The sequence below is a fragment of the Equus caballus genome, chromosome 8, assembly GCF_041296265.1.
Source record: "Equus caballus isolate H_3958 breed thoroughbred chromosome 8, TB-T2T, whole genome shotgun sequence".
In the NCBI taxonomy this organism is placed as follows: Eukaryota; Metazoa; Chordata; class Mammalia; order Perissodactyla; family Equidae; genus Equus; species Equus caballus.
In genome coordinates this window covers 77,709,629-77,829,544 of record NC_091691.1, presented here as the reverse complement: position 1 = coordinate 77,829,544, position 119,916 = coordinate 77,709,629, and the positions used below count along the sequence as shown (strand labels likewise).

The window sequence follows — 119,916 nt, the reverse complement described above, 5'->3', positions numbered from 1 at the left end:
TCTGTAAAACTAATTTTTTTCTAATGTGAAGGTGCAAGTTTTTAACTTTCAGTTGCTAAGTACCTTCTGAAAGGTTTTGTTTGGTTGATAAAAAAACATTACTCCATTAATGAAATTGATTTGATCTGATTGGAGTAAATTGTTGCCATTTGTTAAAAAGCAAGAATAAAGACATTTCTAAGATTGTTTTAAAGAAACCAAAATTCTATTCCTTCTTAGTGCTTAGAGGTGTTAGACGGTCATAGTAAGTCTTCCTGTTGTAGATTTTGGACACTTTCTTAGGCATGTCCAAAAGATTGGAGTATATGGATTTGATGATGGAAAACATCATTGCCCTAGAATTATTTTGCTATTTTTAGAATTAGCCTCCAGAAGTATGAACGATAATTATTTGGGTGTGTTACAGTTTTTATGCAATGCCGGCATAGCTTGAATGACCAGCAAATATGAATTTCTTAACTTTTACCTAATATAAGGTCAAGATCTTTCAGAGGACCTTGAAAATCATCTACTTTGGAGGCTTTCCTTGCCAGAGAAAGCCTAAACTTTGTCTGAAATTAATGTTAGCAAAACTGATAAGCACTTCTCCAAGTTCTTACTCTGGATCTGCTTTCCTTGCATGTTTGTGTTAATTTTCTTGCTATGGAAGTATTGATGGAGAGCGTGCAGAACCCTGGGGACCTGTGTTACTAGGTAATCGCTGCACCACCCTGGATAATCTGCAGTGTGAATAATCAAGGATTAGGCAAACCTGTTGAAGGACTTGACATTATTCCACTTTCATGACCTTGGAGGATAGATGCTAAACTGAAAACATTTGGTTTGGCTAGACAGCTTAGGTACTGTAACGATATGTAATTCTTTCTATAAAGGATTTTATCAAAAGAATTCCCTTGCAAAGTAGGTTTTCAGCAAGAGTGAAGAAGGCTAGAATAATTAGATTTAGAAAATAGGTACAGATATGTTACTACACTTGAAATTATTATTAGTGGACTTGTTAGCTTAAAGACAGATACTGCTTCTCAATCTGCTACCTAATCCCTCCTCCCTTAAACAACTTCTTTTCATTCCAAAATTTTTAATAATGGGAATTAGGGATGTTTATAATATATGTGTGTATAATATATTTAATATATGTGTATAATAGATGTTGTGAACATCTTTTCCATGTCAGTGTACTTCCACAACATAATTTGCTGTTCGCTGTAATATTCTGTTTTATGACTATTCCATACCTTAGCCATTTTCTGTTAGTGATTAAGTACCTATGGGCAGTGGAGCACTGACAAAATATAGGGCGGGTCATTGAGACCTAATAAGGGGATCCATTTAATAAAGATTAAGAATAGGTGATCTCAGGCCAGCCCAGTGGCATAGTGGTAAACTTTATGTACTCTGCTTTGGTGGCCCAGGGTTCGTGGGTTGGGATCCCAGGCACAGGCGCACAGACTTACACACCACTCATCAAGCCATGCTGTGGCCGCATCCCACATACAAAATATAGGAAGACTGGCACCGATGTTAGCTCGGGGACAATCTTCCTCAAGTGAAAAGACAGAGTTTGGCAACACTTGTCAGCTCAGGGCCAATCTTCCTCACCTAAAGAAAAAATGCTGATCTCTTTAAACTGCCATACTTTACTACTTGGGTACCTTAAGAGTAATTATTCTCATTAAGTGACTTCAGCTCACCATGTGAAATAATTGAAAATTGTGAAAAAATGTTAAATTTTCCTGCCATTTAGGATTTTCTATGCTGTCTCCATATTAATGTTTATCTGCTTTGCATTTTAAAGGTAGCATTTGCACGCCAGTGCATCCGTAGGGAGGCCGAGTGGGTATACATTTTAAATAGTAGAGTTCATTGATCAGACATGGGGATTGGAAGGCAAAAGAGGAGAATTTAGCTGACCAGAAACCACACATTCTTAGGCCCTCAGGGTGTTTTTTAGAGTTCTATTGGAAAATGGGGATGTTTGTAACTGATACCTAATGAGCTCCTGCTGCCTTTGTGTTTACAGTTATAAATCTTCAATCTGTGTAAGAGTGTGTAAACACCTTTTTAAATAGAAAGTCTTAAGGAGCTATGATACTCAGCTGAATAAACAAGAACTGGCGTGGTAAAAAGAAGCTTGCTAGTTTGAGACAGTAAATGAAGGCCAAGATTATGTAAATCTTTGTTCAGTGCCTACCAGTAACATTTCAGTGTTTACTAAAAGCTTCTAGCAGTGTTGTGCATAATTTACTGCATATATTAATATTGAACATCAAGTGGAAAAAAGTGTCACCATCTTAAAGGCTGTATAAAACCTAAAAGTAGACATGACCTATGCCCCAGAGACAGTCGTAGGGAGGATCAGTTGAATTAGAATATTCTTGGGTAAGTCGACAAGAGTTAGCCTCTATTCAAAATGAAAATTTGAGGGTTTTTAAGTGTGATCCTGGAACTATAAGAATGTAATAACTATTTAAAACTAGAAAATAAATTGTAGGCATTTCTCTATTTAAAGCACCAAGACTTGTGTCTATTCCGTGACATTTCCCAAGATCAAAAGCAAACGGGAACTTGTGATATGATCTGTTCCAGCAGTTTCAGGGGAATTACCAGGGCATCGTAAGAGCCTTGCTTGGGGTCGTGGTTTCGAGTCCACTGGAGTCGGGTGTAAAGGTGCTGAAGTGTAGAACCTTGGCATCGTACCTTAAAGATAAATCTAAAACAAGAAAGCTAAGATTCGAATCAGATTGAGGGAATACTTAATAGCTTCTGGATTTTGCTAATGCTGAACATTTGTAAATTACTTAAAGTCTTTGAGGTTCACTCTTAGGTAACAAAAGAGTATGATAATAGAGTTAAGAAAGAGCCATGCTTACTATTTATTAAGAAGTTGTTAGTATCATTCATGGAGTAGAGTTTTCTGAAATTAAGACTATTGAAAACCACAGAGAAAAACTGGAGAGATGGGCTGGTTCGAACTGTCTTCTTGTTAGTGGAGTCTACAAGATCTTGCTGGAAATAATTTTAAGAATTGTGTATGTGTGAAAATAATTGTGTGGGTGTCTGAAAGCAGCTCTTAATGCTGCTTTCTTAAAACAGTCTACTGCCTCAGTTAGGGACTCCTTTTTCTGTATCTGGCCCTTGATGAAAAACCAAGAATGGACTATGAGTGGAGTCTTGGTTGTGTTGGATTAGGTGCAACTTTCCTTTGTCAGTCTGTATGTTACAGAATTTGTACTTGGAAACTTCGCACTTTAAGTCACCCAATGGTATTGCTTTGGATGCTTCCTTTTACTTGTGGAAGTTCCAGTTATCTAGAGGCTAGACAGATCTTCCTAGGTTATTAGCCTTTTCAGTTCATGGATAAAGGTTCTCAGAATTCATCTTCTGAGGGCCACCATCTCATTTGAAGAGAAAGCAAACTCCAAAAGTGTCTGATTTTCCTGGCCTGTTCCCATTGGTTTTTCTTGAACCGTGTGAAAACCAATGAGATCTTAGCGTTATGCCTAGAAGCTTGTGGTGAGGACTCGAGTCAGGATCATATTTTGTTTTCTCTTCCCAAGCAAGTAATTCCTCGTATTTTTTGTGGAAAATATCTATCTTCATGTCAAAGATTGTTTTTGTGTTTAAGGATTACAGGACTGGTCCTTTGACTTTTACTTTATTTACTAGTAGGCAAGCCTTTCTTGATGTTCCATTCCATTTCCTCTAGCTTTGCAGTCACCTCCCCTCAGCTCTTGCCCCTGTCTTTTTTAACTTTCCCCAGGAGTAGCATCCTTCTGCCACCACTGCCATTTGGACACCCTCAGGTAAACCCTTCCAGGTAATAGGTGGAATCAGCTGGACGCCAGGTCTCTCTCTGAGTCTTTAAATCCAAGTAGAGCCCTGAAGGGAATGGAGCGGGCCACCTTTTAGAGTGCATCTGAGTTTTCACTCATTTCCCATGCTTCTCTTGGAAACTGCTCCTGGGCTAGGCCTACAAAGCTTATTTTCCAGCTTTGGACTCTGTTTCCATTCACATTCCCATATTTTCTATCTTCAGTAGAAGACATCTTAGCCCATATTTTGCAGATTGTGTACTTTGAGTCTCATCTTCCTTATCTGTAAAATGGAAATAATTACCTGTGGGGACTGTATGAATCTCAAGTAAGAAACTAAAACCTAGAGATGCTGTGAAATAAATAATTTGCTTTCCTAGGTAGCATCTCTCTTGTTCTGGTTCTTTTTAAAAGCCAGCATGACCCTGAAAAAATACTGTTGAAGTGCTGCTGAAGAGCAATGTAAAGCAAAAGTAAAAAGCCTTTGGGTTTTACAACACGAGGTGTAGTTGGTGACCCAGTTAGTACAAAGTGAACTCAGGTGCGTAATCTTATTTAATCTTCACCACAGCCCTAGGGGTGTAGGAACTATTATCTCCATTTTGCAGAGGAAAAAAAGCTAAGGCTTAAGAGTTTAAGTAACTGGCTTAAGGTAAAAATAAAAATCCCCAGATCTAAAAATGTTTTCAGAAAGATTTCATAGAAAATGTCTCATGAGTTGCTTACACCTCCGGTGTGAGCATTTGTTCACTTAACTTGGCAGTTCTCTCATTCCTGGGCATGCCAATCAAAAGATTTCAGCAGCACTTGTTAATATAATAGGATTAATTTATATTCGCAAACTATCATGACCATGAAGGACTTGGGCTAGATTAAGACACCAATTCTTGTTTCGAAATTGGTTTGTGGACTCATACTGGGCTCTAAAGTGCTCTGCCAAGCACATGAAATGTCCCAATTGGCCGAAACTGTGGTGGAGTCAGGATTATTAGGTCTTTAATTTCATCTCTGAGGCCAAGCATGAGCAGATAACTGGCCCAGCCGGATAACTTTGTTGACTTCCTGAGAAATTAGTCTTTCCAGAATCATGGAAACTTCCCTTTACTTGCTGCCTATAGTTTCTCAGTATGTAGTTTGCCTTATCCTAGAAAGAAAATAAAAAACGGCTCAGACCTCATCTACTGTACCACTCCGTGATGCCCTTTTTCTTCCTGGACCACATGCCAACCCCCAGCTGCTTTTCCGTTCTGACCCTCTAATTTCTGTTGCTTTTCACATCTTACCAGAAAGCTATTTAAATCAGTCCACTCACCTATGAGTCTTAACTCTCAGTCCAGTTTCTCTAACTTAACCCTGTGAGTTATAACCGCTAAAGGTGTCCTATGGAGAAGAGGATTCCTCTTCAGGAATGTTGACAGTTTTCACTTGCTGCCAGATCCCAGACTTGTAAGCCTCTTTGCTTCCCTCCCTCCCCTCATCTGAGTGGGCTGATCCCAGCTTCTCCCTCCTTTACATCAGGGATTCTCGGCCTCAGCGCTACTGACATTTCAGGCTGGATAACTGGCGGGGCAGGGAGGGGCCTCTGCTGTGCATTGTAGGATGTTTTAGCATCCCTTTCCTCCACCTGCTAGATGCCAGTTGCACACACACACCTGGTTGGGACAATCCAACATGTCTTCAGACATTGCCGAGTGTACCCTGGGGGGCAAAATTGCCCCCACTATTGAGAACCATTGCATTAGAAAACGTTTGACAAGCCCTCGTTTAGCCAGTCTACTTGAGCAAGTCCTGGGTACTAGACTTCTATGGGCAAATGACAGAAAAATGTTAAATGGCTAACCACCATTTCTGAGCACTTAAGCATGCTGCTAAATGTTTAATGTACAGTTGCATTTAATCCTTACACTCTGAGAGGGAAGTAGTACCCCCCTATTTTACATTGAGAAGACTATCTTAGATGAAGCAACTTGCCCAAGGTCACACAGTGAGGGGCACAACTGGCATTCAGCCCTGGTTGGTGGGATTCTCATGTCTGTGATCACCACCCTTGCTCTGTACTGCTTCCTTGCCCTCAAGCAGCTTACATTCCAACTGCGATGCCACAATCAATCTTCCTGAGTCTCGGGCCCCCTCTACAACGATGTCTCTTGCACTTCAGGGACTCTAGAGATTGCTCTGCTGCCAGAGCCAGACCACCGAGCCCCAAGGGCCTGCTTTGTATCTAGGTCCTGCCCCCACTGTGCTTGCCACCTAGGACAGACTGCCCATGTAAGCTTGGCAGCCCCATCATGTTGCTTCAGAATCTGTTTGGTGAAAGATAGTTATTTGTGGGACAAACAATGAAGAATTAAGCTGCCTAAGCATCCATGTTCTGGGTACCACAATCTTACTTGAAAACAGGACATCTGCGCCTTTCTGGGAAGTCTCATTTTTCTCTGGTTTTCTCATTTGACCCTGGTTCCATGAAGGAACCAGAGTTCTTCAGAAGCATCACCTCCAGGCCTCAGGAGGGGCTGGGGGATGCCGTCTTACTTTTACAGGGCTTGGAGAGACATCCAGAGATAGTTTACTCCCCAATATCAAAAGGTGGGAAGAGACACATATGAGTCCTTGGTCCTAGGTGTCCAGTGACTGTATCCAGTGTCAGGGCACGCTGCGTAGCCCCAAGGCCATTTGGAGATAAGCTGAGCGGACTTCCTCATCCTCCAGGGCTTGATGCTGACTTTGGTTTGAGCCAGCAAATCTCAGTGGACTTGTCACTGTATCACCCAGATCTTGAAGAAATCATACCTCATCTACAAAGGGACAAACCAGTGCTGAGGGCATGCGCTCCAGACCCTTCCACCTCCTACCCTGAGTTTCAAGAGGAAAACACCCTTGTGCCCACGCTGCTTAATTCCACCTGAACGTTGGAGTCACCCGGGAGCCTTTCTAGCCTAGCCCTTGAGGTCCTGACTCTGTCTTGGGGTGGGCCAGGCGAGGCTATGTGTAGCGAGGAGGTGAGGGTGGAGTTCAAGGCCAGACTTGCAGACTACTGCTTTAAGCTACAAGTCCAAAATTTCTTTGAAGACTTGTATTTAATCTTCATCAGTGAACAATCCGCTTTCCGAAGCACATCCATATTTGATATTGAAATATCTTCAATGACTTAACTCTCCGTTTACCCTTCCAAGAGTAAACTCAATGTGCCTGGGAGATGTTTATCCCGTATCGCAGCCCCTCTGGTGGTACTGCTTTTGTTTGAGGCTGGTGGCTTCTAGAACTTTAAGAATGCTTCATGTTGTCACCGTCTCCAAAGCTATGTCGTGAGAGGACATCCTCCAGCGTGACAACAGTTGACGGTCTTCCTTGGGCTTCTGGGAACGCCTTTCGCATTCGAATAGGCACATGGACTTCCCTACTGTCAGGTTCTTGAGGGACTTCATAGGCCGCATAGTTGCAGTTGCTTCTAAACACAAATAAAACAGGAACAAAAAGTTCCACTCCACTAACCTATTTTGATCAGGAAAGATGCCACAAATGAGGGAAACCCTGAGAGAGTAGAGCGGGGGATCCTAAAGCCCAAGCCAGGGAGAGAATCTTCTGCTCCTCCAGCCTCCTCACACCTGGGGGCTTCTGACGTTCTCACTTAAATGCCCCACTTTATTCCTTCATTCCAGAAAGAGTTCCATATGTGATTATTTTGGCCCTCTGCCAGTCCTATGAGGCAGGATAGTTACCCTGTTTTGCAGATGAGGGGGAAATGAGGCTCAGCAAGGGTGCCAGAACTGGAGACGGGGAGGCTCTGATGCCAGAACGAGGATGGGAGAAGCCGAGCCCACGCTGCCCGTTTGGTTGGAACAACCTCCCACAGTGCCAACCTGGAACTTAACTTTTCTCAGAACGGTTTCAGCATTTAAAACTCTCTGAATTCACAGCTTATATCACCTATGGTAAAACAAAGTCCCCTGCGTGTGAAATATTTCATTCATAAAAAATACCTGTCTATTCCATAGGGTTCATAGTAATCAGACTCTCCTGGAGATCCGTGTATCTGTTACTCTACTGAGCACCTTTCTGGGTAGACTTGATCCCACGCCACTGCCTCCCCTCCCACCATCCCCACGACACACTCTGTGCTTTGACATCCTGGAGGCCTTACGAGGGACCTGGGCCCATAGAGGACCTCCATCCTAACGAGGTGCATCAGTGTGGACCTGAGGAATGGCCTTTCAGGGTTGGGAGGCAGGCTGGCCGTGTAGTCAGCAGCTTCCAAAATGAAGCCAGGCAGGAGGCTGGCCACAAGGAGGTGTGAGCATGCAGGGCAGCCAGCCTAGCCAGCCCAAACGCCATGTGGGTTTAGAGTGGGCTCTATGTGCCATTTCCGAAGAGGAGAAGAGACTAGGAGAGGGAAGCAAGGTATTTTTTTCAGGCACTGGCCAGGGAGTGACATCAGAGAAAAAAGGTGACCTTCAGCCCAGTAGTCCAGATCCTTGACTGGAGGGTCCAGTAAAGAGAGCAGCTTGCTTCAATAAGGTTTCTGGCCTGGGATGGGGGTTCTGGTAAGGACAGGGTAATGACTGGTCCCGCCCGCAGCTCTTTCTGCCAGGGCCAATAGGCAGAGGGATGGGGCTCTGGGGGAGGCAGCTGAAAACTCTGTGCCAGGATGAATCCTCAGGAAGTGCTTCCACCCCCTCCTCGTGCCCACGCCCCTTTCCAGGCCTCTCCTTGCTACTCAGCCACCCTCCATTGTTCCCACCCACTAACATTTGTCGGCTGGGCCAAGCGTGTGGCCTGGGGAAACAGACATGTGAAAAGGACTCTGTCTTCAGCTAGCTGGGTCCTCCCCTCTCACTCACATTTCTCCTGGGGTTTAGGAAACAGGACTTCAGTGCATTCTTCTAAGGCTTGTTGAAGTCTTTCCTTCTGGGCAGCTTTGTGTGCCCTGGGCACAAATGAGAAAAGGAGAAGGGTTTAAAATAGCACACAACGGGCCAATTGGCACTGCTGACATGGGCAAGCTATCATAAACAAAAAAATCCAGGTGATGCAATTTGTTGCAAGTGTCTTTGGCATGGTCTCGGGTGTGGCTTTGCATTTTTAAGAGCACACGTGTTCTGTTAGTGGGACGGAAATAAACGCCAAGTGCAAATTCTGTTGCATGCTCTGGGACCATTGCAAGGTGTGATTGCAATTCAGGCTGCAGTGTACTTTGGTGTCCAAATAAAAGGTGGTTGTCATCCATTCCTGGCCTCAGGCCCCCTCAGGTGACTCTGGTCATCAGGTGCCGTTGGAATCAGCTAGTTCTAGGAATGGGAAACTGAGACTGCCAAGAAAGGAAGCCACTTTCTGGGGTCGTTCTTAAAGGCATGTTATAGAGTCTAGAAATGGCTGCCACAGGCCAGAGTCTCCTGGCTGCGAATAATTACTTTACTGTAGACCCACGACCCTCACGGGTGGTCCCTCCCGAGACTTGAGACAGCCGGTATTATGAATTCAGAGCGTTTATTTACAAAGGAAGTGTTTGATGACTTAAAAGTTACTACATCTGTTACAACCGGGAAAGAACAGTGAGCTGTCCTGGGATAAGGATGCTGGGCCATCCACTGGATTCACTCAGTAGCAGGTGAGTAACTCAGATCTGTGCCTCAGCAAAATGACAGATCCACCAGTCAGGGATCTTCTGGCTGGCTTGGGAATGACTGTGTCAATTGCACAAATGCCAAGGATCTACATTAGACTTGTTGTCAAACCAGGATCTTGACTCAGATGAGAATAGGGTCGCCATACCTGTGGCTACCCTGCCTTGGAAGGAAGAAATGAATATTTTCAGGATGCTCTAGAATTGGCTAATCTTTGCATTTGAGACCCTTTGGGTCTCAAAGCATTTCACAGCTATTCCTGTTTGAGGTCAAGAGGGCAGATCTTGAATGGATGAGAAAAGCACAAGGACTTGAAAAGCCTTTTTGTTCAAAATCACATAATTATTAGTTAGTTGAAGCCAGAATTAGAAACTACAGTCTTCTCCTTTCCATCCTGCTGCCTCCTTGTTACCTGGCTCTGATTTTTCTCACACTGTCCCCTGGAAAGGTCGACCAGAGGAAGCCACCTGTCATAGATAGATGCCTAAATTCCACCATTAGAGCTTCATCTCTTTGTTTAAGGCAGGAGTGTGAATTAAAGCACAAATGCTCCTGGAAGGAGGGTTTCTCTAAGTCAGGGATTGGCACACTTTTTCTGCAAGTAATATTTTCTGCAGATAATAAATATTTTAGGTTTTACAGACCACACAGTCTGTGTTGTAACTACTCAACTCTGCCATTGTAGCACAAAAGTAGCCATAGACTACGTAACAAATGAACAAGCCACTGTTTATGGACACTGACATTTGAATTTCATATGATGTTCATGTCACAAAATATTCTTCTTCTTTTGAGAAGAATTTCACAGCGTCTAAAAGTGTGAGAAGCATTCTTAGCTCATAGGCCATACAAAAACAGGCAAAGGGCCGGACTCCTTTCTAAGATGTCCTCTGTTGGTGGCTATTCTTTGCGGGTAAAGCTTCTGATGAAAGGATTGGTGGGGAAACTGAGTGAGCAGGAGACAGTCGAATGCCCCAGGCAGTGAGGCAGGGTTCAGACAGGTCACTGCCATCTGCAGTCTGGCTGTTGATGTCTCAGTGCAGTCCCCTGGACCCATCTAGAGGTGGGTAGCTGCCCACTGGACGGTCTGTGCAGCCACTGCATCTGGGCACCCACTGTGTCTTTACGCTGCTGTCCACTGGCCAGCTGTTCCCCCCTCTAGCGCCTAGCTGCACCAATAGTCAGCTCCTTTTTCCTCTCCCCACGTCGAGCTCTGAGGATCCTTGCTCTGGCATCACGAGGCCGAAAGGTCAGATTGCGCCACGCTGCTGTTACATTTAAGGGGTTTTGTTATTGCTTTGTTGTCTTTAAAATACAAAAGCCCAGGGGCTGACCAGGTGGTGCAGCGGTTAAGTTCACATGTTCCACTTCTTGGCAGCCTGGGGCTTGCAGCTTTGGATCTTGGGTGAGGACATGGCACCGCTTGGCAAAAGCCATGCTGTGGTAGGCGTCCCACGTATAAAGGAGAGGAGGATGGGCATGGATGTTAGCTTAGGGCCACTCTTCCTCAGCAAAAAGAGGAGGATTAGCAGCAGTTAGCTCAGGGCTAATCTTCCTCAAAAAAGAAATAAATAAAATAAAATAAAATAAAATACAAAAGCCCATTTGAGGAGGAGTTTGCCTCTGTAAACTGACACTTGGATCTGCCACATGGTAGACAGCAGGTGTAAGATGCTGTCCTCCTGAAAGCACTTCTTCTTATTATCCCGTTGATTCTCCTGAGCTGAGTGAATAAGGAGATGTAATTTTCACCATTTTAAGGATGGAAAAATGGAGGCTCAGAGCACTAAAATGACTTTCCCAGGGCAGAGCAGGGAAGCAGGGTTTGCATCTGGGTCTGACGGCAAAGCTGTGGCTCGGAAGCTTCCGGCACACCAGGACGCCTTGAGGTGTGCGGAGAAGGGCTCTTGCAGGGACCCGAGGCCTCACGCCCGCCCAGAGCGAGGAGGGGGCTGGGCTAGCCCCTCTGGCCTCAGCCTCCCCTCTGCACTGTGGGCTCTGAGGCCCGGCAGCCCCTCTGTGGCTCTTCTGCTGCTGCTTTTGCCTGGAGGCCTTGCCGGCTGCCTGCCCTGGCCCCACCCCGCCCGGTAGCCGTGTCTCAAGGGAGGCCCACCAGAGCCCCAAGGCCCTTCTGCATGAATAACCCTCCCAGAGAGGCTTTCGGAAAGGCTTTTATCACCATTTGTTCATTTTTTCATTTGTAGTTGATTGTCTGACCTGCAGTCAGCACTCAGTGGTTGGTTGCTGCGTGGATAACTGAATGAAAGGGGTCTCTGGCCTTCAGAGGCCCCAGGAACGCCTGGGTAAGATTCTCCAAGTTCAGCTTTCAGAGGAGGAACCCCCAGGCGTTTCTGGAATTTAGTCAAATTGGATCAGCACATAGTAAGGACGCAAGGAAGCATGCAGAGGCCCCGCCCTCCGCACACATTCGCTTCATCCTCATGACCACCCACAATTGGCACCCTCGTCACCCCACTTTACAGAGCAAGAAACTGAGGCTCATGGTGAGGTGAGGACTTGGACCCAGCTCTCACAGACTCCACGGCCTTTCCCATACAGCTCTTACCAGCCCTTTATGGGCACTAAGTCAGGGGTAAAGGAGGCTCCATAATTAACCCTAAAGACAAAGCTTGGGCCCCACGAGAAGGAGTGCTGAGGAAGGGGAAGCCCAGGGGCCCCCCACGCCTGCCGCAGCCAGTCAGCACCTGGCACAGGCTGCGCTGGGGGCTAAGCAGGAGCTGCCTGCGGCTTGTTCCCTCCTCCCTGCAGGCTGCATGCCTGGGGCCGGGATTCTAACATTTTCATTGGCAGCCAACGTAGGCAGGTGCAGAAAACTGATATCACAGTAGGCATTCCCTCAGAAGTAAGCGGCTTGCATGTACAGGGATGCGATTGGGGCCCAATCTAAGGGACGCTGACTGTCTACTGCCCAGCTTGTGCTGGAAATCTTGCCATTGAAACTACAGCCTTTAATGTGTCACTGTTTCTGGCTTTCAAGAGTCTCCTATCAAAATATTTAGAAAAAGAAAACTGGATGTGAAGATGTGTGGAAGGGAGCTTCAGGGCAGAGGGAGATGGGGAAGGCACCTATACTGTGCCAGGCCCAGGACCTCTGCGCCAGGCATTTGCCACCGGATGTGGGATGCTGGACTCAGCCTTCCATCCCTGCCCTAGATGCTGATGATGGGTGGGGGGACAGAGGGGCGGTATGTGGCCCACCTGCTACCACTCACAACTTCTCGTGTCTCCCCAGTGCTGACCACAGCTTCCTCCTCCTCCCCTCTCCCAGCAGCCTCCAACCCACCCAGCTTCTGCCACCCGCCGCCTTCCCTCACAGGGCAGTTCAGCTCCTCCACGCTTACATACTGACCACTTCACTGAGCCTTCAGCTGTCAAGACTCACCCTTCTTAGAAGGCAGCAAGAGAATGGGAAATAATATGTTTTTTCCTGTTGCACACGTCATCTTCTTCAAAAGCTAGAACCGGGAATCCATCAGATCGAGATCTCTGACAGCCAAGCCTGAGCATGGTCAGCCGAGTCCTCAGGGTGAGGCCGACAGGTGGACTAGAAGCCCTGCTCCTCCCATCCCTGCCCCTTCCTCAGCGCTGTTTCTAGTTCCTCCCTTTCTAGAGGCGGTTGCAAAGCCAGGCCTAAGCTAAGGAATCCATCTCCGGCAGTGCGGCAGATTGGGGAGGGATGTCATTGGTCTTCAGGGACCCTTGTCTTCAGCGAGAGGAAGGGTGACTCCGCAGCGGTGGGCCTCACGCGCCTTCAGCTTGCTTCTTCTCAGGCTGTGGTCGTTTCTTTTTTTTTTTTTTTTTTTTGAGGAAGATTAGCCCTGAGCTAACTACTGCCAGTCCTCCTCTTTTTGCTGAGGAAACCTGGCCCTGAGCTAACATCCGTGCCCATCTTCCTCTACTTTATATGTGGGACGCCTACCACAGCATCGTGTGCCAAGTGGTGCCATGTCCACACCCGGGATCCTGAACCTGCGAACCCCGGGCCACCGAGAAGCGAAACGTGCGAACTTAACCGCTGTGCCACGGGGCCGGCCCCCGCCGTGGTCATTTCTATAGACCCACTGGCCCCAGACCAGCAACATCAGCATTACCTGGGAGCCTGTGAGAAGTGCAAATTCTCACATACCATCCTCACCTGACCTCCGGAATCAAACACTCTGGGCAGGCCCAGCCACCTGCGTGTTGACAAGCCTCCCAGTGCGTCTGAGGCACCCAAAGTTTGAGAACCGCTGTACTAGATCAGCTGTCCTCAAGTTCTTCTGTCGTCCACCCTTACCAGGGGACAAAAAGCTGTTCGAGCATCCACACAAGTTCTGATTATTTATTTTATAAATTATATCTATGGATTACAGTCATGCGTCGCTTAACGATGCAGATACGTTCTGAGAAATGTGTCACTAGGCAATTTCATCGTTGTGCGAACATCACAGAGTGAACCTATACAAACCTAGATTGTGTACCCTACTACACACTTAGGCTCTAAGGTACTAATCTTATGGGAGCACCATCATACATGTGATCCATCATTGACTGAAATGTCATCATGCAGTGCATGAATGTATTGTTATATTATATACAATGTAAAACATCCAAAAAAAGAAGATTTAAAAGGATGAGATAAAGATGAAATTAATTTTTTTTTCGTTTGGTGAGGAAGATTTTCCCTGAGCTAACATCTGTGCCAATATTCCTCCATTTTGTATGTGGGATGCAGCCACAGCATGGCTTGATGAGCAGTGTGTAGATCCACACCTGGGATCTGAATCTGCAAACCCCCCATTGCTGAAGCAGAGCCGGTGAACTTAACCCCTATGCCACTGGCCAGCCAGAAATTAACAATGTTTTTAAACATTACTCTCTCATGGCACGGTATGCACTTCAGGCATCACTCAACATGCATCCTTACAAATGTAAAGGCATATTTCATTTAGTCTTCTGGATAATTTCAATTTTGGCCAATTCTTTGTCAGATCTGCTCAAAGTACTACTGTTTTTACCTCATAACTTGGCTGACAGTGAGCTCATAGTAGGGCCAGGAAAAGGGTCAGCTCTGCCATTTGGGGCTGCTCACTGTGATTTCCATATTAGTGGCATCTTCAGTCCAAGGTTCCTTTTCAACAATGTTTTAAAGCCAGCGGTCCTTTATGTAAGAGCTAGTTTACTTAAGAATAGGGAATAGACTCTCTCAGTTCCCTTCGCTGGGCACATGTAAGCTGCAGTGAGCTGCAAAACTCAACTTGTGCCTCCCACACAGCTCCTCCCCGTCTTGGGGCCCCCACATGACAACGCGGGGCGCCAGAGTCCGGCAGCGTTCAGCATTAGTCACGGTGCATAGCTTTCTTTTTTGTTTTTGAAGTAAAACATTCAATAGATGGACTGTCTTCTTTCTTTGCCCCCACGGACTATTTCCCACACCCTCTGGGATGTGAGCCCCACTTTGGAGACCTCTGCCCCAAACTGAACACGGCGCCCCTCTGCTTCCCCCAAAGCCCACGGAGGCCTCTAAAGAGATGTCATCAGTCAAGAGGACCCACCAGGAGCTGTACAGTCACCCAGGGAAGGCTCGCCCGAGTAGGTACCCCTTCCCTCCACGACCAGCTCCCTGAGTTTCTGTTACCCCCGAGAGCTTGGCACCGGACTGTGGTGTCTCCCTGAGGCCAGCCTGGCAGGACCGGCTGCTGGACAGCACCAGGCGGGCCCCCCTCGGCCCTGACCCCGCGCCAGGCCCCAGCCTCCGGGCCTCGCAGCCACCACGCTGGGACCCGGGCATCCCCTGGGGCAGCCCCGCTGAGGACGGCTGACGCGGGAGGCGAGGGAAGTACAACGAGGGCCGCCCAGGCTTCCTTGTGGCATTTCTGAAATCTCATTTCCTGTCGCAATTCTGAAGCAGGTGCTTCTGTTTTTAAATACGTCTCCCGTTGCTATTCCGGTCGGGTGAGTCGCTAGTTTTTATTTTTCACTCTGGTGGAGACACAGTTAGCAGCCAGTCCCCAGGCAGCATCAGCTGTGCGGCAGAGGCCCCTCCCTCGGCCGGTCCCAGCCTGGAGACGCCGGGACACTCCGCAGACAGCTGGGGCGCCTGGGGGGTCAGGGGGCATTCCCTGGGGCATTAAACAGCTCTGGTGTTTTGGTTGAATCGCACATGTAAAGGGAGCCTGGCTCCACCCAGGACAAGCAAAACAAACACAAATGACAAGCCGTCCTCCGCCTAGCACCTTCCACCTTCCAGGACCTCAGCCCCACAGGGCATGAGAGCAGCTGAGAGACAAAGGCAGGCCGGAGGGAAGCAGTGAGGGAGATTCCCACAGGAAGGCCAGACCCTCACATCCAGGGGTTTTCAAACTGGGGTCTACAAACACCCGGAGAAAGCACCAGACACATTCAGGAGATCTGTGACTCCTCTATGAGAATTTTAATTTTCATTTGGATGCAAATCTTAAAACTTAATATAAATATGTTCCATATCATACGAAAGATCATCTCATAACTGTTTCTAGAGATTTCGGGGCCAAAGAGTATTGTAAAAAAGAATGGAGGAGCGGATTCTGTTCCTAAACGTCATGGTGTTCTGTACGAGCGAAATGTTTGCAATTTTTCCAGTAGAGGAAAGACATGGAAGAACAGCGTCATCGCACCACATGGCTAGTGTCATTGCCCGTCATGGTCACAGTGTTTGGGTTCAGAAAAATCACATGAGTTCCAGCGGTGTTCTAGGGACTTTTTTATTTCATTTGTACACTGGTTTTGCTTCTGGAGTTGTGTAAGAGCAATTAAAGTATACGAGGTTAAAATGATTTTGTGTTCATACTTAAGTAATATTATAAGCAAAATAATTTAAGTCAACCCTGGGGAATCATAAAACTTTTGGTTTCCTTTGTTTAAAAGAGGTTTGTACATGACTCAGATTTAAAAATCGTCACTTCAGTGTTTGAATCAGATAATACAGAATTACCTACAATGAAAGTTTATGCTGGAAGAATTCCAGAACTGTCTTTGAAGGATTTAGGACCAGCAGAGAGAGGGAGCACACGGGAGGTGGGAAGTGTTTATCACTTGTGTGTTGAGTAGGAGCTGAGCTTAAGCAGGGACTGCTTATTACCAGCATCATTACTTGTGCCTGAAATCTTAGTTTCTAGCGCTTTGTGGTCACTAAGTAAAAAGGGAATTTCACGCATGTGCTATTGCCTAATGAACAAAATGAATTACGATTTGAACGAACACACACACATTCTCGGGGGAGCAGCTGCAGGCAGGTGAAGTCATCATCCCGGGCTCCCCGCCTGCTCCACCTCCTCCCTGGGGAGGGCAGCTTTGAGCGCTCACTGGCCTCCCTCGCCAGAGGGCTGGGGGTCACTGGGGTGAGGTCTAGGTGTCATGGCCAGGAGGGCAAGGACCACAGCCCTTTGAGTTGTCTCTCAGACTTCCCAGGCGACCCAGTTCCCAGGAGCAAAACAAGAAACGTCTCAGTGCAAGAGGTTTACAGTCTGAAATCATAAGTTCCTGCAAGTCAGTGAACAAGCCCATGAGGCGGCTAGGTGTGCCTGCTACCCGAGGCGTGGGGACCCCAGCGAGGAGCAAGTCCAATCAACAGTCCTTCTGGTGCTCCCAGCAGAGCCGGGAGCCAGGTGCCAGGTCCCCTCGGGACAGAAACCCCAGAGATCTGGGCTCTCCACCTTCTGAGACAGGAACCTGCTAGAAGCTTCTCACTCAGAAGGGGGTGGTTGGTAAAGGAAGATGAAAAAAGGCCGGCAAACAGACCCAGACACAAACAGAGCGAGCAAAGCACTGGGGAGTGATTTTCCAAAAGCCAGATACCCCAGGAGCAGGTGGGGTTGGGGGCATTTCCAGGGAGGAGAGAGGGGCTCACCACCACTTCCTCTCGGCTGAGAGATGGTTTGACCCCACCCCAAGTGTACTCGTTTGCAGGGGCCTCCATAACGAAGTACCACAGACTGGAGGCTTGAACACCAGGAATTTGTTTTCTCACAGTCCTTGAGGCTGGAAGTCCAAGATCAAGGTTTGTTTCTCCTGAGACCTCTCTCCTGGGCTTGCAGGTGGCTGTCTTCTTGCTGTGTCCCTACACAGCCTTTCCCCCGTGCATGCACATCTCTGGTGTCTCTCCTTCTTATGAGGACAGCAGTCCTATTGGGTTAGGGACCGCCCACATGGCCTCCTTCGCTGCCAGTAATAATTAACCTTAATCATTTTGTCACCGCCTACAAACATAGGTTCTTTACCCACCACACAAGAGAGGCCAAATAAAAACTGGAACACCAGGCTTATGGCAAGGAAAGGGTTTTTATTTCGGATAATATCAGCCGGGAGACGAGAGTGAGCCCTCAAATTTGTCTCATTGGGTCTTATCTCCCCAAAAGAGGGGAGGCGAGGGGTTTTAAAGGTTTGTGAGGAATGTGGCTGCTTAGAGAGGCGGGGCGGGGGGGGGGGGGGCGGGGGGGGGGGGGGGGGGGGCGGAGTCAGTGGCCTTGATGGTCAGAGCTTTCCCACCAGCCTGCATTCCGCCTTGGGGTGCTGTTTGCAGGAAGGAAGAGGAGAGGGTAAGGAACCCAGGTGGGTGACCTTGGCTGTTTGTCTCCGTGGCAGATAGTGGATTCTGGAGCCAGGGAGTAAGCAGGGAAAGAGTGCTTTGGTTTTAACCCCATATATGCTGGGTTTAATGTAGGGGAACTGATATCAGGGCCAGCATCAATTTCTTCTTAAAAGCGTTGTCTCCAAATACAGTCACATTCTGAAGTATTGGGGGTTAGGACTTCCACATATGAATTTGGGGGGAACATAGCTCAGTCCCTAACTGCAAGACAAAGGCATTGCACGAGGTGTGGAAGTTCTGAGCTGTATCCTCGTCAGTGAAGATGGTGCTGGACCCCCACCTGCAGTGGCAGCTTCCTTCGTATTCATAAGGAAACTCTGGAATGGCCATAAGAGACAAGAATGGCCTGTCTCTCACCCTTCCTCAGCCTCTGGCAAGAATGGGCTCACTGTGACCTTTGGCCCAGGCTTCTGTCTTTGAACTACAGGTTATTGAACCAGCACGGAGCACTTGTTGTATTCATCTTTGTGAAAGTGGAACAAAGAGACTATTTTCATATTGACCTGTAGAGGCTAGGTAGGCCCCAATGGCACTGGGCCCTGGGCACTGATCCAAAGTCTGCTCAGGACAGCACAGGCCACCTCAGGTGCCCTTTTGGACTGTGTTTACTCAGACAGCTGAGCAATACGTGCAGCTTCCTGGACTGGCTGGCACACACACCCAATACAACATCACATGCTGGGTCCCTGAGTCCCCTTTCCCAGCCACCACAGATGCAGAAGAGCTATGGGATTTCAGCTACTCCCTTAGCAGCAATACCTGCCTCCAGACCTGCTCGACAGGTCTTCCTCAAGTAGAGTGCAGTTCATAGCTTCAGACTTCCACTTTCATTTATGACAGAATAGGTAATCAGACCATTTGTTTCACCAAGGACAACTGGGAAAGCGGGAGTAAGTATGAAATTTCTTGAAGGCATCAGAGAGCTAACATGAGAGTGAAAAACTACTGGGTCAAGATCTCATGGAGAGCAGAAGCTCAGGTAGGTAAGGCAGGCATTCAGAGCTGGGGAGCGTTTGCTGATTACATGGAGGGCAGATGAGAGACAGAAGTAAGCTTCACAGGCTGCTGGGCAGGGAGACATGGCGACAACAGCATGTATATCAGAAGTGGAGTAAGTGGAATTAAAGTTTTCCTAAGGTATTCACATTGTCTAAGAGGAGGTAAGAGTACTAATTTCTTTTAGAGTTTGATAACTCAAAAAAGTGTTGTAATCTCCCTGTTTGACCACTGAAGATCATATTTTTTAAAAATATAATTGCCAAACTAAGAAAGGAAAAAATGAAATAATTTAAAAAGAAGTGAAGAAGGCAAGAAAGAAAAGAAAAGGAAACAGACTAACTGGGACAGAAGGAGAGCAAATACTGTCACATGTCACTCAATGACAGGGATACATTCTGAGAAACGCATCATTAGGCAATTTCATCATTGTGCGAACATCGTAGAGTGTACTTACACAAACCTAGAGGGTACAGCCTGCTACACACCTAGGCTCTATGGTACTAATCTATGGGACCACCGTCATATATGTGGTCCCCATTGACCAAAACGTCATTATATAGCGCATGACTGTAACAACATTTAAGCTCAAGCAAATCAGTAATTATATTAAATGTAATGCAAAGGCCCTAAATGCTCCAATTAAAAGATAAAGATTGTCTGATTTGATTAAAAAAAATTATAAGCTGCTTACAGAAAGCACACCTAATATTAAAAAATAACCAAAGGTTAAAAGTTAAAAGTATAGAAAAAATATGTAGCAATCAAAAATCTAAAGAAAGTTGAAGTAGCCATATTAATATCAGAAAAAATAGATTTAAAAGCAAGAAGTATTACTAGAGATAAAGAGACATTTTATAATAATAAAGGTTTGATTGATTAACCAGAAAGATCGAGCAAATCTAAATTTGTATGTACATGATAAAATAGCCTCAAAAATGTAGAAAGCAAAATGTTTACAACTAACAGTAAAAATAGGCAAACCCCAAACTACAGTTAGGATATAGCAACACGTTTCTCCCAGAAACTTTAGGAAAAACAAACAAAAATCTGAAAGGAATTGAAAAGGGCACACCACTTAACTGGAGAAATTGACCCAAAATGACTAAGACCAAGATATAGTTTAGTAAAATATTGGACTTTAAAAATAAAAAAGAGAGGGGCCAGCCTGGTGCACTCCACTTCAGCGGCCTGGGTTCACAGGTTTGAATCCTGGGTGCAGACCTACACCGCTCTTCAAGCCATGCTGTGGCAGTGTCCTACATACAGAATAGAAGAAGATTGGCACAGGTGTTAGCTCAGGGCCAATCTTCCTCACCAAAAAAATAAAATAAAGTGACCATAAAAAGGAGAAAAATCCTTTGGACATCAAGGCAAAAAGACCAAATAACTTATCAGGAAAAGAAAATTCAATTGCTGAAAAACATTTCAATAGCAACATTTTTTGCCGGAAGAAAATGGGTAACATATTAAAGATACTCAAGGAAAGAAAATGAGAGCCAAGGGCTTTTTCTCTAGCCAAACTGACTCTTGAATATAAATATCACAGACAACAGCATGCGAAAATTCAGGGAAGATTGGTTCTATAGCCCTTAGGAAACTAGCAGAGACTGAAGTCTAGACAACCAAAAGGACAACCGTGTGTGTGTGTGTGTGTGTGTGTGTGTGTGTGTGTGTGTGTGTGTGTGTGTGTTTGTAAAGCTAAGACTACATGAGGGATATAAAAGAGAGAGAATAATGTGTATTAACTATGTGCTCCATAAAAAAAGAGGAGAAGGAGGTGGATGGGGTTGGAATACACACACAGAGTGATCTTTTTAACCGTTTTCACTGACTAAATTTTGACAGTAGTGTACCATTTCCCACTAAAAGAAACCAGTGCTTCCGGGAGAAATGTCTGGGACAAGAATGTACAAGCTGAGCCTGGAGTATCTTTTCACAGGGGCTGGAAAAACAGCTAACAAAGACACAGGAGGCAAGTAGAACTCTAGTCGGCCAAATATGGGACAATTTAGAGATCAAGGATAATTAGTGAAATGGATGAAACACATCAACCGGATTCTGTTCTCTGTGCACAACTAATACATATATATATTTTTTCTTTTTCTTTTCTTATCCCACACAAGCAAACAAATGAGCATTCCCCAGATTTGAGGAGCTCTCAATGAACAAGTCAGTATCTGGCACCTTTGAGAGGCTCTTTTGGAAACAGAAACTGTACCTTAGACCCTCTCTAGCTGTGGAGGGGAGGGGGCCCAGGAGGGAGGGGGGAAAGGATTAGGAGATTAAGGATAAGGTCCTACGCGGGGACAAGATGCACTTTTTCTTTTTTGCTTGCTTACAGCGTGTTTATTTGTATGTTTGTTTGTTTTACAATATATTGAGTTGATCCAAAGGGCTTAGAGTCCAGTTGGGGAAATATGTATTTGTGAGTAAAAATCTGAGAATTCCTGGTCGATGAATGTTCTCACTGGCAATGAATCTTAAAGACATCACGGGCAGTAGGAGGTAAGGAGGGAGGGGTGCTGTTTCTCAGTGCTGGAGTGGAGAGACTTCGGGGTCATGGCAGAAAATTTGGGTTTACATCTTGGCTCTGCGTGACCTTGGAGAAGTTTATTCCACCTTTCTGCAACCTCGTCAGCAAAGGAAGCCCCCAAGGCTTGCACGGAAGCTCTCTGTCAACAGGAAAGGCCTGTGGGTCCCCTGGTTAACAGCTGAGTTTCCCTGCAGGCAGGAGGGGGCAGGGGAAGGGACAGAGGCCCAGGAGATACAGCAAAGAGGGAGAAAAAAGGCAAAAGAATCCACAAAAGAGCTCTAAGAAATCAAACAGGCAGGCAGGGCTGTCTGCCTCTCAGAAGGGGACTGGTAACTGTCCTGGGCCCAACGGGGCCAAGATGGTCCCGAGTCTGGCAAGTCACACTCCCTCCCCACCCACCTGCCTCCCCCCTTGGGCCTTCCTTAGCTTTTAGTAAGAAGGCTGCAATGAATTCTGTGCCCCTGTGAGGGATCTAGTACTCCAGTGAAAAAGCCATGTTTAATTAGTCCTAAGTCATCAGCCAGCCTGTCAGGGTCTACACTGATTGAAATCTGGCCCCGGAAGCCTGCTCCTCCAGACTTATGCGTGCACGGACTGATGAGTCCAGCTATAATGCTGCCGTCATTTTCAAGGTGAGTGACTATAAAGGATCTTTTTACTCATCAGCAAAACGGCCTGGGAGGAGGGGGGAAGAGGATGTGCGTATCAAGAAAGGACAGAGGCACTAGGCTTGAGAGAAATCCTTAAGACACACAGGGTGGTTGTACTCAAATCCCACCAGCTTGGCGTCTCTTTTCTTTTTCCATTTTTTTTTTTAATTGGAAAAATCCAATTTCAGATTCATGGTTTGAGTCCTGGAGGAGCTGCAGTAGACCTGGCCGCCGTGCGCTTCTGCTCCCTAATCTCTCTAATGGGTCTAGAAGGCCTACTGCTGCGTTATGGAGAAAGAAGCAAAATCGTGCAAGGAAAGCACTTCGTAAACGCAGAAGTGCTAGACGTTATTAGTTCATTTCTTCAGAGAGCCTCCGCAGGACCACTGACGGAAGGATTTGCTAAACAAATGAAAGCTGTGGCCACCTGGACTGGAAGGAAGGTTTCGCCCAGAAAACAACTCTCCTGCGGTTCAAAGGAAACATTTGACCTCATCGTAGATTATTCTTAATCACTTCTTCTCCCAGGTCACCCAAGAACCCCTGCCTGGCAAGGGCCACACTTTGCCACGGGTGTGTTGGAATGTCCCATAGTGCACAGCTTTAGAAACGGGATGCTGCTGGCCTTTCCCAGAACCTCAGCCGGGAACCCCACCCCAGAGCCTTCCATGCATCAGGGCCTTTTGGATTCGAACCGGTCCTGAGCCTGGTTTCCTGCCGGTCGCTGGGAGGCGGGATCGCAAGTGATCTGACCACAGCTCGCTCCGTGTGTGTCCTTCGGCGAGTCCCTCAGCAGTAAGCTCTGGGAGCCTCCGGTTGTCATCTCTACAGCAGGGAAATGATGATCCCCTTCTCACAGGGCTGCAGCGCGGATTAAATAATTCACACAGAGCACTGAACAATACCTAGCACTCAGGGAGTCTTCAAAACGTATTAGCTAATTCACTCAGAAAAAAAAAAGGCAAAACTCTAAGTGAAAGGCTTGTTTCTCAGAGAAGCTGAGAAGCCCACGGCGGCCTCAGGTGTGAGCTTCAGTGCCAGGCAGGTTCTCCACATGAATGATGCCTTTTCTCGTTCCAGCACATTCCAGGCCCGAGAAAGGGTGGTATGATGGGTACATTGGCCCGCTGGGCCTCAGGCTTGAGGGCTAAATTCATGTGGAGGAGCCAGGAACGGCATGTCACCAACGTGGATGTAACTGAACTCGTCCACCCACACAGCTGGAGCTGCCAGGGACTGTGCTCCAAATGGAGGGGCTGCGAGGAAGCCAGCCAGTCCCCTTCACACGCGCCCTGCTCACTTTATCCACATTTAGATGCTATACCAAGCATCCCGCGGCACATGCAGAAGAGTGGGGACTCCCAGCCACAGCCACCCTGCCCCAGGCGTGATTTGGTGTTCAAGCTTATTTATGGGAATCCATGAGTTCATTTCAAAATGTCAAATGATCCTGGGGACTAATGGCCCCTGCTGTGCGCAGTCTCTTCACAGAGGTTGTCTTTCTGGGCTCCGAGGGCCTCTGCAGTTCGCAAACATCCAGCTGGGCATCTGTTGCAAGAAGCTACTATGTCATCAAATCACCCAAAAAAGTCAGGGAGCCCTGCTGAGTGAGCACTGGGGAGTCTCAGCCAGAGGTGCATCCCCAGGAATGGGGAGGGGGGTGGTTGGCAGATGGGAACATATAAATTCAGCAACCCAGAAAAAATAACCAGTGCATTGGACAAGCGGGTCTCATGGGGTGTGCTCAGAAAACAATTTTATTATTTTACAGTTTTTGCCCTAATTTCCCCACTGAAACTTGCTCTGTGGGGCTAGCTCTCATCTTGCCCGTAAGTGAATCTCTGGCAGGTTCTGTGCCCCTCCTGATCACTCCCAATTTTAAAAAGTCCTCTGGTCACTGTTTAAAAACTTTTATTATGGAAATTTCCACACATGACCGAAAATAAAGAAAATGGTATGCTGAACCCCAATGTAACCAATCACCCAGCTTCAACAATTATCAACAGTCGTGTTTGTTTTATCACTTCCCATCTCCCCCCAACACACACTTTGTTTTTCTGGGATGTTTTAAAGCAAATCCTCTGAGTACTTTTAGAAATGAAAATAACCTTTGTTCCACAATGAGTAAGCCCAGCAGGGTGAGATAATCTGGGACTTCCAAACTCCACATCAAGCTAGGGCTTACCGTCCCCCTAGGGCTGCTGCAGGCTGGGGGCCTGCCTTTCCAAAGGGGCCTGGGTGGGTGTCTTCTCTGTTCCCTACCTACGTCTCTCCTTTCCTGCTGCTCACAGCTGCCCCTGGCTCCTGCAGGGGTGGGGTCAGGGACAGGGAGATGTTCCCGCTGGCTCTCACAGGCTACGGGCAGTGGTCAGCTGCATGTCCCAGGAGGACTCCCCATCTCTCCCCTGCAGCTCTTGCCTACTGAGCACTGTCCCCAGAGCCAATGGATGGAGGGTGAAAACAGACACATGATTGCCTGGGTCAGAGAGCAGTGGATGCTGGGTAAACTGAACATGGGGTGGCTGCCCTTCACCAAGAAGACCTTTTTTCAGTGGAAAGAAAAATTAGGTGGGAGGAGGGGAAGGTATATGCTGCCTTCACCCACTAGGTGAACTGCAGGATTCTCTCTCCTGCTTAGGTGATTAGCATCTCACACGGGATGTGAGAATCATTGTTGCTTCTTGCCTTGGAGCTGTGCTGTCCAATATGGTAGCCACTAGCCATGTGGCTATTGGGCACTTGAGATGGGCTGTAAGTGTGAAATACACACTGGGTTTCCAATCATGTCAAATATCTTATTAATAGTTTTTTATATTGATTACATGTTGAACTGATCATATTTTTATATATTATATTAATCACATGTATTATTAAAATTAATTTTACCTATTTCTAATTTTTTAATGTGGCTGCTAGGAAATTTTAAATTCCATCTGAGGCTCACATCATGTTTCCGTTGGTCAAGGTGGCCTTAGAGACTCAGCTAAAACCATGAGTGAAATTGTTGCATTTTTATACTATGTTACCAAAAAAATTGGTCCTAGAGCCAATGAAGATTTGATCTGGATGAACGTCTAGTTGGACTCCTTCATTTTACATGACAGAACCGAGGCCCCAAGAGAAGTGACTGGCTTGGCTTAGGGTCACCAAATGTCACTGCAGAGCACATAGCTATTTCAACCTGCTCCTGTCAAAAGATGGCTGCCAAACTTCCGGAAAATTCTTCATATTTTATGCTTCAAAATGAAGTATTTCAGATGGCAACTGGACTTTTGGTGGTGAACACAATGTAGTCTATACAGAAGCTGAGATAGAATGAGGTACACCTGAAATTTATATAGTTATAAACCAATGTCACCTCAATAAAAGTAAATAAATACTGAAGTATTTCAGAGTCTCATAGCTGCATGACAGCTGGGCGTGCAGAGGGCAAGTCCACAGACCTTTCTTGGGGCCAGTGGAAATGGCTGTGTGTACGCCAGCAGACAGCACAGGGCCCTGAAGCGGTCTGGGTCTGAGGTCAATGAACTGGCAGCCTGAGCCCTAAATCTGGCCAGCAGATCTGTTTTGATTGGCCTGAGATGTTTTACAATTTTTTGAACCATTTGCCAACATTTCAACATTAGGAAATGTCAATAAAAATACAGGTTCCAACTTCTCCAGAAAAATTAGACCTGGTGACACTAGGCTCGCTTTCCTGCCTGACAACAGCCCGCTGGCACTCTGCAGGGGCTGCCCCTTTGGATGTGATGTCACCTGCTGGATTCCCCACAGCTCCCACCCTGCCATCCTCTCCCTCACAGGGGCCCAGAGCGGTTGACAGCTGTAATCAAGTTGATCCCCAGTTTTTCTTAGACAGAGGAAAGAGGAAAGTGAAGTGGTTTTCATACCTCTGTCTCTATCAAAAGGTGAAGACATAAACGCTAAGCCAAGAGGGTTTCATGTTTCAGGAGAAAAAAATCTTTTTTTTTCTTTTGAGGAAGATTAGCTCTGAGCTAATATCTGCTGCCAATTCTCCTCTTTTTTTGCTGAAGAAGACTGGCCCTGAGCTAACATCCACGCCCATCTTCCTCTACGTTATATGTGGGATGCCCTCCACAGCATGGCTTGACAAGCGGTGCATAGGTCTGCACCTGGGATTCGAACTGGCGAACCCTGGGCCACCGAAGCAGAACATGTGCACTTAACAGCTGCACCACCCAGCTGGCCCCAGAAAAACTCTTTTACCCAGCTGTTCCACCTATTTGCATCACCTCCCTCCTCACCATGGCCACTTGAGACTGCTCTCTGACCTAACTTGTTTCTGCTGCATCCCACAACAAAAGGGAAAGTGGCCATTTTGCCCATTTTCCATGAGGAAACTGAGGCGCTGAGAGATCACCACCCACTGAATACAAGGAGCTGGCTCTGGAGCGGGGTCCCCAGGGCCAGGGTGTCCTGAGGTCTGGGGCTTCTTTCCAGCTCTCTGACATTCCAGGACCGAGTCACGGGGATCCATCAGCCAGGGCTGCAGGTGCTTCTCCCCAAGGACTGATAACGTACCTCTGGGGGGCAAAATTCGATACAGTCAGCCTCCCCATGGCTTATTCCAAGAGCCACATCCAGGCGCAGGAGGGAGAAAGACTCAAATTAAGCCATGCTGAGGGCAGGAAACGACCGAGAGGGCGGTCACCGCTGGCAGGATGGTCAGCTTGGCATTTCTGTTACTTCTCCAGGTATCAGGCCATCTTTGTCCCTGATGGCATCCTACCCTCCGGGCCCTGGAGCCCAGTCCTGTCTCCCAGGGTGGGGGGCCAGCCACCCCCAGACACTCCAGCTTTCAGGACAGGTCCCAGCAGTGTCCCAGACAAGGCCTGCCGCATGAGGCTGGCACCCTAAAGGGCACAGGGCAACCCCCAGAAGCAGGGGCCCTCTCAACTCCCCCACTGAAGGGCTAGGAAGCTTTTCCTTGTCCCAGGAGACCTATGGGCTGTTTCTTGTTGCCAAATGAGCAGGCAGGAGAGGGCAGGCTGCCTTGGGAGGGGAGAGAATTGGGGTTTAGTTAAAACTAAGGCTGTTTATTTGTTAAAAATTAGTCTACTTTATTGGGGTTGGGGGTAAGACAGGAAGTGACAAGTGCCCAGCAGGCAGATGCCCCAGAAGCTGGCAGAAGCCCATCATGGAAACAGATACTTGCCAACGCCTGCCGGGTAAATGGCAAAGGATGTGAGCCCTTCATTTCACTAGGAAATGAGTGGAGAGGACCATCTGGGAGTGAGGTGGCCTGAACTGCTTGGACCGGCCAGGCGAGCCTCTAAACGCAGGATCCTCATTGCTTGCTCCCTTGGCCGTCACACATTCACACTTACATTTGCTTGTTTGTTTGTTCCCCTTTGTCTGTTAGTTTACAAAAAAGTACCATGCACAGATACGGAAAGATCGGCAAGTGAAAAAAAGGAGCAGGAACAATGCGTTTAGAATGCCACTTTTACGGGAGAATGAGGAAAAATAAGTATATTATTCAGGTTTGCTTGGATTTCTATCAATAAAATATGGAAGGATACACAAGAAGCTAACAAAAGTGATTACTGGGGGACAAGGTAGAAGGAATATATCTCGAAGTATACATTTAAAAAACAAAATGAAATTTAAAATAAATTAAAAATACCACAAACAACTTCATAAATGGTTTAAAATGCAGAGGAGGGAAACCCACCCTAACCCTCCTGTTGTAAGAACACAGATATATTCATTGATGCTTTTATATTGTATGGATACAATCAAAGGGCAATAAAATTGTTCTCCTAATTGTTTCACTGAACATCGTAAGTGTTGCCCAGGTTGCCAGGTAGAATTCACCTTGGTTGGATACATAAAATTCCATCAACTTCCTTGTTTCCAAAGACCCACCATCTTTGTTTCTTTACTTCCGAAGCTAACAAGGTTGATCAGCTCTAAAGCTTGTCACTTAGCACGGTCATGGCTGCAACCGGGGTCAAGGGAAGAACAAAACAGAGACCTGCCAGTACACATGCAGAGAAACAGAGCCAGGACCCCCGCCCTCTCCTCAAGGCCACTGTGATTGTTCATTGACGGAACACTGCCTGAGCCCCCACAGAAGGGTTTTATCTCCCCTTAGAGCTAAGAGTTCTTTAAGATCTGTTTACTTTTTATTTTGAAATAATCATAGATTCACAGGAAGTTGCAAAAATAGAACAGAGAGGTCCCATGTACCCTTCACCCAGTTTCCCCCAGTGGTTTCATCTTACGTAACTATTGTACAGTAGCAAAGTCAGGAAACTAACTTTGGTACACTAGGTGTAGCGCTATGCCATTGCATCACACCCACCACCCCCATCGGCCCTACAAAAGTTTCCCTCGTGTTACCCCTCCCACCCCCATCCCTAACCCCTGGCAACCGATAATCTCTTCTCCATCTCTCTAGTTTTGTTATTTCAAGAATGTTGTATAAATGGAATCACACAGAGTGTGACATTTTGAGACTGGCTTTTTGCGGACTATTGCAAATAAACTGTTATGAACATTCATGTACAGGTTTTTGTGTGGACCTAAGCTTCCATTTCTCTAAATGTGCCATTGCTGGGTCAGATGGTAAGTGCCTCCTAAGTTTTTTAAGAAACTGCCAAACAGTTTTCAGAGTGTCTGTAGCACTTTACATTCCCATCAATAATGTATGAGACGTCCTCATCAGCATTTGGTGTTGAGCATATGACACAAGCGGGCCAATCAGAGCTTTTCCCGGCCATTAGCTAATGATGTTGAGAGAGCCAACTTCTTTACTGGGGCGGCTAATTGTGAGGTGCATTAATCATGTCCTTTTATTTCCTGTATTTCTGACTCTTTGACATCTAGGGCCTTGTTGACCCTGGAGAGACTGCCCTCCCAGAGCTAGCCAATTCCTAGAGATAGCAAAGGATTCTCCTGCAAGCTTGCCTTTCATATGCTAACGAACCAATCCAGAGAGCACAGCCCACCCTCCAGCCTCCTTTATTGGGCTCTTACCCTGGGGGCCACTAGTCCTCTGCCCTAATCAAGCCAGGGCAGGCATCAGACACCTAGAGGCAGCCCCTACACCCCAGAGCTCTCTGAAATTATTCAAACTAACCAAACCAACCAATCCTAAACCTGCGTAGCCTGCTTGGCCCACTTGCCCATTCTTTCCCACAAAAACCTCAATAAAGGCTCTTGCCCACAGTTTCCTCCTGACCAACCCTGGTGCTTCCCCATGTGACCTCCCTATGGCATGTGCTGCCCCCTCATCCTGGGAACCACGAGTAACAGACTGTCTCTTCAACAGCAGTCATCTCTTGACCTTTGGCCTCACCACACCTGAATGATAATAAAACCTACATTTTAAAACATGAGGACAACGTAAGCTTATAGTTGCTGGTGGCCACCCTTCGCCCCATGAGGACAGCCAGTCTGAGAATGAAGTCACCTAAAGAAACGCAAAGGAGAGAGTGTGTCCTGATGGAATCATTTCAGGCCCCAGATCCACCTGTGCCTGAGAAGCATCCGCAACTTCCTTGTTACATGACACTTACCTTTTTATTTTTTTGCTTAAACTATTTTGAGTAGGATCGTCTGTCCCTGGCCCCCTGACCAACACACAGACAGGCCATGGTGCCTCTGCCCAGGCGCTGTTCTACGGCAAGCCCCAAAATCCCAGGAGGGCTGCTTAAACAGTGCTTACTCTGCTGCAAGCTGGCAGAGAAAGGAGTCAGCGGGTGGAGGGCACAAGACCCAGCCTGGAGCATCCACTCAGGGGCCAGCGGGGAGAGCAGCCCACCCAGCTCCGAGTCCTCACCAGTGGAAGAAACGGTCAGGTTGGATGTCCCTATGGGCCCTCCCTGCTTGTATTCTCAAATTCTTTAAGTTTACATTTCAAAGGAAAAATAATACTCACTCATGCTTACAGAACACTCACCACAAGTCAGGCACTGCTCAGTGATTTGTATACACTGATTCATTTCATCCTTATAACACCCTACGAGGGTTATGACTCTCCCCATCCTACAGATGAGGAAGCTGAGGCACAGTTGGACAGGCCAGGCTCATCAGTGGAAATGCTGGGAGTAGACCCCACCAGTCTGGGTTTAGAGTTCTTGCTGATGACCACTGCTGAGCCCCTGGGCCCCCTCTCCCACTGTTCCATCCGCAGGAAGTTCTCCTGTCTGACCTGAAGCCTCACTTTCTTTCTTCAGTCCTTTCTACAGTCTCTTCTTTCCCAGACTTAATCATCTATGTCTTTTTAGACTTCCCTCCAAAGTATTAGCCTCTGTTATTTTAATTCCCTCCCACATTCTCCCTCAAGTAATTCCAAACAGGGTATACAGTGGGGAGGTCTTCGTTCTGGGGACCAGGCCAGCGAAAAGCCTGTGGCCATGGAGGCGATGTCACTTAAAAGAGAGCGCTCCCCAAGGCCAAGCAAAGACCTCAGGGAGGAGTCTGCGCTGGGAGTGGGCGGGGCCGGAACCGGAAATCCTACTGGGCACCCTGCAGCTGAAGATTCAGGCGCTTCGGTTGCCTCTGTCTCCCGCTTGTGAGAAGTCCCGCGATGGGTGTTCTTTTCATCTTCCCAACGTCCTGTAATAGAGTTTTCACTCCCCACCATGACCGCTCCCGCTGTTTCCGAGATCAGGAAACTTGCACTAATATTTTGACTAAGTGGTGGTACTGAGATTTACTTTCAGGTCTAACTTCAAAGCTCATGTTCTCTCTACTACATCATTAAATAAGTGTTTTTTAAATACCTCTCAGTGCTTGACACTGCATTGTTTGTGGCTGTCAGGGAGGATCGGGACTGGCCCAAACGTGGGCAACTTCTTTCTTTGGAAACAAGTCAACACGTGGTGGGTGAGAGCCATGCCAGGTAGCACGAGTAGAGACCCCATCAGAGCAGTGGCATGGAGAGGATGCTTCTGCTCTGCAGCTGGCAATGGAATCGGGGGACTGGACTCTTCTTGAAGGTCCCTGCACCGCCGGTTGAGGGGCACATCATTCTCAAAGAGAAATGTACCCAACATCTATTTGCAGACCCAGAAGAGTGGTGTGAGGACTCACGTGACAGTGCTCTCATGCCCCAGCCCACGGCCACGCCCGAGGCAACAGTTGGTAGCAGTTTGAGCTCTAACTGCAGAGGCGGCTCTTGGAAAGGGCCGACACCCACAACCCGCCCTCCGCCAGCGGCCCTCACTCCACCTCCCCGGGCCCTGGAAGGCGCGTCCTATGAGCTCATTTGTCCTGGGGCATTAGATGCGCTCCCTGTGGAACCAGGACGCTGAGCCTGGAAGGAAGTTGGCGGGCGGGGCGAGCTTTGCCCCATCGAGAGAAGAAGTTTCTAAATTCAGAAGGGGGCAAAACCGGGACCCAGCCTTGCGCCGTGTCCTCTTCCCTGGGGTGATGGAATTTCTGACATCGTTAGTAGTTCTGGGACTGTTGTGGAGCCTGAAACCGTTGCTACCGGCCCTTCCAGTTCCGCCTCAGCCCAGCATCGCCTCCACCACGCAGTTCACACACCACAAATGCCCACACATATAGGAGGCCTCTCCTGGACCACCACGCAGGACAGTAACTCAGTGAGTGTCCCTTCCAGCTTCGTGTCTAATGGCCAAGCTTCCCCTTGCCCACACCGCGAGGCTCTCTCACTGTGGGAAGCCTTCCTTCCAGAGCTGACCTCCGAGGGACTTTGCTAAGGCGGTAGCTTGCCGGCCCTTCCCACCAGGGGCGCTTTAAGAGAAAAAGTCACTGGGCGGCTCATTAGAAGCCATTTCCTGTAGGTTCTCCAGCAAATTTTCTGATGCTGTGGTCCCACAGCAGCGTATCCAAAAATACGTTTTCCTGGTCTCACCCCTACACTTTGCCACTTACCCACTCTGAAATTGCCTTCTATTTCAGTAAAATAATTTATGGCTGACGTGGTGGGGGGGTGGGGATCCTCCCTCCCGATCCACCGGTCCTCCGAGCCCCTTCCCAGGGGTTCTTTTAGGGCACTTCTCTTCAAAACCATTGAATTTTCAGGACACTGAGACCCAGAGAGACTTAAGATCTCTGTGCCTCACTTTCTTCATCTGTAGAACAGTGATGATACTCAAGAGTTTCTGCGAGGATCAAATGAATAATTACAGATAATGTGCTTAGAACAGTGCCTGCCTTATAGTAAGTGCTTCCGAAATGTCAGCTGTTGCTATTTTTATTAGTGTTGTTATTTTCTTGCCTCCCGGGCCTGGCTCGAGCATTTCCTCTTTGGCGTGTAGCTGCCTGTGCTCGGCCGGGTGGGGTTGGGGGGCCTCCCCAGGCCTTTCAGTGACAGCGGCTCTCTGGAGAGCTGAGACCGGGTGGGGTAACAAGTTTCCTTCTGATGCTCTGAAAGCCAAGCCATTAGCACTAGGGGGAGACTTCTAACACCAGCCCCACCCTGCGGAGCCCATTTGAGCCCTGGGAAGAGAAAGGGCTCCGGAGCCTGCCACCTCCAACGTAGGTGGACGGTACCCAGGGAGCGGGGCCTCTGTCCTGAGCGGAGCTCAGACTCGCTACCTTCCAGATTCTGGGCAAGTAAAGGCTTGGCCTAGTTCCTCGGCAAGCCTGAGCCTCTGAACTAAAACGACAGCTGTCATTGGCTATCTCCCAGGAATTCTTGCAACATCTAATTAAAGCTCTTTAGCATGCCGAAATCTAGGTGGCGGGAGCATCCGTGTTGGTCTGGTCCCCGGGCCGCGGCGGGCAGCACGTGGGCCTGGCCCGCGTGGGCTTTCGCCATCGGGCTTTGTCACTGAGCGACTCAAGGCTAGGACCCGACCGGTGTCATCTTTGCAGGACGACATCTAACTCCGGAGGTGCTGGGGGAGGAGGAGCCTCAAAGGACCGCCGCTCGCTCGGCCTTCGCGGGGCAATGGCGACACCTGGTGGTCATGGCAAGAAGCGGAGGCGCCTCCCCGCCTCTCTGGTTCCCTCGGCCGCTCCACGACGCTTCTGTCCCTTCTCCGTCGCCCGCGCCCGCCCCGCGGCTCCACCCTGCCGGGGACCGCGCTCCTCCGTCCCCTTCCAGCTCGCCCCCAGGGCCGCGCGCCCAGGCTTTGCCGCCCCTCCTGGGGGCCAGCCCTGCCCAGGCTGGGGGCCAGCCGGCTCAGTGCCAGGGGCCCGCGAGCAGCAGAATGTCACTCCTGTTTGGCTCTAGTCTCCCTCCAGGATGCCTGTCCCCTGGCCACCTGTTGGCCTCCTAGTATATACGGTTCCAGTTCCTGCTGGCAGTTCTGTGGGAATTCAGAGCCAGTGCTGAAGAAGAGCCTCCCCAGGGACTGAGGTGTCCTCTGCCTCACACTGTCACCCCGCAAACGGCTTGCCTCGTACCTGAAATCCGGCTGCCAGTGCCCAAAGCTCAGAGTGTCAGCCTCGCTGAGGCTGGATCGGGGGCTCTCTGGACATGCCCGAGACGGCAGGCGCGGGGAGCGTGCACGGGTGAGGATGACGGGAGGAGGCCGCCAGTGCCCAAATGAGGATGCAAGGACAGCCCCGCCCGTGGGCACGTTGGTAGTCAGGCCTCTGCTTCCCCAACACATACTGATTTTCCATTAAGGGGCTTCTGGTGAGGATGATGGGGACGGTGATGGTGGCGATAGGGAAGCTTTATGAACCCCTCCCAGTGCACCAGACACATTGTTCAGCACTTTACATACATTTTTCTCATTTTATCCTCTCATCAGACCTAAGATGTTAAGTATACCTGTCAATGTTTTGCAGATAAACAAACTGAAGCTTAAAGAATTGATAGAAGTCGATGAAGGTGAAGGATGAGGAACCTCAGGTCTGATGGATGCCAAGACCCCTGGACCAGGACATACAGGCCCCAGGCGTCTGCAGTGACTGACTGAGGTATACCCGTGCAGAGATTACTATCACAGTGCTGTTTCACCCTCAGGGGACGGTTTTGCACACTACTCCATCTCCTGTCCAAGTAGCCCTTTTGTTGATCCTCAGTGTACCAAGGAAATGTGACTCCAGGAGCCCAGGAGGTGTTCAGCCAAGTCCTCCTGCCCTGACCTTGTCCTGGGTGATGTCACAGACTCGCTCTCATGCCGCCCGTGTGCCCCTCAGCCTTCTCGTTCCAGGTCTCAGTGGGTTCCCTTAAGGACACTGTGACATGTGCCACCACCATCTCACTCCACGGAGAGCCAGCCTGAAGCCCCCAGCACAGAGCCTGGTTCAGTGGGCACCCGTTAGACCTTTGAAGAACGGATGAATGAATGCTGTGTTAATTTCCTAGAGCTGCTGTAACAAAGCGCCACAAACAAGGTGGCTTAAAAACAGCAGAAACTTGCTTTCTCACAATTCTGGAGGCCAGAAGTCCAAAATCAAGGTGTCGGCACAGTCATGCTCCCCTGACGACTGTAGGCAGGGTCCTTCCTTGCCTCTTCCACCTTCTGGGGGTGACTAGCAGGCCTTGGCAGTCCTTGGCTCGTAGATGCATCACCAGTCTCCACCTCTGTCTTCGAGGAGCCCTCTCCCTGTGTCAGCCTGTGTCTCCTTTCGCTTTTACAAGCACACCAGTCACATTGGATTAGGTCCCACCCCAATGACCTCATCTCAACTTGACCACATCTGCAAAGACCTTATTTCAAAATAAGGTCCCACGCACAGGCACAGGAGTTAGGACTTCAACATAGCCTTTTGAGGGACACAATTCAACCCATAATAATTGTCAAGGGCAATTTGCTTGTGGTTTGACTTTCAATTAAAATTAAAGCTCGCGGGTTTGGTTTGTCCAGCGAGTGAAAGGTTGGCAGCATTTATGAGGTGGTGTCGCCTTACACACTGCAGAGATGTACTTGTTTCATCCGTGACTCCTTTCCTTTTTATTAGTCCATCAGTGATGCTTTTGTGGTCACAGTAATGACAGTGTTTACTCCAGGCTAAAGTGCCTGTGCTCCTCGCTCTCTCTTTCATGTTAGGTGTTAAAATGGAATATTAACTTGGAATATAGCCTCTCCTTCCTGTGCAGTGGCAAGAAGCATTCTAAAGTCAAAATAAGTCAAGCTGACCTCACATTCCTTTTTTTTTCTTTCTATTTTTTCTCCCCAAATGCCCCCAGTGCATAGTTGTATATTTTAGTTGTGGGTCCTTCTAGTCGTGTCATGTGGGATGCTGCCTCAACGTGGTTCCAGTGGTGCCATAGTCCATGCCCAGGATCCGAACCAGTGAAACCCTGGGCCGCCAGAGCTGGGCACACGAACTTAACCACTCGGTCATGGGGCCGGCCCCTGACCTCACATTCTAACTGACGTCCAAACTCCTCTGCCTGGGCCTTAAGCCTTAAGCCCAGCCCCAACTCTCCTTTCCTGCTGCCGCTCCTCCTTTCGCACACTCTTGGGGCTCCACGCACACTGCTGCTTCCTCTTCCTGGAAATACCCCTTGGACTTTCACATTCACACCTTTGCTGTATCGTACCTGGAGTCCCCTTCCTGTATCCAGCTCTTCCTGTTCAAATTCCACCCAATCTTTCAGGCCAAGTTCAAAGGCCACCTCCTCCAGGAAGCTTTCCCTGATCCTCCAGCTTCCTGCTCAGAAGGCCAGTGGCTCTGGTCGGCCTTCACTTAAGGCACTGACCACACACTGCTCCAGTCTGAAGCAAATTTATGTCTTTCCCCCATTCCCTCTACTCCTACTAAAGAGTAATGAAGAAAAGTCTAGAGGCCACTTATTTAAGAAATGGCTGAGGTTGCTGGGGATGTTCGCTTGGAGAAAAGAATATGTCCAGGGAGGCAGGTGCCCCAAGCTTCCTTCAAGGGCTCAGATTCTATCAGACTAGGAGCTCCTTGTGGAAACTACACCTGGGCCTCTTCAGAGGTCCTTTATACACACACACACACACAAACACCTGTGCCTAGCACAGAGCAGGGCTCCAATATAACCTCCTGCCCAATGGAAAAGTTCTCTCTTTTGCACACTTTTCAGGTGGTGTGGTAAGCAGAATTCTAAGATGGCCCCCAAGACTTCCCGCACCCCAGGTGTGCCTGCCCTGAGTAATCCCTAGGACTGTGAAGATGATGGTTTCACTCCTGTGATTAGGTCAGGATATACGGCCCAGTTGATGTTAAAATAGAGAGAGTATCTGAGTGAGCCTGTCCTCATCACCGGAGCCCTTTAAAAGCAGAGTTTCCTCCAGCTGGTCACAAAAGGGGAAGTCAAAGTGTGAGAGGGATGTGACTCGGGGGAGGTCCTCCAGGGCTAAGGTGGAGGGGCCACATGACAAGGACCTGAGAGTGGCCTCTAGGTGCTGAGAGCAGTTCCCAACCACCAGCCAGCAAGACAACAGGCATTCAGTCCTACAACCATAAGGAAGTGAATTCGACCAACAACTGAGGAAGCTGGGAAGAGGGTCTTTCCCTAGTCGGAGCCTCCAGATGAGGACATGGTTGGCCGACATCTTGGTTTCAGCCTCATGAGACCCTGAGCAGGGGGAACGGCTAAAATGTGCTGGACTCTTGACCCATGGAAACCATGAGCTAATAAATGGCTGTTATGTTAATCTGTTCTGTGTGTGGTAATTTGTTATACAGCCATAGAAAACTAACACAGGTGGTCAACTCCGCAGGCACCGCCAGGACAAAGCACACCCCCCAATCCACTGTAGGAAGCTCTAAAGGCTGGAAACAGCTTCCCCCCAACCAACTGAAAAAGAAAAGCAATGAGGGGAAATTTACCCGAGGAGACATTAAAGTTTATTTTAAAGCCAGAAGAATAGAAATGCCCTGGTATTAGCTCAGGGGTACAGATAGATTAATCAGACCAATGGGATACAATAACAGGCACAGAACTAAACATATGTGTATGAAAGTTGTGTTCATGATAAAGGAGGCATATTGAGAAATAAATCACTAAATAAATGGTGGTTATTTAATAAATGATGCTGAATCAATTTGTTATCCATTTAGAAAAATTCAAGTTAGATCTCTCCACCTCACACTATATATAAATTACAGCTTAATTAAATGACTAAAATAAATCCCTAAATAACCAGGTTATATGTACAAATAATACAACCTGTAAAGTACTACAATGTTACAAAACCATTGAAAGAATATTTGTACAATTTTTCGGTAGGGAAGGCTTTCCGAAGCAAAACATTTAACATGGAAGCTGTAAAGGAAATTTCCAAGAGGTTTGACTACATCAATTCAAAAATTCAATTAGACATTGGGACCAATAACAAGGCTAAAAGCAAGAATCAACCTGGAAGAAACTGTTGACATATATATAACAGGCAGAGGATCAATATCCAGGTCCAGAATATACAAAAGCTTGTACTGATAAATTAAAAATTACAAACAACTAGATTAGGAAAAGGCAATTCACCGAAAAAAGTCAATGGGCCATAAACTATGAAAAGCTTCTTACCTTACTAGTAATCAGGGAAATTCAGACTAAAATCACAGTAAGATGTCCCTCTCAATCCCACGTGATTGGCACCATTTCTAAGTTGATGATACTCATCGTGGGCGAGGGTGAGAGTGAGGAAGCATCTAATACACATTTGTTGGGACTACAAAATGATGAGGCCTTCTGGGGGCCAATTTAAAATTCTAAGCGGACAGACTCTTCAATCCAACAATTCTACTTCTAAATAGCTATCTAGAGAAATATTCGAAGAGGCACATGAAAGGCATTTATTGCAGCATTTGTATAATATTTGGAAACAAGTTAGCTCCCCATAATAGAACAGTGGTTAGATAAATTGGGGTCTATTCGTACTGTGGAATACTGCAGCTTTTATACTGAAAATAAGGCAGGTCTCTATGAACCAACGTGATAAGATCTCCTGTACATATCATTACATGAGAAGAGGAAGTTACAGAACAATACTGACGTAAGTTTTTTCAATTGATTCTGAGACACACCTTTTATCACATTTCAACATCTCTGAAAATCTGAAGTCACTTTACAATCAATCACAAGGTTTAAGTGCTGTTGGTCCAGTGCCACGTAAGTTGTAGCTATATCGCCTCAGCATATGTGAACCCTGAAATTTTCAGTTAACAAACCATTTAAGGACCATTTGATAAAGGAACACGAGTCCTGTCTGTTGTCTAAAAACCTCCTGTTAACTTCTGGTGAGATCAACAAAGTGCCAGCATCCAAAATTGCAGAATGATGGGGCCAGCCCGGTGGCGCAGCAGTTAAGTTCACACGTTCCACTTCTCAGTGGCCCAGCGTTCACCAGTTCGGATCCCGGGTGCAGACATGGCACCGCCTGACAAAAGCCATGCTGTGGTAGGCATCCCATGTATAAAGTGGAGGAAGATGGGCACGGATGTTAGCTCAGGGCCAGTCTTTCTCAGCAAAAAGAGGAGGATTGGCGTTAGTTAGCTCAGGGCTGATCTTCCTAAAAAAAAAAAATTGCAGAATGAGCGTGAACAACTTGGAAGAAACTCCCTGAGACAGTAGTGAAGCAGTCTTTTAGGGAACGCCGCATCACAAGGCTCTTGATGGTGCAAAGAAGGATACAGGGTGTAAAACAGTCATGGGCAATTCGGGGTCAGAAGAGATTCAGAAGGGTCCAATTCCTGACACTCAGAGATTTTAGCCAACACCTGAACCACCTTATTCTATTTGTATTCTCCATTTAACATATGGACATGAGATATAATACCAAAAAAAAAGCTTCATGTAAATAATTTTAAACAAACTCTTTCAATAAATGTAAAATAAAAATTGTAAGTGAAAAGAAAGCATTGTGTCATAGTTTACCTGGCAGTATATTCTCTTCTTGGTGCATATTATTATTGATGGTTTCTAATAGCTGATAAAATACTGTATTATGATTCCATTGATGTGAGCAGAAAACAAACTACATATGTGTATAAATATATACGTATGATAGTAAATGCATTGAGAAAAGATGAGAAAGATGGAAAGATAAAACATCTGTGAAGAATTAGCTTCAGTGAGAATGCGGTGGGAGGGGAGCAGCAAAGAGGGCTCTGACATTGTCCTCTATGTGTCTCTGTATTGGAACCTTTTACATTAAGAAGGCACTAGCCCTATGAGATTTAAAATATACTATTACATATTCAGAGATTTAAAATATATTAATATACCAGATATTAAATCATATTACATATTAAATTATTAAGCTGTAGGAATTTAAGTAGTATGGGAATAGTACAGGAATAGGCAGACAGACCAATGGAACTGAACAGAAAGCCCAGAAATAGTTGCAAGTGTAAGTGGGAATTTAGAAGGTGACCCCATTACTGGCTGAGGTGCCAAGTACATGCTACAGTAAGACTCAGAGTGTGACAAGATGCTTGTGGTGACAGGAACTCCAGTTTATCCTCCTCTTAGCCTCTGGCTTCCTGTAAAGTGCCCAGGGATCCTGGGTTACTAGCTTACAGATGGGGAGGTGGCTTCTCTGGTTGGGTCCTGTGGTCTCTAGGGAGGAGGCCCTGCTTGGGAGAAAAGCCGGTTTCGGAAGTGATGTTCCGAGCTTGGCAATGAAGCCTGTTTCCTGCTCCAGTCACTAACACAGGAGTAGAAATGGAAGCCTCATCCAGCACTAGCTTGTTTGTTTGTTTGTTGTTTAGGAGAGGGATCCCTTGCTCAGCAGACCCAAACAGCAGTTGTTACTGCTCTGAGCAAGAAGTTCTTTCGGTTCACACACAAGTTCATCCTTGCCCACAAATCAATGGAGTAACATCTTTTCAGTGCAGAAAGGAAAAACCATCAGCCTAAACTTCTTTATCCAGTGGAATTTTCAAAAATGAAGGTGGAACTTTTACAGACAAACAAAAGCTGAAAGAATGTCTTGCCAGCAGACCTGTACTATAAGAAACGTTAAGGTCATTCTTCAGGCATAAGGGAAATATGCCGGATGGAAAGTGAAATCTACACAATCCCTCTTGATATGAACCTTGACCAGATGGCTGAAATAATGTTTGACAGGTTTCTCTACTGTAAAGTTACTCAACAATTAATTTTTGACAAAGATGCCAAAGTATTTAATGGGTGAAACAGACTTTTCAATAAATGGTGCTTTAACAACTGGATAGTCTTATGGGAAAAAACCTTGACCCTTACCTCACAGCACATACGAAAATTAACTTGAAATGTATCATGGACTCAAGTATAAAAACTAAAGCTATAAAACTTCTGTAAGAAAACGTAGGAGAAAATCTTCACGCATAGGAGGTAGGCAAAGACTTCTTAGGACATGAATGGCACAATGATAAATGAGAAGCTTGATAAAGTTGACTTAAAATTTAAGAACCTCTCTTTGAAAGACACTATGAAGAACAAGAAAAGGCAAGCCACAGATTGGAAGAAAATATTCACAGCACATGTATCTGATAGAGATCTTGTTATAGAATATATTTAAAAATCTTACAAGTCAATTAGAAGGCAAACAATCCAATTTTTTAAATGGCAAAAGATTTAAACAGACTCACAAAAATATATATAAATGGCCAATAAGCACATGAAAAGATGTTAAACATGATTAGTCATCAAGGAAACGCAAATTAAAACCACAAAGAGATGCTACCACATACTCACTAGCATGGGTAAAATTTGAAAAACTCGCAGTACCAAGTGTTGGTGAGGATGGGGAATAAATGAAATGTTCATTCTTTTCTGGGAGGAAAGTGAAATGATGCAACCCCTTTGGAAAAGAGTTTGGTACTTTCTTCAAATGTTCAACACACATTTAGGATACAAGCAATCAGTTTCACTCTTAGGAGTTTACCCAAGAGAAATAAAAACAGATATCCATCCAAAGACTTGTACATAAATGTTCATAGCAGCCTTATGCATAATAGTGAAAAACTGAAAACAGGCTTGACATTTTACCAAAATATTAGATTTCTGATATTCTTAAGTGCCTCCAGGCAGGCTGGTTCAATAAAGAACCTATTAAGTTGAAAACCAGAAATAGTGACAAATGTGTGCACCATCTATTATTTTGTGGATCATTCCTGGGCAAGATTTTAGCTCAGTCATGCCCCAATAACAAGTTAGGAACAACCTACTAATTACCTATGACAAGTACCATTCTAGGCTCTACCAAAGACATAAAGCAGCGCAAGCCATGGTCCCTGCCTCAGCATCTGAGCTCCCCAGTCTTGAAGAATTCCCACCTTCTGGAGGAGAGCCCACCTCCCACTATAGAAGCAGAATGTGCCAAAAACTTGCTTTCCCAGCCTGTCTTGCAGCCAGGATGTGGACACGTGATCTAGGCTCTCCAATCGATGTACCTGACACAGACTTTGCCTTACAGACTACTGAAAAGACATGAGCACTGTGAAGAATCCATGCTGGTGAGGGTGGCTGTGGCAGGGGCAGTTCCCTCCAGGTTCCAGAGGCAGCAACAACGTCAGGGCCCGGTGTGGGCGCTGCTGGCAAATCTGACTGCCGTGTCAGGGCCCAGCAGACCAGTTCTGCAAAGTGATACAGGCAGTGCTTGGCTCTGTGGACTCCAAGGCCATATCTTCTGCTCTAGCTGAGATTCTAATTACTAAGTTGGATCCTTTTAATAAATTCCTTTTCTGCTTAAATTAGCCAGAGTTGATGTCTTAGCTTACTAGCTAAATCATGGCCTTAAGGAATTCACAGTCTAGGCAAGATGCTTACATAGACTCTCTGAAACAAGAGGGAACAGAAAGATAGTATTACACAAGCATTAAACTGGGTAGAGTAAGTTAGAATCTCAAAAGTAAGAGGGATCGCTCAGTGATTTAGGAACTTTCAGAAGAGAAGCTTAGCAGTGGGAGAGCCATCAGAAAAGTAGGAAGTGGGTGGTGCCCCCCCCCCATGGCCACATGCTGTGTGACCTGAAGGCATAACGACCATCTGTTCCCCAGGATTGCTCACAGCCCAGAAGAACAATATCAGAGCCTCCCTTTCTCTTCAGAGCCACAGCTTCTGGGCAGCACGTGATGAGCAGGGGTTCACTTGAGCAGCTGCTTCTGTGTTTCTGTGACCTCAGCTGCCCTCATTTTCTGCCTAAGGTGGCAGCTGTGGCAACCAGTTGTTTGCCATGCCAGTCCTGCAGGTGTCCCTCAACTAAATGTTTCCCCAAGGCCCCAGGAGCCCTGGGCACCCACAAGAGATTTGTTAAAGGTTGTTCGTGCCACAACTGTTCTAGTTCTGAAGAGGGGGAGTGAGTTTGTGGCTGTTCATTTTATTATTACACTCTGTATCTTATATCTTATGTTCATTCATTTTTATTTATCAAGTATTACATGATATTAATTTAGTTAAAAGTTTTACTGCCAAGAACTATAGCAAATGGGGATGCTTACAAAATTATAAGGAATCCGGGAAAGCACATGAGTAGTAAGCCCTGGACACTCCGAGTACAGTGGGAGCTCCTACCACCTGTCCTGACTCCTGGGTATAGAATGGGTTAGACACCACACTGGGCGACTCTGATTCCAAGATGATGATGCCAGCTGTCACTGCCCCCAGGACTAGGGGATGGACTCTGTCCCTGCTGGAACCCCTACTCCCAGTCCCCTCAGCTAGCTTCCTGGGGAGAGGCATGGCCACCTTCCCTCTTTTAAATCCCCCTCCTGCACCTTCTGTTAAGTTTCTGTTTGAGAAATGCCTTTAGCTTTGCCTGCTTCTCTAGGTTTTCACTGGAAACTCACCCAGGTGTCATATCCCCCACCTCCCACCTTCACCTTCTGGTCCCAAGGAAGTAATCCTCAAGAATCCTATGACTAGTGGTGGAGAGATGACCATGGCTGACGGCTATGAGGCAGGCCTCATCCAAATTGGAGCAGTAAGACAAAGGGCCACTCCAGAAAAGTAATTAATTAATGGAACCAAATCTTATGTGAGGTGACTCTCCATCGTAAAAGGAATTTAATTGTTCCATTGCAAAGTTCGGACAAAAGAGCTGCAGGAGTGATGTCAGCAAAATGGCAGAGTGAGCAGTTCCCTTTGTCTCTCCCCCTTTGAACTATAACTAAATGGACATTCACTGATCAACGGAGGATGCTCACACAGCACCTCAGGATGCCTAGAGACCCACACTGCTATACATCGGACGGTGGATGGACTATCCCCGGGGAGGAGGTAGAGATAGGTAAAAATTCTCCAGCCCGCAGACAGCCCAGTTCCCGTGAGCAACTGCTCTCCTGGCTGATGCTCTCATAGCACCACTGCAGTCCCAAGAGTGGGTATGTGCCTCAGCGCAACTGTGGAAACAGGTGACTGCAGCCCTGAGTCCCCTGTGATACCTCCTTGGTCCAGTGGGAAAATCCACAGTCCCACTGCAGCCCCAGGGAGTGACTCAGGCTCCGTCCCAGTGGGGAGGCCCCACCCACCAAGCTCAAAGGCTGGTGCGGCCTAGGAACAGACAGTGGCATATCTGCAGCCCAGGTGAATGTGCCCCCAGCTACCACAAATGTCCACATTATCACAGCAGCTGCCAAAGGGGCAGCACAACTGGTGGGACTATGGGAGCAGGTGGACAGCAGGCCTGAGCCCCTATGTGATCAGTCTCCACCAGCGGGAGAGTCCACAATCCCACCACAGTCCCAGGGAGCAGCACAGGCTCAGACCCAGTGGGGAGGCCCCACCCACCAAGCACAGCAGCTGGTACAACCTAGAAGAAATGGATAAATTCTTAGACTCTTACAACCTCCCAAAACTGAACCAAGAAGAAATAGAGAACCTGAATAGACCAATCACAAGTAAAGAGATTGAAACAGTAATCAAAAACTTCCCAAAAATAAAAGTCCAGGACCAGAAAGCTCCTCTGGAGAATTCTACCAAACATTCAAAGAAGACTTAATACCTATCCTTCTCAAACTATTCCAGAAAATTGAGGAAGATGGAACACTTCCTAACACATTCTACGAGGCCAACATCACCCTGATATGAAAGCCAGACAAGGACAACACAAAGAAGGAAAATTACGGGCCAATATCACTGATGAACATAGATGCAAAAATTCTCAACAAAATATTGGCAAACTGAATACAGCAATACATCAAAAAGATCATACACCACGATCAAATGGGATTTACACCAGGGACACAGGGATGGTTCAACATCCGCAGATCAATCAATGTGATACACCACATCAACAAAATGAGGAATAAAAACCACATGATCATCTCAACAAATGCAGAGAAAGCATACAACAAGATCTAACATGCATTTATGATAAAAACTCTCAATAAAATGGGGATAGAAGGAAATTACCTCCACATAATAAAGGCCATATATGACAAACCCACAGCCAACATCATACTCAACAGGGAAAAACTGAATGCCATCCCTCTGAGAACAGGAACAAGACAAGGATGCCCACTCTCACCACGCTTATTCAACGTAGTACTGGAGGTTTTGGCCAGAGCGATTAGGCAAGAGAAAGGAATAAAAGGAATCCAAATAGGGAGTGAAGAAGTGAAACTCTCACTGTTTGCAGATGACATGATTTTATATATAGAAAACCCCAAAAAATCCATCGGAAAGCTACTAGAAATAATCAACAATTACAGCAAGGTGCAGGGTACAAAATCAACTTACATAAACCAGTTACATTTCTATACTCTAATAATGAACTAACAGAAAGAGGACTCAGGAAAACAATCCCATTCACAATCGCAACAAAAAGAATAAAATATCTTGGAATAAATTTAACCAAGGAAGTGAAAGACCTATACAATGAAAACTACAAGACTTTTCTGAAAGAAATTGATGATGACATAAAGAAATGGAAAAACATCCCATGCACATGGATTGGAAGAATAAACATAGTTAAAATGTCCATACTATCCAAAGCAGTCTAAAGATTCAATGCAATCCTAATCAGAATCCCAATGACATTCTTCATGGAAATACAATAAAAAATCCTCAAATTCATATGGGGTGACAAAAGACCCCAAATTGCTAAAGCAATCCTGAGAAAAAAGAACAAAGCTGAAGGCATCACAATCCCTGACTTCAAAACATACTCCAAAGCTATAGTAATCAAAACAGCATGAAACTAGTACAAAAACAGGTAGATAGATCAATGGAACAGAATTGAAAGCCCAGAAATAAAATCACACATCTACAGACAGCTAATCTTCGACAAAGGAGCCGAGAACATACAATGAAGAAAGGAAAGTCTCTTCAATAAATGGTGTTGGGAAAACTGGACAGCCACATGTAAAAGAATGAAAGTAGACCATTCTCTTATGCTATTCACAAAGATAAACTCAAAGTGGATCAAAGACTTGAAAGTAAGACCTGAAACCATAAAACTTTTAGAAGAAAATATAGGCAGTACACTCTTTGACATCAGTCTTAAAAGGATCTTTTCAGACATCATGTCTTCTCGGACAAGGGAAACAAAAGAAAAAACAAATAAGTGGGACTTCATCAGACTAAAGAGCTTCTACATGGCAAGGGAAACCAGAATTGAAAATGCAACCCACTACCTGGGAAAAAATATTTGCAAATCGTATATCTGACAAAAAGTTAATCTCCATAATATATAAAGAACTCACGCAACTCAACAACAAAAAATCAAACAACCTGATCAAAAAATGGGCAGGGGATATGAACAGACATTTCTCCAAAGAAGATATATGGATGGCCAATAGACACATGAAAAGATGTTCATCATCACAGATCACCAGGGAAATGCAAATCAAACCTACACTAAGATATCACTTTTCACCCATTAGAAAGGCTATAATAAACAAGACAAAAAATAACAAAGGTTGGAAAGGATGTGGAGAAATGGGAACCCTCATACACTGCTGGTGGCAGTGCAGACTGGTGCAGCCACTATGGAAAACAGTATGGAGTTTTCTTAAAAAACTAAAAATAAAAATACCATATGACCCAAATATCCCACTACTGGGTATCTATCCAAAGAACTTGAAATCAGCAATTCAAAGAGACTTACGCACCCCTATGTTCACTGCAGCACTATTCACATAGCCAAGACGTCAAAGCATCCTAATTGCCCATTGACTGATGATTGGATAAAGAAGATATGGTATATATATATATACAATGGAATAATACTCAGCCATAAAAAAAGACAAAATCATTCCATTCACAACAACGTGGATGGACCTTGAGGGTATTATGTTAAGTGACATAAGCCAGAGAGAGGAAGACAAACCCTGTACTAATGTACAACTGAAATTTCACAATGTTGTAAACTATCACAACATCAATAATAATAATAATAAAAGCTACATAGAAAAATAAGCAAATTAAAATATTGAGGCAATTAACTTCAGGGAAAAAGCAAAAATAAAAAGTTATCCAAGAAAGAAAATGTACACCAAGTGGCTCAGCTGAGAATATGGAATCAATCAAAAGTTATGATTTAATTCTATCAGTGATTGAGTAGTAATTGTGGTAGTGATGACGCAAGAGAGCTAAATCCTCATTTTTCAGAGTAGGAAGTCAATGGATGCATAAATTTTAAAAAGTCAAGAAATGGAAACATGAGTATACGATTTAGAAAGATGGAGGCAGACCCAGAAAAAGAGCTAAGAAACAGGAATGGGAGTAGAGAAGGGTGAGGTAAAAAATTCTAGCTTTTGATATATGCCTCATAATAACGACTTTTTAAAAATTAAAATTTTATTTTGAGAGAATTATAGAGTCACATGCAGTTGTAAAAAATGATACAGGAAAATTCCCAACAGTAACATCTTGCTAAATTATGGTGCAATACCACACCAGGCCATCCACATTCATAAAGTCAAGATACATATTTCCATGACTACAAGGGTCCCTCTGTTACCCTGCTATGTTCACACCCACTGACCTCCCACCCTAGCCCATCCTTGGCTCCTGGCAACTGCTAACCTGGTCTCCATTTCTGTAATTTTGTCATTTCAAGAATATTCTCTAATTGGAATAATTTGTAATCTTTGGGGATTGTCTTTTTTCACTCAGCAGCATATTCTGGAGAGTTCTCCAGGTGGCTGAATATATCGATAGTCTGTTCCTTTTTATTGCTGAGTAGTATTCCATTGTATGGGTGTATCACAGTTTGTTTAACCATTCATTTGTTGAAGAGCATCTGGCTTGTTTGCAGATTTTAGCGATTACCAATAAAGTTGCTGTAAACATTCAGGCACAGGTTTTCACGTGAGCATAAGTTTTCAGCTCTCTGGGATAAATGCCCAGGAGTGCAACTGATGGGCTATGTGGTAGCCGCATGTTTAGTTTTTTAAAAGAAACTGCCAAAGTGTTTTCCAGAGGGGCTGTATCATTTTACATCCCCACCAGAAATGCATTTGTGATCTGTATTCTCTACATCCCCACTAGCATATGATGTTGTCACTATTTTTTATTTTACCCATTCTGACAGGTGCGTAGTGATATCTCATTGAGGTTTTAACTGTATTTCTCTAATGGCTGGTGATGTTGAACATCTTTTCATATACTTATTTGCTGTCTGTATATCCTCTTCAGTGAAATCTCTTTTGCCCATTTTATAATTGGACTGATTTTTTATCATTGTTTTGAGATTTCTCTAGATACTAGTCCTTATCAGATATATGGCTTGCAAATGTTTTCTCCCAGTCAGTAACTTGTTGTTTCGTCCTCTTAACAGTCTTTGTTCACAGAGTAAACACTTTTAATTTGGATGAAATCCAATTTATTGATTTTTCCATTTATGGATCATGCTTTTGTTGTCAAGTCTAAGAACTTCTTGCTTAATCCTAGATCCTGAAGATTTTTTCTAAAAGTTTTATAATTTTAGGTTTTACATGTAAGTCTGTGATTCATTTTTAGTTAATTTTTATATAAGATATAAGACTTGGCTCAAGGTTCATTTTTTTGTTTGTGTGTCCATTTTCTCCATTACAATTTGGTGAAAAAACTATCTTTTCTCTATTGAATTGCTTTTGCATCTTTGTCAAAAGTTAGTAGTGTCTATTTCTGTGGGTCTATATCTGGGTTCTCTATTCCGTTCCATTGATCTATGTGTCTATCCCTCCAATACCACACAATCTTGATTATTGTGACTACATATCTTGAATTTGGGTAGACTAATTCTTCCTACTTTATTCTTCTTTGCTAAAATTATCTTAACTACTCTGTTTGCATTTCCTTATAAATTTTAGAATAATCTTGTCTGTATCTACATAAAAATCTTGCTGAGATTTTGATAGGAATCACTTTAAAACTGTATATCAATCTAGGGAGAATTGACATCTTTGCTATGTTGAGTGTTCCAATCCATGAACACATGGCATGTTTCTCCATTTATTGAGATCCTTCTTTGGTTTATTTCATCAGCACTTGTAGTTTTCAGCATACAAGTCCTATACACATTTTTAGATTTATACCTATGTTTCTATTTTAAGTGATTGTAAATAGTATTGTATTTTAATTTGTGTCCACATGTTCATTGCTTATAATAAAACTATAAGTGACTTTTGTATGTAAATCTTGTATTCAGTGACCTCACTGGATTAACTTTGTAGTTCTAAGAGTTTTTAAAACACATTTCTTGGGATTTTCTACATAGACAATCATGTCATCTGCATATAGGGACTGTTTTATTTCTTCCTTTCCAATCTGTATGCCTTTTATTTCCTTTTCTTGCCTTATTACACTGGCTGGAACTTTCAGCACTCTGTTGAATAAGAGGAGTGAGAGCAGACATCCTTGACTTCTTTCTGATCTTAGGTGAAAAGCACTCAGTTTTTCACCATTAAGTTATCTTAGCTGTAAGTTTTTTGTAGATGCTCTTTATAAAGTTGAGGAAGTTTCCCTCTATTCCTATTTTTCTGAGTTTTTATCATGAATGGGTATTGGATTTTGTCCCATGCTTTGCCTGCATCAATTGATGTGATGATGAGAGTTTTCTTCTTTAGTCCAATAATGTGGTGGTTAGATTGATTATCAAATATTGAACCAGCCTGGCATTCCCAGAATAAACCCCACTTGGTCATGGTATATAACTCTTTTTTTATATGTTGCTGAATTCTATTTGCTAACATTTTGTCAAGAACTTTTGCATACATATTCATAAGGGATAATTGGTCTGTAGTTCTCTTTTTTTGCATTGTCTTTCTGGTTTTGTATCAGGTTATACTAGATTCATAAAACGAGTTGGGAAGTGTTCCCTTCTATTTTCTGGAAAAGACTGCAGTTGCATTAATTCTTCTTTGTTTGGTAGAATTAGGTTTGGTGAAACCATCTGGGACTGGAGATTTCTTTTTTGGGATTTTAAAATTAAGTCAATTTCCTTAATACCTATAGGGTTATTCAAATAATCTATTTCATTTTGGGTGAGCTGTGGTAGTTTGCGTCTTTCAACAAATTGGTCAATTTCATCTAAGTTGTCAAATTTGTGTGTGTAAAGTTGCTTGTAGCATTCTCTTTGATCATTTTGATGCCTACAGTCTGTCCTGATATCCCATTTTGTTCCCCATAGTGGTAATTTGTGTATTCTTTTTTTGTCAGTCTTGCTAGAGGTTTGTCAATTTTAGTGATCTTTCCAAAGAATCAGCTCTTTGTTTCATTGATTTTCTCCATTGTTTTTCTGTTTCAATTTTGTTGATTTCTGCTCCAATTTCATTTCCTTCCTTCTGCTTGCTTTGGGTTTTTCTACATGTTTGAAGCAGAAGCTTACAGTATTGATTTGAGATTTTTCTTCTCTAATGTTTGTATTTAGTGCTATAAATTTCCCTTTCAGCACTGCTTTAGCTGTATCCTACAAATATGGGTATGTTTTATTTTCATTTCTCATTCAGTTCAGTGTATTTTGGGGTGGGGAGGTAAGGAAGATTCACCCTGAACTAGCATCCATTGCCAATCCTCTTTTTTTGCTTGAGGAGGATTAGCCCTGAGCTAACATCTGTGCCAATCTTCCTCTACTTTGTATGTGGGATGCCTCCACAGCATGGCTGATGAGTGGAGCAGGTCCATACCCAGGCTCTGAACCAGTGAACCCAGGCTGCTGAAGCAGAGCGCACGAAACTTTAACCACTTGGCCATGGGGCCAGCCCCGTGTATTTTTTAAAAACTTTCCCTTGAGAATTCCTCTTTGACCCATGGATTACTTAGAAGTATGTTGTTTAGTTTCTAAGTGTTTGGAGATAGTCCTGTTGTCGTGCTATTACTGATTTCTAATTTGATTCCATTGTGGCTGGAGAATACTCTATATGATTTCAATTCTTTTAAATTTGTTGAGTTTTGGGTCTATCCAGGATATAGTCTATCTTGGTATATGTTGTGTTTGCACTTAAAAAGCATACGTATTTTGCTGTTGTTGGATGGCTTGTTCTATAAACGTCAATTAGACCATATTGGTTGATGGTATTGTTTACTTCTCCTATATCCTCGATGATTTTATGTTTAGGTGTATCAATTGTTTAAAAAGGTGTGTTGAAGTGCTCAACTACAGTTGTGGATTTATTTCTCCATTCAGTTCTATCATTTTTTGCTTCCCACATTTTGCTCTGTTGGATTTAGGATTACATTTAGGACTATAGGCATACCTTGTTTGACCGCACTTCACTTTATTGTGTTTTGCAGTTACTGTGTTTTTTTTAACAAGACCCCCCCACCAGCAAAAAGATTACGACTTGCTGAAGGCTCAGATGTTACTTAGCACTTTTTAGCAAAAAAATATTTTTTAATTAAGGTATGTACATTGTTTTTTAGACGTAATGCTATTGCACACTTAATAGAGTACACTATAGTATAAGTAGGGGAACCAAAAAATTCACGACTTGCTTTATTGCAATATTTGCTTTATTGCAGTGCTCTGGAATTGAACCCACAGGATCTCCAAGGTATGCTTGTACTATGTCTTCTTGATGGACTGACCTTTTTGTCATTATATAATGTCCCTGTCTCTGGTATTTTTCTTTGCTCTGAAATCTACTTTATCTGATATTAACATAGCCACTCATGCTTTTCTTTTATTAATGTTTACCTGATACATATTTTTCAATACTTTTTGTTTCAGCTTGCATATATTATGTTTGAATGAGTTTCTTGTAGAAAATATATACTTGGGTCATGTTTCTTAATCCATTCTGCCAATATCTTTTAATTGGTATATTTAGACCATTTACATTTAATGTAATTATCCATATGTTAGAGCTTAAGCCTGCCGTTTTATTTTTCACTTCTCTTTGGTTTTTTTTTCTGCCTGTGAGTTACTTTAACATTTTTTAGAATTTCAATTTATCTATAGTATTTCTGAGTTTCTCATTTTCCATATTTTTTTCAGTAGTTTCAAATATTCTATATACATTTAGAATCAGCTTAGGCAGTGTTATAATTTCACTTCAACTATCAAACAATTTAGAAAACAAGCTAAGAAAGCCTATTGTATTTACCCATATTTTTGCTTACCACATTTTTTATTTCTTCCTCATGTTCCAACTTTTCTTCTTTTATCATTTCCTTCCTGTTTAGAGAACTTGCTTTAACTGTTCTTTCAGGTTAAGTCTGCTGGCATGAAATCCTCTGGTCTCCCTGAACCAATCCTGTCCCTCTGTCTAAGACCAAGTGGGAGCCCAACAGGACTACCTCAAAATATAGAAGTGGATGTCACCCCCAAATTAGGGCCAGAACCAAAATAATTATTCTTTCAGAACAGAAGGGGCTGAAGGGAAAGGGCACTGCAATTTATCACAGTGAGAAGACGGGGGTGGGAAGGGTTTCCAGGGGTGTTGGGAATGTCCTAACTCTTGAGGTTGCCATTTGTGGGAGGTGTGATGAAGTGAGAGAGGGAATAGAGCACAAAGAATCAAGAGTGAGGAGCTGAGGGCAAAGAGAGATGAAGAATACATACAAGTGCCCTTTCTCCTCAAGTGCTCTAAACAGGGATGTTTTTTTCCTCAACAGAATGCCAACCTACTTTCTTCAAGTTCTAGCCTGAAATACTGTACACTTCAGGTCAAGAGAGAATGAGTCTCTTGGTTCTTGTTGGCCTGGTAAACATCTCTGGAACTCACATCAGCAAGACCAGAAAGAAAATATTGATTTGGACATGCTTTTTACAAGCCATTGCCAGAGTCTTGTTATCTGATCCTGTCCCGTTGACCCCCATTTCATAAAGAAGGCAGCTGGGGGTGTGGGGTGGGGTAAGGGGGGATAGCTTTCCTTAATCCTTAGATGGGCAATGACAAGGTCTCCAACTTCCATTTTCATTTCTCCTTTAAGCATCTTGGCTCTCATAATTCCCTAGCAACCCATTTTTTCTCCAACCACCATCACTCCACCCTCTCCTTTTATAAATGAGAAAAGAATGGAGACTGTTCTTCCATGATTATATTTGAAATGCCATATTTCCCATTTCAATGGTCACAAAGGAATGAAGGAAAATGCTGTCCTCAAGTCTGAGAATTCTCTAAGTGATTAGGAATTCTTTCTAGACCCAAAACATCCACAAGCTTAAGAAAAAGAATGAGCACATAATGATTTAATTGGCTTTCTCTTTTAATCAAAAACATACTTTGTTACAGAGTTCTTAGGAAAGGTTCAACTATTTTTTAGCCACAGACTTCAACCAGGCAAAAGTATACAGAAAGCCACAGAGGAACTACCGGAGCTGGAGCTGACCAGTTTTCCCAAAAGCAGAAGGTAAGTGTGGCTCTTTTCTGGGTTTTGGCATAGCTGCATTCCTCTGACTTCAGTGGAGGAGACAGAGTTGGGAAATACCACCACAAATCTGTCCCCAACCCCCAGTCACCTCCTCCAAATGGCTCTGCAGCCTACCAGGTTTTCATCATCTATAAGTATTCACACTTTTCCTGTAAATCACATGTCCAAGGCATGGGACAGAACCCAATACTTGGAGGAAGTTTGCCAACTCCATTTTAGCCTTTTAACCAATCCAAGTCCATGAGTCCTTCTATCAGTGACAAGCAGCCATAGCAAGAACAGCTGGTTTCATCCCTTCCTCTCCAGCTAACACAGAGCTGGCCTCTACCAGGACTCCCCAATACCCCACCCTCAACCCATCCCCAAGGAAGGCTCTCCAGGTCCTTGAAAAAACCAAGTTCATTGATTATACTCATCCAAGGATCAGCTGGAAGAGAACTCTGAAAGGAATGCTCCAGCCAAAAGTCTTCAAATCAACATGGACCTAAAAAGAGCCAAGAATAAAGTGAATAATCATCCACTTGTATTGTTTTCTTGAGTCGGAGAAACCATTTCAGTTGATGCAGTTCAGAGGAATTTCCCTGTTTTGAGCATAGAAGAGTTAAGAAACCAAAGATGCAAAGTAATGACCTCTAATATCATCAGGCATTTACAGTAAGTTTTCAATCCATTTTAGTTGAAAAAAAATTACTAGCACACAGCACTTAAGAGGATGGTGTCACACACATACCAACCCAAAAGGAGAATGTCATGACTCAAAAAAAGGCCTTAATAAACCTTGAATAAAGATGATGAGAAAATAAAATGAAGGCTTTTCCCCCCTCGCAGTAATTTTTTTTTTTTAACTATTTATTGCAGCTCCCAAGGTGGTGCTAGGCCTTTGGTTGAACTTAAGTCTTAAGGACATATTATGTAACTTTTTGTCCATAGGAGAATAGTAATAAAATATCAAGCCTAGTCTCATGTGAATAATGTGGAAATAAGTAAAAAGCCCCCTCAAACAGCAGAGCAAAGGTAAGAAAGAAATCAAAAGCTGCTGCAAGGTAGGCAAGGTCACTTAAATTTCAGAGCTGGAAGAACTCATCCAGTCCAACTCCCTCATTTTACAGATGAGGCAACTGAGGCCCAGAGAAGGTAAACGACTTGCCCAAGGTCATACATCCAATTTGTGGCAGAGCGCAAACTAGAGCACACGACTGTCTGGCCCCAGCCCAGAGCCACTAGTTTCAGGCAGAACAACAACACTGACTCTGGGACCTATTGAGAAGCATCTTAACTAAACTGTGAAAACTATCCATACCAATAGAGAGAAATGATTGTCTTCACCAGAGTTTTCTCCTCAGTCCTTCCTACGTTTAAAAAAAAAAAACAGGGAAGAAAGTTCATTCAAGTCTGATGTTAAAATCCCTGAAAACATCAGCAATTACTTTAGCTACTCCTTGGGACAAAATATCAGACCCTCAATTCTCATAAAGGCACCAAGAGGTCAAAAATATCTGCAGAGGAGGAAGGCCAGGAGATAGGGCTCAAAAGGGACACCAAAACAAAACAAAACAAAAACGACCCTCTCATTTTCCAGGGTTTGTTTCCGTTTGTTGTTGCTGTTGGGTTTTTTTTTTTTTTTTGCTGGTGTCCTCTAGGCAATGGTATTGGCTCTGGCTACTGACGCTAATTTAGGAACCCTTATGACCCCAGTTTTTGTGTGAGCAGCATTCGAGTGGAAGCAACAAAACCTTTCATAATCTTTCAAAGGGGGAAAATATGAGTACAGACTCACTTCTCTCTACTTCAACTACCTGAAACTCAGCAAGAATCAGGAAGCACTCTGAGCCGTCCACCGACGTCAAAAGTCAAAGCACTGAAGTCCTTTTCAAGACTTCACAGGAAAGCTGCTTGGGTCCCATCCCAGTTTGTCCTTGTGTTTTAAAGAAAGTTCAGTTAGTTTGGTCATCTGGTTTCCTTGCCCAAGCAGTGAGAAAAATGAATCAGAATGGGAAAAAGAAACTACTAAGAGGAGGTACACAGGAAGCGGTTGCTGTCAGAAAGGGAGAAGGCTGGGGGATGCGTGTATTAAAAAACTAACCATTCAAAACCATAGCAGTCTGCGACCATTCAGTAAAGGCAAAACAGTCCTGCCTGTCTTAGCAGCCCCTGAAGTCTACAAAGACAGGCACAAAATGAAACAGCATATCCAGTATATTCTCTGATATACATATTAAATAACTCCATCAAAAGAATGGCTAAAATAAAAAAGTGTTACTGCTTAAATAAGGCAAGTTTGGATTATGTGGAAAATTCCATTCCACAGTGATACCAGATAAACAAGATAAACAACCCAGCAGCACTGGGACAAGTGCTAGGGACCAGACTGGGCCCAAGGATGCTGCCATGAATAAGGCCACTCACTTGACACATCCTTCCTGATATATCTTAGGAGAAAAGAATTATCTAGTCATCAGAAAAAAAATGGAAAGGCTTGCTCAAAAGATTCTCATATTTTCCACAATCTAGCAAAGGAAGATTTAGGCAATTATTTACAGATAGCTATCTGCAACAAGACAGGCTCTACCTTTAGAAAGAAAAAAAGCATTTCTTCATGCTACCATCTGCTAGTCTTAGCCAAGCCCCATGTACAAAAGAGTTGTTAACTGACTTTAGAGGCAACTGCTTTCATATATTCATTTACCTCAGTGACCTAAAATTCACCATTTTCCCAATTTGCTATCGTTAAATAAAATGCCAGTAAAATGAGAATGCTGAAGGGAGCAACTATAGAAACTATCAACAAAAAGGAGTCTGCCCTACTCAGAATAAAACTGCTTCTTCCAAAAGGCTCTCAAAAAGGTTCTGAACTAATCTGACTTTGCATAATAGCTGGTAGGTAACCACTAATCAGTTACCACCAAACCAGGAGTGGAAATATTTTACCTTATATCCTTTAACCTCCACAGATACTTAAGGAGCACCATGAGAAAGTGTAAAATTTCCCTTCTCCAGATGGGCACGGTCAAAAAGATAACTGCAATAAACTTTTAAAATAAGATATTTACCATCTGGAAGACAGGATATTTTATTTTGCCTTCAAAATTTCTATTACAAATACAACCCCCCCTCCCCCCGCCGCCCATACCACACCCTTCCCCACAAAAATGGATTTCTAACTTTGAAATACTACATAGCTAATATGTGTTCAGTTTACTTGAATGGTTTGAATATGGTTATCCTTAGGCCAGACCCAACTGTAAACCTACCAAGTTTACAGGAGGAATGGGATAGGCAACCTATTTAGCGGTTAGGTCAATACAAATAAGCCGTACTTCTGGAAAAACAAGGTTATATGGCAGTGATTTATCATCATTATCTTTGTATACCAGGGGTAATATAGTATAAAAAATGAGATAGACTATATCCCACAAAAGAATCTACTCCCTGGAAAATAAAGGCAACACTATTAAGGATTCCCTTTGATAATGCACTGAAAGGCACTGGACAAAAGTGAAATGGGCCGCGTACTGGATTATAAAGGTACATACTTGGTTCATCTCTCACTCAGCTTTCACTGAAATTCAACATTTTGAGAGTCTCTGAGATATGAACAAGCTAGAGAAAACCCACCCAGAACCATATCCTCATAATAATCAGATTCGGAGAACTGCAGAAACTACTTTATCCCTTAAAGTAGCCATAAAACTTTAAACCTAGTGATTCTTTAGTCTTACTCCTCAAAGATGACCACCTCTAAGAAATGGAAATACCGCTTAACAACTAAGCTCTCAGGAATAACTGATCATAACATACTAGATGTTTTCTCCAAAAGCATGCAACTGAAGTTAGGTACAAATATAAAGCAATTACTAACTAGAAGTACTTCTACGTACTTGCAGTACTATTATGGCTCTTAGCAGAAAGAAACCAAGACAGGTGGCTTGGCCTCAAAGAGAGACGTCTGAGCAAATACTTTCCACATACCTTCCCCAGATGATTAAACATGAAAACCTTCCTTAAAGTAGAAAAGGAGGCAGTGGATTATATCATAGCATGCTTACGGTTCTAATCAAATAATCTGGATTTTAAAAATCTGTTATTCTAGAACTCTCTTCTCTCATTTCTATTCTTCATTCACAGTAAATTGGACCTAAAGTCAACAATTTCTAGAGAACGCAGATTTTTTTTTTAAATCTCCCAATAAAACTTAAATCACCAAACTTGTACAGAATAAAACTAGGTCTCTAACAAGAGTGTTGTACTCAAGAGTACAAATGAGTTTGTAGAGAAGTTATTTTTTAAAAAAAGACATGTAGCTCAGATCAAGATCCATGTTTAAATCACGGCAATAAGCAAACTCGGTGGTTTCTAGGACGGTCTTATTAAGAAGACCTTCTGAGCAAGAAGTAGAAGACTTGGTCATTTAAGTCAATATAAGGATGACTATCATGCACAAGTGTTTCTTAGATCCCAAACTTGCAACACACCTTAAAGAATCTCACTATGCTTAGAAAGGCCCTCCAAGGAAAAAGTAAAAGTATCTGAAAGACAATCCTTGATTTTACTTCACACTATTTATCCCATAGACAACCTATTTATCTCGCAGACAATCAGTCCCATTTTGCTACAGTAAAATAAGTGTTCAAAACACAACCCACTCTACACGAATACAGAATGTCCACGGGGGAAGTCCTGGTAGAGCGTGAGGGAAAACCAGAGCTGCCCAATAGTGCTGGCTGTTGCCTGTCATTTAGTAGAAGGTGTCTTGCCACTGAGGTTGGACTCAAAAGTGCAAAAGAAAAAAAACTTAAAAATCAAACCTAGAATTCAACTTGCGAATGTTGAGATTCGGTTTTATTTATGCTACTAGCTAAGTAAAAAGCATACATATTGTGTCTGTGGTACAGTCAATACATTTGCAACTTTTCTACTTAAATTCTCTATACAAAGTCACTGCCAACTGATATGATCATTGATGGCAAAGGGCTTAGAATAACCAAAAGGTATAAAAAAGTTTGCAGTCTTGCCCCAAGATACAAAAACTGAATTTTAAACAATGTCATAACATACATGATTTAAACAGTATACGAAAAAAAGTCACACATCAAATCAAGTACAAAAATATCCAAAACTATCCATTATGAACTGTAATGTTTCCACTATTCTGCACAGTATTTAACATAGAATTTAGCAGTTTCCAAAATACTCATTATTTAGTTTAAGCATTGCCACCTTTGCAGAACAGTGAGATGTTAGGTGGAGTGACACTGCTTTTAGTGTTTTTAAAAATACAAAACTTTTCCCTATGAATTAATGAAGGAAAGAAATTCCTCTTCTAGGCTTCTTAGTAACTAAGCTTGTGCCTAGAAATACAGAAGAATACATCTAACTGTTTAACAGGGCCAAAGTTCACTTCTTGATAAATAGTTATCCAACAGGGATAACAAATGTAATTTCTAAGTGGTACTTCTTTGTCTGATAATTTTAAGGAATTCTCAATATATACACAGATTAGTGTTTTGCCTTGGCAAAAAATAAAACTGAAGTCGCAAGACAATCTGAATTGAAATCATCTTCACTAGTTTAACTTGCAAAAAAATATTTTGGATAAAAGGTTAGAATACATTACTATCTTATTTTTTAAACACAGAGTAAAGTTGCTCTTGGTAAAATTAACTCACCCACATGGCACAGTATTTTGGAGTAAAGTATGTTCAACGGTAACAACTTGCACACAAAATAACATAGGTGAATTAACTTTAAGAACTTCTCTGCCTTTAAAATCAGCAATATTGAATTTATTGTGTAGAATAACACACATACTGATGTTCTGCATATAAATGGCTCTAAGACATTTTAAAGGGCTAAATTTTCCAGCATTGGAATGATTCCTTCATACATAACTGGTGAAGATTTAATAAGAATGTGTTTTTCCTAACCTTCAAGCTCTGAGCCATGCCTGAAAAGTTCTAAACAGGAAAAAAAAAAAAATTGTTTTAATCCAGTTTCTGTCTGCTAGGAGCAAGGCAGCAAACACATTTTTCACCCCTTTATGAAAAGATAAAGCAGAACAAAAGTGAAATATATCTTCAGATTATAAACAGGATTGCATTTTATAGTCCACCATCCTGATAACGTTGAGGACCCCAAGAGTAAAAGACCTCAGTCTAAAGGTTGTGGGTCAGCAATAGGCATGGTGTGAAGGACTTCATCTAGGAGCTGGAGGGCCCGGTGTAAGTGAATCTCAATCCAGCAAGGTGTTTCTTTGATGCTCTGTCTTGGGTAATCCGGTCCCCAGCCTTTCACAAAACTCATCCTGAGTATGCATAAGCGACGAAGGTCATCAACACCAATTCCGGCAGCAGCTGACAAACCTAACAGAAAAGATTTGGAAGACATCAGAGGCCAGGCTGACCTCTTCCCATCCTCCCTACAGCTTACATTAATAAAGTGACCAGCTTTCTTCACTTCATTCTCCCCAGCATATAAGTTCTCTGTCAAAGTGCCAAGAAGTTAAGTGCAGATCTAAACTTTATCAACAGGGACTGAAAACTTTTGGGTTAAGACAATTTACATTCCACACAGATCTTCTAGCTATCACCAATTATAAAGTAAATCACCACACCACAATCCACCAACACCCCACCTATTTCTCTCGTTAGAAGTGGAGGTGAAGGGATAAGAAACAACTTGTTTTTAAGAGGTAGTGCATGTCCACAGGTTGGTTCTAAGAACCTTACTCTCTGTCTGAACAGCCTAGTTCAGACTAAGACATGACTAATAATGAGAGAGTTAATAGTCCTGGTTCTACTAATACTTCTTGGACAACCCAAATGATGTCTGTCTCTCAATTTCACAATGCAACAAATATGCAATTACTCAATAGGGGCAGTAGGTAAGAATGAGAAATTTAATAATTCTGGATTTTTTACTAAAAGCATGTTTATAACAACAAAACTAGTAAATTAATCGTTTAATGTGGAAATTTTTTAAAAAATCAAATTCTCTAAATGAATATGCCTTATCTACCTCTAAATTGTAAACTCCTGAACATCAGTCACAATGGAGACTCTGCATCTAATTTTCCAGTCAGAACATACAGTCATATAGTCAATCTGCATTCATCAATATTACAATGAAACTAATGGGAGGAATTTGCATGTACTGTAGAGAAACCTGCAGGGCCACTGCAGTTTTCTTAGCCAGTGTGATTTGCTTACCACACTGAAGAGGTTAAGAACAGGGGTTGAATGAATCACTAGTTATGCCTTCAGACGTGGAAGATGGTGCCACGTGTTTCCATCATAAAAGTCTATAGTCAGGAGTTTAACTCTGCAGTAAAAAATTCCCCATCAGTGTGAAACCTGGCACACAGTTCAATTTTACCCTAAAATTAAAAAAAAGTCTACAAGTTATCAAAATACCACCCTCACTTAGTTTTCTCCATGCTTAGCATACTTAAAAAAAACTTGGAGAGGTGCCTAATTCTGAAATTGAAATACGCTTTCCTTCCAGAATAAAGCCCAGCATGTCGGTGATTACAACCCACTCTGGCTGGTGAGGCAGGAATTAAAAGCATCAACAAAAAAAGGGAGATTGATCAATATAACAACCCCGTTTCTCCTTTATCCCATACTCCCTTTTTGATACAAAAAGAATAAAAACAGGGTCCTAGACAAAGGCAACTATTACAGAAGAACAGTTTTTTACGAATTCAAAAATGTTATTATCCCAGTAAGAAGAACTATAATTTCTATTATTGCTTAAAGTAACTAATCAACTGAATGAATCAGGATAAAACACCAACTATTACACTTGAAAAAGAAAATCAAAAGCATACTTACTGATAGCTGGAGCTATTCCACCTACTGAGCCCGGGCCAGGGATGTTTCCTGCCACGGCTGCGGCCTGGGCGGCTGCTGCAGCTTGTGCAGTGGCCGCCTGTTGCTGCATCTGACGGTGACACTGACGCAAATCAAAGACCTTTAAAAAAATGAGAGTTTAATGCTATGAGTCTATCAGAAAAGATCCCATACATCAAAAACCAATGCACAATTTATTTAAAACTCACACATTCATTTTAGCTCTCAGAAGAAAATAATTAAACATTTTAAGTTTTATGTAGACTGTAATTGACGGTTAGGAAAGGCAGCTTGGAGCTCACCAAGAGGCACACTTTCCTATCGGGACAGCTTTGGCTGCCACGTGCCTCTATATCCTTTTGATCTAGTTCAGTGGGTCAGCTGTTACTGTCCTTGTGAAAAATCACCCATGTGTGTAAAACGCACAGTTAAGAAATCACCCCCACCCTTTCATAACCAAATTGCTGAGAGTTTTCTTTAGGCTGAATTGATGGCCTTGGTCATATGGTCATCTTCTTTTCCTTATCATTCTAGCTATTTCGAGGAGTGTAATAAATGACATTGTCACTATATAAGAAAATATCTGTATTTTTTAAGATGCACATTGATATCTGCTAATTACATGGGTTAAATTTCTTAACCTCAATTTTCTTACCTATAAAATGAAATGCTAAGTGTACATGCTTCTTCACAGGGTTGTTGTAAACCTGGCATAGTATACAGTAAGCTGTCAATAAATGTTACTTTTTGGTTTTGGCCTCCCCTGTAGCCATGTACCTTTCAGGAAGAGTAAGGAGTTCATAAATCATTTCAGGGTTCTTTATCAGCATGCCAATGGCTAGCATAGTAAGGAAGGTGCTGCCACTTTTATCCTTATCCTCATGCAAGTACTGGAATGTTCTTTCCATAAACAACAAATTATGGATAAATCACATCCCCTTTTTTCTAGGAAAAAACCAACATCCTAAATGTTTTTGCTTATATTTGAATTAAACAAAAGTATTGGGGGGCTGGCCCAGTGGCATAGTAGTTAAGTTTAGTGCACAACCCTTTGGCAGCTGGAGTTCACGGGTTTTCATCCTGGGCACAAACTACACCACTCATCACGCCACGCTGTGGCGGTGTTCCACATATAAACAATAGAAGAAGATGGGCACAGATGTTAGGTCAGGGCCACTCTTCCTCAAGCAAAAAGAGGAAGATTGGCAAGAGGAGCTAGCTCAGGGCCAATCTTCTTCACCAAAAAAAAAAGGCATTGGAAGATTACACAAGCAGAGCGGTCATCTATAGAAGCTGTAGGAAAGGAAGACAAAGACAGAATAGAAGCAAGGCTGCCCAACGCAAATTTTTTTTTGTATTTTAATTTCTGAACCATGTGACTATATTCCTTATTCACAGAATAATTAAATTTTTAAAAAATCCTCCTAGTATGCACAAAACCCAAACATGAACAACCATAATATCCTTAACAATAAAAGAAATCAAAGAATGAGTAACATACTACTTATCAGATAAACAACAGGTCTGGAACTCAAACCATTAATTTTCAGATGCCTGAAAAAACCGATTGTCTTTAACCATGGTATTTACATGAACCATAAGAGCGTACAACAACCATAAACAAAACCACCCTCTCCAAATAACAAATCACATTCCTATTTACTTATTCGTCTACTCAATGCCTATCTTCTAGCATCAATGAAGGACAAAATTTAGACTATCCTGTTCTCTGAAGAGTTATGAATTTGTCATATATATATATACACACACACACACAATATACAAATATATATATATGTATATGTATACGCATTACCTGGCTATACTATTAGTCCTAAAAGACTTCAGGACAGAAAACATGACAAAGTCAGGTCTGGAAATCAGAAATCGCATAACACCCAAAACAGAAACCACTATCTTTTCAACATTTCCCAAAAGTCCATTAGATTCTGAACTTTTCCACTGGGCTTTACACTCTCAGAAGGCATTACCTACCACAGCACAAAGCAGGGACTCAAATATTTAGAAAGCCGAATAGCTCTACAACCACTTTTTTTCTTAGAAGGAAATTAACAAACTTTATTTTTTAGAGCAGTTTTAGGTCACAGTAAAACTGAACAGAAAGTAAAGTGCTTGTCCCCCCTCAAGCACTACCGCCCCCAGTACTGACATCCTGCACCACAGTGGCACATTTGTTAAAATCGATGAGACTACACTGACACATCATTATCACCCAAAGCTATCGTTTACATTAGGTTTCACTCTCGGTTTTGTACATTCTATGGGTTTGCACAAATGTATGACATGTATCCAACACTGTAGTACCATACAGAGTAGCTCCACTGCCCTAAAAATCCTCTGTGCTCTGCCTATGCATCCTTCCCTCCCCACTTATCCCTGGAAACCACTGATCATCTTACTGTCTCCACAGATTTGCCTTTTCCAGAATGTTACATAGTTGGAATCATATAGTGTGTAGCCTGATTTTTAGACTGGCTTCTTTCACTTAGTAATATGCATTTAAGGTTCCTCCATGTCTTTTCATGGCTTGATAGCTCATTTCTTTTTAGCGCTGAATAATATTCCATTGTCTGGATGTACCACAGTTTATTTATTCATTCACCTACAGAAGGACATCTCGGTTGCTTTCAAGTTTTGGCAATTATAAACATCCATGTGCACGTTTTTGTGTGGACATAAGTTTTCATTTCATTTGGGTAAATACCAAGGAGTGTGATTGCTAGATTATATGCTAGAGAGTATGTTTAGCTGTGTAAGAAACTACCAAACTGTCTTCCAAAGTGGCTGTACCATTTTGCATTCCCACCAGCAATGAATGAGAGCTCCTGTTGCTCTACATTCTTCCTAGAATGTGGTGGGTGGTGTGAGTGTTTTGAATTTTGGCCATTCTACTAGGTATGTAGCAGTATCTCATTGTTTTAATCTGCAATTCTTTAACGACATATGATGTTGAACATCTTTTCATGTGCTTACTTGCTATCCGTATATCTTCTTCAGTGAGGTGTCTATTCAGGTCTTTTGCCCATTTTGTAATTAGGTTGTTTGTTTTCCTACTGTTGAGTTTTAAAAGTTTTCTATATTTTAGATAACAGTCCCTTATTAGATGTCTTTTGCAAATATTTTCTCCCAGTCTGTGGCTTTTCTTCTCATTTTCTTGACAGTGTCTTTTTCAGACGAGAAGATTTTAATTTAAAAATTTTTTGTAAAGATTAGCACCTGAGCTAACATCTGTTGCCAATCTTTTTTTTTCCTCCTTCTTCTTCTCCCCAAAGCCCCCCAGTATACAGTCGTATATTCTAGCTGTAGATCCTTCTGATCTGCTATATGGGATGCTGCCTCAGCATGGCTTGATGAGTGGTGTTACATCCATGCCCAAGATCTGAACCAGTGAAACCCCGGGCCGCCAAAGTGGAGGGTGCAAACTTAACCACTTGGCCACAGGGTTGGCCCGAACAGTTTTTACTTTTAACGAAGTCCAGCCTATCAACTGTTTCAAAATTTCACGGATCATGCCTTTGGTGTTGTATCTAAAAAGCCATCACTATACCCAAGGTCATCTAGGTTTTCTCCTATGTTATCTTGTAGGAGTTCAACAGTTTAGTGTTTTACATTTAGGTCTTTACAACAACTTAAAAAAAATTATTTTAACCATCACTAACCAAGTATTGTACATATATAAACTTACTATCTAGAAGCAGGGAATAAAACTTATAAATTCCCTGGGTTCACATATGCTCTCAACATACCCCATCCTCATTATGAGTCATTAAAAAATTAACAACAGATCTTCACACGCAGGTTCTTTACAATATGTTGTAAACAATCACAATTATGATTGTTTTAGCCTAAATCTGTTAATAGCAGCACATATTATAGGTAACCACAAAGATCAAATCTAAATATTATGACTTTTATCTGCAGATGTAGTAAAAATGATGCATTCAACACCTCAGCAAATCTTCCTTCCATGGTGGATTATTTACGTAATTACAGCACTGAAACCAAAAGACACATAATTATTGGCTATCCAGTCACACGTCGGCAAACAATAGGGATATATTCCGAGAAATACATCATCAGGTGATTTCATCCTTGTGCGAACATCATATAACGTGCTTACACAAACCCAGATGGCATAGCCTACACCTAGTAGTAACAGTACTAATTTTATGGGACCACCGTCATATATGCAGTCCTCTGGTGACTAAAATGTCATTTTGCAGTGCATGAGTACAATCGTATCTGAAATCTGGGTTCTCTGCTGAATGTACACTATATCTGATCCATTATACCATAATAGATTTCATCTGTTACACCAGATAGTAAAATTAAGGCTATCACTGAAATGCAACCATCTTTCTTTCAGAATATTACTGAAATGCTGATAAAGACAATTCAAAGTAACCAAAGGTTTTAAATTTTCTTTCTAGCTCAGATGTAGAAGATATTTCTGATCACCACTCCTGAGCTAATAAACAACTTACCTCTGCTTTAATTTATATAAACATACTTCCTGTGGTTACTCATTCATATAAGGTTCTTCCAAACCTATTACTTAACACAGGTGAGTGTCTTATAAAGATCACTGTCACCATCTTGAGGATATTCTCTTTCAATCAGCAGTCAAATTTTGGCATTTTTCTTTCATCAGGCTTAATTCCAACACTCTCAGTTTAAATCAATACCAAGAAATAGTAATCCATAAAGAGAAACAGATGATTGTGTTGGTATATTGGGCATCTGAACACATAAGACTGAATTAAGGACTTGCTAAGCTACCTGACCTGGAGGTAAGAATCATAATATATGGTAACTGGGAAGAAATTTAAATGAGGAATCATAATAACCTTCAACCTAGCCCACCTGTGGTTTAGAAGCATCCACTGGCCTCTTCCTCTAACATATGTGTTCAAAAACAAACCTGACTTAAGATCATCAGAGAAATGCAAATCAAAAACCACCACAATGAGCTATCACCTCACACACACTGGGAAGGCTAAAAATCAAAAAAACAGATAATAACAAGTGTTGATGAGAATGGAGAGAAACTGGAACCTTCACACACCACTGATGGGAATGTAAAAAGGTATAGCCACTTTGGAAAACAGTCTGACAGTCCCCCAAAAAATTACACACCGTTACCTCACAATCCAGCAATTCCACTCCTAGGTATATACTCAAGAGAAAGGAAGACATATGTTCACACAAAACCTTGTACGTCAATGTTCATAGCAGTATTATTCATAATACAGCCAAAAATTGGAAACACATACATCCCATCAACTGATGAATGGATAAATAAAATATGGTATATGGAATATTATTCAGTCATAAAAAGGAACGAAGTACAGATACATGCTACACAGATGAAGCTTGAAAACATTATGTTTAGTGAAAGAAGTCAAAGGAGACTACATTATATTATTCCATTTATATGAAATGTTCTGAATAGGCAAATCTGAAGAGAGAGAAAGTAGACTAGTGGTTGTCTAGGGCTGGGGGAAATAGGTGGTTTGGGAGATGACAGCTAAAAAGTATAGGGTTTCTTTCTGGGGTGACAAAATGTTCTAAAATTGATTGTGTTGATGCTTGCACAACTCTGTGAATATACTAAAAATCTCTGAATTGCACACTCTAAATAGGTAAATTATATGGTATATGAATTATATCTCAGTATCTTAATAAAGCTATTAAAAAACCTGACTGCCAAGTGCTAAGAAACACAAAACAAAATAGATCTTACTTACTTTTGAAAGCAAAAGAGCAAAGCGACTTAAAGAGAAATCAAACATTTGCTTTATTTAAAGCTTGTAAAATGCCATTTCATTACATCAGATTTTCACAAATGTAAGATGACTATGTCATGAGAGAAGCAAGAAAAAAATCAACACCTTAGAAGAGAAAAAAACCCATAATTTAGTTCCAGCTTCTTGGTTTGTAAAATGAAAGAATGGCTCTCCGAACCCATGTTTTCTCCATTTTAATAAAAAAGGGAAAAATGTGTTTGTGTGTGTGTATGTGTGTCTGGAGGAGGGTATTCTCAATGGGTGGGCACTCCTCCCAGGGGTCCATGTTATCTGCACACAATTCACCCCAGTAATATCATTTCTGGTGAGAATCTGACAAGCTAAACAGTAATATACAGATTCGTTAGTTCTGGCTGCCCAAAACATTAGCAAACAAAGAAAATGCCAATGGTTAGATTTAGGGTATACCTGCATCTCTTTCTTTCTGGCTAATAAGATTCTTCTAAAGAACAGTAATATACTTGGAAAACAGAAGAATTTTTTAGATCTCAGTTAATATGACAAAAATGGAAAACTGTTTTTTATTCCACTAAAATGTCCCACAAAATAGTTATTTATTGCTCATAGCAAAAGCTTGAGATTACTATAAAAATACATCCATGACAGTGGTTTATCAAGAGATGACATGCCTCATCTGTTAGGGGTTGAAAAAGGGCCACTTGTACCAAAATAGAGATGTTACATTTATTTGAAAATCCTATAAATTACTTCAATTATACATAATTCCACATTTTTTAAGCTCAAATGTTTTAAATACCATCCCACATCTGATAAGCTCATAGCTATTGTCAGGCACATAGTATATATTCAATCAACACTGGAGTTCTCTGTCCATTCACTTCAAATGACACAAATGAGATACTGGGTTTGTTGTTGAAAGGCAATCAAGCAATTCCACTTTTGCAGACACTATTTGGCTATTATCTGTATGCTAAGCAATTTCCTAGGAGTAAGTGATGAGGTACAGTTAATTCCACTAATTTCAGTAGCTAACAATGAAGATGACTGTGAAAAATCTGAAATTAAAAATATATTTAACCACCTCTTTCAAAAACAATGTATGTTATAAACTAAAATTGAAATGGGCTGAATATGTAATAATTAATGAAAAATACCTCAGGTTTAATTTGCAAAATGATACAGTAAATAAAACTCACTTAATGCTTAAAATAACCAACCTTAAAAAACCTAGATTTGAAGAATTTTTCATTTCTCAGGTTCTTAATTTGAAAAGCTATTAATTTTAGAATTCCTTCCCATAAAATCCTGAAGGTTGTCTAAGATAAAATTCCAGAGACTGATTTTCACATATTTTATATCAAAGGAATACAAGTTGGGAGGTTTCACTTAGTATTTTCAAGAGCCTGTGCATTACTCTAAAACCTTTAAACAAATTTGCTAATAAAACAAGAGGGCATAAATGCAACCACAAAACTAAATAACCAATCATGTTAATAAATGCCCCCAGGAAATGTCTTTTACACACAAACATAATTTCTGATTATTTAACACATAAAAAGACATTTTTCTACTTTTCCCACCTCCATCTCGATTCTTTAAACAACAAATACAGCTTCCCAAGTCTAAAATATTTGAGTAAAATTGCAACTAACCTTTATATACGCACTTGGGTAGATCTTATGAACAGCATCTCCAGGTGCACGCCCAGCTTCTCTGTCTAAGTAGTAACTCTGTACAAAGACTGCATGGTCGCTAAGGCACCTGACCCAAACATCACCTTCACCTTTACATTCCAACTGCACACCTTTGCCTATGTGCAACCTTAGGAAGAAAAAGGGAATTACATTCCATTTTGATAAGTATTTAAAAATAAATTTTAGTTCAGATTATATAGCATACCCAATAATGAAAAACTAAAAAGAACAAAGAGGGGCTGGCCCTGTGGCTGAGAAGTTGAAGTCCCACACGTCCCGCACATTCCGCTTTGGCGGCTGGGTTCATGGGCTCGGATCCCACGTGCAGACCTACTCGACTCATTGGCCATGCCATGGAGGCATCCCATGTACGAAGTAGAGAAAGACTGGCACAGACGTTAGCTAAGGGCTAATCTTCCTCAAGCAAAAAAAAGAGGAAGATTGGTAACAGATATCAGCTCAGGGATAGTCTTGCTCACCAAAAAAAAATAATAAAAAAAGAAAATTATATACCACCATAACCAAAATATAGCCATTGTTAACATTTTTTGTGTATTTCCTCCTTTTATGAATATCTTATTCATATATAATAATGATGAGCATATATATATCGCTTACTATGTGTCAGGAACATTTAACATAAATTCTCAATTAACCCTCACAATTCAATGAGATAAATACTACCATTCCCATTTTATAAATGATGAAACTAAGTCTTACAGCTATGCTTCCCAAATCAATAGCCACTAGCTATATGTGGCTATTTAAATTAAATTAATTCAAATTAATTTAAAATTTCAGTTAATCACATGAGCCATATTTTAAGTGCTCAATAGCCACATGGCTAGTGGTTATTGTGCTGGACAGAATAGATATAAACCATTTTCTTCACCACAGAAAATTCTATTACACGCCACTGGCTTAGAGAGTAGGTAATCTGCCAAAGTCACACAGCTAGCAACAGAGTCATGATTATGTGCTTACGCACATGCACATTTCCTTAACGAGGTGAGATCAGACAAGACCTAAAATTGCTTATCTTTTCCTGTAATATTTCATCTTAGGCATTTATATTTGATTATATAAATTTTTATTAACATTTTAATGACTACATGAAACGAAAGTTTATCAAAATTAACTTAACCATTTCCCTTTTATTATCAGTTTTCCAACATTATAAATAACACTTGCAGAAACATGTCTTTATTTTATATTATTTCCTTTCAATAGATTTGTAGAAAAAATATATGATCAGAGGAAATAAAAATTAGGTTTCAAACTGGATTCTAAAAGGTCTAGTTACCATTCAAAACATAGAAACCTAACAACAACAAAAAAAGACTATCTTTATCATGTTTTATTTTATTTTTTTTTCTCTGCTTTATCTCCCCAACGCCCCCCACCCCGGTACACAGTTGTATATCTTAGTTGCACGTCATTCTAGTTGTGGGATGTGGGACGCCGCCTCAACGTGGCCTGACGAGCGGTGCCATGTCGGCGCCCAGGATGTGAACTCTGGGCCTCCGCAGCGGAGCGCGGGAACTTAACCACTCGGCCATGGAGCCGGCCCCTTTATCATATTTTAAATAACAAACATCTACAATTAAAATGGAATGCTTACAAATTCTGAATTTTCAAGATGACCTTTATTCTTTTATCTATATTTGAAAACTTACATAATCTACACTGAAATATATAACTTCAAAATAAAGACTATGTAACATATTCAATTTTTAAAATAACTAACAATTAATACCTTGCTCTCTCAATGGCTTCTGTCCTGTGGACATTGGAGAGTTGACCCAAGCAAAAGCGATCTCCTCCAGAAGGGTCCACATATCCATCAACAGTAACAATAGGGCAGCTTGAAGGAACCTTAAATGTCTCTCCGACTTGAACATCCATTTCAAAGTAAGCAATGGAACACCAATACTCAGGAGCTGTAGGAAAGAATGGGAGAGAACATCCACCCATGAGAGAAAAATATGAGATTTTCACTTTCACTTCCTAAGTCAAACTTTTCTTAAAAGAATGGGTGAAGGGAAGAGAGAAGCATCTGAAAAGCACCCAAAAGAATCTAATTAAAATGACAATGCATTAAAAAGTAGGCATTTCCATGTCTTCTATTGTTCAGCTCAGTACCTAGTATTCTTGAAACTCCAGGGTCTTTTTTTTTTTGAGGAAGATTAACCCTGAGCTAACATCTGCCACCAATCCACCCCTTTTTGCTGAGGAAGACTGGTCCTGAGCTAACATCCATGCCCACCTTCCTCCACGTTATATGTGGGACCCCTACCACAGCATGGCTTGACATGTGGTACGTAGGTCCGCACCTGGGATCCGAACTGGCAAACCCCAGGCCAAAGCAGAACATGTGACCTTAACCGCTGTGCACCCGGGCTGGCCCTCCAGAGTCATTTTTGACATCTAGAATTCGGTTCTTACCTTAAAGGACCCAGTCAACTGAGAATTTATAGAATGGAGGTAATCACAACCTAACATAAATTATTTTACCATATTGTTTCATTTGACTGCATATACTATCTTCTACGCAGTTTGAACTTCTATTGTTTAAAAATACACTGACTCTAAGACATATTCCAGGGAAGTGTTCTTGAATAACATCAATCCATGGTATATTTTTATAGATCCCTAAATGAGAGAAAGGGCATAAGGAAGTCAGCCATTCCAGACCAGAGCCAAGGTTAATTACAATCCAACTACACAGTTGCTATGAGCAGGAATTCTCAACTCTCTTGGGTCACTTGTCCCATCTGTATTTTTGGTGAAATCAATTCATGTTAACTACTACAATTTTAACTTTGAAGATGTATTTAGTGTATTCATTTGAACAACAGATGATTTAAAATAATTATGACTGATTGAGGAAAAAAGGAGACATTACTTGGTTTGATTTACAAACATAACCAAGCAAATATTTCTAATTTTTGTTTGAATACAATGATTATTACATAGAGCCCACACACGGAAATTATTTGGTTTTCCTTTTTAAACTAATTTAACAGGTATTTATGGAGAATCTAGGAATCATTCTAGGCACTAACATACATAGCAGCAAATAAAACACCTATTGTCCCTACTCTCATGGAGATGCAGAAGCAGACAAGCAAATAAACAAGATAACTCAGGTAATGATAAACACTGTCAAGAAAATATAACAGGGCATGGGACAGAAGATGAGTGGGAAGATTTCAGACTAGATGGTAAGAGTCCATCCTCTCTGAGAAGGTGAGACCCGAAAGGCCATGAATCCATGTGAAGACTGAACATTTCAAGAGGAAAGCAAATGCAAAGGCCCTAGAGTGGATATGGTTTGACATATTTAAGGAAAAAAAAAGTTCAGTGCCCTTTGTTAGAGAATAAAAGTTTTCTGCTGATAAACCAATTATTTATCTGCAGCTTAATGTGCCACTTATGACCTATGAAGTAGAATTTGAAGCAATCAAACTTTCAACTTTCAACTTAGAATGACAAAAAAGTGCACCTTTTCAAAATCCCAAAATATCTTAAAATGAAGTATGATTGATGCTTAAAATACATTTTTAAAAAAATCTTATAAAATCTATGTAGCTAATTGTTCAAAATGTTGTCAAGGAAGAAAGTACTTTCCAAGGAAGAATAAAACATTAGAAGAACTAATAAAACTATTAATAAAAAATTTAATTTAATAAATTTAATTTAATAAAAATTTAATAATTTAATAAAAAAATTTAATAAAAAATTAATAAAAACATGAAAACTAGTGATATACTAAAGTGCCTTCTTAAAAAGCCAGTTTTGAAATATTTATCAAGTTATTTTTCAAAGTAAAATTCTTTATTAAAGACATCACATTATGCTACGGATAAGAAGCTTCAGCAAACCTTTCAGGTATACTGGTGGAAGCTAAAACTAAAGAGGTTGTCTAAGATAAGATGATAATTATCCAGTGTTTTGGCAGCAAAAAAACAGTAACAGAACTTAAAAGAGGTCTTTAAACAACCAGTCCAAAGAGTAAATTTTGTTACAAACCATGCCCTGAAGTCATGAATGTTTGCAATGCTGGGTAAAAAATGGGGCCCCAGTACATGTATTTCCTCGTTCATAGTGAAGAACACTATCCAGAAGTAAAGTTCCATGGTGAGCAGACTTTTTTCCATGAGAGTCAATTCAGGGGGAGAAAAGGGAGTTGTATAATTTTCATGTTTAAATAAGAAAAACATACTTTTATCATCATGAATTGCAACATCTGCAACTGGACTTAAACCGTATCTTATTAGTTCCCACTCACCAAAGGGTTGGTTTTGTTTGTCTGCCTAATATTTCAGATACCAGACAACAATGATGGTTATATAAAGCTGCATCTCTGAACAGGTTTAGTATGAGTTGACCTGCTAGTATTGGGAAGAAGAGTTTTAAGAGATTTGAGGATAAAAAGAAACTGGCATCAGAGCTGCACCACAGACCAGGGATGAAAAAGGACCATCTATTAAGAGACTATTAAGGTCTAGGAAAGTAGGAGGAAGGGCATTACTATCTGTGAGAAAAGACGGGCTAGAGGTTATCTAAGTGGGTTCCAGAGACCTTGGCAGTGTTGGGATACAAAATACTAGGTGAAAAACTTTTCTACTTCAAATTTGCTAAACAGCTGGGAGGGAACATTCTTATTTTTCAAAAAGGAGAAGATAACAGGAAACACACACTCATTAAGCCTTTCTGGATCTCTCTCTGCTCTTTTGCTCCAAGGACCAAATGCCATATAAGCAACAAGCCTGCAGCTTCTCAAAACTAGCATCAATAGCAGGAGAGAATTACTCCGTTCAGAGAGAGCTTTCTTAGAGCCCCAACTCATCTGAAAGGGAGTGGGATTGTTATGTGCTTGCTGACGTTGATATTTTTAGTTTCTTGTCCCTAAATTAGTGAAGTTCAGCTGGTCTCATGAAGCCTATGGGCTGTTCATCACTGGCTAGAGAAAAAGTTTTAAAAGACTGAGTTAAGAACATGAAATTTTTTTTAACAATACAAGAACTTAGCTAAATATTTTTTGTAATGGGGAAATGTATTATAAAGCACAGTTTTACCAAATAAACACTGTTCAATTATAATGGGAAATGTAAGTCTCCAAAGCATTATCTTCAATTTCTGAAACAGTCATTCAAGAAAAGGTTAAAAATTTGGTTAAAGCTCCTAAGAGATTCATTATGAATTATTCATTTTATTATTTAGATCTGAAAGAGATGCCCTATGAGAATCTTTTATGAACACATAAAGGTTCTCTCTTGAATAGCGAATAGTTCCAAAGTACTAGAACACAACCTGAACTTGGAAACTTGTGGATTTTTAATCCATTTACGAATTATCAAAACAACTTCGAAGACACTGAGGAAGCTCTTCATTTTAATTTGTAATCAATATTTAATTTAATGAATATATCTCAGCTTTAAGAAAAAGCAAAAGCAGAGTCCATAAAAAAGAAAAGATTAATCTTTTCTAGAAATATTTTTTCAACTTAGTTATCAAAGTCAAAACATAGAAATCACCAAGTAAATGACCTGTCTGAAATGTTTCACACTAAGATAATGATGAATACTACTTTTATTTTCTACAATTTATATTACCTATATTTCCTAAAATATTTATGCAACTATATTCAAAAGCAATTTCTCAAAATAGATTCACTATACATTATTGATGATTTTAACTATTAAAAATATTTTATATATTCAGAGGTATATGCATATTTCCTGCCCAAATGGTCCTAAGTCTATGGCAGAATATTTTAGCATTTCTTAATCAGACCTTAAGGGGCTGCATTAACCATACACTTAATACAAATATTTTTACTTTGGTGTCTTTTCTATTCATTCATGAAACAAGGGTAACAGATACGCAAACTAATAACTGTAATTTACAAAGTACTGGATAGCAGGGGACACAAGGGATTAGGAAACGCTTCCCAACAGTGGTGTACTCGAGCTGGATCTTAAAAGAGTATGCCACATTTAGGAGGATAGGAATGTGTGGTTCTCACCTCCTGATATTCACATCCTTGGATGGTCCCCCTCCCCACAAAGATGATCTTATAGAAATGATGATGTGATTTTTGAGGCTAAGTCTTAAAAGACCCCGAGGGTCTGTCTTGCTTTCTCTTGACCACTCACTATAGGGAACCTGGTTGTCATGTGAAGACACTCAAGAAGCTCTAGGGAGAAGTCTACACTGAAACCAGAGCTTCCTGCCAACAATAACACTAACTTGCCAGGGATGTGGGTAAACTACCCTCAAAGTGAATCCTCCAGTCCCAGAAGAGCCTTCTGATGATGGCAGTCAAAGCCAACAACATGAGTGCAACCTCATGAGACTGAACCAGAGCAAACCAGCTAAGCCGCTTTCAGATCCCTGACCCAGAGAAACTGAGTTACTAAACTATTATTGCTGTTTTAGCCTGCTAAGTTTTGAGAGCAATTTTTTGCAGAACAACAGATAACCAATATAGAGTACGAGACATATCAGGCAGAGAACCACACGTGCAAAAAAAGCACAGAGGAATGATACAGCTGAGCAAGCTTGGGTAAGCAGTTCAGGATGGTTAAAGCATAAGAAGATGAGGCTAGCGAAGTACGCAGGGACCAGGATCGGAGACTCCTTTCTGTCCAGCTAAGGAATTTGGACTGTATCGTATGGCCAAGCACTGCAGTGTTTTAGTTCTCAGTCTGGGTGATGGTTACACAGGTGTTGGCTTTACTGTTATTTATTAGGCTGTATGCATACTAATGTACTTTTCTGTATACTACAATTCTCAATAAAAATTTCTGTAAAAAGGCAAGACCTCTTCATCCACACAAAAAATGTTTAAAACCACTGGCAATATGTAACTAACATAAAGAAAATCCACTGAAGAGGATAATTTAACTAGTAAATATGTATGGTTAAAAAATGTTTCTGCCCCACCAGCAGCACTTTTCTCCTAATCAAAACATATTTGTCTCCTAAATCAGCAAAAAGTTTATTAAACTGTCACACCTACTGCTCGTGAGCATGATAAAATGGTTCTCATACTCTGATTGTGATACTGTAATGCAATTTGGCCTTTTGACCCAGAAATTCCTTAAATCTCTTAAACTGAAATATGAGAAGAGTTACAAGCAGTAAGATTTTACCTTCAACTTTTTTTAACAGCTAGAAGAAAAGAGAACTACAATAAATAACAGAACACTGTTAAAGAAAATTACGTAGAGCTATTTGAGGAACTATAAGTTATTCTTTGATCATTATGGTTACTGTAGTCATATTTTTTAAAAAATCTTTATTGCAAATACATGCTGAAATATTTACATATAAAATGATTATATAAGCTTTTCTTCAAAATAATAGGTGAGGATGTGAATGAAAAGTAGGTAAGGGTATGAACGAAACAGGATTGGTCATCTGTTGATAAGAGCTGAAACTGAGGGATGATTACAATGGAGGGCGGTTTCCTATACTATTCTGGTATTTGGTGTCTGAAAATTTTTCATAATAAAACAATTTTTTTTCAATTAGGAGAAAAAAATTAAGGTGATGAGTTGAAATTGTAAACAGGTGGAGGGGAGGAAAACAAATCAAATCCTACATTTATGTTTAAAAGTCTATGGCATTTTCTTCTATTTCCAAAGTTTCTGTTTTATTGTTTCCATAGTTTAAAAAGTTACATTCAAACTTTTAATTGAGGGCATCTACTTAGCTATTTACTCATTTGAACATAATTTAATCAAATTGTTTCCAAATTCTGGTTAACCAGAGATTCCTGACTCTATCTTATCTTCTAAGACAGATACAGCGAATTATTTTGCTTTTGAGTATCTACTTCAGATTCTTCCCTAGCTTTTTTAAGCTATAGTTTTACAGCTGTTCCATTTTGAAACCTAGTTTTCTTCTGCTGAATATTTACGTATTCAATGCTAAAACCAACATTTTGGTATGCTATATTTTAGCTGACAACACAGTTCTTGTCTCTTCTTTCAGAGACAGTTAAAAAGAATCAAATATAAACAGTTTGACTATATTGGCTACTTGTAAACTGTTGATTAACTAATGCCACAATGAGTACTGTACTTTGCAAAGTTAAGTTACTCTATAATTATATTAAAACTTGTGTGTGTGTGTGTGTGTTTCAATCACCATAAAGAAATCTAAATAGAGGGAATCAATTTTAAACATACTTACCAGGGTGATTGGAAATGGGAGGCTGGAATGCAAGCTCATTGTGAACTGGCCCTAAAGAAAAGACAATAAAAATCCCATTTTTATTTATTAAGTTTTCCAACGCTAAAACTTTTAATAAACTTTAGTTAAATATAACTGCTGTACCTTAGGAGTTGTTTAGATCAAGCTTATGCAATGTCTAAGAACTTAAAAGCCTAGCTTAGAGTACTTCATTATTATAACAAGAAAATATTCTTGAATTACTTTAGCAGATATTCAACAGCTAACACTTTAGTGCTATGTGCCAAGTGCTATCAAGTAATTTATAATAGTCGTACACACAAAATTTAATGTAAATTATAAATGATTTATTCAGTAACATGTAATACAGTATAATTTATAATGCAATATATAATAATTCAAATTGTTAGGCTCATTCTAAAAACAAGTGTTTATGGTTTATTAAATTAAGCATATTTGCATAATAGAACAGTAGCTAACATAATTGAGAGATTATCATGTGTTAAGACATGTGCTAAATACCTCACGTGAATTATTACATTTACTTCTGACAACACCCCTTGAGGTACATACTACTATTATCACCCTTAAGGCTTAGGGAGGTTAAATTACTTGAGAATGGTCACACAGCCAGTGAAGGGTCCAAACTCAGCACCCCCAACCACTATGCAGGCCCAGGCAGCCATTAAAAACTACATTCTCTTAAGACATGGACAAATAGTACCATAACTGAAAAAAAGCAGGATACAATAATATATACACAGTATGATCCCCGCCCCCCCAAATTTATATATATACCTATTTACATGACTGGAAGTAAAAATGTGACAAAACATTAAAAGTGGATATCTCTGGGTAGCAGGATTCTGGGTAATTTTTATTCTTATTTACATTCTTCTGTATTTTCCAACTTTTCTGTGGTACTATTAATCTTATAATGGAGGAAAAGGGATTTAATACATGTGAAAGATTTACAATGGAGGAAAAAGGATTTGATATATATGAGAGATTTACATTCTTGATTGTACTAAGCCAAATGAACAATGTTCCTATTCCATCTGAATCTGCAAGCTATGGTTATCAGTAGGGTACCCCTCCCAGTCAAGCCTGCACAGAGTAAAGTTAGGTTCAACAGCTGAGAGTCTATGGTATGCCGAATACTATGGTGAGGGAAACCTTGAGATCCTGACACTTAAGGGGTTTCAATCCACTTAGGGTGGATATACAGATACACATGAGATCTAAGAACATACACAAACAAACAAATGAATGGAAATCAATGTGGTGTTAATGAAACATCAGCAACAAAGAAATAAATGTATTTAGTAAACATCACTCCTCTAAAACAAAGGTATGACAATCTATGGAAAATAAATAATACTGTTTACAAAAAATACTAAAAAGCACTAATCATTTGATCAAACTAAATTGCAAGATGAATAAAAGATGTGAAACCATTTTTTAAAAAACAGAAAGAAAACAAAGTCCTCAAAAAGAAAAGGCCCTTACAACAAAAACAAGAGCTTACAGTAATGTCCGGGATGGGGCGGCATAGGCGGGTGGTGCTGAAGATGGCCGTTTTGGTGGTGAGGCAAATTAGGTGTGTATGGTGCGGTCCTACTTCCAGTCCAGGTGGTAGTGCTGTCTAAAAATTAAGGCCCACATGGATTAATTTGCTTTTATGAAGTCTGCCTATTTTTTCTCAACTACTTAAAAGATTTTTAAAAGCATGTACATACTATGATGGTAAGTAGCTGGCTGACCAGTAAATCCATTCTGCTGCTGTCCTGGCTGAGGCCCTGAAGCTATCTGCAACAATCCTTCACTATGGCTGCCTGCCAGTATACTGGGAGGCTGACCTAGAGGAACAAGAAGACATTAATACGGTACATTTATAGATGCAATCCTATGGTTTTAAACAGTAAATGAAAGACCAATTATATCTGATAGTCACATCTATAAAGATGAGCAAAAAGTGCAACTCATCCACGGCTTATCAAATAAAAAACCCTAAAGTCATCTATAAAGGCTAATCTTAACTTGAAGAAGTTCAAAATTAGTCCATCTTAAGTAACGTCTAGCTAATGTTAGTGGCCTATTTCTTCACAAATATTCTTCAAATGCCAGCAAAATCCCACTATATGTCTAGCCTATCATAGTAACTTCTTCAGAAGCATATCAGCTCACTCCTGGCCACTAAACTCCATCCAGTTTGGGACCTTTCTGATTAGGACTCCCAAAGTCCAGGCTCAAGAAAATGTTGAAAACTGAAAACTTCATTATCAGCACTGGTACTGGTAATGGCAGAATGCTAGGGTTTGAGAAAAGAAAAGCAGAGCAGGCAAATACTTTAAATGGAATGTGATGGGTAAGGCGAGGAAGTTAAAAAAGAAAAGGTCAAACTGCACTGTCCAATCATATAGCATTTGCTAGTAAAAAAAAAAAAAACCCATCCGTCTACTTTGAAATTCTCTCACATACTTTTAAAAACCAAGAATCACTTCTTTCCAAGAATACTATCATATTTCTGAATTCACAGGAAACCAGTTGCCCTCTCTATATGTAACATACCAGGAGGACTAAGCTTCCTCTGACTTCTACGCTATTCAAAACATTCTCTGATACTGCTTACTGACCTACATTTTTAAGGCTTTTTCTTAGTGGGAAAAGCTTGATTTCTTTAAGCAAGCATTAATTAAGTCAATTGTTCATCTCATTTAGAAAACACTGAAATTTCATAATTGTTATTTGTCCACTGGATTCACCTCAATCTTCTGTCATCTAATTGGGCATACAATCAGATAGAAGAGAGTAAATGACACCATTGCTCAACATATCCAGGAAAAGGAACATTTTTCTCCTCTCTACAAATCACATTTCCTTAAGGCTAAGATTGTAAAATTAAAAGCTTAAGAGAATATTTTAATATTTCCCAAATTATTTATTTTTAAAGATGTTTTTAGAAACCTCCCTTCCTATTCATCCAAAAAAATTTTTTGCAAGTTATCTTTAAAGGTTAATTATATTTTTACTTTTGCTTTTCATGCTATATACTCTGTTCACGCTATATACTCTGAGCTAACTTAGAAAAACTATCACTATAAGGAGGAATTAAATTATTTTAATTTACAAGGATTTAGAAAGAAACTCTGAAGATACTCAGGTGCCAAAGGAACATAAACTGTAAAGTAGCCCACTGTGGTTATCTGGACTGAGTATTTCCATTACACAATTCCAACTACATAAGATAAAATTAAACAATTCAACTAAATCAGGTCATGTAAAATAGTCTTCTAATTCCCCTATTTTAGTCCAATTTCTTTTCTTTCTTTTGATTCTATCAAATATTTTTTGAGATTTAAGGGAACATTTTCCACAAATTCTAAAACCTAAAGTAATTACCATTCAATGGTGAAAAAACATCCAAAAAGTACCAAAACAAAATTATTTGCATTTGATTTATATCACTTTTTCTGGTCTTCAACAGGACTTGGCCCCAAGGAAGAGAACAGTTAAAATTAAGTCACTTTAGCAATCATCAACAAAGGCATGCAAATTCAATCTCCAGATAATATCAACAGAGGTAAGTGGCTGTGCGCTTCCACTAATCTATGCTCAAGTGGCTGTAATGTACCTTCTTTTATTCTCCATCGCTACCCACTCTGTTTGTCAACTATATTCCCAAATTGGCAAATACAGAGTAAGACAGATAACAGAAGCACCAAGTGGTTACAGGCCAGGTTCTAAAGTATGTGCTTACCCTATATGACCCATTTAGAATATGCTATCTATGGTGAGACTGTGATCTCATGTAGCAAATCCAAAAGATACTGCTTTGAAGAGGTGAAATGAATTAAAGATAGGGAAATTGGGTATACTTTACGTGAAAATTCAATTATAGAAATCAGTCCTCCATTTATTCCAAAGATCAAATTTCTATGTTGAATGCGATGTGATATTAAAGTAAACAGAATAATGCTCCCTTTGGTAGCAGCTAACAAAGTATCAGTCCAGATCTATCAACAATCTACCGCTGATGTGGGCTTAGCCACAATCTCCTTAGCAACCAGATGCAGTAACACCGTATGAATGCCAAGATCCTGCTCTGTGATTAATTAAAAAAAGACCTACTACATTTGCCAAGCAGCAAACTGCCCAGCCTTTGGTGACTGTGAAAATAAACAGCAGTATTAATGGAACCAGGTCATTATTGCCTTGATCAGGCCCCAAGAAAAGGTGAACCTAACACCACTCTGCCTCCATGATGTGGCAGAGAAGGTGACACCTCTATTACGGGAAGAACCTTTTTCTTAAGGTTCTTGTCAGGCTTCTTGTTAAAAAAAATGGTTAAATAGGGGCCAGCCCAGTGGCACAGCAGTTAAGTGTGCACGTTCTGCTTTGGCAGCCCAGGGTTTGCCGATTCGGATGCTGGGTGTGGACATGGCACCACCTGGCAAGCCATGCTGTAGCAGGCATCTCACATATAAAGTAGAGGAAGATGGGCATGGATGTTAGCTCAGGGCCAGTCTTTCTCAGCAAAAAGAGGAATATTGGCAGTAGTTAGCTCAGGGCTAATCTTCCTCAAAAAAAAAAAAAAAGGTTAAATATATGGAATTAAATTTTACTAGAAACTGACTAAAATACTTAACGTCTATCTTGAGGGATATATGTTATAAACAAGTTTGTCAAGATGCCTTTTTCTAAGTTTGCACAATGGGAGACTGAGATGACTATTATAAACTAATATTCTGTCAGATAAAGCAAAATAAAAACATTGATTAAAGAAAAGATTGCAATTCCATTAACACAGATTTTTATACACATCTTGGTTCAAAACTACTCATTAACTACTTAAATATTTTTCTAAAATATATCTGAAAGCTCAAGAGGCTTCTCATTTCTGCATAAAATAATAGATAAAGTACAAATTAGACCATTAATTTAAATCAGTATTATAATCCAAGTCATTACTTAAATGCCAAGTGACTCTACATCAACATAAGAACATTTAAATAAACTGACACCATTTTTTCTGGGACCAACCCAAAAAACTATTTAATACTTGTTTACTTATAAAAGACACCATAGTACTTTTAATTTTTACTTACTTGGAGTATTCCTCCAAGTGACTAGATAGAAATATTCAACGGTTAAGGAAATTCAACTTGCTGACTACATCTGATTCTACAACTCACTTGTGGAAGCCACAGGAATGTTGGGAAAGTTGGTGGTACTGGTAGCATTCGACTCAGATGGAGCTAACAGAGCTGGTGTGCTGTACGTCTCCGTCGACGCACGATTACTTGGCGGATGCTGGATGGTTTGAATTGAATGCCCTTCAGTGGATAACGATGGCTGTCCCTCAAAGTCATGAACATATTCATCCTTCACCAACATACTTGGTGGAGCTATACAGAAAATGAAACACATTTTAAAATCTTATAAGCTTCTATTCTCAGGGAAAAAAAATCTTTTAAGTAATACAAGACTACCTAAAATCAACTATAGTATAAATAACTGTAACTCAGAATTTTTTCATAATATTTTAAAAGCCTACTACTTTATCAGCAAAAACTATTTATTTAGAGGTAGTGGCATCAGATATATTTTATCAACCAATCTGACTGGCTCCTTAAAATCTGAAGCTAGACTACATTTCAAAAACCTCCAGCAATGATCCTAAAGAAGTATTTCTTAGTTTCTTGATTAACCTAGAGTAATTACCTTAAATATGTAACATGAGGTAGATGAAAACCAAATGGCTTGGGAAAATGCTTATTCAGGTGAGAAGACAAACGTGAGATCAAGTACTTAGCTGTACCTTTTTGCTAACTTGACATTGTAGAACTATGAGTGGGATTTGATAGCTATCCAATTCCAGGATCTAGAATTACTGCTAAAGAACATAATCTCTGAAAGCGAAGTGCATTGTATGTTCCCTAAAGGGTTAGAACTGGACAGAAAAATCCTAAATGGTAAGTCAAACTGAAATTTCCTTCTAGAAACCAAATCAAAATAATGATGTTTGATAACTTTGTGGTGTGAAAACACTCAGTAAGTAACATCATTCACCTATGTGGTTACACCTTAATAAGCAAAGGCAGACTCTAGCTAATACAACATAACACTTTTCCTTGAATAAACCAGGGAATAGTTGGCTTTGTTGTGAGGAAAAGAAGAAAACTAAAACTGCATTTATAATGTCAATTGTTCTCTGCCCAAAACCTCCCCATCTGTTTGTGGGCTATTGTTTTGAGGTTTGCTTTTTATCTTTAGCAAACAACCTTTCACTCCTTCTGAACTAACACTACTCCAGAATTTTACAATCCACTGAACTTGAACAGTAGGTTCTCTTCTTAGAGCAGTCAATTAATAGCCACAAAAAGACATTCTCTTTTCCATTAAGAATCAGCATATAGTGCTCCTTATCTTTCCCTATGTCAATCTTTGAAAAAATCCATTACACAAAAATACCAATTAATTACATGGCTATTTTTTAATTAAATTTAGACTATTTCAAAGCGATAAGAATAAATCATTGTTCAAATTTCTATGTATAATCTCTTAAAGGGCTTTTTCAAGCATCAAAAGTCTTGCAGACATTGATATTTTTAAGACCCATAAATTCTACTCCAGAGTTTCTATTTAGAAAATTCTACAGAAACAAGAAAATAATCAAAAGGATGATTAACACATCATTATATATCAGTAAAAAGAATCGGACCCAACCACTCATCACTAATGTTGGTCAAATTATAAAAACACAAAGAAAAAATTGTTAAGAACATAAAGTGGGTATGACTGTATTTAATCAACCTTTTTTTAAAAAATTACGTTCTTCAACAAAGTTCTATGATTTTCTTCATCTAGATTCTGACATCTTTTTAGTTCCTGGATATTTTAGGTTTTCTTCTTGTTATCGAGACTAGGATCTTCTTACCAAGATATTAGTATTGCTAGTACATAAGGAGAAAGCTATTGATTTGATAATATAGCTGGTCAACTTGATACCCATTGCTTCTGCTTTTCAATCGATTCTTTGGCTTAATGGTCAATCATAACACCTGAATTCTACTTTTAAGGAGTTATGCCTCATAACTTTTTCTTGTCTAATACATTGGCTAAACCTTCCCAAATGTAAGTTTGGGACTTCTACCAGTCTACAAGTCTCTTTAATCAAATAACGTAAAAGATACGTTTCCCAGGTATCAACAAGGATAGATATCTGAATACAAGTTTGTCAAGAGAAAAAAAAAGTAGGTTACAAAACACTATTGTCCACTATGATCATATGCATGTTTAAAAAATCATATACTGTAAGTAAAAAAGCAAGGTCCAGAACAGTATACCATATGCTTTTTGTTTAAGAAAGGAGGGAAATAATACATGTGTTTTTGCACAAAGAAACCCTGAAAGGAAACACCAGAAACTAATAAAAGTGATTACCTGAGGTAGGGGGGAATGGGGGCAGGGGTGGGAGCACTTCTTTTCACTGTATACCTTTTTATAGTATTTTGATTTATGGATCATGTATTGCCTATTCAAAAAAATAAAATTAAAAAAAAACATATAGTATATATTTTTAAAGTCCAGAAAAACAGACACCAAACTATTTAGTATTTCTCTTTATGGACTAGCATTCAACAAATTCATTCACTGAAAAAAATATGTATTGAGCACCTATGTTCCAGGTACCGTTCTAGCACTTGGGATACATCATTAAACAAACAAAAAAACCCTCTGCCCTCGTGGAGCTTACAGTCTTCTGTAATATTTTTCTACTGTTTACATACATAACAGCAAGCACATACTACTCCAGCTCCTCCCAGCTGTCTGATCTCAGGCAAGTTTCTTGACCTCTCCAGGCACCAGTCTCATCCACCAAAGTGTGGATAATGCCACCTACCATGTAGGGGTATGAGAAGGATGACACAACACTTGTAAATCATTTAGCTCAGTACCTGACACAAAGTGAGTACTTAGTAAGTGTTAGCTATAATAATTGAACCATATTTTTAGAGCAGTTATACACGTACACATTTATTTGTAAAATGTCTTATGAGGGGTAAGGACTGTATAGGGGACAGAAAAGTGGAAGCCTCTGAGCTCATCCTAGGCCTGTGCTCTTTATCACCACCAGCAGACAGGCCAGGCCACAGCACTTGCCTAATGGTACTGTCACTGTCTTATTTACCTTTTCTCTTCTCCACTAGACTATGAGCCCTCTAGAGTGGAGAAAACACATCTTATTTATCCTATCATCCCTGGAATCTGACACAGTACCAGGCAATACATGCTCATTAAATATTTGTTAAAATGAATACACAGGTCAATGTGGTCACGGAAAGTTTCATGAAAGAGATGAGAGAGGCTAGAAATGATTACCAGCAAGATCCCAACTCAAAAGTGAATAAATTATCCCTTTTCGTAGCTTTCAGTTACCTGGCTTTGTATTATTCCTTTGTCCAAATCTAGAAGGAGCTCTGAGAAACACCTGTGGGTTTTCTGAGAAAGCCAGCCTTTACATAACCACCACTAGGGGGATCCACAAGGCCAAACATAGCCCTCGAGCCACTAAAAAGAGGCTATCAACGTACACAATCCCATTAAAAACAGGTACTCATAGGAGCATTTTAGGATACCAGAGGAGTGTGATGAGTCTTCAGAAGTGGACCCCTTCACAATCACCTCTCTAGGGAGATTCTGATATAGTTATCACTAGTCTCCCAACCCCTAACACCCACAGGGCTAAATCCTTTAATTCTCCAAAAACACGAAGAATGGTGAAGATCTGAAGAGTGCTTACTTTCAAAGAAAAGAAGTGACTTGATAACAACGTCTGTGTGATGAAGAGGAGGGCTTTCCCCAATCTTAAAGCTACCCTTCCTAGACCACCACGACCAACCCACCGTTATCAGAAACCTACTAACCATTAACAAGTACCAAAAGGCACTAGAATATTCCCCTATTATTAGTGACACAGAAGAAAAGTGGAAAATAAAGACAAGTAGACTTTCATGCTCTTCTTAAACTTTGTTTAAGGTCAGATGTATTTCTGACCCACCTCTATGATTCTGCAACCTAAGAGGTGCTAAGCTACTAGCTTCCCTCCAAAACAATGGCACACCCTTCTAAGATGATAGTGACTCTTCATCAGAGTTTCTCTGCAAATTAATTAGTTCTTACAGAAGTTTTAGTCCATTAACATGTTCTAAGTAACAGAGATAAAGTTTTAACAGATGTCTGTTCTCAAATATTACACAAAAACCCCAACAAAAAACATAACATTCCCATTTGTGTTTTATTTTCCCACCTCAAAACACTTTTTCCTTAAAAAAAAGAAAAAAAACCTCACTTTCTTCTTCTCAAAATAAGATTAGATCATCTGTGATCAGCATATACTTTAAAGTAACCTTGTTGTATTCACTCAAAATATAACAAGACTGAAAAAAGTATTAATATATGCAGTTTTAAATCATCCTTAAAATTATCTATCATACATAAAAATAAGTTAGGCTGAAATGAAGAAAAATTAGAATACTGGTATTCTTAAAGGATATGTTATACATGATTCCAAATCACCAAACATTACAGCCATTTAAACATTATACCCATTTAAACTCTGGGCTCTATGAGATTTTCTTCCAAAATAGCCAGTTCTTACCAATTCAAAAAATATTCTTCCTTTATATGTTTTATGTTCCCCATCACATTTTTTAGACTACTTTAGTTCATAAATAGTAGTTTAAGTCCAAAGAGCTAGCAGCCTCTTTAAATCCAGTTTTAAATGCTGATACAGGCAAAAAAAAAAAAAAAAAAAATCTACATTTTCAAAGCAGTAAGTTTTTTCCTTCTAAATGTTACGAGCACGCATACAAACTAATTCTAGGTCAATAAAAAAATAGACGGAACAGGATAAAGAAAACAAAGTTACAAGAAACAGATTACGTACCATTACTCTGCAGTGTTAATCCTGAGAGATCTTAATTTTTTAAAAAAGAAAAGAAAGAAAAGAAAACATTAATAATTACCATGAAAATATTTTCTATTATACTTAAAATTACAGAATGTAAATTTAAGACAGAGATTCAAAACTTCATGCACCAATTCAAGAATAGTGGTATAAATGCTACCTGACAATACATAAACTAAGTATTAAGTGATATAATGCTTTCCATCTTTTTTTCAAAAATAATCTTATAAATGGGCAAAATATCAGCTGTATATACTTAACTTTAGCAGTCAAAATACAAGTTTCTTCCCAAGTTCAAATTTAAACATTTATATTTCATTAAAAATGTCTGATTCTTCAGACTAAGGAGCTTCAACAAGGCAAGGGAAAACAAGATTGAAATGAAAAGACAACCTACCAACTGGGAAAAAATATTTGCAACTCATATCCAACAAAGGGTTAATCTCCATAATATAAAGAACTCACACAACTCAACAACAAAAATCAAACAACTCGTTAAAAAAAATGGGCAGGGGATATGAATAGACATTTCTCCAAAGAAGATATATGGACGGCCAACAGACACATGAAAAGATGCTCATCATCACTGATCATCAGCGAAATGCAAATCAAAACTACACTAAGATATGACGTTACACCCATCAGAATGACTATAATAGCCAAGACAAAAAATAACAAATGTTGGAGACGTTGTGGAGAAAAAGTGACCCTCATACACTGCTGGTGGGAATGCAAACTGGTGCAGCCACTATGGAAACCAGTATGGAGATCTCTCAAAAAATTAAAAATAGAACTACCATATGACCCAGCCATTCCACCACTGGGTATCTATCCAAAGAACTTGCAATCAGCAATTCAAAGAGACTTATGCACCCCTATGTTCTTTGCAGCATTATTCACAACAGCCAAGACGTGGAAGCAAGTCAAGTGCCCATCGACTGATGACTGGATAAAGAAGATATGGTGTGTACATATATTCAATGGAATAATAGCCATAAAAAAATGACAAAATTGTCCCATTCACAACAATGTGGATGGACCTTGAGGGTATTATGTTAAGCAAAATAAGCTAGACAGAGAAAGACAAACACTGTATGACTCCACTCATGTGGAAGATAAACAAACACAGGGACAAAGAGAACAGATCAGTGGTTACCAGGGTGAAGTGGGGTGGGGGGAGATGGGCGCAAAGGGTGAAGGGGCGCACATATAAGATGACAGACAAATAATAATGTACAACTGAAATTTCACAATGTTGTAAACTATCATAACCTCAATAAAAAAAAAGCCTGAGTCTTTAACCTTAGGTTGAAATCCTAGGCTATTTCCAAATTTATAATTTAACTTAGAAAAATTAAAACACTATAAATATCTTTCTAAAGATAAAAGCAAAGTCTGCGTACCAATTCCAGGTGATACAACTCGTTCATAGTGATATGGATTCACACAGACACTATCACATTTTAAGTCAAATGCATACTGACAATATTTAACATGTTTTAGTTCGTTTTTGTGAAGATCAGGCCACCTCCAGAGACGGGCATAGATCACATGAGGAAATCCTTTCCGACCAGCCACCTAGGAAAAACAAATGACCATTTACTGAGCATCAGTTATGTGTCACACATATACAAGGCACTTTATTATATATGTTCTCATTTAATCCTTACAATCCTGCAAAGCCAGTATTATAATCCCCATTTCATAAATGAGAAAACTAAAGTTCAAAATAACTTACTTGGCCATAGTCACAAAGCAATGAACTAAAGTATGATTTTAAGGCTTGGGCAAAGGTTTTAAAAAATGCAAAAATAAGTAGGAGTTTGTTGTAGAAACCATGCCTAAAATCTAGAAATAAAAATTTTAAATCAAACAACATAAGATTTCTGTTTCTTTAAAAATATTAAGCACAGGAAATGTATTACCTAGTTCTACATGAAAAAGGTGATCAGTGAAAACGAAAGGTAAATTTGTAAAATATGAGCTTTTAATTCCTTAACTTTTAAAGACATGCTTGAATTCTTCCAGATTGTTTTTCATATAAAAGTACCAAACATACAATATCAGATTTCTAAATTATAAAAGGACCAAGTATAACTCAGTTTTTAAAATGTGCATATAATACCAAAAAAGAAAAGGCTACAAGGAAGTGCTAAAGGTGTGAGTTTTCTTCCACTTTTATTTTTATTTTCCAAATTTTCTACATTGAACTTTTTTATTAAAAAACTTCTAAGATATATCTTTATCATATGGAAGGCATATTCCTCCATATATTCCCATAATGCATACTGGTATAGGATGTACAGTATCTGAAGAGATGGAGTAAGCATTAAATTATCCCACAGTAACTCAAGAGGAAATATGAATTTTTTTAATATGCTACTACAAAAGATACAGAAAAACTCTAGCACAAGACTAACCTGAAGCCTGCCATCCAACGTTCTCTGTATGGTAACACATTTGCTAGGATGAGCTCCATTTGTAGTTATAGCTGTTATTAAAGAATCCAATTCATCTTTTTTCTCCTTCAGCTTCTTCACCAAACTTTCAATTGCTCTTTTTGCAAATGTTTCACTCTCTCCACCTTGTCTATGGCACATCAAACTATGTACAATGCTCAGACAGGCATCATTACTTGTTGGTGTATTCGTAATAGACATATTGTCCATTTGTTAAAGTTATTTCTTTTAAGTCAAATACGTCTCCAATTTCCGGAGCAATTTCGATATTTTGGAGGCAGTGAAAAACAACGGCTAATGTTGCAAGGAAAATTGTTAGTCATGTGGTATTCAGGATAACCTAAAAAAAAATGAGACACAGATATGAGAATACATTTCACAAAGTAGATTCAATTACTTGGGAAAAGATGGAATCGCTCCAGTTAAGTCAAAGGCTGAGTGTGCATAATTAAAATTTGGTGCTTAGAGTTTTAAATGACAATTAAAATTTTGTTTTTGATATTCCAAAAATACTAAAGCTAGACATTCTCATTATTATAGAGGCATGCTCAATCAAGTTTTATTAACTGTACTAGTCACCCTAAAGTAAAAGCTTAACAGGACTTTTTAACAGGATTACTTATGAAGACCAGCACTTTAAAATATTCTTGATTAATGACTCGTAAAACCTAAGTCTATCACACATACACATGAAAAATTCACCATCACCTGGTACCAAATGCTAATTATCAGTTAACAACACCCATCTTTCTTAAAAAAGACCACAGACAACAATAAAAAGATGGATAATAATTTTTAAATGGGCAAAGGATACTAATACTCATTTTTCCAAAAAGAATGACCAATAATCACATGAAAGATGCTCAACATCAATAGTCATTGGGGGGGCCAGCCAGCACAGTGGTTAAGTTCACACATTCCGCTTCTCAGCAGCCCGGGGTTCACCAGTTTGGATCCCGGGTGTGGACATGGCACCGCTTGGCAAAAGCCATGCTGTGCTAGGCGTCCCACGTATAAAGTAGAGGAAGATGGGCATGCATGTTAGCTCAGGGCCAGTCTTCCTCAGAGAAAAGAGGAGGATTGGCAGTAGTTAACTCAGGGCTAATTTTCCTCAAAAAAAAATAAATAAATAAATAGTCATTAGGGAAATGCAAGTCAAAACCACAAGGAGATACCACTTCACACCCACTAGGTTGGGTAAATCAAATGGACAGACAATAATAAGCATTGGCAAGAAAGTGGAGAAAATGGTACCCTTAGACATTGCTGGAGGGATTGCAAAATTGTGCAGCTACTGTGGAAAGCAGTCTGACAATTCCTCAAAATGTTAAACATAGAGTTACCATACAACCCAGCAATTCCACCCAAGGTTACTGAAAAACCTATGTCCACACAAAAACCAATGTAATATTATTCAGTCATAAAAATGAAGTACTAAGACATGCTATAACATGGATGAACCTCGAAAACATAGGCTAAGTGAAAGAAGCCAGTCACAAAAGGCCACATATTGTATAATCGCAGTTATATGAAATATCCAGAATAGGCGAATCATCTTTGACCCACCTCTCTCTTTCACTACTGGAACATTCCTTCACAAAGACATATAATTCTTTACCTTAGTCATTTCTATCAGTCTCCTTTCTATTCAGCCTGCCACTGCTGTAGTTTGGGGCTTCCTCAGAATTTATATCAATCACTTGGTATTTAACACATGCTCCTCTCTATTGTTAGCCATTTTACATAAATGCCTGTCTCAACTAATTAAAAGCCCCATGCAGAGAAGTAGATTTTCTTATGTCTTTGAATACTTTAGCACTTGCCCACATTCAACAAATAACATGTTGCAGGTACACCTTCCAGATACTAAAGATTACATGCATGGAGGGTTCTGGGGTTTAGAATCCCAGCTCCCATACTAAATAGCTGGACAAATTAAGTTACTTAAACTCTCTACAACTGGGTTAAAAGGCGAGCATATAAAGCTCAAAGGAGAAAATCTATATAAAGTGCCTCGTACATAATGTTCAGTAAAAAGCAGCTGTTGTCTGAACATTAAAATGTTTAAGTGTTTTAAAAGCTTTTCCTAAAACATATTACACATTTTTTCCTATTAAAATGTGTCAGAGAAAATTTAGGAAGGCAGGGACAGAAGTAAATCACTTACCCAGGACTCACAACCCAAAGGCATACAGAAGCCAGGCAAATTATTTAAGTGAATAAAATGCGCCAGGTGTAAAGAAAAGTACTGAAGAGTACAAGTACACACCCATATAAAGTGGGTAGCCACTACTCATTTCCGGCAAAAGTGGCATTTGAGAATGCTAGCACACTGTTGCCAGATCTTCAATGCCCAATCGTATGTGAAATCTCATGTTTAAGTATCAGTAACTTATTTGAGGGGAAAGGGGAAGAAGGAAGATGGAGAGAAACCACTGTGTATGCCAAACAAAACACACCTTCAACTCAAATCTGGCCCAAGAGAACCACCAGTTTGAACTCTCTGAATGCCAACCTCACAACAATTTTAATTTCTAGACTGAAAGCTCTAGGGGAAAGATTGTACTTATCTTACTTATCATTGTATGTCCAATTCCTAGGACGTTTAAGTGCTCCTTATTGTCAAATGAATGCATTTCTGCATGTGCTTTCAGGTTAATGCTTATGTTATTTCTTTTGCCTAAAACATCCAATCCTATTTTATCCCCTTGGTAAAGTCCTAGCCATCCTTCAAAGTGCAGCTTAAATGTCTCAATTTCTCCAAGAGTTTTCCCTTAACACACTGTCTCCTCTCCCCTCAATCCTGGAGAATTACTTCCCTGGTGTGTTTACTGTGTATTCCTGGTATATCACTCTATCCTCTCATGCAAATTTAAAATGCAAACCTATTAGAACTCAACACATTACATTATAGTTATTTGATCATGCATTTTTCTCACACTCTGTTACTACACATCTAGAAGTTCAAAAAAGCCACACTTTCTCACATTAGAAATTCCCAACACCATGCACAGTTCCTGACATACACCAGGCAAATGTTTGTGGATTGACTATAGCTTTTTTATTCTGTGGCATTTCCTTGTAACAAGTTTTGAAGAGTATAAATACTTTTGTTGTTGAATTCATTTTCTGATATGACATTCAGAAGATCTGTACTAACTTATAATGTAGTTAAAGTGTTTGTAACTATTTCACTGAAATCTCACCATCAGATGTTATCATTTCTAAAATTTTAGTTATTTGGGGGCCTTAATGATATCTCAGAAACTGTTTTAACCACAAACTTCTTTGAAAACATCCTTGCTTTGTTAAACAACTGTCTCGTATGTTTTTGTCTTTGTTGTATTCCTATGACCACAAGTGCGAGAAACATAATTTAAAAGTTCCTTGTATAAAAAATAATGCCAGCAGGGGTATATGGATGTTTTCCTACATTAAATAGCTTTAGATTATAATTTTTTTAAGAGCAGTATGGAATGACAGGAGACAAGACCACTAGACTGGTATAAATAAAATTACATGTTCTAATTAAAGCTATAGCAGCAAGTTAACATCTTTCAATTCTCTTATCTGTAAAATGGGAACAATATCTGCCTTACCAACTTTACAGGCTTGCTATGGTAATCAAATGCAACAGTGTTCATAAAAGCAATCTGGGCGCCATAAATTGGCCAATTCAACAAACACTGCATCTACCATGTGAAAAGCACACAGTTATAAAAACAAGTAACATATAATCAGAAAGTGGTTCTCAATTCTCACATCAACATCCCATTTTTGTAACAAGTAACTTATATCACCCCCGTAGTTATCCTGAAACAAAGTTCTAACATACTTACACATATTTTTAAAAATTTAACAATGCCCTAATTGTAATATAAAGGAGAAAAAAATAACGTAATAAAATGTGTATTTCAATACAAATGCTCAGGAATATCAACAAAGTACAATTTAAAGCAGTTAGATACTTGCACTTATATGAAGAATCATCACAAATATTATAGCTACAAATTTAGACCTCCCAAGACAGGTGTGTTGCTCCGGCAACTCAAATAGCATAATGGCACTGCAGTTGGTGACATGGATTTTCCAAAACGGTGAACTCCTGATAAAGTTCCGAACAAAACTTCAATGAAGAAAGTGAATTAAGAGAAACTTAATTCCTGAAAAATTGAGTATATATTAAGATGGAGTTAGGTACTAGGCTAATTATATGCTTTCCTCCCACGTGAATTTCTGGGGCATTTCAAAGTATTGTGGGATGCAAGATAATTCTTCACAGTCTCTCACATTGCAGGATGACATCCCTCACCCCTATCCACCAAAGTCCCTCCCACTAAGTTCCACAACATCCCTTAAAGAGCAGTACTTACTCAACTGAGAACCACTGATCTAGAAGGTACAAATATATTATTACACTAACTAATAGATGCTAAAAGAGGTAGGTATTAAAGTGTTTGGGGACTATAAATGAGAAAACATGGAAAAGTCCACAGGTAAGCTGTCTTAGCATGATGTATCAGTCAGGCTAGGCTAGGCTAGGCTAGGTTGCAGTGACAACCAACCCCCAAAACATCAGTAGCTTAAAAGGAAGGTTTATTTTCTGCATAAGCTATATGTCCATCACAGATAAATGGGGAGCACTGCTCACTGTCATCTTTCAGGGATTAGGCAGGCTAACAAAGGCTCCATCTCTACATATATCCTTAAATGGCAGGGGAAGAGATAGGATAACTCATGCACTGTCTTTTAAAGGCTATCCCTTCTGCTCACATTTGATAGGCGAAAATCATATGGCCATGCCAGTGGTTCTCAACCAGGACAACCTTGTCCCTCAAGGAGACATCTGGCAAGGTCTGAAGACATTTTTAATTGCCACAACTGGAATGGGTAAGTGGAGGCAGAGGACTACTGTGTATCTAGTAGGTCGAGGCCAGGGCTGCTGCTAAACATCCTTCAATGCACAGGATGGCTCCCCAAGTCAAAAATTTGTTCAGCCCAAAATGTCAATAGTGCTGAGGGTGAGAAACCCTGGGCCATGCCTAATTTCAAGGTGAGGGAGGGAGACAGAGAAGTGCAATACTACCATGTGCTGGAGGAGAGTCGTCAGAATACTGGTGTAACAGTACTAATAACTACCACATGTGAAGAAGAATTTGCCAGGCAAAAGGAAAATCATAGGAAAAAGCACAGGGATAAGAGAGCAGATGTTTTGTCTAGAGTAGGTTCATGATGGGAAAGAGGGGGAGGAATAAGAGCATTAGAAAGAAAACTATAGTGAGAGCATGGAGAATAGCTTTGGAAAGGGAAACAGACAACGAGTTAGGAGACAGTGATCAGAATAGTGACAGGGACTAGATTAAAGGCATGGGCAATGGAACCAGTGAAATATTTCTAGGCAGAACAGACTAGATTTGTTAATCAACTACGTATAAGGGGCAAAAAGAAGGGACAGTTAAAAAATGATCCATTTCTGGGGCTGGCCCCGTGGCCGAGTGGTTAAGTTTGCGCGCTCTGCTACAGGCAGCCCAGTGTTTCGTTGGTTCAAATCCTGGGTGTGGACATGGCCCTGCTCATCAAACCATGCTGAGGCAGCATCCCACATGCCACAACTAGAAGGACCCACAACGAAGAATATACAACTATGTACCGGGTGGTTTTGGGGAGAAAAAGGAAAAAAATAAAATCTTTATCAAAAAAAAAAATGATCCATTTCCTAGACAGGTTAACTGAACGATAAAGGAAGAATAAAAGGTTTAAAAGAGGTTAAGTACCAAATTCAGTATGCTGAGTTTGAAGAGCTCAGTAGAGAAGTTAGGCCTATTTGGAAGTCTCTAACATACAGATATTAGATAAAGTCACTGTAATAGGACAAACTCACGGTGACAGGGGTAATGGGAGGTAGAATATCAGCAGAAGAGAGAGAGGTTTGTTCTTGTATCTATCTGCCTATTGTGTGTTTTGTCGCTAGCTTGCTATTAATCACAAGCTGTCACCTGATATTGACCATAGGTCTAACAGCAACTCCATGGATATAAAGCCAGATAGCCAAGCTAATTAAGATACTCTAAAATTAAACAGGCTGAGTGCTGGCCTGAGAGACTTGCACAGAAATTTGTAAATTTTAGTTAATGAATGTTAATATTTTTTTATTTCTCCAATGTCTGTTTACTTTTGGATTGTTGGCTGTATTACATATGTGAAACAAACATATAAGTATATTTTCTAGAAGTTATGGGCATTTTGATCCATGATCAATAAACTAAATATGGGAATATTTGAGAAAAGTGCTTAAGTTTAACAAGGTGCGGGGGAAAGCTGGGCCTGGTGAAATGTCACTCGGAAGAAATTCTAAGCACAGGCTTATAAGCAGGAAAAACCCAGAAGGTGTGCAGGCTTATTAGTTCAACTGCCTGCAGCACAAATTACAGCCTAGATTCTACACAGAGGAACATCTGAAAGTTGAGGCGCGTCAAACTGAGGGCAGGTGGAGGAGAACCTCCAAGAAGACAAAGGACTATAAGGCAGGTATTCATGATTATAAAAATCTGAGACAGGAATAACACAATCAAAGCAAAAACAAAGAATGTTTCCATGATTAACTTTTAAGATAAACTACAAGAGACAAATTTAGAAGTATGCTTCTTGTTTACCCATAGGTCTTAGATTTAAATGTCATACTGGTACACTAGCTTCACCTTCAATAATCTTATTTAATAATTAGCATTTTTCTGGATTGACAAATTAGAGGTTGTTAAAAGAAGAAATAACAAAGTCCTCTAGTTGACATCTGTTTTTTGTCTTCCAGCATATATTTCCCCTTCTGTAAAAGTGCTCTGATTTTCCAAGGAGAATATCCCATGTAGGCAGGTGGGACAATCCCCAGCCTGACTAACCAGAGCCACCACCTAGCCACACTAGTTGCTTCAAAGATGGGAGAGAACACACATCAGCCCAATGATACAGCTCCAGGACTTCAGCTGGAACTGCAGAGGGAAAAACCCTCTCTTTCTGCTAGACTTGAAGTTGGGAGTAGGTAACCTGGAGCCTATCTGAGACCTAAACTAACAGAAAGGAAAGCAAAGCCAAGAGTCCTGTGATACTGGCTGCTTGTGACTCCAGATCCAGCACTCTGAGGCTAGCTCTATTTCCAGACCAAACAAATGAATTCCCCTTTTTACTTAAGTTTGATTGCTACATGTTCCCTAATACATAATAAGTGAACAAAAATTGAATGAATAACATTCTCAGAAATAGCAGCGATATAATACAAACCACATAAACAATGGAATCAGTAGCCCAGTCGATAATACAGGTAACTAGTTACTTTAAAATAGCAGTTGTCAAACTCTCTAGTCTCAGGTCCCCTTATTTACACTCTTAGTTATTGGGCATTCCAAATAGCCTGTGCTTATGTGAGTTACATCTATTGACATTTACCATATTAGAAATTAAACCTAAAAAATGTTTAAATATTTATTTTATTAATTTAAAATAATAATAAAGTCATTGAGTTAATATAAATGTTTTCTAAAAAATAACTATTTTCCAAAATAAAAAAACATCAGTATTCAGAGTGACACTGTTTTCCTTTTTTGCAAATTTATTTAATGTCTAGCTTAATAGAAGACAGCTGGATTCTCACAGCTGCTTCTGCATTCGCTCTGTTGTGATATGTTGTTTTGGTTAAAGTATATGACAAAAATGTGGCTCACGTGGATAAGTAATTGGAAAAGAGAAGAGTATTTTAGTAGCCTTTTTAGATAATACTGGATCATCATCTTTTATTCAATACCAAAATGCAACAAATGGCAATTCTTAAAGGTTAGTTGTAATGTGGAATCTGAAACGATATCAATGAATTTTGTGGCTTGGTTACATAAAAATCCATTGGTCTGTATTGTACTTTGAATGGATCTCCTACACATGCATGATTTTGGTAATATCATGCATTGGTCATTTGGAAAAAGATTGGTTCAATGAGTTATACAGATCTTCCAAATACTGACACATTTCCATATACAATATGTATTTTTTTTAAATCATATTCCTTAATATCACCACGAATCTCATCAGAAAAGTCTTTAAGTATCAGGAAGCTGGCAAGCCCATGATGGCAGATACAAGTTTTCCAAAAATCTAATTTTCACTTGAAAGATCAGATTTTATCATTGGCAACAAATAGTTATTTTCCTTGAGTGGCAGGCTCACTTCACTCATTTTCAAGGAAATAGCTACCAAATATCCAAGTCTGAGTAACTATGGTTATCCATCAGTAATTCTTTTAAGTAAAAATAAAAATGGTGTTCCATTAAAAAACCTAACTAGTTTAGCTTGCAGCTCAATCACACAAGTGCTCTTCCTAGAGATGAACCTTGTACTTCAATGTGCAGAAGTACTTTATGCATACTTCCATTTAATCACATTGAATATTAAAAAGACATGCACCCCAGGGTACAGATTTTAAAAATTAAAACTTTACTGCTTCACCAAGGACACTCTTAAGTGAAACTGACATTTTTTCAACCACTTAACACATCAGTTTGGCTGTGAAGAACACAATAAGGATTCATATAGTTTGGTGCCACTGCCTTGATGCATGCTAAGATACTTGCACATTACCCACCACTGCTTCTTCATCATCAGTGCAAATGTCAACACAGTAAAAGGGTAAATAACATCTCAGTTCTACCACAAAAGTAATTTTGACTTTATGCACACCTAAAAGCAACGGGTCATGGGGACCCCCAGGAGTCTGTGGACCACACTTTGGGAAATACTGTTTAAAAAGACTGGAAACCAAGATGAACTTTAATAACTGAAACTGAAAAATACATTTCATAAAACCTTTTAAATGAAGAAGGCTATCAAGACATTTAGTTTATTCTTTCAAAAGAGGCTGTATCAGAATGCCCAGGTTAGCCCAGCCCTACTAAATATATATCAAGAGTGAGGCCCTACCTTTAAAAGGCACTCAGGAGTCTGAGGTGCTGTCAGCTTTACAAAAGCACTGATTCAGACTACACACTTCACTTTACAATTATGAAAAAGATAGTGAAACTTACACCATCATGAATATATGCAACTGATTAAAAAGACTAACTACATAGAAGTTATGTCATTTTTATTTACTATTAGCAAGCTGCTTAATTTCAACATCTATACACACAAAATTTTTCCTTCAGCTAGCTTTAGTAGGGGCTATCTATGACATAGATCCACCTAGTGTGTTTATGTACAATGGTTCCTGGCTTATCTTACCCCATTAAGTACTACTTCCAGTCATCCTTTCACCAGATGATTGCATTATCACAATCACTGGCCATCTATTAATATCTAATGCTCTAGAATTCATTGGTGAATACCACTGATAAATATCCTTAATTCACTTTTACATTTAGAAATACGTTTTGGCCTGAAAAAGACCTGAATCATATACATTCATACACATTAAGATACAGAAATCACACCTTCCTACAAAGACAAATATTCAGTAATAGTCCTTTTCTCAAAAATCATAACTGAGATTTGCATTCTAAACATGCATATTGGGGTTTGAAGGATTTTAAGTAAATTAGTCCAGCGCACTAATGATTGCACAACAAAGCCTGTCCTACATCAAAACAAATGAAGCAATAAAGATAAGTATACCAAAATATCCAAAGTCTTTAAAATCAAGAGGTACTTTTTTTGGTTTTGGGGGGGTTTTCTGATTGTCCCTGAGCTAACATCTGTGCCAATCTTCCTCTATTTTGTATCTGGGATGCCGCAACAGCATGGCTTGATGAGCGCTGTAGGTCCATGCCTGGGATCTGAACCCATGAACCCAGGCCGCTGAAGCCAAGCACATGAACTTAACCACCATGCCACGAGGCCAGGCCCAAGAGGCACTTTTTTTTATAACACAGATTCCCATGCCTCCTCCACTCCATTCCTATTCTGAATGTGTGTGTGTGTTGGGACAGGGTGTGGGGAGGGGACAAATAATATTTTGTTTTATTTTTTTAAATAGCTCTTCCAGAGACGGAGATGCAACTACTCTTAGACTAGCACTTGGGATGTAAATGGAGAACTGAATATGTCCCCCTAGATGATCACTAAAGAACCGCTAACTAGTTGGGCTTGCTGAGCAACTGTCTCACAGTATATAAGTTAACCCCTCACAGTAAAAGCTCAGTCAATGCAACTTGCCTCTCAGGAACCAGTGATGTGACCAGTTAATTGGTGGCTAGAAAATTTTATGGTTTCCAAGCAAATTAACCCCCTATGAAGGCAGAATGCCACTGGGCGTTTAGATGCTAATTTTAGCACCTAAACAAAGTCATTAGTCTCTAAAAGGAGCTCAAGTAAGCATTTTAGAGTACTTTAAAAGAAGATCAACTTCCTATTTAGAAGAGTGATGATAAACCACCTTCTCATCATGGGAAATACAGCTTCCTAAAACTTGCTACCACACATTTCAAATGAATTGAAAAATGAAGAATTGGTGAGAAAAGGGAGGGAGAGAGAGACAAATGGAGGAACAGACTTGGAAGCAAAACAAACATGGCAGAACCTTCAAGGGACCCATTAAGTTAGATGTGAGATGACGACGTTCTGCATGTGTGTATCACTGTATTAAGGAATGTAAAGCAGACACAGATGAAACAGCTCAAAACAACAGTTACAGGACCCTAATAGCCAAACCACTTCAGAACTCGGATCTGGCTGCACCCCCAGACCAAATGAATCACATTTCTGGGGGTAGGATCCAGCCATCAGTATTTTGTACAGCTCCCTAAGAGATTTCAAAGTGCAGCCAAGGTTGAGAACCATGGCCCTAAACCTTGGGAGTAAAAAAAGCAATAAAAAGATGAACCCCAGACAGTTACAAGTTTTCCAAACTGCAAAAAAATCTCATTTAAAATGTGAAAATAAAGCATAGTCCTTGTGCTTAAAGGTATTTACAATTATCACCAACTTTAAATTAAGATGCAACAATAGACACTTTACAAACAGTCTCTGGTAGCTATCTATCTGACCTACGATACAATTTGCAGTAACAAATAAGACTTAAATTATAAGATTCTAACCACCTGTCATCTGAGTTTTACACAGGTAAGCACTACACTAGTTTTTATGTACTCTCATGACTAAAACAAATTTTCCTGGATGCCAATCACACCATGTAATAGTGTCAAGGTGACACAACCTAAAATACTTTGTTCCTGAGAAACTGGAATTCAGCCACATTTCCCATCACCAAAACTACACATTTTAGAATGGGAAAAAAATCCAAAAATTCTAAATCTGACTCATTATCAAGCATATGTTTTGGCATATTATGATGCAAACAGCATCATACTGAAAGTTGCTCAAATGAATGATACCTAGACATATGTGTCAACTGTCTGAATTTCTCTTTTTAAAACAAGCAAATCTTCTTCAACTGTTGAATAAAAAGCCCAAAATTTGATAATTTAACAAAATTGTATTAAATTCTGTGTTATGCTAACCTAACTTCTTTAACCTTCATTTAGCGTAGAAAATAATGAAATCAATAAAACAGCTTTAGTCAGGTTAGTTTTATACATGATTAAGCAATACCTCAGAGTCACCTTTAATCATCACTTAAGCAAAACAAAAATTTCTGCCTAACTACACAATCTTCTAGGGGGGAAAAAAAGGAAATCCAAACATGTACAATGTGCACTGAAATTAACATAAGATGCTTAAAGAACCATTCACTCTAAAATCACTGAAAGAAAAATGAAAATAAGGCATGAACTCGAGGGGGACAAAACAGAACTGAAATAATTACAGTCTAAACATAAGAAAAATAACGTATGTTTCACCAAAATAGGCAAAATTTTAGATAAGACTAAATATGCAATTTAAATGTAATGCATGAGGCAGATCCCGTAGGGTTAACTGCCCCAGCAGAGGCCTCAGCAATTCACAGCTCAATTAGAACAGTGTCTAATGATGTTACTATAACACCAGCTCAATCAGAAAAAACAGCTTCCAAACTGGGGAGCTGGAGTGTGACTGGGCAGCATAAATTAGTTTTTTAATACTTGCTCTTTAATTTGGGAGAAAAAAAGTCTGAAGGGAATGCAGAAAAAAGAATTCACATAGAAATGGAGAAAAAGCTCAATTAAAATGTAGCTTAAGAAAGTGAAGCGTAGATTTTTAGAAATAAGATTTGCTGCTTCGTAGTATAAGCAGAACTGCTTCAAGTAGCAAAGCCATCAGAAAAGGTCAACGATCCACATAAAACTTATACCAAAAAACTTCAAAGTGACTTTCTCAGCACAAATTTTCATTAAATCTGAAACTGATTTGCAGTTTTTTTCTAAGCTCAAGATTTACAAGAAAGGCACTTAGCTAAACAGAGAAGTTTTTACTTAGGCACTCCCACTTCAAAAATTTAAAAATTAAGATGTAATACGTCTTTAAAGCAACCTCATCCAAAAACCTGGAAAGCAAAGAAAAAGCCACTTCTATTAATAGACTCACAAAATGTTATATCAATTTTCTCTAGAAGGGCTTTTAGTTTTAATTCCAACAACTTAAACCTACATAATTCATCACCACCTTTAGACCTAAAGATACTCCAAATCTTAAACGCTTGGCTGCCTGTATTACATTTGTTCTGTAATAAACCCACATAAAAAAGCAAAATGATGAGAACTTACAGAAGAAACATTAATAAGAAATCATACTTTAAAATGTTAATTATATCAATCATTTACAACTTGAAATGTCATGTACTAATCATATTAGAACTTTCCAAAAGAGAAAATAAATCCCTAGCTGAAAAAAATAGTTACGCACGTTAAAACTTCTTACACTATATTTCAACTGAAGTATATTTAGTCTCAGTACAACACAGCAAAAGCAATTTATGAAATCCACAATTAAAATTATTCAGATGCAATGTTCTAAATCTCATTACTTTATGAACGTATGCATTTCTGTAATTTCTATTAAGACCAAACGGCTTCTTCCAGCAAAAAGTACTGAACCTACTTTTGAAACACCCGAATAATCAAATGGCTACTGAAACTAAAAAGACGCTAATTCTGGCAAAAGTCAAAGGTTGTCAACAAAAATTAGCCAAGACTACATGCCCTCAGAAAGTCAACCCAGACTAATTAAAACGATTCCCCATTATATTTATTATTCCTAAATAACTGCCAGTTTCACCTAAAACTATGGTGCAAAAGCTAAAGGCAATGTAAAACTAAATATTAATTAGAAATATATTCAATTAAAAAATTTTTACTAGGGTTTTCAGGGGGAAAATAGCTATCAATCTTCAATAGGATTTTTTAAAACCTCTCTGTACCAGCTAAGAAAGCTTTGAGGTTAACAAACACACCCATTTCTTTGAAAATCTAGCTTGAGAAATGATAACAGCGGTTTGGGGAATGTGATGGAGCCACCGCCCTCCACCCTCCACCAATTTTACGCTCAGGACTTGTAGTCCTAACAATAAGGTAACTATGTCTTTTATTTTTTTATTAGGGGCGGGGGGGGTGGTGGTCAGTTAGGTGCTAAGAATGTTTCCTGCCTACCGCCATCACCCACAATACTCAAAAAGTAAGTAAACAAATCAGAGCCAGAAACATAAACTGGCGACCAAGAAGAAAAAGTACGGGACAAAGAGAAAACAAAAATCTGCCTGAGAAAAGAAATAAAGACCGACCATTCACAACTTTCATTTAGACCTAAGGCAACACGCTCCAGCCGCCCCATCGCGCCCGGCCGGGAGCCCGGGGAAACTACTCCAGAACAACAAAGAGGCGCAGCGGCCGCAGCGGGAGTCCCCGTCCCAGTTCAACTTGATCCTGCGACAAACTGCGAGCGGAGTCCGGGGCGCGAGGACCGACCCCCAGCCCGAGGGACGCGAAGCACCGCGGCCCGGCCCGCCGGTGGCCGCGCTCGCTCTCCGGGCGGACCCGCCGGCCTCCCGCGCGCTCCCCGCCGCCGCCGCCGCCGCCGGGAGCCCGCCCCGGGGCGGGGAAGCCGCGGGTGGGGTGCGCGGGCCCGCCGGGGGAAGGGGAGGGGACATGGCGAGTTACCTGGGCTCCGGCGATGGCGAGGGCGAGGGGAGTCCACTCTCCCGCCGCGGCTCGTCCGCGGGGGCGCCGGGCCCGTCGCTCCCCCGGCGGCCCGGAGCGCTCCTCGGCCCCCGCCCCGAGGCGTCCAGGCCAGGCCGCCCCTCCTCAGCGCCGCGCCGCTGCCCGCGCGGGCCGGGCCGCCTCGAGCTCCCGGGCCGCCCCGCGGCGGGGGGCCTCTCTCGCGGGGCGCCCGGCTCCCCTCACCCGCTTCCGCTCCCTGGGCGGCCGCGGAGCCGAGGGAGGGCGGGAAAGGCCTCTCGAGGAGAACGGGCGGGCGCGAACGCGGGCTCCGGCACCCGAGCCGCTCCGTTCCCGCAGCGGCGACGACGACCAGGGCCGTGTTGTTGCTGCCAACTTGTCGAGGGGACACTGAGCATGCGCGCGCGGAGACCACATCCGGGTAATTTCAGGGTTTGGCCCTTTTTCCCCCCGCAGCTTTCCTTTCTCCCGGCTGCCCCCGCCTCCCGCCCCTAGTGACGGGCGAGTCGCTCTGCGCAGGCGCCCGCGGGGCAGCACCAGTCGGCTGGCTGCCGGCAGTCCCGACCCGGCCTCGGGCCGGGCGGAGCGCGCTGCCGCACGATGGTGCGGGGAAGGGTTGCTTGGAGGGAGTGGTCCTGAGAGAAATTGGCATCCCTCTGCAAAAAAGTACCCAAGCGTCGCAGGAGAGTTCGGCGTATAGTGGGCATCCAGTAAGTGTTTATAAATAGCGACCTGCCGGGCCTTGTGTTTTGAGGACCTGCGTGGGCACAAATATTAGACTTTGACAGCCAGCCCCAGGGAGAAGGGGGTTGGAGCGGTTTACTTTGGGAAGAAACTGGCGATGACCGCACCCTCCTTCCGTTTCCACCAGCCCTGGATCACTAGATCCAAAAGTGTCTACACTCGAGAGACTCCCCTTTGAGTTAAAGAGATGCACAATGGAGTCAAGGAATCACACATTTGAGAGCTTGGCCAGATGTTACGAAAAGTGAGTGGTTCTTGTTGGAAGAGATTTAGGGGCAACCTCAAAGTTGGAGGGGACCTTCGCGGACCTGCCACACACCTGTTAACTAGGTTACCTCTTGGGTAAGGAAAGGCGTAAACTCTGCTTCTTTGAACATTTTACAAGATGCATGCATTTCTTTTATATTTAAACAGTTTCAGAAAACACATACTGGTTATATATATTTTTCACCAACCAGGAAATAGTTCCGTTGCAGATCTCACCAAGACTAATTATTAGAAAGGTCTAAAGTCATTTCTTAAGTCTCATGCCCCAGAAACTGTCTAGTGCCCCTCCTACCTTTCACACACAGTGCCCCACCCCCTGGCCCCATGCTGTCCTCGCCATCACAGCCTGGGCTCTTCTCTCTTCTACCAGAAAGCCTCTAAAACTATCATCTTCACTGGTGTTCCATTACCCCTGGGGTTCATGAAGGCTTTCCAAGACTAGTTTTAAGGGAATTCATTCCAGATCTTCCACCACTATATGTACTATTTTCTGGAAGTGCTCATCTTGAGAAAGCACCTGAGAACACTGCATTCCCTTTCAAAACTGCCCTTCTCCCACCTCGTGAAAAAAAGTCAACATTTGCACCAGTTACTGTCTACCGAAGATGTAAAAACCTCCAGGGCAATTCAAAGGGACAATTCAAAAATTGGTGTCTGTGCAAGAAAGTGAATGAGACAAATGAATGAGTTATAAATTCTTTTGCAAGGCAGGTGGTTTGCAGTTCTTTGCTATCAATGAAATTGAAGAAAGACCTAACCAGGTGAATTGATAACAGATCAACATGTGATTCTTAGGCCATATACCTCAGAAGGAGTTAAAAGAATTGAGTAACATGGCTTTGACTAAACTTCTTCCATTCCCATCTGTATTAATCTATTGTTATATAACAATATTATCACAAATTTAACAGCTTAAAATAACACACATTTATTGGCTCACAGGTTCTCTGGGTCAGGAGGAGTCCAGGCATGGCTTATCTGGGTCCTCTACAAGATCACAAAGTGAGGCTTCACTGGGAAAAGATCCACTTCCAGACTCAGGTGGTTATTGGCAGCATTCAGTTCCCTGCAAACTGCAGGACTGAGAGCCTTAGTCCCTTGCTGGCTGTTGGCTGAAGGCCCCCTCAGTTTGTTGACATGTGGCCCTCTCCATAGGGAAGCTTATAATATGGCAGCTTGCTTCTTCAAAGCCAGTGAGGGGGAGAGTCTCAGTGTAAGACACTAGTTACAATCTTATGTAACATAATCAAGTACACATGATCACATACATCCTGTCACCTTTGTCATACTCTGTTGGCCATACTCTGCTGTGATTGGAAGCAATCACAAGTCCCACCCCCACTCAAAGGACGGAGACCACACAAGGGCATGAACACCAGGATGTGGGGATAATATGGGGCCACATTAGGGTATGTCCACCACACCATCTGTTTATTTATGCAAATGACAATCCCTTTAACTCAACTGCCTCAGAATTTCTCTTCAGGTTCCCTTCACCTTCTTGCTTAAGGGAAACCTGACTTTCCCCTGGGACACTGCTTCCACTTCCCCCTTTCAAGTAGTGCCAACTGTGTTTTCAACCAAAAGCATCTTAGACTGTGCCTGGAGGTGAGGTAGGTGTCCTCCTTGCTCCTCAACGTTGCTTCCAGACCATCCCTCTCTCTCCTCCCTTTTAACCTGCAGCTTTAAATCTTGTAATCCAGTAGCCCTCAACAGTGCTCTCATTCCCCTTCATTTTTTCACCATTTGTTCCTGTCAGTCACTCCAATACCACTTCTGCCTTAATTCTAGGTGCTTATAACATATACTTAGATGATCTTCCCAATACTCTGACCTCTCAGCTCCTTGACTTCTCCAAGGATCTTGTCTTACCCTAACTCAGCCACTCACTCTCATGGGCATAATCACCGGAGCCTTATGAAACTTTGCAACTTCCTTATCATCACAGTGCCAAACATATCACACAGTGAACACCACCTCATATTTCCACATTTCCCTGTAGTACTCTGACTCCAGCAATTCTTCAACCTACATATCTGCTCTCTCCCATCCTTAACCCAGCTTAAACCCCTGACCAGTCATTACAATCACTCTCTTGCATATACCCTCAGCCCCTTCCCCCTCCCCCTCTGTTGTGCTTGCTGGACAAAACCACAATCCTGATTCAAGCCAGCTCTCCATCTCTTCCATGCCAGCACCCATGCATCTGAATGTGGCTAGAGAAAAAAACACAATTACACTGACTAGTTTCACTTTAATTTCATCACTGTGAACCTCAAGTGAGCCCTTAGTGCTGCCCAGGAATCCTGCTTCTCTCCTCCATTCTTCTGGATTTCATACCTTCTCTGTCTTCTAACCTACACCTCCTTCCCTCTCATCCTCATTTTCAGTTAATAACCTTGCTTCCTATTTCATTGAGAAAATTGAAGCAATGAGATGAAAACTCCCACATAATCCTCTTCTGTACCTTCCTTTCCATTACATAGTTGATTTTCCATGCTCCTAGCTAAAGCCAGGCCCTCCGCTAAGGCAATCTCATCTTGCCTGCTCAAGATCATCACCATCCCTCCAGCAATTATCCCCCCTCGTCTATATTATCAGTGTTTCCCTCTCTACTGGGGCATTCCCATAAGCTTATATGCAGCTGTTGTTTCTCCAATTCTACAAAATCTTCTCTTTGACTCACTTCCACCGTCAGCTACTGCCCCATTTCTCTGCTTCGTTTGCAACAAAACTTCTAAAGGAGTTTTCTGTACCTTCTGTCTCTAGTTCTCCTCCCATTCTGCAGCAGCAGAATACGTGCCATATGATACAATTTATATAAAGTTCAAAAACATGGCAAATACAATGTGTATGATAAGACTACCTACATATGTAATGGAATCATAACAACACACACAATGTTACATCCATGGCATATTTTAGTTCTTCAGCTGAGAGAGTCTCCCACTGTCTCTTAAACACACTCCATTCCTGCTTTCACCTTACTACTCTATCAAAGCTACTCATGTCAGGATCAATAATGAACTTCACATTGTCTAAGTCCAATGATGTATTCTCAGCTCTCATCTTAATTGACCTGACTCTAAGAGTTGACACAGCCAATCACTTGATTCACCTTTTGTTTTTATTTGTTTATTTTATTTTTTGAGGAAGATTAGCCCTGAGCTAACTACTGCCAATCCTCCTCTTTTTGCTGAGGAAGACTGGCCCTGAGCTAACATCCATGCCCATCTTTCTCCACTTTATATGTGGGACACCTACCACAGCATGGCCTTTGCCAAGTGGTGCCATGTCCACACCTGGGATCCGAACCAGCGAACTCCGGGCCACCGAGAAGCAGAATGTACAAACTTAACCACTGCACCACCAGGCCGGCCCCTCACCTTTTGTTTTTAACTACACCCTCTTGCTTTTCTTCCTTCATCACTGGTCTCTCCTTCCCTGTCTTATTTCTTCTTTGTTGATTCCATCTTTTCTCCCAGACCTCCTAACCTTGCAGTGGCCCAGGGCTCATTCTTTGGATTGCTTCTCTTTCTGTCTATACTCATTTTATTGGTGATCTCATCAAGTCTCCTAACTTTCAATACTGTCTAAGATAAATGATAATGTGTATGATGACAACTCCCAGATTTATATCTTAAGCTCAGACGTCTCATCTGAACTCTAGATTCTGGTACCCATTAATCTACTGCACACCTCAAACTTAACAAGCTACAAAACGAACAGTATTCTCCCTCAAACCTGTTCAACCCACCAACTTTCCTATCTTGGTTGATGACAAGTCCGTCCTTCAAGTTGCTCAGACCAAAAACCCTGGAGTCATGCTGGACTTCCCTCTTTCTTTTATATCTCCTGTCTAGTCCAGAATCACAGCATTTCTCACCACCTCCACTGCTTCCCCCAGTCTGAGCCACCATCATCACATGCTTTGATTAGTCTTCTAAAAGCTCTCCCTGATCTCAGTCTTGCTCATTAGAGTCTGTTCTCAACATGAGAGCCAGAGTGGTCCTCCTAAAACATGTCAGATCATGTCACTCCTCTACTTAAATCCCTGCAATGGCTCCTCATTTCACTCAGAGTAAAAGTCTGTGTCCTTACAACAGTCTACAGGGTTCTACAAGATCAGCATCACTGCCCCACCCTGATCATTACCTCTCTGATCTCACCTCCTGTTATTCTCCTCTTGGATAACTGCTGCAACCTTACTGACCTCCTTTGTTGACCCTAGACGATAACAGCAGTGTTCCCAAGTTAAGGCCTTTGCATTGGCTGTTCCTTCTGCCTGGTACAACTTTCCTGCAGATATCTGCATTGCTAACTCCCTCAGCTACTTTAGTCAAATATCACCTTCTCAATGAGGCCCACCCTGACCTTTTTAAAATCACAACCCATTCTGAACCCTCACTCTGAACTCCAGATGCCCCTTACCCATAGCTTTTCCCGTAGCTCTTATCTTCTAACATGCTGTATTATTTACTTATGTGTTGTGCTTATTGCATATTGTGTATCACTTGCCACTAGAATATAAGCTCCATGAGGGCAGGGATTTATCTATAGTGTTTACTAATGTATCCCAAGTGCCTAGAGTAGCAATTTACACATAGGAGGTGCTCAGTAAATATTTGTTGAGTGAATGAACAAAGTATTTCATGCTTCTATCCATACAAGTGAAAACTAGGAATAGAATTGACTCTGAATCCTCTTTCATTCTGGCAAAAATATTCTACACTTTAATTTTAATAGATTATCAAAATTTGTAATATTTTATGTTGTTTAGATCAATTAAGCATTTAAAATTGTATCAATATAAAATCAAGATGAGTTTTTTTTTAAACTTAAAAACTCAGTCAAAAGATCTTTTTAAAAATTTTTTGTAGGGAAATATGATAGGCTGATCAATAAAAGATTTTCCAGCCTAAAAATCTTATATTAAAATGTTCAGGAGCAAGTTGAAAGGAAACAAAAGATAAGTAGAAGAAGAGTGATGTAAAATTTCTTTTAAAGAAAACCTTGTTCATGTATGTTTTAAATAGATGATAAATGCATTATGATATTTACATTCTCTTGGATACACTTAAAGAATGATGTAACAATCTTATTTTAAAATGCCAATACTTATACTATGCCAGAAATAACAAACTCTGTCATTATTTAAACTTCAGATGAAACATTTTAGATGTGACCTTTAGAAATAGAAGAAGAAACACAGTTTCTAATTTCTTTAGGAGGTGAGCCAGCAAGAAATTTGGAAGATCACAGTCCCAAAGCGCTGCAAGGAAGCTAAGCAACCACCTTTCCTGAGACTTCTCCAGGAGAAACATCTCCATTCCCACATCCATCTCTGACCTGAGCAGGCAAAGACTTGAAAGCTGTCTTTCCCTTTTGTTTTCATTGATGGCTCTCCCTCCTATGAATGGGAGCTTCCCAAGGGTGAGGAGAATACAGAACTTTAAGCTTTTCATCCCAGAGGTGGAGACAGAGAGCTCTCACCTCCAGCACTGCCCACTAGGAAGCAATAGAGTAATATGTTAACGTGGAAATGACCTAGCAATTGACAGCTCCAGGCACAGATCAGCATCAAGACATTTTAGACTTAACCCGATGTTTTTAAAAATAATCCAAGTTGCCTTTGAAAAATCACTTAACATTGATTAACCTGAACACATTTCTAAAAGCACCATAGTAAACTCTGTCATCTCCTATGGCTTAAAGTGGAGGAAGGTATGTTGGAGGGTGCCTTATGGGCATTTGACTATCAGGTGATTTGTTCTTCTAGCTTTAGAGGAAGCCAAAGACTTGGTGAGGAAGAGAGAAGATAGGTGGAGCCAAGGCTCCATTTTATTTATTTATTTATGTATTTTCTAAAAAGCTATAATAGCTGCTCTCCATGCCAGATCCAGCAAGGGCCACAAGGGCAGCTGTGGACAGAATCCCAAGGGGGGAAAGGGGTGGAGGCAGGAAGGAAGGAATTAGGTGGGAGGGGAAGGGAAATCACAGCCCACCTTTGTCTAATAGCAGTCCTGTAAGTATTAACAGAGGCTGGGAGGCAGCGGCAAGTGAGGGACAGGAGCAGTCCAACACCCTTTTTCAGTCCTGACTGCAATGAATGTTTTATTCAAAACTTATCAGGTACCAAGTACTAAGGGATTCAGAGATAAATCCACTATAGCACATGACCTTGGGTAGCTCCCAGTCTAGTAGGGGAAGAGTGAAGTGTTAATAGACAATTCTGATGATGTGAGAATGGAATACTGTGAGAGAAAAGAGAAGGAGCAACCTGATCTTGTCTAAGAGAATTCAGAAGGCTTTACAAGAAAGTAGCAGTTGAGCTGGATCTTGAGGTAAAGTAGGAATTTGCCAGTAGGATTGAGTGAGGACTTTCAAGGCAGACAAAACAGCCTAGAGATACGAAAGTGGTTAGTGTGTTTGCAAAGTGGTTTTAAAAAGTTCAGCGTGTAGCCTTAGATATACTTGCCATATACAAAACAAAACATAAGACATCACTTATAAGAGGTTACACATTACAGCATTGTTTGCCATTACAGACTATTGGAAATAACTCAGTGTTTACCAAAAGGAGATTGGATAGATAAATCATGGCACATCCATACAAAGGACCATTACATAACTGTAAAGCAGAGTGAAAATTTTCACTGTACCTATATGGAGATATCGCAAAGGTTTACTGCCAAATGACAAAGCAAGGTCCAGAACAGTGTGTACATTATTCTATATTTTCTTCTAAAAAGAAGGGAAAATAATATATATTTCTAATAATTATGTTTCTATGGAGTGGAGTGGAACCTGGGCAGATGGGGGATGGGTGGGAGGAAATTTTTCACCGTATAATTTCTTTTATTTTTGAACTATGTAATTATATTACCTATTGAAAAAATTAAACTGAAACTTAATTCAAACTTGAAATTCAAAGTGACTGGACCATATTTTCATATTCTTCTCCTTCAAGACTCAGCAATTCTCCAGGAGCCCTGATGTTTGTCAGGTTTCAGTGCCCTTTCTTTCTGCTCCCAGACGATGCTGTCAGTTCCCTCAAGACAGATCCTCTTTCCTCTCTTTGTCTGAGTGCCTAACACTGGGCTTTGCACACAGCAAGTGTCAGAGAATGTTTGTCAAATGAAACACAGAGGACAGAGGCAGGAGACAAGGCCAGAAGGATAGATTTGGGGCCAGACTAGGAAGGAAGACGTGCTGATGAATTCCATTGGGGGCCAGATATGTTTGGGTTTTGGAGGTTTTATTTTACAGTCTTATTGACATATAATTTAAATATTATCAACTTTTTTAAGTAAGGAGTCTGATGAGTTTGGGTAAATGTATATTTATGCAGCCACCATCAAGTTTTAGAACACTTCCGTCCCTCCAGAAAGTTCCCTCATGCCCCTTTGCAGTCAGTCCCCACCTCCATACTCCCGGCTCTGGGCAACCGCTGACATGTTTCTTGTTGCTAATGTTTTGGTTTTTCTAGAATTTCACATAAATGGAATTTTATAGTATGTGGTTTTTGTATCTGGATTCTTTCACTCAGTATGAGGTTTTTGAGATCCAAAATGTTATTGTGTGTATCAGTAGTTAGTTCTTTTTATTGTTCAGTGGTGTTCTATTGTGTCTATATGCAAATCCGTAGAAACAGAAAGTGGATTAGTAGATTAGTGGTTGTCAGGGGATAGGAGAGGAGGTAATTGGGAGGGATGGGGTTTCTCTTTGGGGTGATGGAAATGTTCTGGAATTAGATGGTGCTGATGGTTGTACAACACTGTGAATATACTAAAAGATGCTAAATTGTACATGGTTAAAACTCATAGAAACAGGGAGCAGAATTGTGGTTGCCACGGCCTGGGGTGTGGAGGAAATAGGGAGATGTCCATCAAAGGATAGAAACCTTCAGTTATAAGATGAATAAGTTCTGGGGTTCTAATATATAGCATGGTGACTATAGTTAACAATACTGTATTATATACTTGAAAATTGCTAAGAGAGTAGATCTTAAATGTTCTCACCACAAAAAAATTGTAATTATATGAGGTGATAGGTGTGTTAACCAACCTTATTATAGGTAATCATTTCACTATATATAAATATATCAAATTATCACATTGCACACCTTAAACTTACTCAATGTTATATGTTATTATATGTATATTATATCTCAGTAAAGCTGAGGGGGAAATAAAATGGCCAAAATGGGGGCCAGCCCGGTGGCATAGTGGTTAAGTTCTCACACTCTGCTTTGGCAGCCTGGGGTTTACAGGTTCAGATCCCTGGCATGGACCTAGCACTGCTCATCAAGCCATGCTGTGGCAGCATCCCACATAAAATAGAGACAGATTGGCACAGATGTTAGCTCAGTGACAATCTTCTTCAAGCAAAAAGAGGGAGATTGGGAACAGATGTTAGCTCAAGGCTGATATTCCTCACGAAAAAAAAAAGGCTAAAATAGTGAATTTTATGCTATATAAACTTTAACTTAAAAGTTTACATTTAGGTAAGCACCACTGGCATGGTTACTAAGCAAATAGTCTTTGGAGGCAGACTGACTTGGTTCAGGTCAGGTCCCCATTTCACTCCTTACTAGCTATGAGACCATGGACACATTATTCTAAGTTTCAGTTTCTTCATCTGTGAAATGTGAGTAAAAATAGAGCCTATGTCCCAGAGCTGTAGGGAGGACTAAATGAGATCGTGCGTGTAAGCAGTTAGCGTGGTACTGACCAGTGCCTAATTAGTGTTAGCTGCTTGTTTAACCTATCCACACCTGCCATGTGTCAAGCCTGCTGTAGGTCTTAACTTATTTGATACAATATGAAGCAGGAATTATTCTCAATCTACACGTGGTAAAACGGAACCATCGGGGGCCGGCCCCATAGCCGAGTGGTTAAGTTCGCACGCTCCCCTGCAGGTGGCCCAGTGTTTCGTCGGTTTGAATCCTGAGCACCATACTTCAGAGTGAGCCTACTGGACGCCATACTTTAGAGTGAGGAATTGAATGGTGACAAACGTGAACTGAAACAGTTATAATTTATCTCTTTCCCTTCCCCTAGGAGACTCAAAATCAGCCTTAAATCTAGACAGTTTTTAATCCAACGGGTTAACTTGGCATCTAACAGTCTCACTCAGTGTCACAGGCATATGAGAGAACATTGCAGGCAAGGAGTGCTGGAAATGACAATTTTATCAAAAGCAAAAACAAGAAAGATAGAGTTGACATGTGTGTGGCAGCATCATTTTAGTGACAGAATCTTATAATGAATATTTGTGTGAAGGGTTTTTAGCTTTCAACCCTGAGGGGGAAAATATCTTACTTTAACATCACCACAATCTTTTCTTATTTTTAAAGCATTTTTCTTGGGAGACAACCTTGAGGAAAATAATTAACTTTGCCTTGGACCAAAGTTACAGTTACTATTTTTTTCAAGTTTCGAGGATAATCAAGTGCCACCTTTTAGAGGTGGAAATGAGGTATTTGAAGGAGAAGAAGGATGCTGTGAGCATTTGAGCAGCAGGTACCTCCCATCTACTCCTCAGGAAGCAGCTGTGGGAAAGATAAGGATAGCTGGTTCCAAGACTCAGCCTTTCAGCCCCTTTCCTTCAAGAAAAGATGGCCAGCAGAACCCTCACCTCTCTGAAGCACCCAGAACACTTGCCACTCGGATTTTTCTTTCCCTTTCTCCTAATGTCTGCTGCCACCTCTGCTTTTGCTTCTTCCCCTTTCCTTTGCCTGGCTGACTTTCACTTCCCTGGCACTTCTGACAAGCTGCATCCAGCTGCTGCCTTTTAACTGTCCCCACACTTCCTGCCCTCTGCTCCCTCCCCACCTCTAACTACACTGGAGCCTGCCCTGCACAGTGACCCAAGTGGAGAAGTGCCGCAGGATCCAGGGTCGCTCCTAAGACACACTGGGGCTAAGGGAGCCTCCTCCATCACTCAGAACTTCTGCATCCAGGCACATATCTTTACTCAGCAAGGAAATGAGAACTCAGCACCCCAGGGCCGAAGGCCCCAGAGGCCAAAGGTAGTAAGAGCTGCTTCCCTCCCTACTCCTTTTCAGGGAGGCTGGTTCCCAGGTCAGCTCCTACCTGGTTCAACGATAATCCCCACCGATCCTCTCTAAGAAAGATGCCCTGGCTCAGAAGCCCATCTCCAGCCTGGATGCCCCCTCTGCCCTCCCAAGCACACAGATAATTGGCATCACAGGAGAGCTGTGAAGTTGGTCTGAACTTGCCTGAGGCTACACCGGTTAGTTAGAATGCGAGTCCTGATTCCAGTCCTAACCACGGTCCACAAAGGCTCCTTGGAAAGGGTTCTTTGTTGGAGGATTTGACCCAAAGGCCCAGGAATGCAGGCTTACAAATCCTCCCCTGCAGCCTGCCCTCCATCCTCACTGCTCCCCCCAAATCAGAACTGATTCTTCAGCCAAGGAAAAGGCCACGGCAGACAATCACAGGCTCAGGCTGGAGGTGTGCCCTCCCTTCCTCCTCCACCTTTCCAAATCTCACCCATCCGTGATGCCCAACTCTCCTCCTATCAATGACTCCATCCCAGCTGATCTCATCCAAGAAACTGCAAGCCACTCCACTGGCCCTTGATTTCCTGCTCTCTTGTATGTTTACCTGCTACTTCATTAGGAGACTGTAGTGTGGAGGAGAAGTTATGAATGGGCTTTGGAGTCAGACCAACAAGTGTTCAAGTCCTGGCTTCCTCGCTGTGTGCTCCTGAGTAAGTTTACTGAACGTTTCTCCACTTCAGTAACTTTATCTGTAAAAGCAGATATCATCACACACAGCTAGGGCAGGGTAAGAGAGAGGAGCAATGTAGGAGATAAGATCAGAGAGGTAATATGTGTGGAAAAGATTTAGCATGTAGTAAGTGCTCCTAAATTATAACTGTTCCTAAAGGAGTCAAGGCTGTATGCTCTTTGAGTGTATTCATTTATTGCACAAATATTTACTGAGTGCCTACCAGGTGTCAGGCACTGTGCTACAAGATGGGAATATAATAATGAACAAGACAGATGTGGGGGAGGAAACTAATAAGAAAATGAGCAGGGTGCAGTGCGGGATCAGAGACAGCTGAGGCTGCCTACTCCAACCATAGGAGCTGAGCTTGCAGTCAGGGGCATCCTGCTGCTTGCCATGCTATTGTCCAACTGCCTAGGAAAGTGCCCAGTGAATCAAAAGAACTCCAGAGTAGCAATTTTAATATCACTCAAAATAGACCTTAAGGTGGAAAACATCATAAGATAGTCGTAATAAAGACGACTTTATATGCAGAGTAGATCAAGAAGCTATAAAGATTACAAACTATATGCAACTAACAATGTCTCTTCAAAATATATAAAGTAACAACTGACAGAACAATCTACTATAATTGGAGGTTTTAATATATTACTTTAGAAACTGATAGATCAAACAGTATTTTTTTAAAGTGAAGATAAAGTATATTTGAATGATTCAATTGGTAAGTTCAGTCCAATAGCTTTATACCCAACAAATAAAGAATATACATTCTTTTCAAGAATATATGGAATAGTCACAAAGATCTGTCATGTACTAGTCATGCACTTCAATGAATTCCAAAGAATTGACATACAGTCCATGTTCTCAGACCATGATGCAATAAATTTAGAAATCAGTAGGGACCAGCCCTGTGGCTGAGTGGTTAAGTTCATTCACTCTGCTTCGGTGGCCCAGGGTTTCACAGGTTCGGATCCTGGGAGCGGACATGGCACCACTCATCAAGCCATACTGAGGTGGCATCCCACATAGCAGAGCCAGAAAGACCTACAACTAGAATATACAACTATGTACTGGGGGGCTTTGGGGAGAAGAAGAGGGGGAAAAAAACCGAAAGAAGATTGGCAACAGATGTTAGCTCAGGTGCCAATCTTTGGGGAAAAAAAAAAGAAATCAATAACAAAAGAATAGCTTAAAATTCCTAAAAGTCTGGGAATGTAAAAAAGACTATTAAATACAAGAATAAAGAAATTATAAGGAAAATTACAAAGTACAATGAAAGCACTATGTGTCAAAGTGTTGGTAAGGCAGTACTTAAAGGGGATTTATAGTGTTATATACATGTATTTAACAACCAAGAAATATTGAAACCAAATAAGCTAAGTGTTCAGTGCAAAAATCCTAAGGAAGTAAACTGAAAGGAAATAATAAACATAAAGGTGAAAATCAATGATATGAGGTGTTGGGGATAGGGGAGAAAAGCAATGAATATGAATAACAAAATCAAAAGATAATTTGTTGAAAAGGTCTACTGAGATTGACCATCCCATCATAAGACAGATCAATAAAAAGTAGGAGGATATACAAGTAAACAGAGCACAAAATAAAAAGGAGGAAATAATTTACAGACAACATAGAATTTTTAAAAAGGTTATGAACTACTTACTACATGCTAATAAATTTGAAAGTCTAGATGAAAGGGATACACAGCTGTAAACCTATAAAATACCTAATGACACAAGGAGAAACAGAAATTTTGAATAGAAAAATAACCATTAAAAAATTTGAAATCATAATGAGATCCCCCACCCCATCAGATATAAACATATACATATTTGCTTATATTAAAAAACAGTGGGAGACTAAATCATAAAAAAATGTTTAAAGTTACTTAGGAGGAAAGAGACAAGGATAGAGAAGCTAGAATTCTCAAATATACCTTGTTCTCTGGATTTTACTGTAGAATTATATAAATATTTAACACACTTATGAAATAAAATTTAATTTAAAAATTAAATTTAAATTAAAAAGCAATCCCTAAAAAGTTCAAAAAAAAATTGAAGGAAATGAACCTAACTCTGTATCAAGTTGGTAGCAGAGGGAGGAGCTATTATAAGTGACTTTAAAACAAATAATTTGATTCTACATCCCTAGGGGGACATAGCTGAAGGACAAAGGAACTGCAACACACACACACACGTAAAAAATCTTAAAAACTATTTTTGATAATCATATTGATGGTGGAGTTTTGTTATTATTATTCTGAGACAGTGTGTGTTGCAGGATAAAGCAAATGAGTAGTTATATTAGTGGTATTGAGAACTGAGATTTTTGACATGGCAGAAATGAGATATAGATGTATGGACATAGATACAAATGTAAGATAGAGGTTATGTAGTCCTGAATTTGAATTGGAAGTATGTGGTAGGAAGAATTCTAAGATGATCCCGATTGAGACAAGCCCCTGTATAATTTCCTCTTGAGTGTGGGCAGAACCTGTGCATATGATGAGATGTCAATCCCGTGATTAAGTTACATTATATGGCAAAGGGATATGAAAGGATGTGAAGAGATTTTGTAGACATAAATTAGAGTTCTGAATCAGTTGACTTTAAATTAATCAAGAGGGAGATTATCCTGGGTGAGCCTGACCTAATCAGGTAGCCCTTTAAAAAAGGATCTAGAAATCAGAGGCTCTGCATTGTGAACTCTTAGATGTTGAAACAGCACATAAAACATTAACCAGATTAAACTGTTTTGCTTCCTTAAAACAGGTTATTGATTAATCAAACCTTGCTCAATAATAGAGATGGCACTGTGAATGTGCCAGGCAGGAACCCATAACGCCCAGATGACCCCAGAATCAAGAATCTTTAGAAATGTTGCCACTGGAAGCAAGAAGGCCTTCAATAAGGAAAATCTGGCTTCCAGCAGCCCAAGTAGCTTGATTACCATATATGGACTGGTTCGAAACTAGCAGTCAGCTTACACAGGCCCAGCTGCAGCTTGGTAGCCTTTAACTCCTTAAATTTTGCCCCAAACCTTGGATGGAGGAGATAGAATTGAGCCCTTTCTTCCTGTCTCTTTGCCAGTCGACCTCACAATAAAGCTCTTTCTTTTCTCAAAAGCCAGTGCCATCGTATTGTTTTCTATGAGTGTGTTAGGTAGCAACCTTGCTTGGTAACAATGTGACCTCTTCTAATTCAGAAACAAAGAGATTTGCTACCACCACTGCTGTTTAACATAAAGATAGTGCACCAAGTAATGTAATGTCATGAGAGAGAGACTAAAGATTGGAAGGAAAGAGAGAAACTTGTTATTGTCATTTACATGGAAAATCCAAGAGAGTTAACAAATTATTAGATCTAATACAAGTTTAGGAAGGTTGCCAGATAGGGCAACATACAAAAATCAAGAATATTCCTCTACACCTTCAAAACTCAGTAAATAATAACCATTTACAGTAGTCATAAAACTAAAAAATATGTAGAAATTAAACTACCAAAGAATACACATAAACTATCTAGATAAAAATATAAAACTCTATTAAAGGCATATTCAGGGGCTGGCACCGTCTCCAAGTTGTTAAGTTTGCACAGACTGCTTCCGTGGCCCAGGGTTTGCCAGTTCAGATCCTGGGCATGGACCTACACACCGCTCATCAAGCCATGCTGTGGTGAAATCCCACATAGAACTAGAATGACCTACAACTAGGATACACAACTATGTACTGGGGCTTTGGGGAGAGAAAAAAAAAGAGGAAGATTGGCAACAGATGATAGCTCAAGGACAATCTTCCTCACTAAAAAAAAGAAGCATAAAATAAATAAATACATGTTGTGGAAGGCAAATATGGTTCATTTAAGCCACTTCCCTCCCTCTTTAAAGAAAGAAAAAAACAAATTCAGAAAATGGAATAAATGAGAACATGTTTTATGTTCATTGATAGAAGAGCTTAACATTGTAAAATAGCAATTCTCCCAATATTCATCTATAAATTAAATGTAATTGCATCAAAATTCTAGTTGAAGAGAATTTGATTCTTAAATATATATGGAAGAACACATATCTACAAATAATTAAGTCACTTTTTGTGGCAGCTCATTGGCCTAGTGGTTAAGTTCGGCGTGCTCTGCTTTGGCAGCCAGGGTTCAGTTCCCTGGGCGTGGACCCACACCACTTGACAGAGGCCATGGCAGTGACCCACATACACAATAGAGGAAGATTGGCGCAGATGCTAGCCCACGGCAAATCTTCCTCAGGGGAAAAAAAAGGATGCCAAAAGTACAAATTTTAAAGTGAAAAAAATCCATAGATTTGATTAAATCAAAAATAAATATTTATGTCCTATAGAGGCCATCATAAACAGAACTAATGGATAGGTGATCAAATGGGAAGTTATTTGTGATATTCAAAATCAACACAAAATCAAGATTTATAACATTCAAAACACTACCTCAAGATAGCTTTAAGGAAAAGACAGGAAATCTAACAGAAAACAAAATGAACATAGGACATGATGAGACAATTCACAGAAGGAGAAAGCTGAATGACTAATAAGTCTACAAAGAGATGTTTAGCCTCATTAGTAATCAATGAAATGTAAATTAAAACTAAATACCATTTTATACCTCTCATATTGGAAAAAAGAAAATCAGCTACTACTAACAACTGGCAGTGAGTGTGGCGACAGGATGTTTAAGGTGCTCTTGGTGGAGTGTAAATTGGGCAGTCATTCAGGACAGCAGTCGGCAGTACTGCGTGAAAATAAGGCTTGGGAGCCCTAAAACCCAGCAGTTGCACTCCTGAGCTTATCCTCAAAGGACACTTAAGGTTGTTGTGAGACTCAAATGAGTTACATTCACCAATCAGTCAAATATTGGCTCTTTTGCCCCATCCCTTTTTGTCAAACTCTTATTTCCAAGTGGCTTTCAGACTTTTTCACCTGGAAACAATGAAGTTGGCAAAAAGGATCCAGAAATGGAATACCATTTCACAAGCTAACAGATTACCAAAGCGAACCCTGCTGTCAGTCACTTCCAGGGTAACAGCTCTAGGAACAACAACGCTTTACACCTCACACTTGAACCTTACAATGTCTGATCTCATTTCAGCTATTCAGCAATTCTGTGAGGAAGGTGCCATTAACTCATTTTTATAGATAAGAAAACGGAGGCTCAGAAGACAAAAATCCAAGGAAGTCTCACGTCTACTACCCAGGACTGTCAGAGTTTCTATCGGATCAGATGTCTAGGGAGCACAGT

The 119,916-nt window shown here is 41.1% G+C and overlaps 1 protein-coding gene and 2 long non-coding RNA genes across 6 annotated transcripts; 2 read left to right on the top strand and 1 right to left on the bottom strand.

The window, feature by feature from the left end:
• Positions 1 to 17,970: 17,970 nt before the first annotated feature.
• Positions 17,971 to 28,768, top strand: LOC138925413 (uncharacterized). The gene is made up of 2 exons (XR_011441529.1): positions 17,971 to 22,226; positions 22,433 to 28,768. It is a non-coding gene; the product is annotated as an uncharacterized lncRNA (long non-coding RNA).
• A 23,885-nt stretch (positions 28,769 to 52,653) lies between these two features.
• On the bottom strand, positions 52,654 to 103,289 carry SMAD4 (SMAD family member 4). 4 transcript variants are annotated; one of them, XR_002809962.2, is made up of 13 exons: positions 102,870 to 103,289; positions 88,765 to 89,143; positions 87,748 to 87,922; positions 86,324 to 86,353; positions 81,567 to 81,779; positions 78,111 to 78,230; positions 77,900 to 78,016; positions 76,372 to 76,422; positions 69,923 to 70,106; positions 68,125 to 68,293; positions 60,666 to 60,804; positions 60,042 to 60,153; positions 57,658 to 59,195 (listed from the first exon to the last, which is right to left on the bottom strand). XR_002809962.2 is itself a non-coding variant. In XM_023647820.2 (12 exons), the coding sequence occupies exons 2-12, from the start codon at positions 89,011 to 89,013 to the stop codon at positions 58,984 to 58,986; spliced, it is 1,659 nt and encodes a 552-aa protein (XP_023503588.1). In that variant the 5' UTR covers positions 89,014 to 89,143; positions 102,870 to 103,289; the 3' UTR covers positions 52,654 to 58,983. The 4 variants fall into 4 exon arrangements, 2 of the variants coding, with proteins under 2 accessions (XP_023503588.1, XP_070131761.1); XR_011441533.1 differs by lacking the exon at positions 102,870 to 103,289 and adding an exon at positions 102,494 to 102,768; XM_023647820.2 differs by lacking the exon at positions 60,042 to 60,153 and having other exon boundaries at positions 52,654 to 59,195.
• Positions 103,290 to 103,357: 68 nt separating this feature from the next.
• On the top strand, positions 103,358 to 110,825 carry LOC138925414 (uncharacterized). Its single transcript, XR_011441535.1, has 3 exons — positions 103,358 to 103,597; positions 103,759 to 103,973; positions 109,127 to 110,825. It is a non-coding gene; the product is annotated as an uncharacterized lncRNA (long non-coding RNA).
• The last annotated feature ends 9,091 nt before the right edge of the window (positions 110,826 to 119,916 follow it).

What these genes read in the sequence shown, in the direction of transcription:
- SMAD4 (XM_023647820.2), bottom strand. Translation starts at nt 89,013, where the DNA reads ATGGACAATATGTCTATTACGAATACACCAACAAGTAATGATGCCTGT. An exon ending in GCCAGCTACTTACCATCATA is followed by an intron (nt 78,017 to 78,110) that starts GTATGTACATGC and finishes CTTAATTTTTAG; the next exon opens with ACAGCACTACCACCTGGACT. An exon ending in ACCCAAGTGCGTATATAAAG is followed by an intron (nt 60,805 to 68,124) that starts GTTAGTTGCAAT and finishes ATTTTTTTAAAG; the next exon opens with GTCTTTGATTTGCGTCAGTG.